The sequence below is a fragment of the Cupressus sempervirens genome, chromosome 5, assembly GCF_028749045.1.
Source record: "Cupressus sempervirens isolate cs-2001-9-10 chromosome 5, ASM2874904v1, whole genome shotgun sequence".
Classification (NCBI taxonomy): Eukaryota; Viridiplantae; Streptophyta; class Pinopsida; order Cupressales; family Cupressaceae; genus Cupressus; species Cupressus sempervirens.
Genome location: NC_143122.1, coordinates 772,814,526 through 772,936,421, shown reverse-complemented (window position 1 = coordinate 772,936,421; position 121,896 = coordinate 772,814,526). Strand labels below are relative to the sequence as shown.

At 33.9% G+C, this 121,896-nt stretch overlaps 1 protein-coding gene, 1 long non-coding RNA gene and 1 pseudogene across 3 annotated transcripts; 1 reads left to right on the top strand and 2 right to left on the bottom strand.

Annotated features, from left to right (window-relative positions):
* Positions 1 to 11,514: 11,514 nt before the first annotated feature.
* LOC149558211 (protein LATERAL BRANCHING OXIDOREDUCTASE 1-like) lies at positions 11,515 to 14,545 on the bottom strand. Its single transcript, XM_089832543.1, has 4 exons — positions 13,225 to 14,545; positions 12,865 to 13,106; positions 12,311 to 12,635; positions 11,515 to 12,049 (listed from the first exon to the last, which is right to left on the bottom strand). The coding sequence occupies exons 1-4, from the start codon at positions 13,492 to 13,494 to the stop codon at positions 11,801 to 11,803; spliced, it is 1,086 nt and encodes a 361-aa protein (XP_089688669.1). The 5' UTR covers positions 13,495 to 14,545; the 3' UTR covers positions 11,515 to 11,800.
* LOC149558209 (uncharacterized) lies at positions 11,869 to 65,467 on the top strand. Its single transcript, XR_016364999.1, has 2 exons — positions 11,869 to 11,998; positions 65,190 to 65,467. It is a non-coding gene; the product is annotated as an uncharacterized LOC149558209 (long non-coding RNA).
* On the bottom strand, positions 22,675 to 25,205 carry LOC149558210 (protein LATERAL BRANCHING OXIDOREDUCTASE 1-like; annotated as a pseudogene). The gene is made up of 4 exons (XR_016352451.1): positions 24,936 to 25,205; positions 24,568 to 24,809; positions 23,320 to 23,644; positions 22,675 to 23,059 (listed from the first exon to the last, which is right to left on the bottom strand). The product of XR_016352451.1 is annotated as a protein LATERAL BRANCHING OXIDOREDUCTASE 1-like (transcript).
* Positions 65,468 to 121,896: the final 56,429 nt, after the last annotated feature.

The window sequence follows — 121,896 nt, the reverse complement described above, 5'->3', positions numbered from 1 at the left end:
AATCATGGATCCAGTGCCAATAATTCTGAGCACATTTGCAAAACCAAAAATAATGCAAAAAGGACTCAGGTTGGCCACAGAAGGGGCATCTGGGGTCAGGAGCCCCAATGTGCTTGAGCTGAGGCCCCAGGGGAAGACCTTGGAAAGCAAGGCACCAAGCAAAGTGAGCAATCTTAGGTTCTGTAATGGCACTCCAAATGGTGTTGAACCATTTTCTCCATTGAGAAAGCGAAGAATGCAAATGCCACCGTTGATTAAGCGTGTCTACCATTGGAAGGTGGGATGAAAGCCATCTATATCCCATATTGGGCTTATAATTGGTAAATGGAGTGGCAGGAAACTACTTCCAATCATACCACCAAGGTCGAATAGACTGAATCCCCACTTTATGAAGTAAGTGCACAGGGATGGAAGACAACAGAAGCTCATAAGTCTGACGATCGACACAAACAAGGTGGTATTGAACTTGCATATCCTCCCAAGACCTGAAATTCATGGTGACTCTTGAAAAGATATCCTTAGTAGTGCGAATGACTCATTTATAGAAATGCAGAGCAATGGCACCTTGAGTCTTGGCAAGAGGAATACCTTGGTAGGCAAACAGGGGAGACCACCAAATGTTCTGTTGATTTAAGGATAGCCCATTGTGGAACTCATTACCAACCCAATGAAGCCAAGGTTTAACAGCTTCCCGGGCTTTCCAAATGCTCTTTATAACGAAGGATCCCTATATGACCACTGGTTCTCGCATAGTGAGAAAAGTCTGAAAACCAATTCCCTTCCAGGCCGGTCTGTTAGCGGGGAAGCCTAAAGAGATGCAATGTATGACAAGAATTTTCCAGGCTTCATCTCCAGAAATAGCTCTGATAATCCATTTAGCACAGAGAGCAAGGCCTTGCTTCTGAGTGGAAAGCAGGCCGAGACCCCCAGATTCTCTTCGGAGACAACAGAAATTCCAAGCAACTCTGTGACAACCATGATGGTCAGAACCAGAGGCCCAAAGAAAATCTCTGAGAAAACGTTCTAATTTGAGGTATGAACCTTTGGAGGGAGCCCAAAAAGAAGAATAAAACACACGGGTGGCAGCCAAAATCTTAGAACAAATCTGGAATTTACCAGCAAGAGAAAGCGGCTTAGTGATCCAATAATCAAGCTTTTTGGTAATCTTTGTAAGCACAGCATTCCAAAGTTCCACAGGGGAAGCCTGGAAAGCAAAGGGAATGCCAAGAAAGCGAAAAATTTCTCCATGAGTAACCCATTTCCATTGGAATTGGCTGAGCCAAGGTGGAGCTGGCAAAAAAGACTGTCAGTAATAGAGCATTTTATGCCATTGGATGGCAGATGCAGAGGCTTAACAAAAAGTGTCAAAATAATCTAACGCATTTTTGATGTTTTCTTCATCCTCAAGAAGAGTGAGAAAAGAATCATTAGCAAAATGACCATTGACTAACTGGGAGGAAGAATCAGGCAAGGAAATGCCACGGACCAGCCCAGAAGACACAGAACGAGCAAGTAAATAACCAAAGCCTTCGGCAGCAAGGACATAATGTAATGCCCCGTCAAGGGATCCAAAGAATTAACCTAGTATTTCACTAAGTTTGGTAGCATTTTTTTATTTTTTTTTAAAGTCACTACCACATACAACTTCTGCACAATAACGGAAGCAATAGCAATGTCCATCTAAAGAGTAAACTTAATATATACAACAGATTACATTCTTTAAGATCCCCTTAATGTGAATTACTTACATGAATCCATCTAGTACAACATCCACATGAAATAATATGATAAGTCCAATGTTCAGTTATTACATATCCAACTGCTCATTCATCCACTGTACATATCACATGGTATGAAGGCTTAAAAGAATATACACATGTAGAATAAGGTACATCATCCTATTTCAATCCATGATACATTAAAGTAAAGATAATCACATGACACTCATGATACATCATCATAAAAGCCATTTACATCTATCAAAAAGATCAAATAAATAAACTAAGTGCATGATTCCTCCCAACCATTAATAGCATCATTAGACCATCGTGGATCCTAGCCATCCCTCTGTGCGTAACATTCCAAGCACCGAAGAGGTCATCGGTATTATCATAGTAGGAATGTCACTCCTAACATCCTACTAACATAAAAAATAAAGCGTAAGATATCATCATCTAACATATTCTAATCATCAATGAAAGGATACATATCCACCATCATGAAGGATGCATTAACCACAAAGTCTCAATGAATCTCAAATGATAAGAGTGGAAAATACACTACCAGCCGACCGCATGGTACCTAAGTGGTCCACTCCCACCGTGCTGAGGAGATAATCTCAAGTCCCAAAACAGGTTATCAAAACCACATAGCACACAACTCTAAAGTCTAGGAATCCTATAAGTATACTAACTCAAAGGTTCCAATCACAAAACAGACATTTACTTCCCAGAGGCACACAATGACATGTAGGAACCTACAATGCAAGCGGGAAAGTGTCATCGCATTTATCTCGTACAAGTTACCCTGGCAGTTAGCTAAACTCCACAGGTCCATACAGATCTCATGCGGCCACTAGTATCCTTTCATACTGACAAGGCATACTATGGAATGCAAGGTCGCAACCATGCGTTCTCTCTACTCCCATCCTAGCCTATACAAGCACTCAAGGCATGGGCGAGAACCAAAACTCTTATCTTTTTAGGTTCATTCAGTTAGTATTAAGTGTGTGAATGTTATCACTTATTAACCAACTTAAATTGAGTTACCCTGGAAGCCTCTTAGGGCCCTGGCCCCCATTGCAAGCCACTTCCTGACACTACATGCAGATATCCTACCCTAATGCTCATGGTATCATAAACATAAAGAAAGTCCAAAAAATCACCATAATAAAGAATCAACAAATATCCATGATTAAAATCATTAAATATGCATGAAAGCATCAAATCACCATGAGCAACATCCATAGAAAATCATGAACACAACAGCTCTCTATTGGCAACTGAAGTATCACTGATAATCAAAATATCCATTGGTTCTCAATAACCAAAATATATCTCAAAATCAAACTGATCGAAGACTCCAAAATGGTTGAGTCAACACATGTCACATCATGACATCATCAATAATAAATCCACATATTAGTCCCACCATGGCGACTAAAACATATCCAAGGATAACTGATCGATGACCAAAATAATGGTTAAGTCAAGGGTTCCAGACATAAGAAATCTCAACTATAACAATCAATATTCACAACCAATTCATAGAGCATTCCATCACATAATCATGGTTGGGTTTATAAAGATCGAATGAAAACATCATCAAGACACCACATTCACATAACCCCCAAGCCTCTGGTAGATGTCCTATACTGGTCAACACTAGTCAACCCAAGACCCAAAACATTAGTATAATGAATACACAATGTAAACACATGTTTTGGTTTGCTAAATTTTCAAATTTGAATTCATATGCATAATCTCAGTTTTTGTAATTCCAAGTTTAGAGAAAGAACATTTTCCTACGTTTTTCCACGGATTAATTTTTGGATGGATTAAAAATTCCCTCTAAACTTCAGTTTTCCAATTATAACATTTAAAAGACGTTTCCACTAACTTAACTTTCATATGCTTCATTTATCTTATAATCTTAAACTATTAATTCATAATAGTTAAAACTATAAAATTACAAAACTATTCATCATTAAAAAGAGATGAATTTATAAATCTTTTATTAACAACTTTAAATCTTTTAATATATATATATTACATATATACATATATACATATATATATATATTACATATATACATATATATATATATATATTACATATATACATATATATATATATATATATATTTATATTTAAACATATACAAATGTACATATATAATATAATATTTAATATTTTTGCATTTTATAAAAACGGAACCGAATTTTATTAATTTTTGATTCATAAAGGAAATCGAATTAACAAAGTTTTCGTAGAATCAAAGCCGAATCGATTAAGCCGTCGACTGTCACTGTGGTGACTATTGCCGCGGGTAACCTGCGACCATTGCAGTCGCGGGTATACTGCACAGCAGGTACCGCGCCCCTTAAATACACGGGTACAGGGTGCAAATTCCGCCCCCACCCAACATGCATTAGTTTTTATTAAATCAAACAATCGCAATGTGATTTAACAAGTTGTGATTCCGCCATAATAAGGGTACAATTATATAAATACATATCATATAAATGTATGTATGTATGTATGTATGTATGTATGTATGTATGTGTATATATATATATATATATATAACAAGGTTTATGTATATATATATATATAATATACAGAATCTCAGATTGTTTATAAAATTACAAGCTTTCATTTTCAGAACCTCTCAATGAACTTGTTCTCTTAAGAATTTCTCTGATGACTAATTCTAATGGGTTTGTCCATGAAATTGCAACCCTAGTCCATATTATTTTCAGATCTAAACATATAGAATCCTTAAATAAAACTTAATTGCCCCAAATTGAAAATGCGCAATGAAGACATATGGAAAATACGAAGAAGACAGGGAAAAGCAAGTTGCAGAAGTATCATAATGAAATCACAAGAATCTACCTAGATTCTGATGCTAAACTCGCTTATCCTCAGACAACCCGCAGAGCAAGCTTCCCTTCTTCAAAATTTTCCCGAATCCTCCAATGCCTCAACTATTCTCCATGCTAACCATACTATCCACGCTATGTCCCCGCTATATCCCCAAGCTATTAAGGAATGCCCGAATATAAAGAGCTTTCGGATAACCCTAGAATGCTTCTAGAATCAGCTGGAACATATCGCCAACTAAGCATGGACCTATTTCCAGCCTTTTAGATAAGCCCTAGGGTTGTAGACACCATGTGCTTAATTGATGCACTAACCCTCATTTTGTTGACACATGAAAAATAGGGAACTACATTATTTCCCATGCAAACTTATAACTCCAATAAATTTTAAATTAATTTTCATTTAAATATTTATAACTCCCACTTTAATCTTCATACTTTTATTTTAATTTTTTTTTTATAACTTGTATTATTAATATTTGTTTATTAATTAATTAATATTTTATAATTTATAATTTATTTTAATTTCTAATCTTCTTTTAATTTAATTCTCCTTTAATTAATAATCAAAATATCAAAATCATGATATTTAATCTCTCAAATAAATAATTTGGTAATTAAATCTATTTATTAAAACTTAGTTAATAGAAAATTCACCATGGACCTTCATGATAAAATATGAAAACCCATCATAGAACAATTCATACCAAATCAGTCTAAAAGATTAAAAATTACAAAATATGTCATCCGACACATTCAGTGGGTACTCAACTCAGATACTTGTCCTAACTCACTAGGACAAATGGTTTTAGGGTTTGGGATTTGGACTTGAGAATTTATCTCCCCTCTCTTATTATTGAGATAGTATAATAGGGTACGCTCATCCTGGCAATTCAGGGAAGTCGATACCCGGTACCTGCAACCTGCAGAAAAGCCATGCATGTACATACAAGATATATAGTGCTAAGCTAAACAGGCAATGGCAGGAAGTGGTGCATCGTGTAAATCCCGACTAAGCAGGTGATTACGACTCGCTTCCATAACCACATCAGAAACGCCATGCAATAAGAAAACACGCACACCATAGACATGCAAGTACGGGGTAAGTATCCATAATAAAGCACATAAGATAATCAACCATCTAACTAATCATCAGCAGTAACTGAAAACAATATAGTGATCATCATACATACATGAAATGTGAAGTCTAAATGATCTCATCACATGATATCTGAATCCATAATATAATGTCTGATAGTGTCAAAACAATACCACTAATCCATCTACATAAACTAGTCCATCAAAGTTTGATAACAATAGCAATAATATGTCCAGAGAAGATGTGAACGAGGGTAGACACTACACATAAAGCGCAGGAGCTAATGGACAACCTTGTTTGATGGAACGAAAAAGTCCAAAAGCTTCAGATTGCGAATTATTGATGGTGATGCAAGCATTAGCGTCACCAAAGAGCATCTCCACGGACTGAAGGAAATTGGGACCAGAACCTAGAGCCTGAAGCATAGCCAAAATGAAAGGCCATTCAATACGATCATAGGCTTTAGTAAAATCTATCTTTAAAAAGATAGCCTGCTGCTTGGACTTACGAGCCCATTCCATACCTTCCTAGACAACAATGATGTTGTCAAGAATATACCTGGATTTGATGAAGCTAGTTTATTCAGGTCGTACAATTAGAGGAAGCATATCGCAGATTTTGAGAGAGAGCACCTTAGCAATGATCTTATAAGACACATTGAGGAGGGTGATGGGCCTCCAGTTGCAGATGTCCTCAGGATCGCCAGCTTTAGGTATGAACTTAATATTGCCTTTATTTATGATCATTCCTAAGCTTTTAGAATGGTATGCTTTAAGATAGACTTTGTGCAGATCAGGACCAATTTGCTCCCAAAGATGTTTGTAAAATTCACAGGGAAATCCATCACACCTAGGGGATTTGTCATCCATGGAGTAAGCTGCCTCTTTAGGGTCTTGGAGGGAAAGAAGTTGCTCACAGAAAGCACGTTGCTCAACCGCGAGGCGGTTTGGAGTAACAGAAATACACTTTCTGAGAGCCTCCTCCTGAGTAACCGAATGGCCCTGCGAAGCAAAAACATTCTCATAGTGAAGAACAAAAGCTTGCAGGATGTCTGGCAGATTGGAAAGAACCTCAGTTCCCTGTTTTATCTTTTTAATCCCAATATTGGTATGACGGGCTCGAAGAGCCTGAAAGAACTCCTTCAAGGCTTTGTCGCCAACCTCCAACCAGTGGAGACGGGCTTTGATTTGAGCTCCTCGGGCAGCATAGTTATCAACAGTTTGTTTTTCATGGCGAAGCTTGGCAAGCTGAAGTTGCAGATCCACATCAAAAGGGTTGAAGGTGAGCGCTTCAGAGGCTTTTTTGAGGGCAAGGGTGTTGGCTTCATAAGAACGTTTTCTGAAAATTGTAAGCTGACGCCCGTAGATGTGCAAAAAATGAGCCGTTCTGGTAATGGCATCATTCCACCATTGAATCCAACCTCGTTGAGAATGTGGACGTGGTTCCAAATTCCAGACACGTTGTATGTGGGAGATACTAAACATGTTGATTATTGAAGCATCTATGCATTTATTAAATTAACTAAAAAATTGTTGAAACCATTTATATTGCAATGATATACAAAATGGGGAAAAAATAATCATTGAATTTACTTTAACAATTCTAAATAATACAAAAAAAAAAAAAAAAAAAAGAAAGAATACTTTAGTCTAACCATTTTGAAATAAGAAAAGCTAGGCAGAGAAGAAATTGCATTCTATGTTTCTTCCCGCATTAGAGGAAAGCAAAGCATTGGTCCTATTTACAATGTCAAGGAAATCATGAAACACTTTCTAATTATTTTCATTGCACACAATCTGTATGTGCATTGCGAGTCAAGAAAGTGTGGTTGAAGGGAATGGTTTTTCTTTACATTCCGGTCTTGAATTGTCTCTATCAGCCAAACAAAATCACAATCAACTTGAAATTATAATTCGAAACCAAACGACACGGACACCAACGTTGGATAAAGAATGCAAAAATGCATCGGTTCATTTGAGAGCAATACACATAAAATCTCTAGTGGTCCATTGATCAACGCCAAGTAGGGTCCACAACAAAGAAAGAGGAGTAGTGGTTCTAGATAGCAACATTTACACAACATTCAAACTAAACCCACTTAATTGTTAATTAATTGAAAAATAACATGCAATGAATATAACACTTTAATTAATTAATAATAATTGCAGTAAATGAGTCAATTTGGGTGTTGTGCAACAATGGTGGCGTCGATCACAGTTAGCGAGCATTCATGGGATCAAAGAGGGAATTGAACATGTAAATATTATGAAGTAGAGAAAGAAAAGATGCAAGTAATCAAACCAACCTCTTGATTACATCGTAAATTGAGTATTGTTATAGCACGTCAATCTATAAGGAATTATATTTAAGAGCATGTTACTTATAGATAGATAAAAAAATTATTTTAAAAAGTCATGTTAGCTTTTTCAATCGTAGACTTGTTTTGATTTTCTAAAATGCTATTTTATGACATGTACATAACATTTATTGCAACAAACTTGCAACAAACAAGTTTTAAGTATCCGATATGGACCCAAGCATTCCTGAAATCTCTTCATCATTGTTATTATTTATGATTGAACTTTTGATTTCTTATTTTGATTTTATTGTGCTTGATATCTGTTATGTATAAAATATCAATATTTTTTTATAGATTACTATGATATATATATATATAGGTGCATTTCCCTATTCTGCACTTAATATGTTTGGTTTCAACACTGTTATTTTCTTTTCTTCGTAACACTTAGGTGTATATAGAATAGAGGGCCTAACCTATTCTATTGGTTTGCTTCATTGAAATAATCTCGTATTTATAAACCTCCCCCAATTTCATGAATTGCATGTGCACAAGGCATCTTAGAACCTATAATTAATCATATGCTTTAAATGAAAGAAATATTTTTAGCATTAGTTGTGTGGAGCCAAATCTTCAGAAAGATAAATATATTGACAAATATATTCCTATAATTCTCTCAATATTAATTGTATTTTTTTCTTAGAAACTTTGTTGAAAAGAAACTTGGAAGTATATGAGAAGGATTCAAATGAGATGATTTTTTTTTTTGGGGCTACCATGAGAAAATATCATCCAATATATAGTCATATTTCTAAGAAGATCTGAAACATTTATTTAGATTAGGTCTAGAAGCCTAATCCATTGCAACTTTATCTTTTGCTTCTAGTCCAAGAATTCCATTGAGAAGAATGATGTCAACCCTTAGGGCTCGTTCACTGGCAAGAATTGATAAATGCGACAATCAACTATGCTAGAATAAGTTCACTTTTGGAATTCACACATTCTTAAAATAATTTCTACAATATCACTTGGACCTATTTGATTGGCCTAGAAAAAGGGTGAGTCAGAAGATACATTTTTTGTGTTTGGTTGTAAGAATTAAAATTGAAATTGAAATAAATCTTCTTAACAACTACTAATTTCTATATCAACTAGGGAGAGTTACAATGCCCAATCCGATTTGGCATTCTTCCAAGTTCCAATCATAGTGCATACTAAATCACTAGCCTAGTTACAATGCCCATGTTCCTCATGCCACCAGGTTCATTTTTCATCGGGAACAATTACAAATGAGCATTGCACCCAACATTCCTCATTCTCTACTCTAGCATTACTGAGTAAAGGTCAACAATGATCTCCTCTACCAACCAACATTGCGGCTAGATCATTATAGTTCTCACATTTCCCAATATTCATTGAGCAAATTTCAAAACCACAACTGGCAAATTCATCCGATTAACATTTCAATCTATTAGAACCCGCCAAACCCCTGACTTGGTTCGAGATCCAAAATAACTCTCTATCTGCTCCATGTAGATATTATATGGTCCAATCCGCAATCTTACTACGCATATGAGCTCATCTATTTGACAGTGAACTAAACTATGCAAATCCAAGTTGTCGATCTACAGGAAAGTCTTCGTCAGAAAAACTGCATGATCTGATCCAGTCACCTGCATGATATGATCCAAGAAGCATTTGATACAAGGTCAATCCATTCATAGGCAGACTACCCACAATGATCTAGCAAAGCAGACATCACATATCTGATTTGGACTCCCATAGTTCCAATGCTCTGGACTATAGAATAATGACAAGGCAATGTTCCTTTATAAGTTGTGGACCCAACAACTCATCAAACTAGATTTATTAAAAAGTGAAATAGGAATAACCTGTTTTAATTGAATTTTTTTAAGGAAAAGTATTCAAGAATTCAATCTAAGAAATTCAATTAAAATGGCTTCTTAAATTAGGACAATGATAAGTTCTAACTCATTTTTTCTTTGGGCATCATAATTAGTGTATTCTGGGAATAGTTTTCAAGATTTTTTTGGGAGTTTTTAATGTTTTTAAGATTTCTTTTAGAGTGATGGAAGATTTGAGGCGAAATTCTTTTCATGTAGATTGAAGACGACAGTGACTTAAAAATTTGCATAGCCTAATATAGGCAATATCATATTGAAGAAGACAATGTGGAATTGTGCTAGAGGCCACATCATGACTTTGATCTCTTCCTAATCAGTCACTTCATTTCTTTTCCTATTTCTATATGTGTTATAGTGATCATCCTCTGATATTAACAACAACTAAAAAGGATGTGAGTAATCCACCTTGTCCAAAGAACAACTCCTTACATTCAACCCTTTCAAACCGTCTTTTCTTACCATGGCTGTAAAAAAAAAGCATTTGGAATCATCTCGAGATTTGTGTGCATGGAAGAAAAAAAATCAAACATGGAACATGCAAAGTGATGTGTTCAAATACTTATTAGCTCTTCTCTTTTGAAAATCCATTTGGATATCAAAGGGAACAGATGCCAGAAACATTTTTAGTTAGATTCCGAACTACAATGAATGTACTGCCACATGAATATAGTCTATCTTATAGAGGGCATACATTCGAAAACAAAATGATATTCAATCCAAAATTAAGAAAACTCCTAGAAGCAGTGCTATAAGAAGATGATCATTAGCACTGTTGAACATCTAAAAACATAAACCCTCTCAGCCACCTCAAATGATGCTAAGAAGACTTGTGAGAAAGCTATAAAATGTTACAGTAATATAAAACTCCAATCCCTAAATTGACAGCACAGTAAGGTAAATGTTTCCTGCTTCTAAATAATGTTGCCAAACTCTTCATTTCAAAATTTGAGGCTGGACTGAAATACAACAATCAAATGGAGAAATATGATATTTCCAGCTAGGACTAATTAGATTTTGCTATCATTTTAAATCTCACATTTGTACAACTTTTCTTTTATTCTATTCACAATCGTAATTTTATTTTACCCATAACTTAACATAATATAGATATTGCACTGATTAGTTTCTGTATTCAATTGTGTTAAGATTTTTACCATCAACGTTTTGGATCACACTACATGATCCATCATCAAGATGAAGAGCAAGAGATGCAAAACTTAATGGTAAAAATCTTAATACAATCAAATCCAGAAACAAATCATTGCAATACAATGAATTTTAAAAAATTGACCGACATCTTTTTTCTAATATGCTGACGAACAGGTTACAGCAAATAAAATTTAAATGGAAATTAGCACTCTAAACAACAACAAAAAAATTCAACCCAGACCCAGCCAGGCATATGCTACGACTTGAGTCACAAACCAATGAATCTGATAACAATATTAAATAATAACAATAAAACGCGATCCCTAACTTCAATTGTAGAAAGTGACGCAAAAGATAAAACAGCAATTAGTAATTCTAAAATCAAAACCTATCCAAATCGACCCACGCCATAACACAAGAAAATTTACTCGCTGTAGCTAACAGAAAACTTTCAATAACTAAATAATTATAATCACCAGAAATGGAAGAAAGTGGTAGGATATTCATAAACAATAGAGCTTCTGAAAAGAATAGATTAAAGTAAAATACAAGGAGGAAAACCTAGAACTCCCTGTCTTCCACTCATGCCTGACGGTGTTTTTTTCTTCATGTCCTGTGCCAAACAGAAAGTGAAAGCAGCAATGCAGCTAACCTTACACAGAGCAAGAGCAAGAGCAATAGCATTACATGAATTCTCAATTGTAGGTGTTGTTGTTGGGGCAAATTAAGACTTGATTTTGGCAAATTCAAGATTCTTCTTTCCATCGAGCTTTCCAGAAAACGCGTGCTGTATATACTCTGCTTGAATAAATCTTCTATATTTACAGGGATGCTTCTCATCTACGAGTTCAGCAGCAGGACCCACTTCTGTTTCCCTACCTGGACCATAGAACATCGCAATAGAGATCCGATCTCTGTCCAGGTTTGTGACTGCCCTGTGCTCAACGCTCTTGTATATTCCATTGCTAATTACCTAATTCAAAATACAAAAGCAAAAATTACATTTGATATCAATCCGGCGGCATATACATTATTCCCACGTATGGTGATCAAGAATGAATTGAATAGCTTTTTTGTTTTATACATGAAATCTTAAATCAAGCCAATAATTCACAATTTTGATTAAATCCCATAATTACACACTCATAGAAGCATTCTTTGAATCAAGTTGACCAAGATTGATAGTTGGTACAAATTGTTGTTCCTAATGACTCTTAAAATTCATCTTCATTACCTCAAGCATGTCACCAATGTTAATAACCAGAGCACCGGGGATGGGTTGAACAGAAGTCCATTCACCATCTTTACAAATCTGTAGCCCCACTATCTCATCATCCTGCAACAAAACAGTCAAAGAAGATCCATCTGAATGAGGGCTTATGCCTAAAACCAGATCCGGTTTTGGGCAGGGTGGGTAGTAATTCAATCTCATTCTCTGTCTCATTTTTCCGCACATGTTTAGAAAATAGTCTGGTTTTAGTCCAAGATTTTCAGATAAAAGGCAAATAATTTCATTGCCAAGTCTTTGAATTCGAAGAGCATATTCTTCCACAGTTTCTCTGCAACAAACGGGCAGCATGATTTGATCAAAAATGGAAATGATGAAAATCAGATGGACAGGAACAGGGCTAATACACCAAGCAATTAGTTTGAAATGGAATGTAAAAACTTAATGACGTAGATGTGCTTTTCATACCTACAGCCATCAGCGACCTAGGACAGGGGAAGAGGCAAAAATCGATTTTACAGAATATTTTTATCAATATGAATTAACAAAGATTTCGGTACCTAAAATCCGCTGGCTTTGTTGGCCAGAAGTCCATTTTTCTATCCTCTGGGGGCAGAGTAGTCAAGGACATCATATCCGCCCAGTCTAGTACTTGTTCATCAGAGATTATAAAAGCCTGGCCATAGCCTTCAAACTCTTGTATTTTGTATTTGAGTTTTTCTTGCAGGGGCAGTTCAATGAAATCCCTTACAATTCTCTTCATTCTGTCTGTCAGGGAAAGAGGAATTCCGTGATTCACAGCCTGTAATAGAGATATACATATCATATTAGCTAAGCATGCAAGTTAGAAGAGTAAAAACAATATGGAACCTGATCCCTATTCTACAACATAATTTATAGTCAATTTTGAAGGTACCCACTTGAAAAAATCCCCATTCTTGACATGCCATGCCAAGCTTTTCTAATTCCTTTTGCCTGTAGAGATCTGATTGTCCCAAAAACATGCCCATATCAATAATGGGAACGTCCAATTGATGAGGTGGAATGGCATTTGGGCGCTCTTTCTCTGATCTGATATACCTTTGGGGGAGGCTGTGAAGGTTCTGAGATGCCAATTCCTGAACAACAGGAATTGAAAATCTTTTTGAAGTACCATCAGAGGGATCAAATACCGTAGCTGAATTAAACATGTTAGTTTTTCAATCTAAACAAACCACCTTACGAGTTCTAACCTCTCGCTCAGAATTCTGAAGCTCCATCAGATGGATTAAATACCAAGGCTGAATCAAACATTATAGTTCTTTTAATCTAAACAAACATTCTTGAGTTCTGACACTGCACTCTTAGAAATTGTATACAGTGGTGTGGGTAGAAACTCGCTGTCAACGTACACTGTAGAATTGTCCATATTCAACACTAGATGTTCATTATAATGTATTTAAGTTTCTTGATGGTAAAATAATATTAAACTTTCATGTACATTGGTCCTACATTTCCTCTAAAACATTATAAAATCTCTTTGTTGATTATTATTATCATTTCTGTGAATATTCATTTTCATGTAGGTTATACCTACCATCTTATTTATCAATATGATACGACATTGTTTCTTTCTTTCCTTTATTCTAATTGAAATAGTAAAAACATTCTATATTTCTTATGATACTGTTTTTAAAATTAAATATCAAAGGAAAATAATACAGATTTAACCTAATATTTGCAGGTAAAAATATTTTGTTTATTATTGTATGTATTATATTATATATTTATTATTGTTTTTTATAAATATTTATTTAGAGTGGTTAATTTTTAGTAAAAGTGACAATGGGTGGAATTTGAATCTTGATGGTAAGTACAATAATGGTACAACTTAATCGTAGTATACTCAAAATTTAATATTTAAATTTATCATTTATATTTTAAATTAAGCTAAGATATCATTTATGTATATGCATATATATGTACATACAGATATCAATTGAAAATGCATAGTTAAATGTTAGGAATAATTTAATTATCTGGATGTACCAAACTGGATGTCCTAGCTGTGATAATTGCCTTGACCTCTACAAACTTTTGAAGTTTTTTGAGGATTGGAGTCATGACAATTGATTTGGCATAGTACAACTCTAACTTGTAACACTATAATATCTAATTGCTTGCCAAGAATAAATGTCATTGTATTGAACGTTAGAAGCCTCATTGGGAACCATAGCTAATGCTCCCATGATATGATGTGAACTTCAAAAATCCTTTTGGGCTATAGTTCACAGCCTCATAACTAAAGATCATAGTTTTAACTGAAGAAAGTTACAAATGAGAAAACTTTTCATGCAACAACGTCTACATCAGTGAGAGTGTTTCAATGTTGCACCATAATATGAAGCCCATTGTACAGGGTGAAAAAGTAGTAACTCATCAAGTTACCCAATTCTGACCAAACATCTACTGTCTGTAAAAAGTTAAAAACAAACCATCATCCCAAGTATCATTACCCAGCTGCAAGCCAATAACAACATTTACTGACCCTTCTCCATTAAGAACAATCGCCATACATGATCTCATATTAATATCCATAAAATTGGACATCAAATGGAGGTGCAATACTTTTGCTGCAAATGGATTGTTTGAATGTTAACCTCTATTAAATCCTAATGCTAAGCATGATGCATCATCATGTACTAAAGATGCCATATCATGAGAATAAGGAGATAAGTTACTGCTGTCATACTTGGAATGGTCTGATTTATCTCCATGTCTCTCAAGGATAATTTCGTCATAAAGGTGATATTGTACTCACTTGGTTGCCACAACTTTTGAGTTGTCATTTTTTTTTGTAGCCTTCAGTACAATTTGTTTACCTCCATGAGAAAACTCAAGCTCCATGTTGTTGAAATCTTAAATGTGTCTTCCAAAGGACTTCAACCATGGTACTTCTGATACTACTTCAATTCAACCAAAGCACTCCACATAGTTCTCAGCATCAAATTTATAATTATCTAATGCCCACCCTTCATATTTTCCTTGTGCAAATAATTTTGGATTCATCCACCAACATAACGCTGAATACAGGAAAGTTCTCCACTTGTTGTCCTTCCTTGACTACAAAGTTCTCATCAATAAAGTTGTGTTGCATTGCTCTCCACTATACACATAACTTCTCGTCCTTCGACAAAGATGATTTTTGGAACCACTGGATAGGGATGCAAGGGCACCTTTCACCTCGTCATCATGCTCACTATCCTCAACGCTACCCACATCAGAATTCACCTCAATAAGATATGCCTTACCCTTACCAAGACAACTATGTCTCCAAGGTTCTTTGCAATGAAAACAAAGATTCCTTCTTCTTAACTCATGATTCTTTTGAATTTTCCTAACATAGGAGATGTGACTCTGGGCTGATTAGGAGCCTTCACGTCTGATGCATCATCTGATTTTTGATTCTTGAAGTTCTTCTTGTGTGCCTCAGAAGGTGTGACTTCAAGATCAAGAGTTAACCTAATGACATCATCCAATGTATTAGGCCTATGTGCCTTGACCAATCCTTTCAGTCTATCACTCAATCCTTCTAGAACTGTGACTCTTTTCTGTGGCATATCAAGAACTATTAAGAATTTTTTGAAACCTATTTATTTAAGTCTCCACATGTCTTACGTGCTTAAGTTGGGCCAATTTCCTGTAATTGACTTCTATACCTTTTCAGTTAAAGTAAGTAACCAACCTCTTAACAAATATTGAATACGAGTGTATCATTGCATGATCATGGGAAACTAATCCATGGTTCCACTTCCATCAATCATATGCTAGACTTCTAGTTGCATGATAGAAAATTGTATTGCCTTCTCTTCTATAGGCCTGAGTGTAGGATTCAAACAACAACAGTAACACAATAAAAAAAAATGATAATATTAAAAACAAGGAAGGCTCTGTTTTACTGCAGAGAAAAAAAAAATTGATATATTATTCCAACTACAAATTGCTATTTAGCCAATACATTTATTCAAATAAAAATTGTTAAAACTAATCCCTAACACATAGATCAAAATATAGATCAGGAGTTCTGACAGTAGTTTTAGCATTATTCCATGCCTATGATCAAGGATGGGAGAAGAAGTAACTAAGACTAGACAAAAATGCATCCAAAAATATCATCTAATGCATGCCATATGTATAGCATGCTTCTTGTTTAAACTACTCCTAAACTGAAGTATTCTAAAAATTATTTATAGAATGGTGGAAATGGAGCAGTGGAGCTGGAGTTTGAAGTGAAGATCTCATCATCAATCTTCATACTCCCCCTTGATGCTGAGAGGACTCACAATCTGATCTCTGAGTACCAAAAACTGATCTTTTGTAACTGTCTTTGTGAAGATGTCTGCAATTTGCTCCTTTGTGCTGATGTACTTCAACTCAACCGCTTTATTTTGTACCAAATCTCTAATAAAATGTTGTTTAAGATCAAAGTGTTTGGTCTTGCTGTGATGAACCGGATTCTTGGCCAATTTAATGGTACTTATGTTGTCACAAAAAATCACAGTAGGCTGAACCTGTATCTCTCCAATTTCTTCAAGAAGCTTTCTAAGCCATAAAGCTTGTGTGCCAGCTGAAATGACCGCAACATATTCCGCTTCTATAGAAGAGAGAGCAACCATACTTTGCTTCTTTGAACTCCATGTAATTAAACTGGAACCCAAAGAAAAACAATTACCAGATGTAGATTTTCAGTCATCCAAACAACCTCCCCAATCTGAATCACTAAAGCCAACAAGCTCAAACTTATTAGAAGAATAGTGAATGCCAAAATCTACCGTACTTTTCACATACCTCAAAATTCTCTTGGCTGCCTTCATATGTTCCTCTGATGGATTTTTCATATACCTTAAAACCAATGAAACTGAATAAGCAATATTAGGCCTTGTGTGAGTTAAAAACATCAAACTCCCCACAATGCTTCTGTATAATGTCTCATCAACAATTTTAGCACCATCATCTCTATATAATGTAACTCCATGAGCAATTGGAGTGGAAAGAGGTTTACAATCAGCCATATCAAATTTTTTCAACATATCTTTTGCATACTTTTCTTGACAAATAAAAATTTCATCTTTACCTTGATAAACCTCCATGCCAAGAAAGTACTTCATGAGACCTAAATCTTTCATCTCAAACTCATTCATCATAGCAACTTTAAATTCATCTTTCATCTTTGAACTACTACCCATATATAACAAATCATCAACATACAAACTCACAATGAGAATATCATTACCTTCTTGTTTGTAGTAAAGGGTAGGTTCATTCTTACTTCTTTGAAAGCCATTCTACTGAAAATATCCATTAATTCTTGCATACCATGCACATGGTGCTTGCTTGAGGCCATACAAAGCCTTCTTCAACTTGTAGACATAATCTTCTTTGCCTTGAATCTCAAAACCTTGTGGCTGTCCCACATATACCTCTTCTTCTAAGTACCCATTCAAGAAAGCATTTTTCACATCCATGTGATGAATACTCCATTTCTTTTGAGCTGCAAGAGAGATTAGCATCCTAATAGTTTCTTGTCTTGCTACTGGTGCAAAAGTTTCTTCATAATCAATGCCATACCTTTGAGTGAAACCTTTAGCAACCAATCTTGCCTTGTGTCTTTCAACACACTCATCACTATTATACTTGGTCTTATAGACCCATTTTGTGCCAATCTTCTTCTTCTTATGTGGAAGATCTACAAGATCCCATGTTTCATTCCTATCAATGGAATCCATCATCCAAACCTCATTAGCACATGCATCTTCAAAACATGATGGCTCAAAATTAGCTTTAGCAAGTAATGCAAAATTTACTGTCTCACCTAATAGATCTTCTTCATGTGCTTGATTTTGACACCTCTCATAAATATCACTCAATCTTCTTACCTTCCTTGGAGGACTAGAGGATGGACTTGCTCTTGGTATTGGTGAGGGGTTTTTTGGTGGGCTTGGTGATCTTGAAATAGAACCATTAGCTAGCTGCTCATTATCATTATCAGCAATATCATCATCATCCAAAACTGATTTTGGCTTTCCAACATGTTGTTTTTGATGACCATAAACTCCCTGTTCATCAAAAATCACATCTCTTGAAACAACAATCTTATTAGTAATAGGATTGAATAATCTATAAGCTTTGTTTTCCTCACTATAGCCCACAAAAATACATGATTCACTTTTAGCATCTAGCTTTTGCCTATTCTGATTAGGGATGTGAACATAAGCCAAACAACCAAAAACTATAAAATGATTTACATTAGGCTTTTTCTCATACCATGCTTCATATGGAGTCATCTTGTGGAGGGCACTTGTCGGACTCCTGTTGAGAATATATACGGCTGTAGCAACTAAACCAGCCCAATAAGAATTGTTCAAACCCTTGGTTTGTAACATGCTCCTTGCCATTTCTACCACTGTACGATTCTTCCTTTCAGCCACTCCATTCTGTTGGGGTGTGTATGCAGTTGTGAGTTGTCTTTTGATGCCATTCATCTCACAAAAATTCTAAAAATTGTTTGAGCTAAATTCTCCTCCTCGATTTGTTCTCAAACATCTTATTGTGTTCCCTTTCTCATTCTCTACACGAGCTTTAAACTTCTTGAATGTATCAAAGGCTTCATCTTTAGTCTTCAAAAAATATACCCAACACATGCATGAGTAATCATCAATAAAAGTAATGAAATATGACGACTTACCCAAACTTTGTGTTTGCATTGGACCACAAATATTTGAATGAATAAGTTGAAGTGGGTATTGGGCCCACCATGCATTGCCTTTTGGAAATGATTCCCTTGAATGTTTCCCTTTTGCACACCCTTCACAAATCTGTTTATGCTCTTCAACCTTAGGCAATCCAAGAACTAATGCATTTGATGTTAGATTCTTCAAACTATTGAAATTTAAATGGCCATACCTGAGATGCCACAACCAACTTTTATCCTCATAAGCCATATTGACAAGCTGATTATCATTTTGACCAAACTTCAAAGGAAACATCCTATTCTTTGTCATAGGAACAACTATAATCACTTTATTTTTTTGATTCTTATCATAGATAGTACAGTGCATGTTCTCAAATACCACTCTATAATTCTTCTCACATAGCTGCCCAACACTCAATAAATTATGCTTTAACTTGGGAGTATAATAAATATCTTGAACACTTTTCATACCTTCCTTTGTCTAAACATCCATGGCTCCTTTGGCCGCAACATCCACAATATTGTTATTACCAAGGGTAATATTGGATCTGTAACTATCATCAAGCTTTGAAAATATTTCTCTATTGCCAGACATATGGTTAGAGCATCCAGAATCCAAATACCAAACATCATTCACAGTACTTTCACCTTTCCCATAACACAAAAATAAATTATCCGAGGAAGGATCCTCATCTTGTTGGGCATAATTTGCACTATTTTTACCTGATTTCAGTCTACACTCTCTCTCAAAATGTCCATACTTATTGCAATGATAGCATTGGATGTTCCTTTTATCAAATCTGCCTCTACCTTTGCCTCCTTGAGCACCTCCTCTTCCTCTAGATCCTCTTGAAAAATTCTGATTTTGGCCCCTTCCTGAGCCTTTGTTGTTGTTACTACTGCTGCTAGCACCATCGTTCTTTGAAATTTGCAATTGGGAAGCAAAAGCCTTCTCATTAACACTGATAGATGTGTCCCTTATTCTATCCTCATGTGATATAAGAGATCCAACCAATTCATCATACTCCATGGTAGCTAAATTTTTGCTTTCTTCTATGGCAATTACTACAATATTCCATCTCCCACACTCTCTGTCTCCTTCATCTTCAAGTTCTCATATTCTCTTTTCAAGGTTTGTAGCTTCACAACCTTGATCTGATCATTGCCATGGTAAGCATCTTTTAGAGTCTTCCAGGCCTCTTTTGCTGTCTGTGCATCAGCAATTCGAGGAAACAAGCTCTTATCAGGAGCCATCTGAATGTGAAACAATGCCATTGCATTCTTCTTCTCAGCTTCTTTCTTCAATGTCCTATCATTAGGTTGGAGAGTATCCCAATCTGCAAGCTCTTCATATCCAGATTCAACGATCTCCCAAAAATCTTTCCCAATCAAAAAAGTCTTCATCTTGATTGACCAATATTGGTAATCAACTCCATCAAACTCTGGAATTTGCAAATTGTGAGCCATGCTACTATCTTCCAAACACCTTCAGCTCTGATACCAAATGTAGGATTCAAACAACAGAAGTAACACAATAAAAAAAAAATGATAATATTTTCACTCTCACACAGAAATCTCCCACACTCTCTGTCTCCTTCATCTTCAAGTTCTCATATTCTCTTTTCAAGGTTTGTAGTTTCACAACCTTGATCTGATCATTGCCATGGTAAGCATCTTTTAGAGTCTTCCAAACCTCTTTTGCTGTCTGTGCATCAGCAATTCGAGGAAACAAGCTCTTATCAAGAGCCATCTGAATGTGAAACAATGCCATTGCATTCTTCTTCTTAGCTTCTTTCTTCAATGTCCTGTCATTAGGTTGGAGAGTATTCCAATCTGCAGGCTCTTCATATCCAGATTCAATGATCTCCCAAAAATCTTTCCCAATAAAAAAAGTCTTCATCTTGATTGACCAATATTGGTAATCAACTCCATCAAACTTTGGGATTTGCAAATTGTGAGCCATGCTGCTGTCTTCCAAACACCTTCAGCTCTGATACCAAATGTAGGATTCAAACAACAGCAGTAACACAATAAAAAAAAATGATAATATTCAAAACAAGGAAGGCTCTGTTTGACTGCAGAGAAAAAAAAAACTGATATATTATTCCAACTACAAATTGCTATTCAGCCAATACTGAGTGCCAAAAAAGTGTCTAATTTATGAACCCACGACCTTGCTGATATTCCTTAGGTTCCATTGGAAGTTGGTATAAAATATTTTTTCAAGGCATCTTTCTATTCAACTGGCAGGAAGCCTTGTCTAGCTTGCCCTCTACGCCTTCTGTCTTGCCTTTGCAGATGATTGCTAAGTTTGTCCTTATGCTCGTTCATGAATTGATTTGAATTTATTGGTTACCTTATATCAGCTGGAAGTTGCATGTATTCATTTCGAGAAATCATAATCTTATATGTGATGTGGATCTCTTTTATGTCAACCTCAGGGATTAGTTCTATTTCAACTGGATGAGGTAATAATTTGGAATGCAATGGTCGATCAGACATTGTATTCATTGTTCTCTTAGAGGCTGTCCTTTCTTGGTTACCATGCTTGGCTTCACTTCTGTTGTGTTGACTATTGGAAATCTCATTTGGTGCACTCCTGGAATTGTTGCATCATTTGCTAATGTAGTTTGCATCTTTAGTTATTGATGCTACTTCTGGTGCTGGGTAAGAACTGTCAGGAATTCGTTAAGTTGATTATTTTTCTCTCTTGGCAGGCTTCCATCTCTTCTTTCACCCATCTCTGCTTACATTGCGTTGATCTCAGCCTCTTCTTGTTGCCCTGACCTACTTCTTGGGTTATATATGTGTGATTCAAACCCTTTGGGATACACAAAACTGCTACAACTACAAACCCCACAGGCTGGCAGGGTTTATAGCTCTGATATCACTGAAATATTCTTTTCTAGACCCTGGAAATCGCAGATTCTTGGCGTATCTAGAGAGTTGCTTCTTGAGTAGATTGACAGATGTTCAGAATCTTCAAACCAATTGGAGTTAGTCCCAGATGTAATATGTCGAATGACTCCCTTAGTCTAATTATTAAGAGAAGTAGTTGTTTTGGAAACTCAGAATGACTACATCCAGAATAGAAGAGATTGCTGATTTCAGACCTGCCCTACGTCTAGAGCATACTGATAACAGATTGCAGGCATGGGGTTACGTCCAAAGTCTGTTGGTAACAAGGTTGTTGTCTTGCTTGACCTCTTCAAAGTATAGAGAGCTTATAAGATGAATTGAATAACAATCTTGCATGAATGAATCCTTCTCTCACCCAAGTCAGTGGCCTTATAGGGGGAAATAATTCACTCAGGCTGGAAAAGCAGTGAATACATCACAAATCATCTAACTTGCTGCCCAAAGCAAATCTTAAGAATGTTTTTATTTTCCAATCTTTAAAAATCACCAAGAACAAAACGCTTAGCATAACTATCTTCATTACATCATGGGACCTACTTTTAAGACTAAGTGAATTCACTTCAGCACTATAACTTTTTTGCCAATTATTTAAAATATCACATTTGCCCTTTATTAATAAATAATTAGCCTATGAGAGGAGAGAGTTAGGCTAGTGTCTTTATTTAATTATTTACAGCTAAACAAGATGGGACATTACAGTTATGCTGGGGCTGTAAAAATTAAGTCATTATATTAGAAACATCAGAATTTCTACAATATATGTATATGAAAGCTAGATAAACATCAAATACTAGCTCTTTTTTGTGGCCACTCTCTGTCTTGATCAGTTAACGCACGCCAACATTGATTTGAAAAAGTTATGAACTGATTTTGGCAAATTCAATATTCTTCGTCCCTTCGAGTTTTCCAGAAAAGATATGACGTATGTAGTCTGCTTGAATGAATCTTCTGTATTGACATGGATGCAACTCATCTGTAAGCTCAGGAGCAGGACCCACTTCTGTTTCCATGCTTGGACCCAAAAACATGGCAATGGAGATCCGATCTCTGTCCATGTTTGTGATCGCTCTGTGCTCAATGCTCTTGTATATTCCATTGCTTATTACCTAAAGAAAAACACAAAAACCAAACTTACATTTGATATCAATTGGTGTCTTAAAACATGTTTTCCAATTATTAAATCTAGGTAGTCGTAAAAAATGAAATGGGGAGATTTTTTGCTTTATACAGGAACCCTTAAATCCAGATAATCATTCACAACTTAAATCTAAAACCCGTAGAAACATTCTGTGAAACAAGTTAACAGAGTTTGATAATTCATACAGATTGTTTTTGCCGAAAGACTCTTGAAATTCATCTGAATTACCTCAAGCATGTCCCCAATATTGATAACCAGGGCACCAGGGATGGGTTGAATAGGAACCCATTCACCATCCTTGCAGATCTGTAGCCCTACTGTTTTATCATCTTGCAATAACACTGTCAAACCTGTTGCATCTGAATGAGGGCTTATGCCTAAAACCAGATCTGGTTTTGGGCAAGGCGGGTAGTAATTTAATCGCACTTTCTGTCTCATTTTGCCAAACATGTTAATGAAGGAGTCTGGTTTTAACCGCACATTTTCTGATAAGAGGCAAATAATTGTATTGCCAAGCTTTTGAGTTTCCAGAGAATATCGATCCATAGTTTCTCTGCAGTAATCAGATCGAAAATGAAGATGATAAAAATCAGATAGATAAGAACAGGGCTACTTTACCAAGCAATTATTTTGAAATGGGCCGACTTAAAATAATTGAAGAAGAAGAAGTTGATATGAATTTCGTGCCCACAGCCATCAAGACCTAGTACAGCAGAAGAGGAAACAAAATCTTTTAATGGGATCAATAAAATGACCAACATTGTCCGAGTTTAACTTTCATTATTCCAATGGAGTGGGCAAGTTGAGCATGAAACTAATGCTATTTCAAATTGTTTTTGGATTTATATATTCACAAATTTTTATTGTTATTATTCTGTCGGAGAGGAGGAGCCTGGTATCTTCTATAAGGATCAAAGATATCTGGTCTATCAAAATAACTTAAAACTCAATTTTGACTTCATCCTTTATGCATTGTACTGGGCAATATCCCTTTCAAAAGTATATTTCAATGAGGAATTAAAAACTAAAGATTAAAAACTAAAAAGTATATATTCTGCTGAAATTAGTTGGAACACAATCTTAACTTCATCTATTGTATCATCTCTAACAGTCCGATGGTGGAGGCCCTTTTAGTCTTAGTAAGTATTTTCGTAGATAGATTGAGATAAAGGAAAATGTTTTGATATAAAAAAGAGAAAGTTATTGGCTGGAAAATAAGATCCTTAACCACTAGATAGTCTTGAGATTTAATCTAGCAATCCTTCTACTGGTATTAGAATCAGATTTATGAAAAGTGGGGTAGCAAAGTGACCATAATCTCTTATATTGTATGAGTACTTGAGTTCTCTCTTCAATGTGTAGAGCAACCTATAAAAGTATATTGTGCATAGCTAGTAACTAGGTAAATTACCCTTTTTCATACATAAACTAAATGTTACAATCTAATGATGAACTGGATCAACAAATGTTTGGTACCTAAAATCCATTGGCTTTGTTGGCCAAAAATCCATGTTTCTATTCTCTGGAGGCAGAGTTGTCAAGGACATCATATCCGCCCAATCCAATACTTGGTCATCGGAGATTACAAAGGCCTGACCATAGCCTTCAAACTCTTGTATTTTGTATTTGAGTTTTTCTTGCAGGTGCAGTTGAATGAATTCCCTAAAAGTTCCCTTCATTTTTTCTGTCAGAGACACAGGAATTCTATGATTCACAGCCTGCCATAGTCATATAGACCATCTTAGCTAAGCAAGCACATTAGGAAGATAAATATAGTACGAATCGAATTCCATTACAATTGTTAGTCTAGAACATAATTAATAATCAATTTTGATAATGCCCACCTGAAAAAATCCCCATTCTTGACATGCCATGCCAAGCTTGTTTAATTCCTTTTTCCTGTAGAGATCTGATTCTCCCAAAAACATGCCCATATCAATTACAGGAATGCTCAAATTATGAAGAGGAAAGGCTTTTGGGCACTCTTCCTCTGATCTAATAAACCTTTCAGGAAGGCTTTGAAGATCCTAAGATGCCAATTCCTGAACAATAGGAACTGAAAACTGTTTTGAAGTTCCATTAGAGGGATTGAATACCAAGGCTGAATTAAACATTATAGTTTATATAAATCTAAACAAACACTCAGTTCTAAAATTGCACTCTCAGAAATTGTATCCAGTGCTAAAGGGAGAAGCTCATCCAGATGACAGTGAGAACGTGGTGGGAAGTCAACTTAGGCTCTAAATATTTAATTTCATCGAATTGTCTCCATATGCTTCAGCTACTTGTCCAGTTTATTTCAACTTATCCATAATAATGTCTCCTATCCAAGATTGTCCAAAATATGCCACACAAGACCCCTTTAAATACTACCTTTCTTGTAGGTCATACGATCCTTTATATGTGAATATGGTTATAATAGGGTGCACCAGAGGTATCTTAATTTTTTATAACATGATTTTGAAATATTAAATATTATATATTTATATATATAGTCCAGTTTTACACAGTCTTAGCAATACAATTTATGTAATTTCCAGGCATCAAATATATTAAATTTTCATTAACAATTTTATATACGACATTGACTTATGTTTCCCAAAATTCAATTCATATCTTTTGCTCTAGGGTTTTGAGTCAAGTCAAGTGTCAAAGTCCTGAGTTTGAGTTTAGATTGCCTATAGGATGGTTTTCCTTCTCATCATTCCTTTGAGTTAACCTAATGCGGGAAACATAAGAGCAATGCATCACTCCAAAGCTAGGTGATTAGGGCTTGGATGGTTTATTATGCGTTATCCCGATGAGAAGAAGGTCTTGATATTCTGCTAATTCATATTTTCTTGTTGCTAACCATGTTGAAGAAAAAGATTCAAGTTGTGAAGTAGCTCTTCATGAAAGCATTTCTAAATATCTGAGAGTTTCTAACTTTATTGTTAAAGGTTTATACCTAAAAGAAGTATACATTTAAAGAGATCACAGACATATACATATACAGAGCAAATGCAGTAGAGAACATTGAAGGGTGAGGCTAAAGATTGATATGCAGATCATGAGAACAAGTCAGAAGTAAGATCAGTTGAATTCAATATAGAGTGAACACTCAAAAATGTAGAAATGGCAAAGGAACCAAGTCAAAGGTAGTATGACCCTTTTTAAAATGAAATCAATCATTAATATTTAATCTGCGTGTATACATTGCAAAGTTGAAAAGTCAGTTGAACATAGAATGCATGCTATTGATCAGTTGAAAGTCCAAATGCTTATCTATCAGATCAAGTCTCATTCAAATATTATACAAAAGTTGAATGCTTTCAAGCCGTCAAATCTTATAAGATCCACAATCATCGTTATGTCACTATTAAAAGTTTTTCAATCATTATTTGTAACGACATAATCATAGAATGACACATGTCCTATATGCCATCACTTTTCACAAATCACAGTCAGAATCTAGAAACAAGGTGGCATGAAGCAAGGAAGGTCAACGTCAAATGCTCCGAGCAATGAAAAAGTGCCAACTATTTCCCACGATGCGTATAGTTGGAAAATGGACAAAATGTGCAAAATAAAACAAAGTGTTAAGACCTTTTTGTCACCGTCAAATCAAAGAAGATCTACGAAGGTCATTATGTCATCATAAAAAATGTCCATTTGATAATCTATGTGACAAAGCAATGTGAAGGTACGCATCTCGATGGGCCCATTACATTCTACCATTATCAAACTCCCCAAGCAATGAATTACTACCATCTGTCTACCATGATGTACCTATTCGAAAAAGTGGACCTACGCCATGAAATAAAGAGACTTAACATTATTTTAATACCATGGTCAGATTAGAAGAAGATCTATGTTTGTCGCTATCTTGCTATGTAAATTTGCAAGGAAATTAATCATGGAGACAAAATGGTGGAAAGACATGTGTATAAGAGGGGACCTGCAAATGAAGTTATGAAGGAAGGTAATACTATTTTAATCATAATTGTTAATTTAACATCAACGACCAGACTTCAAAGATGTAGTGACTACTGGAATATGAAATATGCAGATATGGCGCCAAACTGTAGAATATGAAAGAATGAAGATCTTTACAGGATTTCACAGAATTTCATGAAGACAAACAATCATCGGGTGTTTTTAGAAATATCACGGGTTTAGAATCACCAGTAAAAGGAATACCACATGCTCATATTATAATGTAGATTGGATAATTTTATATTTTATTCTCATTTCCTTTTCTATTATGTGGTTGTTTCTCTACCAGAATTAAGAAAGGATAACAACAAACTATAAATGTAACCTCATTTGACAATACAAAGGTCAACAAACTTGATGGTGAATTGGTTTGTAATTTTGTTTACCCTATTTGCTTGTCATGTTTTGTGGCCCATTTTTTTAGATTAGTTTTTGCATTAAGAGTTGAAGGACAATTATATGTGATCTTATGATAATCAGGTGGATTCCATTTTATTTTGAAATTTGCAGTAGGAGTGATTCCATTTATTTTCTTCATATATGATCTTGCTTCCTCTCTTGTTCATTTCATATCATGTTAGATAGTTTCATTGGGAATTCGAGGATAGATGTGTATGAATTTATTGGTAACTTGCTGAATTCCATTTCATTCAAGTCTAGTAGTTAAAGCAATTCCATTTTCCCTCATGTGCATCTCTTTTTCCATCTCTCTTTGAATTTAGATTATTATAACTACATTTAGAATAGAAGTAAGATTCAAGAATATCAAGATAGTCTATTGTAGTCATTCCATTGGATGTGATAGGTTGTCCAAATCTATTTTGCCTAAATTGTTTGTGCCTACAAAAAATTTGGTTATCCTTTACTACTCTCCGGTTAAGAGCTTATAATGTCAAGACTTCTAATCTCACAAAAACATAGTCATTACAATCATAGGGAGCTGTACCTAGTCAATTCAGAGACCAGTGATAGAATACATGTACACTGACCCAGTTTTTGGTAAGCATGCTCTTGTCTCTCCAAACATTAGGTATCAAAGAGTCAAGATTATAAAATATAAAAGGAGAACAAATTGTCAACCAATAGTTTTTGGCGACTCTACTGGGGATATTCAGATGAAAGCTCTGAAGAATTTTCCTTCATATTAATTTGCATTCTAATTTCATATATTTGAGAACTTACAAGAAAGGACTTGTGGTAGCTAGGTGTTTGCCATAAGAACTTGATACTAGTTTTATAGCCTCAACATGTTGAAGGAAAGAAGCAAATCTAAAGTTGAAGACTAGTAAGATCATTTCAAACACCATTTTTTGAACATTTGGTACACTTTGGATTCCAAATTTACCATGAGTTCCAAGGAGAAAGGAAAGATTGACCCAATGTACAAAGAGCTCAAGAAGTCTAACTTCCCTATCCTAGAAGACCTCTGCAAAAGAGGAAGAACATGTGCAAGGGAATCTGTAACCAAACAACTTCAAGATACTCTATTGTATTCAATTGTTCATCCAAATAGAACACATAGAAGTTAATCTTCTACTCCTCCTATTGCTAGGGCTTCCATTCCTTCTACTTTTGATGCTTTGTTGTTGATCGGTGGAGTACTTCCACTCTCTATTACTTTTCACACAAATCAAATCATTTTACCTACAGTTATGGCACAACCATGGAGAAATGCTATTGATCTTCTTGCCTTAAAGCTAACAATGATTTTCCAAGAGCATCAAGGGAGAACTTCCAAAAATTTAATGATGATGGTACCTCCTCTACAAAAAAACACTTAAGTGCTTTCCATATAGCTTGTGGTGTAGTAAATCCTCAACATGAAGATGTGGCAGTCAAGATGTTTGTAAATACACTAGTGGACACTGCTATTGATTGGTTTCAAGACCTACCTGCAGAATGTATCACAAAATTGGGACACTATGAAATAGAGGTTTGGGGAACATTATAAAAGTACAAAGGATGCACAAGTATTGTTGTTGCAATTAACACAGATAAAGAAAGAACCATCAATTTCCATGAGAGATTTTAATGCAAGATTCAATAAGCTCGTCAAAAGAATACATGTGGTAAGTGCACCTAAAAATGATAATAAGAAGACTTTGTACATTAGCTATATGCCTCCCGACTTGGGATGTCAAATTAGAAGATAAAATGTAGCAAACTTGCAAGCTACCCAGACACTAGTTGTGGAGATGGAGGATGATGATGTAGGAGCATTCAATGTTGTAAGGGAAATCATGTATCACCCAAAAAATATGCTTAGTATTAGTTTCTATTTAATGTGTTTCTATTTCTAGATACCAATTTGTGTCAAATAGAGACTCCAACTCTCATAGTTCCACTATTCATTTTCTAGGTTAGTGTTTTTGAGCACCTTAGGATATGTGCCAATGTAGAAAATAGGTTATTTTGTAATTGAGTTATAATTATGATGAGTTAGAAGGTGTGAGTTGGAGGGATGATTATACTTCTAATTTGAAGCACTCCAGAAAAAGAATCAAGTCAAAAGGCTTTATGATTGGAAAGTTGTTGCAATTTTAAGTTGTCTGGAGACCTCCTAAGAGCACTTCAAAGTCAGATTTGAGGCACTAAACAACATCATATGGGCCCAAAAAATGGGGGGAAAGATAAGTTAGTCCATAGGGCTATAGAGCACTTGGAGAGCTTTCTAGAAATGTAAACAATCCATCAATTAGAGTCCTAAATCAAAAGTTATGCCTCCCAAAAGTTGGACTACCATTTCTAAATTCTTCTAATTTTACACTTACTTTTGATGTGTTTTCTAGAACCTTCTATTTTGGTGGTGGATTCCAAATGGCATATTATAGAATGTATTCCTAACCCTAGACCTAATTTAGGCTACATAAGGTCATTTCTTGCATTGTAAATGCAATTTTGGTGGAGTTTGGGAGAAGGTACCGTGAGAAGGATTTTTCTCCAGAATCTGATAACATTGTACACCTGTAGGGCATGTCATTGAGTCTATTTTTGTTGTGTTGAATGTAATAGCATATCACTTTTGATAATAATATTCCCCTCATCTTGTTGTGTTCATTTTGTCTTGGGTTGTGCCCTCATTAGATGATATGATTGCTTGTAGTAAATGGAAGAGAGAGTTTCAATCTAGACCCATGAGCAATATAGCTAGTACTTCTAGCAATACAAAGGCTATGCTTCAAAATTGTCTAATGAGCTCATTTCATTGAAGAAACAAATTAATAGGCCTGCTCATTCTTTTCATCAACCTCATCAAAAAGGTTATAGAAATATAAATGGAGGTAAAGCATTGCAAATACCACCTATTCAACAAAGATTAGCAATTGAGTATGCTCTCAAAAGACAAAATATGTGTGCTTTTCACTTAAGGGCAGACCATGATGGAGATACATGTGCTAATTTGATTAGATATAGGCAAATGGTGGATAACAAAGAAAAAACAATTAAATATATTGAAAGTGAGGATGATCATGCTCCTTGTGGCGACTCTAAAAATTATTTCTTAAAGTATGAATTGGATTCGGAGACAAGCGGTGACTACTTTGCAACTCTAGAAGGGCCTCAGTTGATAGTAATGACCAAAGGTCAAAAGAATAGAAATTAGATTAACAATTCAATTCTTATAAAAAATAATACACCATAAAACAAAACTGATAAAGAAAAAGGCATGGTAACTTCAACTCTACAGAAAGAACACAAAGGTAAATTATCTGATTCTTTTGACATAATACAATACTATGAAGAGACAAGAATTTAGATTTCTTCACTAGATTACTTGAAAGCTAATCTTGATCAGTTGAAAATGTTAGTTGAACATTGGAATAAAGATAAAGAACAAGTTAGTATTAATGTTAATATTTATTATCTCAGTAAAGCTAGTACTAGTGGATCTTCTTTGATTGTTGAAGATTTAGCACTCCCTAAGTTGTTTGAAGAAGAAGAACCTCTTGTCTTAGCCACATACCCAAATGAGAAACTAGATCCCTTATATATTTCCTTTTTCATCAATGGAAATAGATTGAGCAACTACATCATAGATTTAGGAGCCTCTGATAATGTTATGCTTTCCTTTATAGCAAAACCTTTAGGGCTTCCATTGGCTAAAACCTTTGGTAGATGCTATTCAATGGATGCAAAACAAGTACCCTTTCTTGGATCAAGTTGCCCTAGTGGCCTATCCTTCAAAAAGACTTAAACTTACCATCCTAGTAGTAGACATCCCTGCAAGCTATGGCATGTTCCTAAGTAGGAGTTTCTGAAAAGAGATGGGGAGAGAAATAAAACTAGATTGGTCTTGTGCCACCATCCAAGTTGGAGATAAAAAAGTGAAGTTAGAACCAAAAGAGAAGGAAGAATTTACTGTCTTAAAATCAAATGACCTTAGATCTCAAATATTATATCATGAAATGCAGTTAGGTAATTACATGTTATTCTCTGACACTTTTGATATTCAAGAATAATCAAAACAAACTAAAGGTGATCAGTTGTGGACTCTAGAATTTGATGGCAATTGTGCTAGTGTTGGTTAAGGTGTAGGGGTAGTATTGACATCAACTAGTGGAGAAATTACTTGCTTGGCCTATAAGTTAAATTTTTAAAAATACTAACAATACTATAGAATATGAAGTTCTTCGCCTTGGAATAATGACAACAAAACAAAAATGATTCAAGATGTTAAAAGCTCAAGGAGATGCAAAGTTGGTGGTAAGACAAGTCAAAAATCAATATGTAGTAAAGAACTCAAGATTGAGGAGTGATTGTAACAAGGAATGGGATGAAATTGAGAGTTTTGATGCCTTCTTGATTACATAAGTACTTAGAGAATTCAATTCAAGAGTTGATTCTTTGGCAATCTTTGCATTATTGTTCTTTCCACACCCTAATTTCAAAAATCAAACCTATAAAGTGGAAGTACTACTTAGGCCTAATGTCCTTGATAATGAATATTCATGGTAGGTGTTTGAAGATAATAAACACATCCCAAAATTCATTGAAGGGGAAGATCCTTTTGAATGCTTCTATTTTGAAGAAAGCACTAATGCAAATGGTAATGAGTCACTGATAGGTGATAAGAAGAAAACTAAACCTAATATGATTCAATTGAAAGGTAATAAGATTCCACCTCATTTGATCTCTTTAAAAAATATTTTTGATAAGCATGATGCATATATAAAGAGGGAAATAGATAAGAAAGGAAAAACCTATGGTGAATATGATGGAATCAATATAGGGATAGAAGTCAGCTCAAAGATGATAAACATAGGAAAGTGTTGCACACTAGAGGAAAGGGTAGAGATCAAGAAATTACTTATTGAACTTCAAGATGTATTTTCTTGGAGTTATGAAGACCTAAAGAATTTTATGGGTGGAAAGTTCAAACAAGAAATCCCTCTTAAAATAGAAGCAACACCATTCAGGAAAAAACAAAGAAACTATAATCCTATAGTTGAAGGAGCAATCTTTAAGGAAATTGACAAAATGCTACAGGCTAGGATTATTTACCCTGTTCATCATTCTACTTAGGTTTCTAAAATTGTACCAGTGAGGAAGAAGAATGGAGAGATAAGAATTTGTGTAGATTTCAAGAATATAAATCAAGCCTCACTTAAAGATAATTTTTCTCTCCCTAATATGGACCATCTCTTACAAACTATTGTAGGGTCAGAGATGATGCCAATGTTAGATGGATTTTTAGGGTATAATTAGATTCAGGGAGATGAAGTAGATCAATTCAAAATTGCATTTACCACATCATGGGGTACTTTTTCCTACAATAGAATGCCCTTTGGTCTAATTAATTCAGGTGCAACTTTTCAGCATGGCATGAATTTGGCCTTTGAAGATTTGAAAGATAAAATTATTGTCATAAACCTTGATTATTTGATAGTATTTTCCAAGAAGAGAAAATATCATATTAGAGATCTAGAAAAGGTGTTTCAAAGATGTAACTATTATGTTATCTCATTGAATCCAAAGAAGTCATTATTTTATGTGATAGAAGGCAAGTTGATTGGTCATATTGTATCTCAAGGAGTGAAGATTGATCCGGACAGATTTAAAGCTATTCAACAATTAAGTTTTCCATTGAGTAAAACTAGAGTGAAATCCTTCTTTGGTTAAGTAAATATCTTGAGGATACTTGTGCCCAATTTCTTCACGATAGTGAAATGTACAGTTGATATGATGAAAGGAAATAAAACTTTCAAATGGAGTGATGTTGGGAAAAAGGCTTTTGAAGATATCAAGGATGCCATTGCCAAAGCCCCTGTGCTTGTCCATCTTGACTATACCAAAGAATTCATCATTTGTTGTTATGCCTTAGAACTGTTTGAAATATAAGAGGAGTAACTAAAAGGGGAGGGGTGAATCAGTTACCACTAAACTAAATCCCAAATCCCTTAGATGTTAGTATAAAATAAACTCAGAGAACTGAATACTACAGATGCTCAGTAAACACACATAAAATGTTGTAACTCGGTAAGAACTAATTTATGCTTGGTAAGAATTAACATGAAAAACTTTAGATGTTATCTATGATTATCATTACCTTAACTTATTTGGAAACACATAAAAGTAAATAGCATGAACACATTTGACATGAGGATTTAACATAAAAACCCAATTTGGGAAAACCACCAATTGCAACAAGTTACTCTTTTCACTCTTCTAAAGTGAGCCCTGTTAGAAGCCAACCCTATTAAAGGTTACAAAATACACTATTAGATGTGACCTTGTTAGAGGATTTAATCACCCTATTAGGAGTGGCCTTGTTAGAGGTCTTGAGACATTTCAATATAACTGCCACCTTGCTAGAGGATTTACAAATAGTTGTTAAGCCAACTCTATTAAGAGATTTAGATCACTGCTACAACGGTTAGAGAGTAACAATGAAATGACCTAATTTGAATGCAACTGAATTACTCATTATAGATCTCTATTCTAGCTTGTACTTGATCCTTTCTAATCGAATATATCTTTTTTTCTCCTCAAGGATATTCTACTTATCCTTCAAATTTGCTTCCTCTCTTCATCATTTAATCATCAATTCATTCACACACTCTCACATTTTGAATCCACAATTTGACCCTATACTTATATCTTTCATATTGTTAAGTCGACTCAAATACAACTTAAAATAATTAATAATCATCATCTCAATCAACTAGAGCCAATAAATAAATTAATTAAGCTTAATATGCTAAAACAAGAAAATCTTTCATTAGCCGACCCAACTCGATAGACACTAACTCAGAAATCATTTCCTGTGTTAAACAACTGAAACTTAGTTAACACTACACATTCACAAAAATCCTTTGGTAACTGAGTGAGCTCGATTAGCACTGGTTCCATCCAACTTTTCCTTCATTAATCGAGTGAGCTTGGTTAACACTTAATTTTTGAACACTTTCCTTTGATGCCTGAGTGAACTCGATAGACACTGTCTTTTGAATAAGAATGCTCGATAAATATAGAAAATTGTCTTCATTGCCCGAGTCAGATCGACATGCATTGACTACTAATGATATGACATTTGTGTAACATCAAAGATAATACACAATTAATCAATTGTATCCAACAATCTCCCTCTTTGGCATTGATGGCAACACAACATGTCATAACATAATGAACTTCTAGAGCAAAGAATAAAGTAAGGAGCATATTCTTAGTTTCATTCTAATTCACATCTATGAGATCTCCCTCTGTCAATGTGAGCTCTTTCTACTTGAATAGTTTCTCCCTCTATTAGAAAATTTCTTGCCAAGTTCATTTGCCCTCTTCCTACAAAATTCTCCCTCTTAGAGAAATTTCTTATGAGATATGATAGTATAACTTCTCCATCTTTGACAACATATGCCAAAGACAAACAACTCTATTCATGTCAATGTACTATCAAGTACAAATTCATTTGCAGTGTGCCCTTGCCAATTCTACATCAATTGATTGATCTTCAACATACTCTGGTTGATGCATCACTAAACTTTATCTAGTGAGCTTTAGATATGGGAATGACCCCTACCTTACCTCTTAGATATAGAAATGCATCATTAGGTAATGCTTTGGTGAATATGTCTACAATTTGTTCCTTTCTATTCACATATTTGAGTTTGACTTCTTTGTCCTACACCAATTCTCTTAAGAAGTGATATTTTATAGCAATGTGCTTTGTTTTGGAATGCATCACTGTGTTCTTTGATATATCGATTGCACTAGTGTTATCACAATATATGACTATTGGATCTTTGATCTCTATCTTCATACCTGACAACAGTTGCTAGAACCAAACAAAATGATTAATTGCTACAGCCACATATTCTGCCTCTAATGTGGATTGAGATGTACAATCTCTCTTCTTACTTGTCCAAGACACTAGTCTTTTACCAAGAAAGAATGCTCACCACTAGTTCTTTTCTTTTCATCAATACTTCTTTTCCAATCAGCATCAGTAAACACATTTAAGTCCAAATTGCCTTCAAGTTTGTACCATAAGCCATAGTCTTCAGTACCTTTCAGATATCTCATGATTCTCTTGATTGCCATCATGTGATTTTTTTTGGGATTTTTTGAGAATCTTGCCACCATACCAACTGCCTGAGCAATATCAAGCCTTGTATGTACTACATAATGTAATTTTCCAATCATTGATCTGCATGTGGTCTGATCTTCTTCTTTTGAATCATAATTTTTGGAAATCTTATGTCCTATAGACATAGGGGTTCCAACTAGTTTTGGATATTCTATTCCAAACTTCTTTAGTATCTCCTTGATATACTTAGATTGAGTAATGTAGATACCATTATTGTTTTGGTATATTTGCAATCAAAAAAAGAATTTTGTCTCTCCAAACATGGACGTCTCAAATTCTTTACTCATTTCTTTTGAAAATGCTTTTCATAAGTCATCATTTCCTATAAATAGAGTATCATCAATAAATATTTTTGCCAATACAAGCTTCTTGTCTAGTCCTTCTTTGACATATAGATTGTTGTTATCATTTGTTCTTTGAAAACTAATCTGTACCATTTAGTTATGTAGTATTTCATACCAAGCTCTAGGAGCTTACTTGAGACCATATAATGCTTTGTGTAATATGAAAACCATGTCTCTTTTGCTAGGATCTATAAAACCTTCTAGTTGTTTAATGTAGACTTCCTCATTAAGAATTCCATTCAAGATTGCAGATTTAACATCCATTTGATATACTTTAAATCCTTTATGTATTGCATATGCTAGTAAAGTTCTAAGAACTTCTAATCTTGTAATAGGAGCAAGAGTTTCACCATAATCAATACCTTCTTCTTGAGAATAGCCTTTACATACTAGTCTTGCCTTGTTTCTAGAAACTTCTCCATCTTCATTTAGCTTATTTCTGAACACTCATTTTGTGCCAATTACATTTTTATCCTTGAGTCTAGGAAAAAGAGTCCAAGTTTTGTTCTTCTCAATCTTTTCTATTTCTTCATTCATTTTTTCAACCCAAATTTCATTATCCAATGCATCTTTAACATTTCAACATTCAAATTCAACAAGTAATCATGTACCTTTTAATTTGTTCCTTGTCATTGTTGCATCAGATTTGTCTCCAATGATCTGACCAGGTGCATGATGCCTTCTGACATATCTTGCCAACATGGGTTCTTTAGATTTGGAATGAATTCTATTTTTTTTTTCATGAACTTCAATGTTAGGCTTGGGTCCCACTGTTTGTGACTTGGGTCCATCAGACTTAGTTTGAACTAGCTCAATAGCCTTTGATTGTGACTCGGGTCCTTTAGACTATGACTTGGGTTGCACTATCTACAACTCGATAGCTATTGGAGATCTTGGGGACTCAATAGGTGAAGCCTCCTTTCTTTCAAATAGATTTGACAGGGTATCAAGTTCATAGTAAACAAATATTTTGTAATCCTCTAGTTCTTTGCTACTTTCTTCTTCACTCTTTCTTGCAAACTCATCAATTCTAACATGTGCACTTTCTATGATTTTATGCGTAGATAGATTCAAAAATTTGTATGCTTTGCTTCTATAGGAATATCCTAAAAATATGCCTTCACTGCCTTTTACATCAAATTTTCCTTTTCTAGATTCTTTTGAGATATGACATTTGCTGCCAAATACCTTTAAGTAACTTACTTTAGGTTTGTAGCCATACCATCGTTCATAAGGAGTTTATTTTGAGTCTTTCTTCAACTGTACTCTATTCAAGGTATGAACTATAGTGTTGATAGCTTCCTTCTAGTATTTGATAGCAACACTCTTTTCTATCATCAATGTTCTTGCATAGTCCATGATGGATCTGTTCCTTCTTTTAGCTATACCATTCTGTTGTGGTGTACTAGGGATGATACTTGTCTTTTAATTCCTATTTCAATGTAGAAATTATTGAATTCTTTGGAGATTAATTCATCACCTCTATCTGATCTTAAACATTTCAATTTTTTTCTAGTTTCTTTTTCTACTCTTGCCAGATACCACTTGAATTTTGAAAAGCTTTTGATTTTACTTTTATGTACATTACAATCATCAACAAAAAAAATGAAAAAATTTTCACCACTATAACTCTCTATTCCAATAGGTCCACATAAGTTAGTATGCACAATTTCTATGACCTCTTCAAACTAATAGTTTTTTCTTTTGAAACTAGTCTTTCCCATCTTAACAATTTGGAAATTCTTGCATAAACTCATATTAGGTTTCTTCAAACTAGGAATACCTCTTACTCTCCTATGTTTGCTTATCTTAACTAAATTATCAAAGTTTACATGACATAGTCTTTTGTACCATAACCAGCTTTCTTCTACTTCAGCAATAAAATATTAACACTCACTGAGATCAAGATAAAATAGATTAACTTTTTTTTTCTTACCAGATCCAACAAGATTTCCTTTTTCATTTAGTAGTTTAGCCTTGCCATTCATGAATTCTACCTTGAATCCAATGTTGTTCAACTATGCCACACTCAGCAGATTATGCTTTAATCCTTCAACCCAGTAAGCATTATCACATACAAGTTCATTGGTCAATGAGATACATCATTTTCCTTTAATGCAACAAGGTTCATTGTTTCCAAATCTCACCCTACCTTCATCATAAAGTTCCATATTCTCAAATTTTTTTCTATCTCCAATCATGTGATGTGAGTAGCTGCTATCAATAATCCATGTATCATTTTTGCTAACATGAGAGATAAGTGCCATCTTATCTCCTCCATCATTAGATTCATCCTTTATAGCAATATATACCATTTCATCTTCATTGTTATTAGAATCTTTAGCCATAAAAAAAGATTACTTACCTTTTTCCTTGAAGTTCTTGTAGTTCTTGAAATCCTTCTTGCCTTTTTGCTTATTGCTTTACTTTTCATCTTTATTTTCTTTGTTTGGACACCTTGTAGCAATGTGACAAACTTCTTCACAAGAAAATCATATTAGAGGAACTTTACCTTTGTACTTTCCTCTTCCTTTGGAGTACTTTCTTGGAAGTAGGGCTTCAAAAACTTTAAGATCACTATCTAAACTTTCTTTTGATTTTTCTTCTTCACTTCCTGATTGATGGGAATTTTATTTCTTACCCTTTTTCTTGAGTGAAAGTTTAGCTTCAAATGCAGACTCAATAACTTTTGAACTAGGAACATAGTTGTCAAAGTTATCTAACTCAAAAGTAGCCAATCTTCCAACTAGAGCATCCAAAGATATTTTATTGTTTGGATCACATCTCAGCTCTTGAATAGAAGATACTCTAATTGCATAAATAGGAAGAAGAGTTCTAAGTACCTTTCTTACAACTATTTTCTCTTCAATGTCTCCTCTAGATGCCTTGATTGCACTTACACTTGCTTTGATCCTTTCCACATATTTTGCAATGTTCTCATCTTCTCTCATTTTCATCTGATCAAAATGGCCTCTAATACTTTTAGCCTTAACTCTTCTTATATTTTCATCTACTCCATAGATATCTTTCAATTTTGTCCACATGTCATGAGTTCTTTTGTAGTCATTAACTTCAACAAATTTAGCATAACTAAGAGTAGATGCAATATCAATCATCACAATGTTATGATTCCTCTTTTTATCAATATCTTCATTTGTGAATGTTCTAGTGGGATTCTTTTATTCTACATCAAGGTATTTGCATCTTGAATCACTGATGGTAGCTAGATGAAGTCTCATGAGTCCTTGACATGCTGCAAAATTGTCTCTGTTCAGCTTGGGAATCTCTCTTTTATAAGACATCTTAATCTTTAGCTTAGGTCCTGTAAGCACCAAAAGATCTATTACCAATTTTTGCAAATATAAGAGGAGTAATTGAGAGGGGAGGGTTGAATCGGTTACCACTAAAATAAATCCTAGATCCCTTAGATGTTAGTATAAAATAGACTCAGAGCACTCAATACTCCTGATGCTTGTTAAATACACATAAGATGTTGTAACTCAGTAAGAATTGATTTATGCTTGGTAAGAATTAACATGCAAAAATTTAGATGTTATCTATGATTACCATTACTTTAACTTAGTTGCAAACACATAAAATTAAATAGCATGAACACATTTGACACCAGGATTTAACATGGAAACCCAATTTGAAAAAACCACCAATTGCAACTAGTTATTGTTATCACTCTTTGAAGTGAGCCCTATTAGCAGCCAACTCTGTTAAAGGTTACAAAACACATTGTTAAGTGTGACCTTGTTAGAGGATTTAATCACCCTAACACAAGTGGCCTTGTTAGAATTCTTGTGACAATTCAATAGAATTACCACCTTGCTAGAGGATTTATAAATAGCTATTAAGCCAACTCTATTAAGAGATTTAGATCATTGCTACAATGGTTAGAGAGTAACAATGAAATGACTTGATTTGAATGCAACTAAATTACTAATTACAGATCTCTATTTTGGCTTGTACTTGATCCTTTCTGATCAAATATATCTTTTCTACTCAAGGATATTCTACTTATCCTTCAAACTCGCTTCCTCTCTTCATCATTAAATCTTCAATTCATTCACACACTCTCACATTTTGAATCCACAATTTCACCTTATACTTTTATCTTTCATATTGTCAAGTCAGCTCAAATACAACTTAAAATAATTAATAATCATCTTCTTAGTCAGATAGAACCAACAGATAAATCAATTAAGCTTAATATGCCAAAACAAGAAAATCCTTCGTTAGCTAACTCAGCTCAGTAGACACTAACTCAGAAATGATTCCCTATGCTAACCAACTGAAACTTAGTTAATACTACACATTTGCACAAATCCTTTAGTAACTGAGTGAGCTCAGTTAGCACTGGTTCCATCCAAAATTTTCTTCGTTAACCGAGTGAGCTTGGTTAACACTTAATTTCTATAGAATTTCCTTCAACACCTTAGTGAACTCGATAGACATTGTCTTTTGATCAGGAATGCTCGGTAGACACAAGAAACTATCTTCACTACCTAAGTGAGCTTGGATAGCACTGGTTCCATCTAAATTTTCCTTCATTAACCAAGTGAGCTTAGTTAACACTCAATTTTTACAAACTTTCCTTCAACACCCGAGTGAACTTGGTAGACACTATCTTCTGAACATAAATGCTCTGTAGAAGCATTAAGCTATCTTTACTATCTAAGTGAGATCAGCATGCACTAACCACCAATGATATGATATTTGTGTAACATGAAAGACAATACACAATTAATCAATTGTATCTAGCAAGAACATACTATGTCATTGATGTTGATGCAAGAAAACAAAGAGAGAATACAAGCTCCAATTACTTTCATGAGTATACCACTAAAGAATCAAGAATTGAGATACTCACAAATGGAGAAACATGAATATGAAGTCATGAGAGCCCTTAAATTTTTTACGTTGTATGTATTGCATTCACATTCAATCATATATGTGCCAGATCATGCAATAAAAAGTATTTTGATAGAACAAGATGTTGGCTGCAATAATAGAGGAGTTTGGATAGAAAAATCCCAAGAATATGATATATAAATTAAGCCAACTAAACTTGTATGAGGTAATGCACTTTGTAAAGCCTTGGCAAAGGATCAACAATGCAAAAAAGAAGATATTCCAAAAGTTCTTATGGAAAGTCTTCAAAATCCTTGGTTCTCAAACATTTCTTATCTTTTGACATATGGTGAATGTCCTAATGGATTAACTACTAAGAAAAGAAGATATCTTAAAAAAAAGGCCTAAAAGTATGTGATTCATGATGATGTCTTGTATAAAAGAGAAATTGACAGAACATTTTTAAGGTGTCTGGATAAGGAGAAATAGGTAAATTTGTTAAGATCTTTTCATGATGAAGCGTGTGGAGGACATTTTTCTAGCACTATCACCACATTCAAAATTCTGAGACAATGTTATTATTGGCCTAATATGTTTAAAGATGCATATAAATGGGTTGCTATTTGTGAGAAATGCAAGATGTTTACTGGTAAACCTCAGTTAGATGCTTTACTTCTTAGGTAAGTGGTAATTGAAGCTCCTTTCCATCAATGAGGGGTTTAGATTTTATAGGTCCAATTAATCCTCCTTCCAGTCAAGAACATGCATATATACTAATTGCCACAGATTATTTTAGTAAAGGGGTTGAAGCCAGAACCATGAAGAAAAATTCATTAGAGGTGGTATGTGATTTTCTCAAAGAGTATATTTCAATCAGATTTGAAGTTCCTGGAAAATTGATAATGGATAATGCATCTTATTTTTCCTCTTCAAATTAATTGAAATTTTCTATGATAATGGTATTCAAGTTGGACATTCCTCTAATTATTTCTATCAAGGAAATGGGTAGGTTCAGTCTAGTAATAAGAATTTGATTAATATTTTGAAGAAATTGGTCTCACCTAATCAAAAAGGTTGGCACAAGAAGATTCATGATGCTTTATGGGATGATAGACCCACACCTAGAAGAGGCATATATATTTCACCTTTTGAATTAATCTATGGAGTGGAAGAAAATTTTCCATTGCCTATAGAACTTGTTGCATGTAAAGTAAAGACAGTCATTGAAGAAGATTTTTTCAAAGATGGATTAGAAAAGAGAATCATGTATCTCAAGAAGCTATAAGAAGAAAATGAAGATATGGTTGAAAAAAATACTGAACACCAAGGAAGGGTAAAGAAGTCATTTGATAAAAGGGCAAGGCCTCGAAAATTCATGGAAGGTGATCCAGTATTGTTATGGGATAAGAGACATGAACCGAGAGGTATGCATTCAAAATTTTAGTCTTTATGGAAAGGGCCATTTCAGATCATACAAGAAAATCAAAATAACTCTTTCAAGTTGGTGTGTCCCACAAGAGAAACCCTTTCATGTTCTTATAATGGGTAGGATTTGAAGTTGTATCAAATGTGAAACTGAAAGCAAGTAACCCCTACATAGTAGCTAGATACATAGGCTTTCCTTTCATGCATTTTGCTTCAGTTTAGTTGCTTTCTTTCCTAGGTAATTTTTTTATGTTTTTCTAATTTAGTTTGTTCTTTTTGTTTTCAAGTTATCACCTTTTGTGTGGAATGAGAGATTTCTAGAGTTCTTTCAAGTATTATCGTGCTTAGATCCCTAGACAAAGCCAACTGTTGGCCAAGTTTCATTTCATATCTTTCACTCTAAGGCTTTTAGTCAAGTCAAGTGTCAAAGGCTTGAGTTTGAGTCTAGATTTCCCATAAGATGGCCTTCCTTCTCATCATTCCTTTGAACTAACCTGATGTGGGAAACATATGAGCAATGCATTACTCCAAAGATAGGTGATTAGGGTTTGGAGGGTTTGTTATGCGATATCCTAATGAGAAGAAGGTTTTGATATTGTGCTAATTCATATTTTCTTGTTCCTAATCATATCAAAGACAAGTTTTCAAGATGTGAAGTAGTTCTTCATGAAAGAATTTTAAATATCTGAGAGTTTCTAACTTTATGGTTAAAGGTTCATATCTAAAAGACGTATACATTTAGAGAGATCATAGACATATATAGAGAAAATGTAATAGAGAACATCGAAGACTGAGGCTAAAGATTGATATGCAGATCATGAGAACAAGTCAGAAGCAAGATAAGTAGAATTCAATATAGAGTGAACACTCAAAAATGTAGAAATGGAAAAGGAATCAAGTCAAAGGTGGTATCACCCTTTTTGAAATAAAATGGATAGTTAATATTTAATCCATTCGTATACGTTGCAAAATTGAAAAGTCAATTAAATGTAAGAACACGTGCTATTGGTCAATTGAAAAGTCCAAATGCTTTTATGTCAAATCAGGTTCCATTCAAATATTAAATGAAAGTTGAATACTTTTAAGCCGCCAGATCTTATAAGATCCATGATCATCATTATGTCACTATTAGGAGTTGTTGGATCATTATTCATAGAAACATAATGACAGAAAGAGACATGTCTTGTAGGCCATCACTTTTCACAAAGTTCAATTAGAATCTAGTCACAAGGTGGAAAAAACAAGGAAGGTCAATGTTAGATTCTTTGGGCAATAAAAAAGTGCCAACTGTTTGCCACGATGTGTATAGTTGGAAAATGGACCCAGAGTGCAGAACAAAACAAAGGGTTAAGACCTTTTTCATCATCGTCACATCAAAGAAGATCTACAGAGGTCATTATGTTGTCATAAAAAGATGCCTATTTGATAATCTATGAGACAAAGCAACGTGAAGGTACATGTCTCGATGGGCCCATTACATTCTATCATTGTCAAACTCTCCAAGCAATGGATTACAACCATCTATCTACCATGATGTACCTAGTTAGAAAAGTCAACTCATGCCATGAAAAAAAGAGAATTAACATCATTTTATTACCACTATCAGATTAGAAGAAGATCTATGTTTGTCACTATCTCGCTATGTAAAGTTACAAGGAAATTAATCATGGCGACAAAATGATGGAAAGACACATGCATAAGAAGGGACCTACAGAGAAAGTTATAAAGGAAGGTTATAATGTTTTAATTATGATGGTTAATTTAAGATTGAATGCTAGAGTTCAAAGATGTAGTGACCATTAGAATATGAAATACTTAGATATGGTGCCGAACTATAGAATATGAAAGAATGAATATTTTTATAGGATTTTGCAAAATTTCATGAAGACAAACAGTCATCAGGTGTTGTCAAAAATACCATGGATTCAAAATCACCAGTAAAAGGAATACAATGTGCTCATATTATGATACAAATTGGATAATTTTATATTTTATTCTCATTTCCTTTTCTATTATGGGACTATTGTTATGCTAGAATTAAGAAAGGATAACAAAAAACTATAAATGTAACCTCATTTGACAATACAAAGGTCAAAAAACTTGATGGTGAATTGGTCTGTAATTCCATTTATCCTATTTTCTTGTCATGTTTTTAATTAGATAAATAGGTTTTACAGGGAACCTAAAACCCAATAGTTAATACAAAAAAGGTCTGATAATAAGTGTGAAAGCCCAGCCAAAAAAGTTTAAGTTCATAAGTTGATAATAAGCATTAAGCCCAGCCAAAGGAAAGAGTTTTGAAAAAAGACCAGGAAAAAAAAAAAAGGCAAAGCCACTGCCTAAAGCCAAAATAAAAAGCTTAAAGATAACGAAAAATGAAAGAACAGGTGAGAGTTATTCCTTTTTCTTTCGCTCCAAGTCTTGCATAACTTGAGTAGCCTCAAAGGCCAGTTGATTCTCCTCCGATTCCATCTATTGTGCCCTTTGGTTCCCCTAGTCCTAATTAGGAATGGAGTTGTTCTTTGCAGAGTCATCCTCTGTTCTGGCCTCATCCCTGTCTTTTCCATCCTCATCTTCATGCATTTCTCTATCTCTGATCCAGCCCATGAGAGAGATGATGTTGTTGTTAATGGAGCTTAACAAGGAGAACATCTGATTTGCAAGGTTGTGATTGTAGTTTTCCAAGTTGTGTATCCTTTTTTCTGCTAGACTGAGCCTATCAGCCAAATCCATCCTCCTATTGGCATCCATCCCTTTCCATGTTGCCTCATATGTTTCACCTGATCTTTGACCTCCTCAAGCTCGTGGAAAAGCCATTTGATTGATCTAATATTATCAATCATATCGTTACAAGCATTATTCAAGAGGTTCATCCCTGTCTCCTTAGCTCTATCTAAAATAGCCACAATCGCCAGATCAATGAGTTCTTCTAGCCGCTATTCTTCTTTATTATCCATGAGGATTTGGGGATTCATGTCCTCCTTGAAGATGCCCATCTTGGAAGTCTTGACATTGAAGTTGATTCATGCTTTCCTCCTATCATTAGTATGTACTTCTCCTTCTGCATACCCTACTTTCTCCTCCTTTTGCTCCTCAGGATGGAGATGGATAGGAGAAAGGGGCAGCATAGATGCCTCCTCGAATTGAGAGTGCACTTCCTCCAAACACTCCCTCTTGCATTTCTTCCTTCCACTTTCCTCCTTAATTTTCTCCTGCATCTCCTTAACCACCTCCTTAGACTCCAGTTCCTCCTCATCATCATTATCTCCCTCCTCTACCTTCTTCAGAGGCTTCTGCCCGAGATCCCTAGGTCTTTTTCTGCTAGGGGTTATGGGGGAGGGTGATTTTTTAGCAAGGTAAGTCACTGCTTTCCTCGAAGAAGAGATCCCTCCTTTCTCAGAGCTGAGGCTCTGAATATCATCCAAGTCAGAGGAGTAACCAGAACTACCAGTCTCCACATTCTCTATCTAAGGGGGGGCGATGCTTATAGTCTGAGCTTTGAAGTGCTCGTGGATAAGCAACAACAACCCCTCGTATAGAGCCAGGTTAGTGATGGGCTTCTTTTTGAAGCTATCCACCACCTTTCTCATTGAGGTTAATAGATAATAAGGAAAGGAAATTTTGGCCTTATTTCAAAAATGATTCAAAATGACAAAGTAGTGGGTTTGAGCTCTATCAAACCTAGGGTCCAAAGTAATGTACTCGATAACAGCTTTCAAAACATACCTCCACCGCTTCTTCATGGAGTCGGGGACATAGTAGGTGTCAATCTTTTTCAATGTCTTCAATTCCTTCTCACTCTCCACAAAGTCCCTAACCGCATTGGCTGAGAGCTTCTTATCCCTGAAGAATTTAAAACCCTTGATAGTGATTTCGGTGATAGCCACAATCACCTCTTCCATTATCTGGAAGAAGATACCATTCACCTTCACCCTGCCATCCTTCAAGGACCCCACCATGCTTTTGGTCACCTCCTGATTGAATCCATGCAGCTTCATGATATAATTGGTAACCCCAGCCTCTTCAAGCTTTTTCCACACTTTCGGCCTACTTCTGCATTTCTCAAAATCCCCCACCGGCTCCTTTCTACATCTCTCACCAACCATTTCCACACACTACATTCCCACTTTACTCATGTGCTCTTTACTCTATGACTGAAATGGACCTCTTAGAGTAAGAAAAGAACAGAGAAAAATAACCCTACTATTGCGCCAAAAGTAATTGCAATAAACAACCCACAAAGCATGTCGATTAATCAATAAAGGATTACTGCATTTACAATTTCCCATGCTTCTATTATGAAAAGTACCCTTATTTCTTGACCCCTTCATTTTCATAATTAAAGCTTGGTTTTCTCCATACTTCCTTGGATTTTATCCAAGTCAATCAGACTTTTAACGTCTGCCACAAACAAGTTTCAGGAAGCCAAGTCATTTTTTGGTCTGTGCTGACCCCTATATTCGCAAACCTGTCGGCAACCGAGTTTGCTTCTCGAAAAGTATGGGTGACATGGATTCTATTAAGTTTTGCAAGGGTCTCTCTAGTCTCATCAATGAGATTTTCAATCATCCACGATGGATACAAATTGCCATTGATGCACTTTATAATGTTATTTGAGTTCCTTTCAAGCCATAAATTGGTGACCCCAATTTCAAAAGCCAGTTTAACCACATTGCATGCTGTGTTGGCTTCCACAAAATGATTTGTTTGGAAACCCAACGGGACAGCAAAAGCTACAATACTATTTCCATTTTCATTCCTTATCACATCTCCACTACCCAAGGATCGTGGGTTGCCCTTGGAGGCTCCGTCGAAGTTGTCTTTGTGCCAGCCTTCAGGGGGGAGGAGCCACTTGGCTTCCTATCTTTTCCTTGCTCTGTCTTTTACCTTCTCCATTTTCCTGCCTCCTATCTCAAAAACTCCCCCCTTTTTCACTGAAAAATTATCCTTTATATTACCGAAGATCTTCCTTCCATCAATTAAAGTTGGCTCCTCCCTATCTTTGAAAATTTGATTGTTTCTCTCCTTACATATGCTACAACAAAAATGGGGCAAGATCTAGGAGCTAATTTCCTGCAAGATAGACCCATTGAATATGCCATGCCATTGATAGAAAACGTGTAGAAGGTTGGAAGGAAAGCACCAACTATGGCCTAGGTCCTGGGTGAGGAACCCCAAACTATCCTGGAGTAAGAGCAGTGAACGAACAAATGATTACCTATCTTCGACTCTTCTTTGCACAAAACACATCTGCTAGGCATGATATGACCTCTTTTGATGAGATTTTCTTGGGTGAGAGTTTTGTCCTGAAGAGCTAACCAAAAAAACATGTTGACTTTTGGCATGAGGCTTGGGAGCCAAGCCCTCAACCAAGGGAGAGACTCATTTAAGCTCCATAAAGCAGAGTACCCTAAGGCAACCGAATAGAGCCCATTGGTAATATCCCTCCAAACTAGTTCATCCTCATTACTACTTAGGGATAAGGAATTAACCATGATCATGATTGGTTTGAGGTCCTCTGAGATAATGGAAAGGTCCTTCCATCCCTGTTTGGTCCTGTAATTGCTGACTTTGTGCCCAAAAAGGTTGATGCAATCATTAGCCCATGATCCATCACTAGGGTTATTCATAAGGGGGCCCTGAGAAAGCCAACAGTCAGACCAGAACAGAATATTCTCCCCATTACCTAGCTTCCAGGAGACTTTAGAGTTTGCCAAGTCCCTGGCTTCTAAGAAACCATTCCAAACAACTAAGCCTCTTGGAATATCCTCACTGAATAGAGTGAACTGAATAGAGGGCCTTTTTATATACTTATTTACTACAGTATCTCTCCATTCCCTCGTGCTACTAAAGATGCACCAGATTTTCTTTGCCAGGAGGGCCTTATTGAAGTGAGTGAGCTTCCTGATTCCCAGACCTCCTTTCTTCTTAGGGAGGCAAATTTTATCCCAACAAACAAGGGGGTACCTTTTATTCCTTTTAGCTCCCATCCATAAAAAATCCCTTTGTATTTTCTCCATCCTCTTGGCATATTTCAATGGTATGGTAAAAAGGCTTAGAGCATATATCGGCAAGTTTTGGAGGATGGATTTAACTAGTTGACATTTTCTAGCTTGGCTAAGAATGGTTCCTTTCTAGCCAGCCAGCTTCTTACTGAACCTTTCCATGATTCCATTCTAGAAGGATTCAAATGGGTTCATTCCCAAGGGGAGACCAAGGTAGGTGGAAGGAAGCTTCCCCACCTGATAACCCAGGATTCTGGAGATTCTCTTCTATCTTTCCTCCGGAGTATTGATAAAGAAAATAGAGCTTTTGTCCCAATTAATGAGCTGCCCCAGCCCTCTAGAATAGGTGTCCAAAGTGTCTTTCATAGCATTGGCCTCCTTGACTGAGGCCTCTCCATGCATAATAGTATCATCAACAAATTGCTAATGCGTAAAGGGGGTCCATTTGGAAGAAGGTTTAAAACCTTTGATCCTCCCTTCTTTCTTTTTCTTCTCCATGAGTCTACCAATACATTCCACCAAGATAATAAAGAGTATTTGTGATAGAAGATCCCCCTAACAAAGGCCTCTGGTAGGTTTGAAGAAATCAGAGGGGGATCCATTCACTAGAATAGCTAGAGAGGGGATTGTGACTAGCTGGGAGATTAGCTTGCACAATTTGACATCAAAGCCAAAAGCCTTCAACACCAAATCCAAAAAAGACCAATCCACTCAATCATAAGCTTTGGACATGTCTAGTTTGAGTAACATTCCTTCTCTCTTTCTAGCTTCCATAGAGTGAATCACTTCATGCACCATGATAATCAAATCTAAAATCTATCTACCCAGGACAAAACCAGATTATTGCTGACAAATAATCAGGGGTAGAATCTTAAGTAGCCTCGAAGTGAGCATGTTCAAGATGATCTTATAAAATGAGTTGCATAAGCTAATGGGTCTGAACTTATCTGGAGTGTCAGCTCCTGGCACTTTGGGAATAAGAACTAAGAATGTGGAGTTGATTTCCTTTAGAATACTTGTAGCTCTAAAGAACTCCTAAATGGCCTCAATGACATCCTTCATAATGAAAAGCCAGTACATTTGGAAAAAGAAGGTGGGAAAACCATAAAGTCTGGGTGATATATCCACCAGAAGAGAAAAAAGAGCTTCTCTAACTTTAGAATCAGAAGGAATAGCCCAGAGTAGATTATTATGGTGCGGTTGGAGGATCTGAGGGATACAAGAGATAATGTCATCCTAGTCCACTGTAGAAAGTAAAGGATCCCAAGATAGAAGGGAGGAGAAAAAAGAAACAGCTTCAAAAGAAATTCCTTCTTCCTTAGTTAGCACACCTTGACCTTTCTTCAGGCCAAAAATTTTGTTATTAGCTCTATGCTTAAGAGTGGATAAATGGAAGAACTTGGTGTTCTGGTCTCCTTCCTTGAGCCAATTGATTCTAGATCTTTTCCTCCAGAACTTTTCCTCTTTGCTAATAATGTCATGTAAATCATACAGGATGGACAACTCTTCTTCCCTATTTGAGGCATCATACCCATTTTCCTAAATGGAGGTTTGGATAGAAGAGAGATTAGTAGAGAGATCCTCTTTAAGAGAGAATAAATGACCAAAATCTGACTTATTCCAAGCTTTTACCATCCTTTTAACATTACTGAGTTTTCTAGCCACCTTGAACATTGTAGTGCCTTCCACATCTATGCTCCAATAGACCTTAATTCTTTCTAAAAGGTCAGGGTGGGAGGTCCACATTTTCTCAAAACAGAAGGGAGGAGGTCTACAGGGATCAAAAGGATCAATTGAGAGGGAGATGGGGGAGTGGTTGGATCCTATTCTAGAAAAAAGAGCTAACTTGCAAGAGGAGGACTGTATCCAATTAGGAGAAATGAGGGCTCTATCCAGTCTAACCTGAATACACTCCTTGCCTAATCATTTATTGGATGAAGTGAAGTCACCTCCCATTAGATCTAGATCCAGAAAAGCCAATCTATTGATGAAGTTAGAAAGGTCATGCTTGCTATCCCATTCCTAAGGCAAACTACCCTTCTTCTCCTTGTCTAGAAGAGGGGTGTTGAAGTCTCCCATAATGATTCATTTTTTCATTTACTATTCTGTACCAACCCTTCTACTCTAGACTAGTAGAACTTTCTATCTCTCTTATTATTGGGAGCATAAATATTGAGCAAGAACCAAAATTCACTGGAATGGATATGGAACACTTTACAAAAAAGAATATTACCTTCATTGAATACTGATTCCACCCTAAAAATTTTAGTCTTTTATAAAGTCAGCAGTCCCCCAGAGGGTCCATCAGAGTCCGAAGCCTCCCCGCTCATTAGGTTACTGAACTTTATATTTCACAAAGAATCCTTTTTCGTTTTTGTTTCTTGAATCATCAAAATGTCTAGTCTCTGGTCTGTAATCAGATTCCTAATAATTTCCTATTTATGGGTGCCATTTAGGCCCCTAATATTCCATGAGATGATCTTCATTTTTTACTCTTACAAAAATCCTTCAATGTGCTTTGGCACCCACTTGTCATGTTTTGTGGCCCATATTTTTAGATTAATTTTGCATTAAGAGTTGAAGGACAATTATATGTGATCCTATGATAATCAGGTGGATTCCATTTCATTTTGATATTTTCAATAAGAGTGATTCCATTTACTTTCTTCATATATAATCCCACTTCTTCTCTTGTTCATTTCATTTAATGTTAGATAGTTTCATTGGGAATTGAAAGATAGATGTGTATGAATCTACTAGTAACTTATTGAATTCCACTTCATTCAATTTTGGTAGTTAAAAAAATTCTATTTTCCCTCATATACATCTCTTTTTCCATCCCTCTTTGCATTTAGGTGATTAACATTGCATTTAAAATAGAAGTAAGAGTTAGGAATCTCAAGATAGTCTATTACAGTAATTCCACTTGGTGTGATAGGTTGTCCAAATATATTTTTCCTAAATTGTTTGTGCATACAAATAATTTGGTTATCCTTTACTACTCTTAGGTTAAGAGCTTATAATGTCAAGACTTCTAATCTCATAAAAACATATTCATTGCATATCATTGCAAATCATAGGGAGCTGTACCTAGTCAATTCAGAGGGCAGTGATTGAATACATACACTAACCCATTTGTTGGTAAATATCCTCTTGTCTCTCCAAACATTGGGTATCAAAGAGTCAAGATTGTAAAATCTAAAAGGAGAACAAACTATTTTTGATAAGATAAATAGGTTTTATAGGGATCCTAAAACCAAAAAGTTAAAACAATCTATTAACCAAACTATTTATTTTAAGGAGAACAAATTGTTAATCAACAACTTAGAATGGATAAATTTATATAATACTTTATGTCTTTAGAAAGAAAATTATTTATTTTACAATAAGTTAAGTAATTATTTTTTTATAAATTGGGACAAATATCATATCTTTTAATAACTTAGTTAGTTATTTTGCATGATCTTCAACCTCATAAGAAATTGGATAAGGGGTAGGCTTCATTATCAAACCAAGGGGTGGACACTATTATCACACTGTTAGATGGACCCATGTGTATTTTGATAGTTACAAATCTTTTGTGCTAGTATTAATGAATTGTACTTCTATTATTATGATATTATTTTTTATTTAATTTATTGATTGTTCGTTTGACTACCCTAGACTCATGATTTGGTTAGTGGATTTGGGTAAGAATGATGAGTGGTTGCTAGTACATGGGGTGGAAGGTAAGGAAAACTCTATGGTCTAGTGATAAAATAAAATTAATAATAATGTCATATTAAATGTCACTTAACCTCTCTAATATGTGTTGCTAATATAAGGTTCATCGTACCCCAGTACCCTAGATGTCTATTTAATCAACATTATTTATCCATTTTCTATTATGTTTAGAAGACATTGATAATAACTTAAGTTAGTCCAAATTAATCCTAGGCAGTGAATACAAGAAATTCATCAAAAAATAATTTGATGAATTAAGCATTCATATACACATTCAATTAAATAAGTATTTGTTGGAAGACATTATCTTGGTTTGAATCATTTTTATAAAAAATTAGATACACCTGTCTCTACAAGCTAGGAAAGATTTTTTTTTAAAGAAAATAATAATAAAAATAGAAAGAAAATGAGAGAGATGTATTAGAGGAAAAGTCAACCTATAAGAAGAGACTTCATATATTGGTTGTCCACTCTTCCTAGGACTATGATAGATATTACACTAGATGATAATGATGTCTAGGGTAAGAGGAAAAAGGGTGACCATACCTTCAAGGGCATAGTGACCTCTTTATGTCAATATTTATAAAATTTGAATTACAATGCCATACCAATGCAAGAATCCCATTCTCTTATAAATCAAGTAAATTTAGAGGAGAGAACAAAGGAGACATGAGAGTAAAGAAAAGGGGCAAGAGGGAGATAAAAATAATAAGAATCTAGGTCAAAGGGCATGATAGAAAGAAGGCCAAATTGTGACTTCAAGCATTAGGAAACGCTAAGATATTAGTAATCTAGGTTATTTTTCTTCTTATTGTCAAATTTCTAGTTTGTATTGATGTTTCTAGGGTTAAACCTTAGGTAATATAAAATTGTAAACCTTTTTGTGAATGTTCTAACATCTAGTGAAAATTTATAATTTCTATCATAGCCTTAGATAAAATCCTTCCCATTTAAATCATCTTCAAAATGGTAGCGGTCATGATATAAAAAGAGTTAGCTTGGGAATGACATTTCTTTAAGGTCAAATTGGGATGCCTATAATAGAAGCCCATCCTTTGTCCATAATTTCAAATACGCACCCAAAGGCACTACTTAGTGCTACAAATTGATGGAACAATTGGTTACACTATGAGATAGTTATAAGATTTTAATTCTACATCACATGTTTTATTGACTAAGGAAGAAATGAACTCCAAATAGAGGAGGAATCTATTAAAAAATACTAGAGGGAAAAAAGATTGGTCACTATGGATAAATATCTTGAAATTTAAAAAAATTTAAGTAAAATTTTAGATTTTTTTGCAACATATAATGTCTTGCCCTCTTATCTTTGCCTCAAACTGAGGCTATATAGGCAATGTTTCAAAAATTAGTTGACTACCAATAAGCAACACACAAATAGAGAATAAAGCTTCAATATTGGAAATTTCATGGCATTTGAATAAAATTGTTCTACCCCCTTACTTGAGGATATAGTGAATTTTTTTTAATATATAAAACTAGATTTCATGTAAAGGCTCTCTAAACAAAAAATATAGAATTAAATGTTTGATATGTAACAACTCAAGATTAGTATTATTGTTGAAAACAAGCATTTTTTTTTCAAACATCCTTAAAAGTTTATTGCATTATGTGTGTGTGTGTGTGTGTGTGTGTGTGTGAGAGAGAGAGAGAGAGAGAGAGAGAGATGCCTACTTGCCCTCGTTTACTTTTCATGTTTTATTGCCGAATTCTTTTAGGCCAAATTTGTGGTTATGTTTTACCATTTAGTGGTACTTGATTACATGATTGGTTTGGATGATATTTCATACTTAGTTATATATTTGATGAGCTACTTGATACTCATCTATTTCATGTGTTCATGATTATTCTTTCGAGGATGATAGATGTATGTTTGTATAGTGATTTCAGTTATCTCATTATAATAGTTAGATGAGTGATTTATATGTGGTTTTATGGCTATTTATTGCATACTTGCATGTGTATGGTGTACGTGTATGCTTTTACTTTATGCTTTTCATTTTTGATGTGGTTGAGGGAGGCAGTCATAGTCACTTGCTAGTCAAGATCTACATAGTGTACCACTCTCCACCATTGCATGTTTAGTTTAGATTTATACGTATATGTACATGCTCAGCTTTTATGGAGATTGCAAGTACCAAACATTGACTTCTTTGAATTGCTAGGATGAGTGTGCCCTATCATAGTATCTCAATGGTAAAGAGGGAAGATAGTTCTTGAGGCCAAATCCTAACCCTAAGCCAATTATCCTAGAACATAGGATAAGTATCTAAGTTTTTACCCCACTGAATTTGTCAAGTGATGAGAATTTGAGATTTTGACCCTTGAGTTTGATTTAGTACTTTGTCTTTAAAATGAGTTTTCTTATTTGGAGTTGTGGGTATGTGGTGATTTTTAGTTATAATTAAATCAAATTAAAAGAGTATTAAATTATTTAATTCAACAAAGATTTTATAAAGAAAAATTAATTTTTAATTATATTTAATTAATTGAAAAATTAATTAAATAGAACAATTAAATTATAAAATATTTAATTAAAGTTCCAAATTTGGCATAATTATGTTTATTTAATTTAATAATAATTTATTTAGGAATTTCATTTTAATAATAAACTCTAAATATTATTATTAGTTAAATTAATAAATATATTATTAAAGACATCTTATTCTTTTATGAGTGTGACTGTGACTGTGAGTGTGTGTGTGTGTGTGTGTGTGTGTGTGTGAGAGAGAGAGAGAGAGAGAGAGAGAGAGAGAGAGAGAGTAAATTTAGTAAAGTTTATTATAATTAAAATGTAAAATTTTTGCACATGAAATAAAAATACAATAAAATAATTAAGAAAATGGTTTGCATGATTGTAAAATCGAAACCCTAAAGAGAGAAAGCTCTTTATTAAGAAATTAGAGCTCATTTCTCCACACACAAGTTTGGAGGAGAAAATTTTTTAAAAGAGGGTTTTTGAAAAGAAATGAATTCTTGTGAGCTTTGAGCATTTGTCTTTCTAGCATCAAATCAAGGTAGGATCTTGTTGAGATTTGCAAAGTAATTTCCCTTCAAAATTTCTCTGTCTTCTCCATGTTTGTTAAGGATCTGTTTTTAGATATAATTTTATTGGAAACCCTTGTTAAAATTTACTATTATCTATTATTGAAAATGTCTATGAATGAAAAAAAATTGGAAACCCTTGTTTGAGAAATCTTGTTACTCGTAATTAGATTGTTTAAGTAAAAATAAGAATTCGGGATGGGATTTGGAAAAGAATACTAGAGATTAAATTAACGAATTTGATAATTTGTAATTGTTTCCCTCTTAGATTAATATTGGATTTTTTTTTAAAAATATATCTTATATAAAATTGCCACAGTAAATAAATTACCGTGGTAATATTTATATTGAAATAAAGAATTTGATATACTAGAAAATCATTGTTTTAATGTGTTGAAGGGGGTGGGTGTGCATTGAAGGGGGTGGGGGGGTTGTTTGTTTTTTAATTTAGTTTTAAATAATTTTTTTTTAAAAAAGGATTGTGGGCATTACCTCTACTCATCCCCTTGCTACATCGTAGCTTAGCTGCAAGGGAAGTCAAGGCTGCCAATAGCAACCGTACCTGCTCCGATAGTAGAGGCTATTGTTGCAATGACCTACAAGCCTTAAAATATTGCATGTGTTTTTTTTTATATTATAGATTTCATATATTAAAATTTTAAATATAGTTTATTATTATTTAGTTCAATTAATAATAATTATTAATGGTAATTAAAATATTATATTTGTTAGTTTTAGTAATTATTGATTATTAACAAATTAATTAATATTATTTTGTTAATGATTTAATAGTTATTATTATTATAAATTTGTAACTATTATTTAAATTTAATAATATTTATTAAGAGGATTGATTATATAGCTATCATAAATTTGTATTCTAAACTGAATTTCAATTTGGGGAAATTTTTAATTAAGTTTGGATTTTATTAAGTGGTAGTTCTTTTATATATAAAAAAAGGGTTTTTATATTTAGATGATTTTAATGATTTGTTGAGTCTTTTGAGATTCTTGAGAACTTGAAGACCTTAGAAAATATAACTGACATGAATATTGTGATTTTCTTGTTGTGACCCTTGAGTTTTTGATTGGTTATCTTTTGGTGCTTTTTAGTTCCTTGTATAGAATTGAGGTGAATATTTTTTTTTTATGAGTTGTACTTTTTATGAGCCGAGTAGGTTATCTATGTGTAAGTTGGGAAGTGGCTTGCAATGAAGGCTAGAGCCCTAAAGAGGTTTCTTGAGTAACCCATTGTAAGTTGTATCAATAAGTGATAAAATTTCATTAAATGGGTTAAAATGAATTAAGAAAAGTCAATGTTTCACCTCGTCCATGTCCCATACAAGCTAGGATGGGAGTAGAGAGGATGCTTGGTTGTGATCTTGCCCCATTGGTATGCCTTATCTATATGAAAGGATACTAATTCCGCATAGAGTCACTAGGGGAGCAAAGTACAAAGAGGCTTCTAGGGTAACCTTACAGTTGGCTCATGCAATGACATGCGTCCACTTACATAGTAGATTCCCTACATGTATTTGTTGCCTCTAGGTTTTAGTTGTTATTTGTTTCTTGGTACCTTTGAGATAGATTTATATCAAGTTTTCCATGACCTAGATGTTGGTTATGACGGTTGGATTTGTTATCCGTATGGGACTTGAGATTATCTCCTCAACATGGTGGGAGTGGTCCATTTAGGTTCCATGAGGTCGGGTGGTAGTGTTTCATATACCATTGAGTTTTGACAATTGGATTTCATTGCTGGATATACTTGTACAGTTGTTCCTTTCATTTTGATCTTGTGTTTTTGTTTGATGGTTATATTTTTTTGTACCAGGGTATGTGTAGGATCATGGTGTACCAAACTATGGTCTTAAGCAGCAGTGAAAAATTAGTAAATCAGGGTTATGTCAACTTGACACATAATTTTAAAGTGGTTATGGGCTTTATATGAAAAAGTTATAAGAAGAATAATTTGTAGGAAATTGAATGTAGTTTCTAAACTACTAGGCCTTACTAGGAGAAAAAAATAATTGATTGGTCAAAAGTTTTGATTTTAATGCAGTAATACAAAAATTTTAGGGCAAAAATAAAAAGTAGGTGTATGTTTGACCACCTTAATTAAAATCAAATGATAATATTTTTAAAATATAATTATAGATATAAAAAGTAGACTAATGCCTGGATGTGACGCATATTTTTTGGTATTTTTATTCCAAATAAATAATTAAATATGAATTTTCTACCAAAAAATTTTTTGAAATAAAAAACTCCCATGTCTAACCACCTTAACTAATAGAAAATTTTACCAAATATAATTTTTATTTTATTTTTCTTATACTAGACGAAGCATAGAATGTGATGCAACTTTTAGATTTAAAAAATGTTATACCGTTTGAAACTTATAACTATTTTTCAATCAGTATGTCAATCAACACTTTACAATAATCTTCATTGATAATTAACCAATAAATACTTATCAAACTCAGAATTTGATAGCAATTATATCGATCGAATCTCGAGAGTGATATTAAAAAACCCTTTTCATTTTATTCAATTTCGATCAAAATAACATTGTCAGATGGCTACCCGAAGTCTGAGTGTCACTAAAACCCTCCTCAAACACGTTTTTTGGGTTGATCTGGCAGGCTTGGTAAATACCAGGCCTAATTGGATATCCGATATGGCTCAGTGAGCCTCCATCTGCCTTTGGAGGGAAAATTCAAGTCCCAAGACATTTTAGAGGGAAAATCGAGTTTGTGATTTATAGTTTATAACTTATCAATTATTTGAGATATATTACTATGCAAAAATATATTATAATATTATATATATATATATATATATATATATATATATATAAACGTAATGTAAAGATATAACATATAATCTATTAATATATAATAATATATTATATTATTCTTATTATAATGTATAAATATAATATATATTATTATATTATATTATTATTATTTTTCTTATATTTTTATTAAATATAATAATGTAATATATTATATATATATGTATGTTATTAATATATAATAATATATTATCTTATTAGTATTATAATATATATGTGTGTGTGTGTGTGTGTGTGTACCGAGGACCCCTAGGGACATATTAGAATCATTTAGAATCATTCCTACGGGTCAAAGGGGCATTACATATCGACATATGTCCCTAGGGGTCCTAGAACCCCTAGTAACATATTAAAATCGTTCTTATGGGTCGAAGGGGGTCATAGGGTGACCAATGACCCCCTTCGACCTATTAAATGATGACATTTATCCCTAGTAGTCCTAGGACCCCTAGGGACATATTAGAATCGTTCTTATGGGTTGAAGGGGGTCATAGGTTTGCTTATGACCCCTTTCAACCCATTACATGATGACATTTGTCCCTAGGGGTCCTAAGACCCCTAGGGACATATTAGAATACTTCATATGGGTCAAAGTTGGTCATAGGTTGACCTATGATCCCTTTCGACCCATTAAATGATGAAATATGTCCTTAGGGGTGCTAGGACCCCTAGGGACATATTAGAATCATTCTTATGGATCAAAGTGGATCATAGGTTGACTTATGACCTCCTTCGACCCATTACATGATAACATATGTCTCTAGGGGTCCTAGGACCCCTAGGAACATATTATAATCGTTCATATGTGTCAAAGGGGGTCATAGGTTGACCTATGACCCCCTTCGACCCATTACATGATGACATATGTCCCTATGGGTCTTAGGACCCCTAGGAAAATATTAGAATCGTTCTTATGGCTCAAAGGTGGTCATAGGGTGACCTATAACCCCCTTCGACTCATTACATGATGACATATCCCCCTAGGGGTCCTAGGACCCCGTTGGACATATTAGAATTGTTCTTATGGGTCGAAGGGGGTCATAGGGTGACCTATGACCCCCTTCGACCCATTAAATGATGAGATTTTTCCCTACATGTCCTAGGACCCCTAGGGACATATTAGATTCATTCTTATGGGCCGAAGGGGGTCATAGGGTCATAGGTTGACCGATGACCCCCTTTGACCCATTACATGACAACATTTGTCCCTAGGGGTCCTAGGACACCTAGTCACATATTATAATGCTTCATATGGGTCAAAGAGGGTCATAAGTTGACCTATGAACCCCTTTGACCCATTAAATGATGACATTTGTCCCTAGGCATCCTAGGACTCCTAGGGACATAATAGAATCATTCTTATGGGTCAAAGGGGGTCATCCGTCTTCAACCCATTACACGACGACATATGTCCCTAGGGTTCCTAGGACCCCTAGGGACATATTATAATCGTTCAAATGGGTCAAATGGGGTCATAGGTCCCTTCGACACTTTACATGACGAAGTATGTCCCTTGGGGTCCTAGGGACATATTAAAATGCTTCATATGGGTCAAAGAGGGTCATAGGTTGACCTATAACCCCCTTTGACCCATTAAATGATGACATATGTCCCTAGGCATCCTAGGACTCCTAGGGACATAATAGAATCATTTTTATGATTCAAAGGGGGTCATCGATCTTCGCCCCATTAGATGACGACATATGCCCCTAGGGGTCCCCTAGGGACATAATATAATTGTTCAAATGGGTCAAAGGGGGTCATAGGTCCCTTCGACCCTTTACATGACGACGTATGTCCCTACGGGTCCTAGGACCCCAAGGGACATATTAGAATGCTTCGTATGGGTCAAAGGTGGTCATAGGGTGACCTATCATCCCCTTCAACCCATTAAATGATGACATATGTCTCTAGGGGTTCCAGGACCCCTAGGGACATATTAGAATGCTTCATATGGGTCAAAAGGGGGTCATGGATGGACCTATGTGCCCCTTCGACCCATTAAATGATGACATATGTCCCTAGGGGTCCTAGGACCCCTAGGGACATATTAGAATGCTTTATATGGGTCAATGGGGGGTCATAAGTGGACCTATGACCCCTTCGCCCCATTACATGACAACATATTCCCCTAGGGACATATTAGAATCATTCATATGTGTCAAAGGGGGTCATAGGTCCCTTCAACCTATTACATGACAACATATGTCCTTAGGGGTCCTAGGACCCCTAGGGACATATTAGAATCATTCTTATGGGTCAAAGGCGATCATAGGGTGACCTATGACCCCCTTCAACCCATTAAATTATGACATTTGTCCCTAGGGGACCGAGGACTCCTAGGGACATATTAGAATCGTTCATATGTGTCGAAAAGAGTCATAAGTTGACCTATGACCCCCTTTGACCCATTACATGATAATATATAGTCCTAGGGGTCCTAAGACCCCTATAAACATTGTAGAATCATTCTTATGGGTCAAAGGGGGTCATAGGTCACTTCGTCCCATTACATTATGACATATGTCCCTAGGGGTCCTAGGGACATATTAGAATGCTTCATATGGGTCCCTTCGACTCATTAAATGATGACATATGTCCCTAGGGATCCTAGGACCCGTAGGGACATATTAGAATGTTTCATATGGGTCAAAAGGGGTCATAGGTTGACCTATGACCCCCTTCAACCCATTACATGATGACATATGTCCCTAGGGATCCTTGGACCCCTAAGGACATATTAGAATCATTCATATGGGTCAAAAGTGGTCATAGGTTGACCTATGACCCCCTTCAATGCATTAAATGATGACATATGTCCCTAGGGGTCCTACGATCCCTAGGGACATAATAGAATTATTTTTATGAGTCAAAGGGGGTCATAGGTTGACCTATGATCTCCGTCGAATTATTATATGATGACATATGTCCCTAGGGGTCCAAGAAGCCATAGTGACATATTAGAATCATCCAAATGGGTCAAAGTCGATCATAGGTTTACATATGACCCCCTTCGATCCATTACATGATGACATATATCCCTAGGGGTTCTATGACCCCTGGGGACATATTAAAATTTTTCATATGGGTCAGAGGGGATCATAGGTTAACCTATGACACCATTTAACCCATTACATGATGACATATATCCCTAGGGGTCCTAGGATCCATAGGGACATATTATAATTGTTCTAATGGGTTGAAGGGATCATAGGTTGACTTATGACCCACTTTGACCCATTAAATGATAACATATGTCTCTAGGGGTCCTAGGATCCCTAGGGACATATTAGAATCATTCTTATTGGTCAAAAGGCCTTCGACCCATTACATGATGACATATGTCCCTAAGGGTCCTAGGACCCCTAAGGACATATTATATTGCTTCATATGGATCAATGGGTGTCATAGGTTGACCTATGACCCCCATGGACCCATTACATGATGACATATGTCTTTAGAGGTCCTAAGACCACTAAGAACATATTAAAATGCTTCAGATGAGTTAAAGGGGGTCATAGGTTGACCTATGACCCCCTTCGACCCATTAAATGATGAAATATGTCCCTAAGAGTCTTAGGACCCCTAGGGACATATTAGAATGCTTCATATGGGTCAAAACTATGACACCCTTCGACCCATTACATGATGACATATGTCCGTAGGGGTCCTAAAACTCCTAGGGACATTAGAATCATTCATATGTGTCAGAGGGGGTCATAGGTTGAACTATGACCTATTATATGATGACATATGTCCCTAGGGGTCCTAGGACCCTTAGGGACATATATATTAATATATATATATTATAATTATAGATTATAATGCTAATAAGATAATATATTATAATATATTAATAACATAGCTAATAATAATAATATATTATAGATTATAATAATAATATATATTAATAACATACATACATACATATATAATATATTAGGTTATTATGTATAATATAAATTATATTTATAGATTATAATAAGAATAACATAATATATTATTATATATTAATAGATTATATGTTATATCTTGACATTACGTTATTATATATATATCCATAGTAATATAACTGAAATAATTTATAAATCATAAACTATAACTCCCAAATTCGGTTTTTCAATATTACTGGCATCAATTTCCAACATATTCTCTGTCCCTACAGACCTGACAACATCACTTTTTGAGTTTTTTTTTTCACGAGTTTTACAAAGAGGCGCTTTTTGGGGCCTAACCAATCAAAAAAGTTCAAAAATATAACATTAGGTGTTTGATAGTGTCATTTGAATGGGGAGTAGTAGTCATTGAAAGGCTAAATGCAAAAGGAAGATATGCAATGAAGACATTGCGACATTTAGGGAAAGGGACAAAAGGGAACACCTAAGAAAAAGATAAGGTATGATAAATATCAACCAAGTTGATGATGAATTAGTTGAAGGTGAAATCATAGAGTCAGATAATGAATATGTTCAGTTGGGGAATGAAAATATACCTATTGAAAATGATAATGCCGAAATTGAAAATTTAGAGAATGAAAATTTTGAAGACGAAATGCTACCAAGTCATAATCCAAATTACATAATTGACCATATCGAACATGACAATGCATAGGAACCTAATGCAGAAGAACATTACATATCTTCTAATTATAATCGACACAAAGGTTCTAAAACACCAAAATAGATAATTGAAATTGATGAAATGATTATTACTAGTTTGGAAGAGAAAATATCAGAAAGAACCATTCAGTTATGGGCTTCAAGACTATATCAGATATTTTTTGGCAACAAGATAGTGGTAGAGAAATGTCAACTTTTCATGCACTTATTAAAGATGCAAAAGATGAGACCTATGATTTCCAAATTGAAGATTGGTGTCAATAAAAAGTTGGAAAGAAATGCCATTATTGTGAAGAATCTTTTCAGTGCTCTCAATAGCATTGAGAAAAATAGCAAGGAGAAGGATAATAGAGCTGCTCAAAGGGTTATTACAACCTCTTTGGTAAGTCATCATTTGAGAAAGGGTAGATATATGAGACAAACTTGTATTGATTTGAATCTAAATCATACTACTTTGAGAAGAGCACTTAGTCGACGAGAGAAAATTGATGATCCTCTTCAAAATGAAACATGGGCATTTAGTGGGAGACTTTCATGTTTTGATCAGAAGCTATTCGATGATGTGAAGGAAGAAATTACACAATTTTGGCACTCTAACTCACGAGTATCACCCAATGTTAAAGCTATGTTAAAGTTGAGAATTGGCATCAGAGACTGCACGCCACATCCTAAACACTATTTGGAGGTAAGCCAAACTATATTGTTCAAACAATTTAGAGAGAGTCATCCAAGTCTTGATATATCACAAAGGGCTTTTGAATCTTTGAAGCCATTTTATTGTTTGCACTCAAAATTTAAAATATATGTTGTTGCAAATATCATGTTGAGTTTTCTATGCACCATGAACTACTACGCTCCATCCATTCTACTTTTCATTGTAAAGAAATGTTGGAGGATTGTGGGGCTAGTGGGCTTCCAAAATCATCAAGAGACTTGCTAGATCAACTTTTATGTTGTAGAGTTGATGGTTGTTTCTTTTATAGAAATGCTTGCTTAAATGAGAAGTGTTCAGAATGTGATGGCTTATCCAAGTTTGACACATGTTTCAGTGAGGGGTGAGAATAAGATCTTGGAAAGACAATAGTGAAAAAAAAGGTATATGAAATGGTGAATACACATTGAATAGTGGAGGTGAGAGCTATAGATGTGAATTGGTTGGAAAATATATCACTATGGCTAGTTTTATTTTAGATTTCAAGGTAAATCTTTTTTACAAGTATGCAAGACATAGTCACAGGTCTCAGTGGTTGGATCAACAATTTAGAATGTGTAAGGAGACTTTTCCCATTGGCACTATTATATCAATTGTTGATTTTTCTGAGAACTACACATTGCAACCTCAAAATGAGACACAATCTCAGTACTACAACTCCATTCATATTGCTATTTTTTTTCACATAACATATAGACATGCGCCTGATAGTGCAGAAGATAATTGAAAGATTATTAGAGAGTATAATTTTTATATGAGTGATGATAGATCTCACTCTCACGAGTTTGTGCAACAATTTTTCAAGAATTATTTTGATTTCTTACATGAGCATGCAATTTCTATAGATAGACATATCATTTGGTGAGATAATTGTATAGGTCAATTCAAGAATGCTTGCATGTTTTATTGGTTGTGTAGGATGCATGTAGAGAGAGGGGTGCCTCATATTTCGAGTGTTTTTGAGTCCAACCATGGAAAAGGGGAACATGATAGAGTAGGGGCATGTGCGAAGAGAGCTCTAGTTAAGGAGCAATTGAAGATTTCAGCAGTAGAGCTTCTTGATGCTCGTAGCATTGTTGATTGGTGTAGTTTAGCATTATCATAGGGGCGAACTCTTGATTCAATGGTATGTAGGTTCTTTTGGTTGGTTGAGGAAAGGTCCATAGCTGATAGATAAGATTGTGCTATAGTGAGAGACTCATAAAAAATGCATTCATTCTGAAGCTCTGATTCTAGTACATGGACCATTTGGACACGATAACTAACTTTCTTTTGTCCTAGCTTTTTTCAGTGTGATTGGGATCACTGTGAGTCAAGTGAGTGGGTCGACACATGGGCTCCACATTATCTTACTCCATTTTCTATCATACCCTCTATCATAAATGATGACATGGAATGTTCACTTGAGCATAACCATCTATCAAATCTACTTCAGCTAGGACATGTCTTTGCATTGGTTGCACCATAGGGGAATGATGAGAAATCCAATTATTGGTTAGCACGTTGTGTAAGAGGTAAACAAAAAATTGCACAAGTGATCATAGATGATGATGGATTCACATATCCTACTAGTTTAGTGGTTGTTTGCTAGAACATGGTTGCAGACATACATGTTTAGAAGGAATGGAATTTCTGCATTCGAAGACTATTAGAAGCACAAAATAATTCTCATATATTCATATCTTTTTTTAGCAACAAATGTAAAGTTGTTGAAGCATCAAGGAAGACCAAAAGTAAAAAATTTTTTTACTATTGCTAATGCTAATCATAAAGCCCTGTTGGAGACCTTAAAATAGAGAGAGGACCCTATTGGAACACTCGACTAGGTATATTTACTTCTTATGTTATTTCCTTCATAATGATTCAATGAACTAATGATTATCTTGTTTAATACAATAAGTTACTAATTTTTTTATGATATTGGAATGTAGGTACATCATGAAGAGTTGGAGGGGGCTGATATTGGGGAGAATTCCTAAGATTTATGATGTAAAATGTGAACTTTTTTTTGTATATGGTTTTTGTAATAATGAAAAAGATAGGTTAAATTAGTTGCACATTCTAATTTGTATTTTGGTAGGCTCTTTATAAGGAATTATAAGAGGAAGATATTGAACAAGTTCTTGCAAATCATATTTGCATGTGATACAAGGCTATAAAGACAATTTTAAGAGCATTTATAACTATATAAAAGATAATTGCTTGCAGATATCTTATTACAAGTTTGGCTTTTTCCTTATTTGACATAAAGTTGACATTATGATTATTAAAACTATTTTTATCAAACTAATCAAATAAGAAAAATTTAGAAAGTATGGATGAACAATTAGAATACTTGATTTCTTCCATTTTGCAACCAATCATGGCATTTGAAAGCATAAAGAGTCATAATATTGTATAATGTTTTGAAAGACTATCATATTGCAAAGTTGTAAAGGATCATGAGATTGGAATTTTAGTAATGGCTAGGTTTGCATAGGGTAAGTGAGTCATTAGATAGGTCCTAATAAGGTCTCATAATAATCTCAAGTCAATTCATAAGTTGAAACATTCAATAAGTCACTTAAAATTTAGCTTATTGCTCTAGAAAATTCAAATATTAAATGTAACGGCTACATGAGCATTTTGGAGGGAAACTCCATAGTTTAAATTTTATGAAGGAATAGGAAGCGAAACCGATTGGAGGTGGTTATTAACCATCCCCTGAAACTTATAAATAGTGTTTGTAGGGACTGTAAAGGCAATATGTATGGACTAATTTAGAACTTTGAATAAAAAAGATTGGATTTTAATAGCAATTTGATGGTTCTTTAGAGTTTCTAAGTTCTTTATGGTATTCTAATGCATTGGTGCATCTTCTAAGATCTATAAGGAATTTTAGGACCAAGTTTTTATTTCATTTTTGAAGGGTTATTCATCTAACTTGCTGATTGTTAGCTGTAGCAGTCCTTTTCATAAGCATTTTGACAGTTTTTTCATCTAATCATGGTCATTCCATGAAATTTTTACCTGATTCTTCATGGAATTCCATTTTCCTAACATGAATGATGTCTTCTAACCTTGAAATGATCAACTACCCAGAATAATTGGTGGCCACCAAACATAAAAGGGTGACAACAAGGATTGAAAGTGAGGGTACAATCCTATAGGAAGAGATTTTCCTTAAAGAGGGTAGTGTTTGTGAGTTGATTCAGTTTATGGTGATAAACCATAGATTTCTAAATTTTAAATTAGTCCAAGAAGTCTTGGCACGTGTGAGATTGGTGATGCCCTGGGAATAAGGGTTTTGAGAAGGTGAATTAGGGCTTTTGGGGTTAGGGAACCCATAGACTGAAATTGAGAGTGGATTTTTCTAATTGAAGTCATTTTAGGAGCCTATGCAAATTTTGGATTCGAGATCTTAAGTCCTTCTAGTGGTTGCTTTTTAAATGCATCTTTTCTACATTGTTAAAAAATAGATGTGTGAAAGTTCATTGATATTTTCTAAAGGAAGGGTATCTAAGTATTATATATGTTTTGTGAAAGGATAAAGGGTATCCAAAAAATCCATTTATTCAAGGATTCTTCTAGAAAAAAATAAAATTATCCACCTATTTGTCTTGCTATTGTCACAGAATTGTAAAGTTGCATAGACAACATTTTGGCATATTGTGGATTTTGGCTTGAAAACTATTGAAACTCAAGGGTAAGTGTTGGAACATGGTGAATATGTAAAAAAAAAACTCATCGAAGCCTTAAAGCCTCTTGGAGTTGACCATTTGTGGGATTTGACCATTAGGACCTAGAAGGGTCACTTGGCACATTGTTACAAATTTGCTCATTTTAGGTTGTTACTTGGGTCCATCACCCTGTCCTCTGCATCACTTGTATATTGTCAAAATTTGGGACTAAAGCAACATGTTGCATTTGATCCTCTCCATAATCATCTTTATGTTCAAGTGCATCATGGTTCATAGTGTTTCTCCTTTTTGTTGGTTCATCATGGTTACCATGCATTATTACAACCATGCCAACTCTTCCTCCATTGGTTACCATGCTTAGAATCATTTAAAAAATTGCATATACTCTGAATTTTTAGTAGCAAGGTTCTCAAAAAAAACTTTTACAATACTATAAAAATAATCTTCTAAGCTTTGGTTAGCTACCATCTCCAAATGAGCTATTCATTAATATGGTGATTTAACATCATTCTAATATGTTGAGCTCTTAGGCCCACCCCTTGAAACAAGAGTAAAATTGATAAGAATTTCTTTGCATGCACTCTTAAGCCTCCCCAAATGAACTAGTCATTACCAAGGTGGTTCAACATCACCCATTACTGTTGAACCCTTAGGCCCACCCTTCCAACTGAGAGGAAAACTGGTTCTTAGTCCAATAAGATTAATGAAATACAAAGAACACTAGTGCAAAGCACCTAATCATTTTTATTTTCTTGATGTAATAAGGTCTAGGGATAGATCTAATGATCTCCCTATGACCATCCACATATGTAATGGACATAAGACCCCATGGTGCAACTATAAGCCTTGGCCATCAATTGGTCCAATAAAGTGGATTTTTGGTAAATTCCATATTTTTTAGGCAAGTCTAGATTTTTAGAACATTATTAGGGTCCCTAGGAGTTTTTAGAGTCCATTTGCAATCAAATTTGCAATAAAACTTGTCTTAGCACAAAAATTGCAAAAAGTTGCTTAGCAACTTTTGCAATTTTCTTGACAACTTTTCAAAATCTAACTCCTAGCAGCTAGAATTTTTTGAATCATCAATTCCATTAGCTCTAGGTGGGTAGGTGAACCCTAGTGACACCCTTGTTCTATCCACGGAGACCATCCATCATCTGCGGCCACCCCGTACTGAGGAGTCCCCAAGGTTCTCTAAGTGCGTTTTGAGGTTGATCTTTCAAGGGTAATAACTCAGAGCTCATGAGGGCTATTGATGAACTATCACATGCTATAGGATAGTGATGTTGAGGCCTAAAATAACCTATCTCATTTTTGAGATATCACATTCCATTTGGATTTGGCACAACGATCTCACTCGCTGCCAAAACTCGTAGTGTGCCTCAGTTCATAGGTGCACCATAGCGTAACTTTGAAATCACCGATCTTGGCATAGAATTGTTAGTGCCATTAGCTTTAGGTGGGTAGGTGAACCCTAGTCACACCCTTGTTCTAGCCACGGTGACCATCCATCATCCACAACCACCCCATACTGAGGAGTCTCCGAGGTGCTCTATGTGCATTTTGAGGTCAATCTTTCGAGTGTCATAACTTGGAGCTTGTGAGGACTATCGATGAACTATTGAATGCTATAGGATGGTGATAATGAGAGCTAAAATGAACTGTCTCATTTTTGAGAGATCACATTCTGTTTAGATTCGGCACAATGATCTTGCTCGATGCCAAAACTTGCAATGTGCCTTAGTTCATAGGTACACCATAGTACAACTTTGAAACCGTTGATCTTGGCATCAAATCGTCAGTGCCATTAGCTCTGAGTGGGTGGGTGAAGCCTAGTCACACACTTTTTCCAGCCTTAGAGACCATCCATCATCCATAACCACCCCAAACCAAGGAGTCTCCAAGGTGTTCTAAGTGCATTTCAAGGTCAATTTTTCAAGGGTCATAATTTGGAGCTTGTGAGGACTATCGATGAACTATCAAATGCTATAGGACAGTGATTCTCAGACCTAGAATAACCTATCTCATTTTTGAGAGATCACATTCTGTTTGGATTCGGCACAATGATCTCCCTCGATGCTAAAACTTGCAGTGTGCCTCAGTTCATAGGTGCACCATAGCGCAACTTTGGAACCGTTGATCTTGGCATCGAATCGTTAGTGCCATTAGCTCTGGGTGGGTGGGTGAACCCTAGTGACACCCTTTTTCTAGCCACAAAGACCATCCATCATCCTCAACCACCTCGTATCGAGGAGTCCCCAAGGTTCTCTAAGTGCATTTTGAGGTCAATCATCCGAGGGTCATAACTCAGAGCTCGTGAGGCTTATAGATGAACTATCAAATGCTATAGGATGGTGATGCTGAGGCCTAAAATAACCTATGTCATTTTCAAGAGATCACATTCTATTTGGATTCAGCACAATGATCTGGAACACTAAAGGAGGAGGCATACTCAATCAACAAATATGAGCTATCTGCTTTACTAGACGTAAAGAAATCTTCCTGATTCCATCTGAATATCAGTAGTTGATACCATCTATAAGAACGTAACTATCAAGAATAAGGGAAAATTCATGATCTCAAACATTTAATATTTACCTTCAAGACTTAGATGGTTGCCCCATTTTTGTGGCATGTATGGCTGAATCATTTTAACAGTGGAAATCTACCATCCATTTTTTGATGGACTCAGCAGTAACTTCATCATTTGAAGCAAACATTTAGACTAAATTTTCCCTCAATTGACTAGCCAAGAAGCCAAGGAATTCAAATCTTTTGTTGCCTATTGTAATGTCTTCCTTCAAAATTGACAATATTCTATCATATACTTGTGATCTTTGTGGTCTTGCATGAAAACCATATTCAGTTTTTGCAGTCAAAGCATTTGAATGAAGCTTATTAAAGTCCTCCAAAAAGGAGACTTTGAGGATATCATCGACATACTTTGAAAAATGCCTTGTCACTCGACTTGAAATATTCAGGTCGGGGCCCAAAAAGTAGACCCTAGTCCAAGTAACTAGGGCCCAATGGAATTTCAATGTGCCATTATGTCTAGAAATTGTCAAAGACTTCAACTGATTTTGACTAGTTTGCAACTTTTTTACTTGATTTTGAAGCCATGTTTCTGGGTCAAAACATGTAGACTTCAATTTATGCAATTCTATTAATCCCAGACATATGTGCAAAGCTGATTTCTTCTCATTATTTAGCAAATCAAAAAAGTGACAATTCAGTGTTGGGCCACTAAGTATCCCACAATGAATAAGAGAGTTCATTTGAAACAATATCTCATAAGGCGCATTAACACCCTTTGGAACATTAACAATTGGAACCATACGTGGAAAGGGAGAAAATGAATTGCCATTTTCTATAATAAGTTTCTCTATCATTTCTCTATGCAAAGGCAAGCTTTCAATGATTTTAGTAAGCTCGAAACCATCAGGAAGTTTTAGACAAAATGCATTTGACTGTCCAATACTATAGAATGCTGAGAAATCTATTGTCCTACACTAGATAATCTCAATTTCCTCTTTGCAAAATTTGTAAGGATCCTAGTCAACTATCAAACATGATCTCTGCACTGCAACCTTCTTAAAAATTCTTGGACCATATTGCCACTGCAACAAAAACAAATAACATCACATGTTAACTTTTTTAGCATTCTACTCCAAGTTTGCAAGCACCATAATATTTGTAATAAAAAGACAATTGTGTGTGAAATAGGAGGTTAATTTAAAACGTTGCCTAAGTAGAAAAATTTGATATCCCTAAGAAATTGTATACCTTTTTTATAGTTTGTGATAACAATTGCCTTTTTCTCATTTAACAAATGCTTAGTTATCAAAGGTGGGTGTGATAGAAAGTCAGCATGTAAGTATGCTTAGAAAAGGGTTAAGTAGCCAACAATAAGTAAGAAGGCTGAGGCGCTTCTTCGAGAATCTAGCATCATGTGTTAGTATTTAAAGTTACAAAAATTACTTATATATCTTCTATTCCTAATATTATCTATATAAGTCACACATCTTTTTTATGTTATTACAGTTTATGTTTAAAAGACCAAATATATGTTAAAAGCATTTGGTTAGCTCAACCACTTAGAATAAGATTTTTCTAGTGCCAAGGACATTGAGACTAAATATTGAATTCATATGATATTAATTTTTAAATGGGCTAGTGAACTGACTGATTTTGATCTTGAAAATTTTATGGTTAAATAGGTTTTGAGTTAGAGTAGTACAAGGATGGACATTTTAAAGAAGTTTTGTCATCTATATTAGCATTGCCAAAATGCAATAATTGCTAAATAGACCATACATTCTTATAAGTCATAAATTTGTACAAACCACTACTCATATAATATGAATCAATAATAAAAATTTGAACTATAATATACCATTTATTAATAATGAAAATATCAAAATAGACCAGCATATCCATAGACAAAGTACTCAAATATATATCAAAATACATAGATCCATATACAAAATGTGGTTGATCATGCCATCAGAATGTGTATAATATCAATGTTTCTATATAAAATGTGGAATATGCCATCTCAAAATGTCTCATGATGCATCCTATGACAACTATACTATCCTAGAATGCTAGTGGATGATCAAAATGCAGCCTCTTCATTGCACTAGGTGGATCGGATGCATCCTACATAAACAAAAATGGACAACCCAAAGTTAGACTACTAAATTTATATGATTCTTTGTATCTAACATTGAATTACTCAAATGCATCATGATATTTTTTGTAATGAAGATTTATACTATCAAAATTTCATAATAAACACCTCTCTTGTTGACCTCCTACACCAGTTAGGAGTCCTCTCATATGCCCTAGGCAATACTTCTACCTCTCTGATTGTGGGCTGTATAAGTTCAAATATGTTTGTCAGATGAATCTACAATTTAAAATATAACATTATAATACATAGCATGCTAAATTTATAACATATTTAATCATGAATTCAAACTACAACCTACTATTGTAGGCTCCTCCTCAGGAAAGAGTGGCCGCGTCATCAAATCTACATAACTCTCCCGTCAGACCTCATGTGCACTAGGAGTCTCCTATGAGATACAAAATAGTAGTTTTTAATATCATGGAAATAAGTTTTGAATTTATTTATGAAGATAAGGATAATAAAAAATAAATGATAATTATACATACAATGGGGCTCTTAGTGTGAATGGAAATCCCTGATGGTCTACGACGTGAAATCTGCACATGCTCATCGCCAGTAGCCATGCCGTATATACAATAAAGAATGTAATTAAATGGGATTACCACAAACATGTTACAAGAATGAATTGATATTTAATCAAATAGAAAGCACATAATTACCTTTCCTTTTTTAATTCGCGCTGGCTCACCCCTCGCAGTTTGTCCCCTTGGGATAGGTGGTACCTGCAAGATAAAAGAAAGTTTAGCAACCATATATGCTACAATAGAAAATAGAAAAAAAAATGCCAACACAACATAATGTATCATAGATGTCTCAAGTCCAAATGAAATGGCCGAGAGTGTAGCATCATCAATTTGTCTGAGCTCCTGCTTGGTCATCAACTAAACATGAATGAAGATCACATACATATAAAAGTCAATATGGCTTAAAAATTAAAATTACTCTATTATAAAAATTAAATTTAAATTGCATATTTCATAACAAGAAATGTATACACATACCGACAATGAAGGAGTCCATGCCTCTGCATTCCCCTCCTCTCTCGCATTAGGGTCTGTAGCCTCTGCACGTGTCTCTGGTGTATCCTCATCTAATACAAAATGATACTCAGGAAGGTCACCTATGGGACCCAGGAAAATATTCTTGCATGTAATGCAAGTTTGAGCCACACAAACATGTGATGAGCTAGCCGATGATGAACTTCCACCAGCATTATCAACACAAGGAGGTAGGACTAACCTAGCCTGAGATATCATTAGGCTACTTAGCCTATGAATGGCTCTGATGGTCTGAGAGTTAGGCTCTATCATAACATCTGGATACTACACTTAAGGAGGAGGGGAGATATCAATGGGGGGAAAAAGTGCTAGCTTTCTTCTACTGGGAAGAGGGTCTATCCTGAGGAGCTCCTAGTCCTAAGCCCATGTTGGGCTTCATGCTCCAATAGTTCACTTTAAGTTTCAACACAAATTCTGCATATAATTTTTTAAGGAAATAAAATGGTATGTCTAAATTTTCATGTGGAGGGATATCAAAGACCATCCACCAACAATCCCAAAAGTTTGCATGCATGGCATCATTTAAGCACCATTTAATCGATAGTTTGGAGTTTTTTGGGTCTACTAGTAAACCCATTTTCGGGTTTGCAAAAAGGCTAGTCAAATCATCTTTGGTTATGCTGAGGGCCACAACCTCATCATAATCCAAACCATCATCAAACATCTCGTGCATTTCATCACCCCAATGAAGAGTGCCATTTTGTTGGTTTGTAAGGGTTTCAATGTTATCCACTATGGTGTTTAACGTGGATAACATAGGAGCCAATGTGGGTACATTATTATATGTTCTATCCAAACCTCTCAACTTGATGAGATTTTCATTTATCAAATCCTCAATTTGAGGAGGGTTTTGAGGGGGTAGAGGATCATTTGGTAGACGGTTTTGTGGGGGTACTGGATCATTTGGTGAGGGGTTACGAGGAATATTATTCCTTGCCTCAGTGTCATCATTTTGATCAACCATTCCTATTGAATTGCAAAATGTAATATATATTTTTAAAAAACCTTAATTTTAACCATTAAAAAAAAAAAACCCTAGATTCAACTAAAACAAACAAAATCATGCTAAAATCTGTTGAATTTGGATTTAAAATGAGTTGAAAAAACAAAAAAAATATGCTTTGATATCCGATATCTAATTGTATATCTGATATCTGATTGTCGTGCAAATATTGGCCCCCAAATATGCGAAATAAGGGCCCATGGGTCTGATTTTTTTAATATGTAATGTCATAGATATAGGATATCCGATACGAATGACATATTATATTTTATATAAGATATAAGATATATCTTATATTTTGTATGATATTTTATATATAATATATTACATTATATTATATTTTATATTATAATATTATAATTTATAATATATTATACTTTTTTATTATATATTATATTATAATATATTACTTTATTATTATTATATATTATATTATATTATATTATATTATATATATATTTATATTATATTTTATATATATTATATTACATTAATATATATTATAATATAAAATAAAATAAAATATTATTATTATATTATATTATTATAATGTATTATATTATATTATAATATATTACTTTTTATTATTATATTATATTATATTATATATATATATATATTACATTACTATATATTATAATACTAAATATTATATAATATTATTATAATATAATATTATTATTATATTATAATATTATATGATTATAATATAATAATAATAATATTATATTATAGTATAATTATTATAATAATAATAAATTATATTATATAATATTAAATAATATACTATACTATTATAATATAATATTTTTATATTATTATAATATAATAATAATAATGTTATAAGTCATTGATTATCGAATATCCGATATGTGATCACATATCTGATGTCAAATCGAATATCTGATAAGGCTCAGTCTTTCCTTCCAGGTTTGGTACTTGGATAGGTGGGAAAAAGTTAGAGCAGATTTTGAAGCACTTTTAGACGTCTTGAAACTCTATTTTTTTCACATCGCCACTTTTTCGCACGTCATGATCTTGCACATACCCACTATACTCAATTATCCAGAGATCTTATTAGATGTGTTTATTCATGATGTATATTCTTTGAGCTTTTCATACCCTGTGACTTGTACAATGAATGATTATGCATTATGGGTGACATCTTATGTAATTGTATATTATTTCATTGGATTCATACTTGTTTTTATTCTATGATGTTGATTTTGTTATGTATTTGATTTAGTATTAATAAAATTTATGTATGTGATTCAACATCATGTAAACCCTTAAGAGATGTAACCCGTTTATGGATTATTTTTATGTATGTGAGTTATTGCTTCCACTATATTACCTCTTCTTGTTATAATCTTTAAAAAAATAATTTTTTACAAACTTAGTGAAACCTTAGGTTAATTTCTTTTTTTTCCTTGGCAAGGCATTACATCTGGTATCAAAGCCCAAGTTTCTACATTGGGAACTATGGGTATATTGGAATTCCACTAGATGACAACTAGTTAAATTGAAATAAAAATTAAACGACTATATGTATCTATTACAACTTGATCACTTTGAATTTCAAACTTAAATTCTTGAAACATAGAAAAAGGCAAAAATTAAATAACTCTTGAGTTGGATTTCAAACACAAATCTTGTGGTCGTGCTTTAAGGTGGTATGCCTTTGTTGATTTTATGAGTATTTTTGTTGTTCTTTCTTGGATGTTGTAGGAGGATGGTTAGACTAGATTATTTGTTAGAGGTCATAGTATAGGCTGAGGTGGAGGTTGTGGGAGAGGTGGACATGATAGTTCTATGTCAACTAATAGAGAGAGTCTTGTTCAAGAAGAGAATAGGGAGGAAAGCCATAGAGAAGAGCAAGCTAACTCAGAGGAGGCTAATATGAGATAGATAATGAAAAATATTCTAGAGTGCCTACCTCCTCCAAAGGTTACTAATTAGGATGAATCACATCATGCTAGGAATGAGAGAGGTAGAGATTTAGGAGTCCTTTAGGAGACCTCTATGGTGATAAATAAAGGTCATCCAAGGCCACTCAGATGAGGAACCTATAGAGGTCCATGATCAAACCTTTCAATGGGGTTGGCACATGATATGTGGTATAGTGGTTAATTACCTTATGTAGATTTTTTTTGATGTTGGACTCTAACTCCAATATCAAAGTGAGGTATGCCTTCATACACATAGAACCCTTTGGGGCTACATGGTAGAACATTGAAGAAAAGAAACTAGGTGTGGATATGAGAAATGTTACTTAAGAGTTATTCCTTGAAAAAATTTGTGATCACTTGCTACCAGAGGAGTGACACTAGCAGAGGGAAGATGAATTCCATCATCTAGGTTAGTATACCATGAACGTGGAAGAGTACGAGCTAACATTCTATGAGCTCATGTCTTATGTATAGACAAGTGACATTTCACCACTGATGGTCCTATTGGAAATATAAGAGGAGTAACTAAGAGGGGAGGGGTGAATTAGTTAATAAAAAAAACAAATCCAAGATCCCTTAAGATGTCAATACAAAAAAATACAATACAAGTCCAGAAACTCTACTAAAACTAAACTACTATTGTTACTCAATTAACATAGAACACTCGGTTAACATTAACAATTTACTGTTACTTGGCAAGTATTAAAATATCAACTATTACTCTATTAATACTGAACCTGAAGATCTTACTATGTTAAGTGTGATTAACCTTAATTAACTTAGTTGCATACACATAAATGAAATATCATGAACACAAGAGACACTGAGATTTGATGTGGAAACCCAATTTGGAAAAACCACCACTTACAACTAGTTACTAATTTTCACTCTTCTAAAGTGAGCCCTGTTAAGAGCTGATGGGGACACAACCCACGCACAAAATGGACACAACAGAAAAGGGGAAATTATATTAACTGGAAAAATAAGCTAGTACAAACAGTACAAAGAAAATAAACTTCAAAAAATGCCCTAAGGGCTTACAATAGCATAAATTTGGAGATAATTTTCTCCTTTCAGTACCTCCTCTCAAACTCCACTCCGAACTGCCTTTTACAATGCCAGAAATCTCCTTAAATAGACCCCGGAGGGTTGAGGACTAGGAATACATTCTAGAAAGTGCTAGCAGGCATCCACTGACCAAATAGAAGGTTCTAGAAGCTGTGTTAGAAGTCGACGCAAATCTAGAAAAATCCAGAAACGGTAACCAAACTTTCGGGAGGCATAACTTTTGAACCGTAGCTCCGATTGACGAATTGTTTACATTTTTGGAAAGCTCTCGAAGCCTTCTATAGCCCTATGGACCAGCTTCACTCATCCCCCATGTTTTGGGCCTTTTCAAGGTCATTTAATGCCCCTAACTTGACCTTGAAGCATTCTTAGGAGGTCTCCAAAACTCAAAAAACTGCAATAACTTTCAAACCGTGGGGCCTTTTGACCTGATTCTTTTTCTGGAATGCTCTAAATTACAATTACATTCATCTAGCCAATGTATACCTCCTAGTTCACCAAAATGATGGTTCAATTACATACTCCTATTTTTTTGGCATTTACATGTATCCCAAGGTGTTCAAATACTCTATCCTAGAACACTAATAGTGGAACTGTGAGAGTTGGAACCTTTATTTGACCCAAATGGGTATCCAAAAATGAAAACACATTGTCATGCCCAAACTATGAGGAAAAAAACACAAACTTTTTAAAAAAAAATTTTAAATTATAATAGTGCTCAAAGTTCGATAAGGTTAAATTACATTTCAACAAAGGATTCTCTTCATTACATCTTAAGTTACATATCTTGAGAAGGAATGAATCGTTAAACCAATATCGACATTTATTTCATTTGAACTAATCTTAACACAATAGATTTAAATTTCCTTTATAACAATATAATTAAGATAGATTTAACATTTATTACATAGCATCTTTTATCTTATATAAAGTTAACATTATAAGAAATTTTTTTTAATCAAGTTCAACTAGATCAAGTTCAATTACAAATCTCATAGACAATTATCGATTTACAATTTAATCGATATTGAAAAGTCGCTAAGAAAAAAAAACAATTAACTAGAATAAAACATATTATATATTAAAATTTATTAACTTTAAATATTTTGACTACTTTAACACAATAACCAACTAACAAAATCCTACTAAAAATCAATTAACAACTAACTAAATCTAAATTTGATCTAATCATAAGCAGAATAAGTGACTAAATTTTAAATGAAGCTTAAGTTTAAAACTTAAATAAAATTAAGACTAACTAACTAAAGCATAAAACTATCTAACTACCCTTTAGATTAAACTAAATAATATTAAAAAACAAGCTAAAATAACTTAATATAAAACTAACTACATTTTCATTACAAAACTATATTAAAACTAACAACTATCTAAATCATTTAATATAACACAAATCTAAATACATAAAATAAAACTAACTAACTAACTTAATCTAAACTAACATCTATCATTAACTTATTTAAAAACATACTAACTACAATTTAACAACATAATATTAAACTAACCTCAACTAATACTCATCTAAACAAAAACATCAAACTAACTCTTATTAAACTAAAACTAATATAAAACTCCTCACATTTGATATGAATTAACTAACTATCTTTTAATAACAAATCTACTAACAATTACTAATAATAAAAGAATAGCAACATTAACATAAAGTAATTTAAATTACATTGACACCAACTAACTATAACAAAAAGAATACTAACATATCATAACATATACTAAACTAAACACTAACCTACCCATACTAACCTATACTAACTTCTAACACTACTCTCCTAACTTAACTCCCACTCCATGTCCCTTCCACCCACAAGTCACATCAACCTGCCAAACCCCCTGCATGCTGTCCCACGTGACTGACTGTCTTGCGTCAGTCCTATCTTGTCCCCTCCCACCCTCCTAGTCATAAAGAGACCCAAGTTGACGTGGGAGCTTGGTTAAAAAAATTTCTTGTTTTAAAAAAAAAAACAAAACAAACTTCCCATCCAAGCAAAAAGGTGAGCGCTAAGTTTAGCAAAGTAGAAGAGCGATGGGACATGGGGATGGTACAAAATCCCAAGGCCATAAAAGTATACTCAAAACGCATGGAGGGCAAAAAGGTGAGTAAAAAGGCTAAGACAAAAAGAGACTTAGCAACTCACATGAAGATGCTAGTAGACCCAATTAAAACATCTGCTCATCCAATGTACTAGTTACATGGGTCTCAAACACAATGCAAGGAAACTCCATTGCATTTCCATGTAAAATTAACTACTGGACAGAGGATAGCGTGAGGGTACAGGGTGATGTCACCAAAATATAATTATATTGACTTGCATCTCCAACCTGCGCCCAACTTTTGGAGAAGGGAAGAGTGATGTCATCATAGGGAAAAGAAAGATAGAAAATTTATTTGCTGATTGGAACATGGATGAGTTAAAAGTGATAAAGGTTATTGGTAAGGGGGCGGGTAGATAGGATGCAAGAATAATAGGGTTATATAATAATGTGTTTAAATTTATTTAGGTGACTTGCTAACCCAAGCAAGGTAGGGTCACATAGTCACATTATCCTTTTTTAATGACTATTATAAACTTTAGAATTTAAGAGCCTATTTCCCATACAAAAAATAGCATCCTGTAGGTGGATGTTTTTGAGAGTCTTGTTTCCTCCTTATGCATTTTTATTTTTATTTTTCTTGGGATGACTTTTCTCCCCCAATTAAATTTCTTTTAAGATGAAATTTGAAATGCTAACAAGTTATCAATATTACCTAGGAACTATAACTCCTAATGCTTCATATGGTTTGCAACACGAAAAAAAATGCATCCATTAAATCCATTAAGTTTATAAGGTAGGAACTAAGAAATTATATTATATCTAAAGTAGCTTAATCTAAGAACTAAATTTCTATTTCAACTTTCATTTGTTCTTGAATTGGAGATCCATGCCAAATAAACTTAAGATCAATCATTCCATTCTTTTCTCATTTTATCTAATCAACACTAATCAAATGAATGTGATTTTGAAATTGTAAGAATGCCTCAACAAAAGGGTAAAACATCACTATATTCACTTTCTGATAACCACACACATATAACCAAATTTCAAGAAATATCATTTGCAAGGATATTACTTAAATTATCTTTTTCTATTGAACCACCTAATTCAAAGGCTCTGCCGGGAAAGAACTAGGAAGAAAACCCGGAATCGTTTCCATTTCAACAAATTTGAAATACAAAATACATAGGATATCAATCCCAAATTTTCAACAATATAAAAGAATTTTCTTCATGACCCTCATCAAGGGATTTATAATGTTTTTTGCAACACATCTCTAGAACCATGGAGGAAACAAATATCTGATCGGGTGACAACCAAGCATAACCAAGAGACAATCAAACATGCATAATCATACATGGTTTACACAATAGGATTCACAATCAATCAAAACTAGGGAAAGGTGGATTCTTCCAACCAGGAGAAGTCAAGCACAACACCAAACAGATGCTCAATCAGGGCTATAAACCAAGAACTTTCGTTCTTCCATTTCAACATACCATAATCATATAAGGTTTGTGCTGATAGGTTGGGGCCCATAACACCCTACCCTTTATCCCTCTTCTCATCCTGAGAAGAGACTCTACACTGGTTGGAGTCTGACTAAATAGACCTTTCCCAAAATTGGTCACTTTTGCCCTCTCCAATGGTGAGTAATACCAAAACACCCATGCAAGAAAAATCTCAAAATTGCTAACATAAAAATGAAAGGAAATCATCCAAAATAACATGATTTTCAAATCTTCCCAACATACCCAAAACCATACAAACATTCAAACAACAACAAGGTAGCATAAGCATGAAACAAGAATAAAATCTGAACAAGGGGGATGACAATTCCTACCTGCACAAAGAGGTAATGGCAAATGAATAAGTTTGAGTAGAGCTTCCCTTTCCTTGTTTCAATCTTCAAGAACTCCTCTCTAAATGTAGAGATTGGGTAACCACCTCCACTAGTCCAAGAAATGCCTCTAAATAAGCTTCAAACTCAACCACCCAAAAGGATCAATAACTACACCCACCCACCTACAAATCTAGAAGCTCCTAACTCAACCACACCATGGTTAAACACTAAGTGGAGGTGAGGTGAGGTAACTTAAGATAATCACTTGCAATTTTCACACAAAGGTAAAATGAGACTTTTTGAGTGATCTCCAAAGTCAACAAAAGGGGCTTAGGGGTTGGAAAAGACCCCCAACCCGTACCCATACCCCTTGGGTATTATTGTTTCATGTTTTAAAGCCTTAGGAAAAGGTTTAGAGCCAAACAAAAGCTAAGAATTAATTAGGACCAAATAAAAACTCTAAAATGCAAATTAAGAACTAATCCAGATTAGGGATGGCTAAACTCGATCAACAACCAAATTAGCAAACTGACACTAACTAGATCTGACTTAGGTCCAAAAGTACACAGCTAACCCTAAATAGCAAACTAAAGAGCACAAAAAATTCATGAGTGTCAAGCGACACTAAAGGAACATAGTTACGAACATTGACATTTACTGATCACAAAAAGATACATACATACATCTCACAATACAATACTTGAATTATGAACAACAAGGTTTCCAAATTTAGCACATGGAGATCAGTTATGTTCCTCCGTCGGTTTCCTTGGCTAAAATATCTACACACTCATTGCGCACATCAGTAGTCCCATAAAATCACATGTGCATATATATATATATATATATATATATATATATATATATATATATATATATATATATATATATATATATATATATATATATATATATATATATATATATATATATATATATATATATATATATATATATATATATATATATATATATATATATATATATATATATATATACGTATTAGAAAATCACATAAATTAAAACATCCATCTATAACAAAAATTAGGGTTCCTCTCATCCTATTCAATTCTTAACCATTTGAAATATCTTAAACCAAAATGTTAATCCTACCTTTTACTTAATTCATCGACATACATATACATAAAAAATCAAATGATGGACATCAGTTATCTGAAAATAACATCACACAACATGAAATAATATGATATGTTCTAAGCATCAGATAATGTCTCGACATCTCGAGCAGTGAGTATCAAAATGATAAAGTAACACTAAGGCTATGAAGGGTCAAGGTGAGGCCTCACACACATGAAACAGAAACTAAGTCTAAGTATATTTTTTTGGGTGACACAGGATTGCCCTTATACCTCTGGATGCTCCTGCATCAAGAACCAACCATGTTAAAGGTTAGAAAACACATTGTTAGGTGTGACCCTATTAAAGGATTCAATCACCTTGTAAGAGGATTTACAAAATATCCATTTGGCTAACTCTATTAAGAGATTTGATTCATTGCTAAAATGGTTAGAGAGTAAAAATGACTTTACCTAATTGTTGATGCAATTGTCTTTGCTTATTCAAATCTCAATTCTAGCTTGTATACTTGATCCTCTCCTATTAGATTAATCTTTGTAGCTCAACAAGGATATTATGCTCACCCTTCCAATCCACTTCCTTTATGCATTTTCTTCTCTTCCACACATTCTCACTACAATCCTCAACTTGACCTTATACTTATATCATTCAAAATTGTCAAGTCAACTTGAATATAACTTTAAAAAATTAATATTCATCCCTTCAGTCAACTAGAACTAACAAATTAATTCATCAAACTCAATATGCTAAAGAAAGAAAATCATTTGCTAACTTACCCTGCTTGGTAGACACTAACTCTAAAATGATTTTGATGTGTTAACCAAGTGAGATTGGTTAACACTACATCTGAATTAATTTACCTTTGGTAACCAAGTAAGCTTGGTTAACACTGGTTCCATGCCAACTTTCCTTTGTTAACCGAGTGAGCTAGGTTAACATTGAAACTTTGCTAACTTTTCTTTCACACTTGAGTGAGCTTGGTAGACACTCATTATGCTTGTCATACAATACAGATTATCCTCATCACCCAAGTGAGCTTGACAGACACTAATAGCTTGGTAGATGCATGACAGTTTGTGTAAAATCAAAGACAATACACAATTGACTAATTGTTTTCAACAATCTCTCTCTTTGGAATTGATGGCATCACAACATGTCATAATACAATGAAAATTTAAAGAAAAACAAAAGAAAGGATAATATTTGTAGGTTCATTCCAATTCTCATCCATGAGAACTCCCTCTATCAGCATAAGCTTCATCTTACATCAATCACTCTCTTTGGAATCATTCTCTTAATCTTCTAACTGCAATATCTTTGATATGACATCAAACTCTGATATCTCATTCATAAAGTCTCTTTCTTTGACATTACCAACTTTCTCCCTATTTGAGAACAAAATTGCTATGATATGAAAACAAACTCTCCCTCTTTGACATCTCATGCCAAAGACAATATTCAATGGATTTCAATGTACCTGATGTATAGATTCATATGCAATTTTCTCTTTCATTACTGCATCAACTTAACTAATCTTCAAAATACTTAGTTGATGCATCACTAAAACTCTATTTAGTGAGCTTCAGATAAGGGAATGACCCCTAGATTACCTCTTAGATACAAAAATGCATCCTTAGGTAATAGTTTGGTGAATACGTCTACAATTTATTCTTTTGTATTTACATATTCCAATCTCACCTCTTTGTCTTGCACCAATTCTCTCAAAAAATGATACTTTATTGCAATGTGCTTGGTCTTAGTATGCATCTCATGATTCTTTGATATGTTAATTGCACTAGTGTTATCACAAAAGATAACTACTAGATCCTTTATTTCTTCCTTCATATCTACCAATAGTTTGAACAAAAAAATATTGGAATTATTGACTACTACTACAACATATTCTACCTCTATTTTAGATTGAGAAATGCAATTCTACTTCTTATGTGTCCAAGACACTAGCCTCTTTCCAAGAAAAATTACTCTAGCAGTTTTCTTTCTATCATCAATACTTCCTGCCCAATCTGCATCAATGAAGGCTTTCAATTATAAGTTTCCTCTTTTCTTGTAACATAATCCATAATCTTTAGTACCTTTTGGATACCTCATGATTCTTTTTATTTCCATGATATGATTTTTTTTGGGATTAATTGAAAATCTTGCCATCATACCAACTGCTAGTGCAATATAAGGTCTTGTATGCACTACATACTATAGTTTTCTAATCATTTTTCTATATGTGGTGTAATCTACCTCCTTGGAATCATCATTTTTGGATATCTCATGTCCAATAGATATAGGTGTTCCAACTAGTCTAGAATCCTCCATTCCAAACTTCTTCAGTGTCTCCTTAATATACTTTGATTGAGTAATGTAGATGCCATCCTTCTTCTATTGAATCTATAGGCCAACCAAGCATTTGATCTCTCCAAACATTAACATTTCAAATTCCTTACTCATTTCCTTAGACTAAGATATACATAAGTCATCATATCCATTAAATAGTATATCATTGACAAAGATTTCTGACAACAATATCTCCTTTTTTTGTCCTTCTTTGATGTATAGACTGTTGTTGTCATTTGTCCTTTGAAAACCAATTTTTACAATATAACTATGAAATCTTTCATACCATGCTCTTGGGCTTTCTTGAGACCATATAATTCTTTGTGTAGTTTTCAAACCATGTCCTTTTTGCTAGGATCTACAAAACCTTTAGGTTTCTCAATGTAGACTTCTTCTTCTAGGATTGCATTCAAGAATGTTCATTTCACATCCATTTGATACACTTTGAATCCTTTATGTGCGACATAATAAAGTAGGGTCCTACTACCTTCTAATCTTGCAATAGGAGAAAAAGTTTCACCATAATCAATACCTTCTTCTTGAGAATAACCTTTGCATAATAACCTTGCCTTGTTTCTTGAAACTTCTCCATCTTCATTCAGCTTATTTCTAAATATCCATTTTGTGCCAATAACAATTTTGTCCGTGTGTCTAGGAACAAGAGTCCAAGTTTTGTTCCTCTAAATTTTTTTCAATCTCTTCATTCATTGCTTCAATGCAACTTTCATTATCTAAATAATCTTTAATAGTTCTAGGTTCAAATTTAGTAAGAAAACATGCACCTTTTAACTTTTTCCTTGTCATTGCATCTCTAACTTATCTACAATGATTTTCTTAAGTGTATGATGCCTTCTAACATATCTAGCAAGTACATGTACTTTGGATTTAGAACTTGTTTCACTTGGTCCACCATGCTCAACATGATCTTCTGAATCATGCTTGGGTCCCTTTGTCTGTAACTCAGGTCCCATAGATTGTGACTTGGGTTGCACTAGGTACAACTCAAGTCCTTCTAACTATGGCTCAAGTCCTTCAGACTATGACTCAAGTTGCACTGGCTATGACTCAAGTCCTTCTAGAGATTTTGGGGACTCAGGACGTGAAGACTATTGAATTTCAATTGGATTTGATTGAACACTAGGCAATGTATTAGGTTCAAACTAAACAAAACTTTTGTAGTTTTCAGGTTCTTTGGTGATTTCTTCTTCACTCTTTTTTACAAACTCATCAATCTTTACATGTACACTTTCTATAATCTTATGAGTAGTTAGGTTCAAACATTTTTATGCATTTTCTTTTGTTGGAGTATCCTAGAAATATGCATTCATCACTCTTGACATCAAATTTCACTTTTCTAGTCTCTTTCAAGATATAACATTTTGTAACAAACACTTGGAAATAACTTACATTAGGTTTATAGCCATACCATAGTTCATAAGGAGTCTAATTTGAGTCTTTCTTCAGTTGTACTCTATTCAAGGTATAAACTAATGTACTAATTTCTTCCTTCTAGTACTTAATTGCAACATTCTTCTCTATCATCAGGGTTATTGCACAATCCATGATAGATCTATTCCTTCTTTCTACTATGCCATTATGTTGAGGTGTACTAGGGGTTGATACTTGTCTCTTGATTCCATTTTCAATATAGAATTCATTGAATTCATATAAGATGAATTCTCCTCTTCTATCTAACCTTAAACACTTTAGTTTCTTTCCTATTTCTTTTTCAACTCTAGCTAGATACCACTTGAACTTTTGAAAAGCTTCAAAATTATCTTTCAAATATATTACTGTCATCATCCTAGTATAATCATCAATAAATAAAATGAAATACATATCTCCATTGCATCTTTCTATTCCAATAGTTCCACTAAGGTTTGTATTAACCAACTCCAAGACTTCTTTAGAATGATAGTTCTTTCTTTTGAAACTTTTCTTTCCCATCTTTCCAATTTTATAATTTCTACACATGCTCATATCAAGTTTCCTCAAACTAGGAATTCTTATTTTGATTAGGTTATCAATATTCACATGACACAACCTTTTATGCCATAACCAATTTTCTTCTACTTGAGTAATGAAACATGAACTTTCACTTAGATCTAGGTAGAATAGATTACCTTTTGGTTTGATTTCCAATTCCAACTAGATTTTATTTTCCATCTCGTAGCTTTGCCTTCCCATTCATGAATTCTACCTTGAATCCAATGTTTTTCAACTATGTCACACTTAGTAGATTATGCTTTAGTCCTTCAACCCAGTAGGCATTGTCACATCCGAGTTCATTGGTTAATGTAATACATTTTTTTCCTTTTATACAACAAGGTTCATTATTTCCAAATCTAACACTCCCACCATCATAGTGTTCCATGTGTTCAAATTTCTTTTTATCACCAGTCATATGGTGAGAAAAACCACTATCAATAATCCATGTGTTATTTCTACTAGCATGAGAAATAAGTTGCATCTTATCATCTTCATCATCTTTTATAGAAATATATACCATTTCATCATCATCATCACTACTATCTAAATGTCTAGCCATATAACTAGATTTCTTACCTTTGTCCTTGTAGTATTTGTAGTGTTCAAAATCCTTCTTACTTTTGAACTTGTTCTTCTTCTTTTCTTCTTTTTCTTCTTTGTCTTCTTTTTTTAGACACCTTGTAGCAATTTGACCAACTTCTTCACAAGAAAAATAGAATAGTGCAATTTTACCTTTGCGGTATCTTCTTGCAAGTAGGGCTTCAATGGGTTCAAGATCACTACCAGAACTTTCTTCCCTTATATATTTTTTCATTTATATTTTCCACCTTTTGTATTGAGTGAAAGCTTATCTTGAAATGAAGACTCAATGCCACTTGAGTTAGGAACATAGTTATTATAGTTATCTAACTCTATCAACCTTCTTACTAGTGCATCCAAAGTTATGTCATTCTTGGGATCACATCTCATTTGTTGAATAGTTGGAACCCTAATTGCATAGATAGGAAGAAGAGTTTCAAGTACTTTTTGACCACTATGATATCATCAATCTTTCCTCTAGATGCTCCGATTGCACTGACACATGCTTTGATTCTTTCACTATATTTTGCAACATTTTCATCATCTCTCATCTTCATCTAATCAAATAGACCTCTTAGACTTTCTACCTTAGCTCTCCTCACATTTTCATCTCCTCCATAGATATCTTCATCTTGATCCACATTTCATGAGAATTAGCACAATCTTTGACTTCATCAAAGTTAGCATAATCGAGAGAACAGACAATGTTTATCATCATTATGTTATGATTCATCTTTTCAACAATTTCTTCCACAATCAAGGTTCTAGTAGGTGCCACATACTTATTATCCAAATATTTTAGGCCCAATTCACTAATGGTTTCCAAAGACCACTTCATGAGTTCTTTCCAAGTCTTGAAGCTATCTTTGTTCAGCTTCAAAATCTCTTTTCTGTAAGACATCTTGATCTTTAGCTTAAGTCCTTGAAACCTTGTCTACAAGTACTAAAAGATCTAATACCAATTGTTGAAAATATAAGAGGATTATCTGAGAGGGTTGAGATGAATTAGTTACCACAAAAAAAAATCCAAGATCCCTTAAGATGTCAATACAAAAAAAATCCAAAACTCTATTGAAATTGAATTACTATTGTTACTCAGTTAGCACAGAACACTCGATTAACATTAACAATCTACTATCACTTGGGAAATATTGAAATATCAATTGTTACTTGGTTAATACTAAACATACAATTCTTAAGATGTTAAGTGTGATTAACCTTAATTAACTTATTTGCATACACATTAAAGAAATAACATGAACACAAGAGACACCAAGATTTAATGGGAAAACCACCAATTGCAACTAGTTATTATTTTTCACTCTTTTCAATTGAGCCATATTAGGAGGCAACCCTATTAAAGGTTACAAAAAAAACTATTAGGTGTGACCCTATTAAACGATTTAATCACCCTGTTAGGAGTGGCCTTGTTAGACGTCTTTAGACACTTCAATCTAAAAATGCCACCTTGTTAGAGGATTTACAAAATAGTTGTTAGGCTAACTCTATTAAGAGATTTGATTCACTACTACAATGGTTAGAGAGTAACAATGACTTGACCTAATTGCTGATGTAACTATCTTTATTGATTCAAATCTCAATTCAAGCTTGTATACCTGATCATCCTTGATCAGATTAATATTTGTAGCTAAACAAGGATATTTTGTTTATCCTTCCAATTTGCTTCCTTTATGTATCTTTTTCTCTTCCACACATTTTAACCACAATCCTCAACTTGGCCTTATACTTATATCATTTACATTGTGAAGTCAGCTTGAATAATACTTAAAACAATTAATATTCATCCCTTTAGTCAACTAGAACTAACAAAATAATGCATCAAACTCAATATGCTAAAACAAGAAAATCCTTTGTTAGCCAACCCAGCTTAGTAGACACTAACTCTGAAATGATTTTCCTATGTTAAACAAGTCAAATCAGTTAACACTACATTTGAACTGATTTTCCTTTGGTAACCAAGTGAGCTCAATTAACACTAGTTCCATGGAAACTTTCCTTTGTTAACTAAGTGAGCTCAATTAACACTTAAACATTGCTAAAATTTCTTCAATGCCTGAGTGAGCTAAATAGAAACTCACTCTTCTCATCATACACTATAGACTATCTTCATCACCCAAGTGAGCTTGACGAATACTGATAGCTTGGTAGATGCATGATAGTTTTTGTAACATCAATGATAATACACAATTGACTAGTTGTTTTCAACAGGTCCAACATTTCATTCATAGTCTAAGTAACCATTTCTTGTGGGTGAAAGTTATTCCAACCTAAAACCCTCAAGGATGCAGTACATTAGGTTATTCTTGTGGAACAAAATGTCATTTTAGGACATGGCGGTTTTGTGGGTGCACTTGCTAGTAGACATGCACCATCTAGGTCGAAGGGCACATAGAACTAGGGAACAAGTAGAATAAGAAGTCTACTTCTTCATGCAACAATTGATAGCAGAAAGGAGAATCTTATTCTCCAATATAGAGTGGTGTTGGTGGTTCACACTCTAGGGATTCTCAGTACTCTCAGTGCAATAGGTGCAATCAATATGACCAACTAGCATAGATTACTCATTCTTTTACTATTGGGGGTAGCTTTTAGTAGTCCAACACACCTAGAGTGAAGGAGAATTTTGATGGAGAATGTTTTTTCATGTAGAAAACATGGGCATAAGTCATCCCATTGTCTTCAATGAAAACCATTGTTCTTGGATTAGAGACCTACAATTTCAGAACCCACAGTTGGAGCTATGGGTAGATCGTAGGTGGTGTTTTCAATGGAGTCTTATCCTCCTATAAGGGGAAATGGTCCAATGGGACCCGCACATTGAGTGCTTGAGTTTTATCTTGTTTGTAGATTTTCAAGAGTAAGCCTAAGTCTAGGGGGGGTGGATGTAATGCCTGACCCTAGTTTAATTTTCATGTTTTATTGCCAAATTCTTTTAGGCCAAATTTATGGTTATGTTTTATGATTTAGTGGTACTTGGATACCTGATCTATTTGGATGTTATTTCATACTCAGTTATTCTTTCAAGGATGATACATGTATGTTCATATACTGATTTCAATTATCTCATGATAACAGTTAGATGAGTGATTTATATGTGGTTTTATGGTTACTTACCCTTTACTTGCACGTGTATGGTGTACATGTTATTTGTGTCTTGGTACCTTTGAGATATAATTCTATCTAGTTTTCCTTGACCTAGATGTTGATTATGACTATTGGATTTTTTATCTATATGAGACTTGAGATTATATCCTTAGCATGGTGGGAGTGGGTCATTTAGGTTCCATTAGGTTGGGTGGTAGTGTTTCTTATACCATTGAGATTCAGTAGCTAGATGTCATTGTTGGATGTACTTGTGCTTATGTTGGATGGTTATATTCTATTGTCGTGTACTTGATTATTTAGAGATCTAATGAGATGTTGTCTTTATTCATGGTGTATATTCTTTGAGCTTTTCATACCCCATGACTTGTACATCAAATGGTTATACATTATGGTAATGTCAAGTGACATCTTATGTAATTGTATATGATTTCATTGGATTCATACTTATGGCTATTCTATGATGTGGAATTTATTATGTATCAAATTTAGTATTAATAAAACTTATGTATGTGATTCAACATCATGGAACCCTTACTAGATGTAATTTGTTTATGGATTATCTGTATGTATGTGAGTTATTGCTTCTACTATATTACCTTCTAATGTTATAATCTTTCAAAAAAAAAATTTCGCAAACTTAGTCAAACTTTAGGTTAATTTCTTTTGGTTTCCTTGGTGGAGCATTATAGAGATAGAAAACTATCTCACTAATAAAATTTGACATCAATGACAACATAAAAATTATTCTAGTTGTACACTTTCCATCAACCTCCCTCTTTTATATTGATGACAACACCTCGAGTTATCATGCAATCGAAATCTTGTATTGTATCGAGAAAAATCCCTATATGTGCAGTATTAGATATTCATTAATATCCTTAGTTTCATTCTCATCCATTCAACACCTTTCATCTTCTCACTCTTTGTTTATCAATATCTTTCTCTTTCATTTTTTCTTTCTCTCTTAAAATAATTTCTCCTTTCTACATGGCTACTTACATTTTTGCCCTCTTCGATGACAATGCCAAAGATAGTATTTATCTCATGCATCTTAGTTATGTAGATATATGTAGGTTAGTTCTGAATTCATTTTCTATCATCTATATATGATTGATACAACATTCTATCCTTCTTCCTCATTACTAGTTTAGGCAACTCCTAAAGTAGGACTGTCTCCAACAACTTGTAAAATATATTGTTCAACATATTTGATACAGAACACCATTGCAACTTAGGTAGCCTTGTTTAAGGGAATCACTTCTAGTTTACATCTTAGATATTCATTAGAATCCTTAGTTAAAGCTTTAGTGAATATATCATCTATTTTCCCTTTAGTATTTGCATACTCCATTTCTTCTTCTTTATCTTGAACTAGCTCTCTCAAGTAATGATACTTGATATAAATATGCTTTGTCTTTGTGTGCATTACATTTCTTTGATATGTTAATTGCAATAGTGTTATCACAAAAGATAACAATTGGTTTAGTGATTTCTTCCTTCATACCTTTCAAACAATTTCTTGGTCCATGGGTAAAAGCACAAACCTATGTCACCCTTTTGTAAAGGAAAAGGTTAACAAAAGTATAACTGGCCACCTTCAATGATATAAAACTAGTGTTATTATTTAGAATTTGGAAATGATGTAAACTAATGAAATGTGTAGAAATTTATCAAGTTTAGGTTTATAATTTTTAAATATTATTTTGAATAAGAATTGATATATTTTCATAATTTTTATAGAGATTTTTTTAGCTACTGAAAAATGTTGAAAATTAGGGGTCTAGTTCCCACCACAAAACTATATGAAAATAAACTTATTCCCTTTTGATCTCTAACTATGTTATAGATAACATATATATCTAGAACATTCAACAATAAAAATTGGCTTTGGACCTATATTTTCTCTTTAATAAAGATTCAAATTTCAACTCCTCTGAAATCGATAGTTTTCATCTCCCACCACCATTTTCAAAATAAATATATTTTGACTAAAATAAAAATTTTACATTCTAGAAGAGGACTCTCTCTAGAATTTCATATAAGTTTCAATTTTTTTAATATTATTTAATATTTTTTACTTTCTCAAAATTGACATCTTTTCAAGTGTTAAAATATGTGCTTTTACATTTTTTTAAAATTATAATATACTATATCCAATTAAAACACTATAAAATGGGGTTTATAAGGTATTAAAAATATATCATAAAAAATTGTAAGAGTTATTGAAACACCAATTTTCTAATATAATTATATTTCTTTAGTAATTGGATACAAACTAGTATAAAACATACATTTAATAGAAATTTCCAATTGAAAAGTGTGAGACCATATATAACTTATGTGGAATGAATTTATCTAGATCATATGCTTGAACAAAATTTATTTTTAGATAGAAATACTCAAATTCAGTCATTTTGAGCAGTTAGCCTAAAAGGTGACAAAACTTTGTACTTTTACCCCTATATGATATTTGAACAATTTACTGTTGCTGCCACATATTCAACTTCAACTATTGGTTGAGAAATGTAGTTCTACTTCTTTCTTGTCTATGAAATTAGTCTCTTTCCTAGAAATAATACACCTCCACTTGTGATTTTTCTATCATCAACATTTTTTGCCCAATTTGAGTCAGTGAATACCTTTAGTTCAAACTCATCATTCTTCTTATATTATAATCCATAGTCTTTTGTTCTCTTAGGCATCTTAGTATCCTTTTCACTTCCATCTTGTGATTCTCCTTAGGACTTGCACAAAATCTTGCAACTATCCCAATTGCTAATGCAATATTAGTTCTATTGTGAATAACATGTTGTAATTTTTCAATCATTTATTTGTATAATGTCTAGTTCACATTAGTAGAAACATCATTCTCAGATAACTTATGTCCAGTGGACATAGGTTTACTAAGTGGTCTTGAATCTTTCATTCCAAAAGTTTTTAATATCTTCTTGATGTAATGAAGATACCTTGCTTCATTTGACACAATTGTATTCTAACAATTTTTTTTTTATCTCACCAAACATTTATATTTAAAATTCCTTCTTCATTTCATCAATAAATGATTTGCATAATGCTTCATTTCATATAAATATGATATCATCAACAATAAATTTAGATAGATATACGTCATTTTTCTGTATAGATAGATGTTATCATTGGTTCTTACGAAGCTAATTTTCACCAGATAACTATGGATCCTTTTATACCATGCTCTAGGGACTTGTTTCAAACCATATAAAGCTTTGTGCAACTTGCAAACCATATTCTTCTTGCTACGGTCAACAAATCCTTTAGGTGTTTCTATGTACACATCTTCAAATATCCCATTCAAAAATGCAAATTTGATTTCTATTTGATATACCTTAAATCCTTTATAAGAATAATATGAAAATAGTTGTCTAACTCCTAGTCTTGGAATAGGGGAAAATGTCTCCCCATAGTCAATAACTTCTTCTTTTGCATATCCTTTTAATGTTATTCTAGTGTTGTTCATTGTGACTTCATCTTTTTCATTTAGCTTTTTCTTGAATACTCATTTCATTCCAATAGTATTTTTGTCTTTAGGTCTAGGTATTAGTGTCCATGTTTTGTTCTTTTCAATCTGTTCAATCTCTTCATTCATTGATTGTATCCAATCTTCATTCTCCAATGAATCCTTCACTAATTTGGGCTCAAACTCACTAAGTAAGAATGTCTCACTTTAGAGTCTCTTTCTTGTCATAACACTAGATTCTTTATCTCTAATCATTTTTTCAAGTGCATGATGTCTTCTCACATGTTTTTCTAGTATATGTTCTTTTCTTATTTGATCTTCTATAGGTTCATCTAGAAAAATAGTTTCAAGATCTCTCTCTCTCTCTCTCTCTCTCTCTCTCTCTCTCTCTCTCTCTCTCTCTCTCTCTCTCTTCACATTCTAGTTCATGTTCTATTCCTTTTGTCTATGACTCAACATTATTTTTTGTTGCTTAGCACACATAGTCTGTTGCTTGACAACTAGCTATTGTAGCTTGACATTCCTAGTTTGTTGTTGACTTTTAGTTTTTTTTTCTCTTGTTTAGGTGGGATGCAAGGAGTGACTTCATTCACATTTATGAGTTTTTTGTAGTCTTCAAGTTATGTCTTGCATTCAACTTCATTCTTTTCTACATATTCATCAACTTTCACATTTGCAATTTCCACAACTTTTTTAGTGTTAGAATTCAAACACTTATAAGCTTTTCTCTTAGTGGAATATCCTAAGAATATGCCTTCATCACTTTTAGCATCAAGGTTTATATTTCTATTATCCTTAAGTATATAACATTTTATTCCAATAACTTTAAATTATTTCACATTAGGTGCATACTAATACCATAATTCAAAAGGTGTAATATTTGTACCTTTCTTGACTTTTACTATATTCAAAGTATAGATTGTTTTACTTACAAAATTTCTCCAATATTTTCATGACACATTCTACTCCACCATTGGTGTTCTAGCACAATATATGATTGATCTATTTCTTCTTTCATCTGTTCCATTTTGAGGAGGGCTCCTTGCTATGGACATCTATCTTTTGATTCCTCTATCATCTTAAAATATGTTAAATTCATTGGAAACAAATTCACCACCTCTATTAGATCTCAACCATTTTAGACCCTTTCTTGTCTCCTTTTCAACTCTTTCCAAACACCACTTAAATATCTAAAAACATCATTTTTTCACTAAGATACATCATAGGACTCATCATTCTAGAGTAGTCATCGACAAATAGAATGCAATATTTGTCTCCATGGTAGCTTTGAACACCAATAGGTCCACAAATTCCAAAATATCATTAGATGAATATATCTTGCTCTTGAAACTAGATTTTGTGATTTTTCCCAATTGACATTGTTTACATAGAACATTGTCAGGTTTCTTTAGTTTTGGAAAACCTCTCACTCTTTTCATCTTACTAATGTGAACCAAATTGTCAAAACTTACATGACATAACCTTTTGCTCCATAACCAAATATCTTCATATTGTGAAAACAAACATGTCTCATCAGATAAAATCTAGATAGAACACATTACCTCTTGTTTGATCACCACTTCCAATCACTTCACAATCAATGTCAAATATATTTGCCTCTCTATGATGGAATTCAACTCTGTAGCCTTATTTGTGAAACTGTGAAACACTCAACAAATTATTGTTACATCCTTCAAGCCAAGAAACATTGTCACATTTGATCTTGTTAGTCAATTGTATTGATCCTTTAGCTTTCACAAGACAAGGTTCTAAAATTTACTTCTATTACCAGTCATCTATTTTGAACAACCACAACCAATTATCCTTCTATCACTTTTGTTTACATAAGAGATCAATGTAGTTTTCTCATCTTCATCAGAATCTTCTTTCATAGCAACATAGACAACTTCTTTATAATTACTATCAGATTCATTATCAGTTTCTTCTTCAGAAATGTAACAAGACTTATTACCTTTGTCTTTTTAGTCCTTGTTTCTCCTATTGTCTCAATCATCTCTTCTTCATTTATTCTTTCTTTCCTTTCTTTCATATTTTTCTTCTCTTTCAGGGCATTGTGCAACTTAATGACCAAATTTGTTGCATAAAAAATATATTATAGGAAGCTCACCTTTGTATTTCACTTTTCCTTTTGGAAGGTTTCCAACCATTAGTACTTCAAGTTCATCATCATAAGTGTCATTTCATTTTTCACATGTTTACCTTTTCCCTTCTTGCTAAGGGCCAACTATGACTTAAAAGAAGGTTCACTAGTAGTAGGAATAAAGTTATCAAACTTTGACATTTCAAAAGTAGTAAGTCTCCCAATCACACCTTCTAGAGTTAGGTGATTACCTGGAGTACATGTCAGTTCTTGTATTGTAGAAAACCTAATAACATAAATAGGAAGTAGAGTTCTTAATACCTTGTAGATCACTATTTCTTCATGAATATTTCTATTTTTTCCTCTTATAACATTATAACCTCTTTGATTATTGCACAATACTAGACTATATTCTCACCTACCATTCCCATTTAATCAAACCTACCTCTCAAACTTAATGATTTAACTCTCAAGAAATTATTATCTCATTCATAGATGTTCTTCAGTGTGTCCCACATTTTTTTGGTAGTTTTGTAATCTTTAATGTCATCAAATTTAGAATAGCTTAGGGAAGATGCAATCTTTTGCATAGCTTGATTATGTTTGTATTTCTCGTTTATTTGTTGGGCAACTAGAGGGACTGATGTTATCTCCACATATGCATTGTCCACAAAATGTATTGCACCATCTCCAATTCCTTCAAGATGTAGCCTCATCAAATGTTTCCATACAAGAAAGTTTTCTTTGTTCAACCTTGGTACCTGGTGGGGGGGGATGAATTAGTTATCCAAGGTCTAGATGTACCAATTAAACAAAAAAATACATATACAACTTTAGATGTTATCAATTATTAGCTCAGTCTCTATAGTGTACTTTCAGTAACATCAACTAGTAGCCCACTATCCTAAATATAATAGACTTGCATAATGTAAACATTAATAGTAAATCACCACATATAACATCCACGCAAGTTTGGCACTAGGATTTAACATGGAAAACCAATCTGGGAAAACCACCAGTAACATGTCACCAAGTTTTCACTCTTTTGAAGTGAGCTCTACTAGGAGCCAAGTGTGTTAAAGGTTACAAAAAAGACTGTTGAATGTGACCTTGTTAAATAATTTAATCACCTTGTTAGGAGTGGCCTTATTAGAGGACTTTAGAACATTCCATTAGAATGCCACCTTGATTAAAAGGTTTACATATGATTGTTAGGTCAACCTTGATTAAAGGATTTCAAAAACTAATACAATGATTAGAATGTAAAAACAAGTTTTGGTCTGAAAAATACAACTCACCTTTCAATTTCATATCTCAATTCATCTCACAAGCTAATTCACTATGTGGCCTTCATTTTCATCTTGTAAGAATTTTCCTAAGGGAAAAATTCACCCAGGAACTAAGAACTCAAACACAAGCACATAGTAGACCAAAGAGAGAAAGTATGATCAGAGTGGTGATGTATTCAATATGCCATACAATGTAAAAGTACACTAGGAGTGCTTGTATATAAAGGCCTCTAAGATACATCTAGAATGCCTCGTAATCAACACCATGATATGTCATACAACCAAGCACAGGTCCACCAGATATGGGTTATCCTCCATTAAGCACAGAAGTATGTGCGATGATGTGAGGATAAGCCTACAAGGGTGTGACACGCAAAATAGTGTTGTAGAAACCATGTGCTAAAATAGAGTTGCATACTCCTGTGTTGTCTACATGACAACTCAAAAAGGTGTGCAAACTCTTAAGTGTCTCACAAATAAAAATAATAAAATAAAATAATGCATAAACCTAAGTAAATTTAAGTAAGTGTAATAAGTAAATACTTATTTACACCAACACCCCCCCTTAAGTGCAACTTAGGGGAATGCCCTTAAGCTTATGAACTAGAATGAAGATGCATAATGGGTCTCGGCTACTAGGCCATATTAGGTACCCAAGTACATAATGAAGATGCATTCTCTCATAAAGCAAGGAAAGAGGGAAAACCTCATGGGAAAAACCCTCCCCCAAAAAGAGAGATAAATAAGGATGCATCGATTGATGGAGTAATCAAGACCCCCCCATTACGAAATACATCTAGTATATACATAAGAGAATGAGAGAAGGAAGAGAGATAGAATAGGCTCCCCCCCCCCCCGCCAAAAGAAGAATGCCAACAAGTGAAAGCTACTTTGATGAAGAAGCTGGTTCAAGAATGTAGAATGGTGCTCCTCCCCTTAGGAAGAAACAAAACCAAAGGTACATTCTTGAAGATGTGTGCTGGCCCTAAAACCTACTCAAGTATCCCTGCATTGATGTTGAATTTCACCCCTTCCAACTATGCTAAAAAAAATGAATGGAGATCTAGCAAGGATGTCTGTTGAACCTATTCCACTAAACCATATGTCTCCTCAACTGACAAAGAGACTTCCACTAATTTTTGTTCATAAGGATCCACAATCATGCCAACTTGTTCAGATTGATCATGTAGAGAATGGACATGAGGTTCAGAGTGAGCCCTCATAATAACTGTAGAAGAATCATCATCAATGAGAAGATGTAAGTCCTCAAGTCTAGCTCCCAAGTCAACTGAAGTTGGAGTTGGAAGACGAGATGTACCACGCTGAGATGGACCTTTCACTATGGCAATATAAGCATGTGGACTTGACTAATGTGACCTTTCATTGCAACTGTTGATAGAACCCCACGTGTCTGAACCTGTTGAAGAACTATTGTTGGTGTCACTATCATTTTTCACTATGTATGATGTGCGGAGAGGAGTAGAGGATAAGCTTGGTGAACCTTCCTCAAAATGTACATCTTTCTCCACAAAAATATCATGAGTCTTTGGATCCATCATTCTGTAAGCCTTCATATTTTCTTCATAACCAATGAAAGTACAAGGCCTAGGTGTCGGTGCCTTGCAACTTCTGGAAGATAGGTTTTCCCATGCTAGACAACTAAAGACTCTAAGGTGACTCACAACTAGTTTTCTATGGCACCATGCCTCAAAAGGAGTCTTGCCATCTAAGGCTAGATGAGGAGACCTGTTAAGTATGTGAGTAGCACTACTAATGGCTTCAACTTCAAGTGTAGGATCAAGAGACTTGGCCTTTATCATGCAACTTCCCATGGTCTTGAGAGTCATAATCCTCATAGCTACAACATCTGTCTTGTACAGACTAAATGCTGGTGAGTTCTAAAGATCAATCCCCTCAATTCTGCAAAAGTTCTTAAGTCTTTTGTCCACATATCTATTCTCATTGTCCACCCTTAGTACTTTGATGGCTTTCCTTGACTTGTGTTCAACATGAGCCTTAAAGTCTTGAAGCTTATGAACTACTTGATTCTTGTGATGAAGGAAGAAGACCCAAGTAAATCTTGAAAAGTCATCAACAAATGTGAGTATGTAGCAGCCTTAGCTGACGAAAGTCACTGCAAAGGGACCTGCTAACACCATGCGAGCTAGCTGAAGAACAACTGGATCTCGAGAAGACTTCCCTTTATCATACTTCTCGTTGAGATTCATATCCAATGAACAAGATGAAAATTATCCCTTAGAAAAGCTAATATTAGGTAGACCTTTGACCATATGTTTAGAGAAAAGTTGCTGAAGAGAGCGAAAGTCAAGGTGACCAAACCGCTCATGCCATAAGTTGATGTTTGAAGTAGAGTGAGTTAACAAGGCTTGGGAAGGACTCTTAGGCACAAAGTGGGAGAAGGAATAAAGCCTCTTTTCATCATTGACTTTCCCCACTACTACCACTAAATCATCTCTAAGACTTCGCACCATCACTGAATTTGGAAGGAACTCAACCTTATGACCATCTCCTAGGTGAGTGATTTGGTAAACTGATAGGAGATTGGAGCTTAGATTTGGAATGTAGAGAACATCTTTGAATTCCCCATTTTCTATTTCCACATGTCCTTTCCCTTCAACTTCCATTTTAGCATCATCTCCCATGAAAATGCGTGGCACCTTTGACTGCTTCAATGAAGAAAAGTCTTCCTTTGAAGAACCCATGTGGTAAGAGGCACCTAAGTCAAGTATCCATTCCGAAGAACTTGTGTTTGCCATAAGTGCTTGACCTTTACCTTTTGAAGAGGTTGGAGTAGAATCCTTGGAAGTACCTGGCACTTGAATCTTGTTCTTCTTGAGTAGATTTTCTAACTCATCGATTCTTTTTGTCTTCCAATGATGCTTGTCATGATTTGGCTTTTTGCAATATGCACAAAAGAGTTTGTCCTTCTTTTCATTACTTCCCTTCTTGTTTGAAGAAGAACCACCTTGTCGAGAGGAGGATTGTTGTGTCTCAGATTGTGATTTCTGCTTCCACTACTTTTTTTAGTTGTTTCTTTTTCCCCCTTTACTTGATTTGTGATTATCACTAGCCACCAAGGCTTTGGTCTTAGATGACTTGAGAAGTCCAAAATTCACCAAGTGAGATTGTTCAACAATCAACATGTCTAAAAATCCATCAAAGGAAGGCTTCTGGTAAGCAGATCCCATGGTAAACTTGTGAGTACTAAAACTCAAAAAAAAGTTGGCATACTTAGAAGGTAGCTGCTTCAGGATGTGATTAATCAACCTATCATCCTTCATGGGATTTCCACAATTTTTTAGAAGTTCCCTATACTCATTGACTTTGATGATATAATCTTGAATTGTGTCATAATTCTTAGGATCCAAGAGAAGTAGACCATCTTCAATCTTAAATACCTTTTCTCCATCCACTTTACCATACAATTGTTCAAGTTTGTCCAAAGCTTCTTTAGAGTCTAAACAATTTTTAATGTGGAAGAGAAGATCGCTATGTACACAACTCCTGATAACACCTAAAGCTTTTTGATCTTGATTTTGCCAATCAATGAGTTTTTTAGCATCAGTAGGTTTGGTAATTGTACCATCAACATATAAACTATATCATTTTTCCATTAATCTACTCCATCCAATATCTTTCCATGTAGAATAGTTGCGTGAAGTTAGAGGAGGGCATTTAAAACCCATGATGCAGAAATGAAAGAGCACAAAATAGAGAGACATAAAAACACAGTACACACCCCCCGCTTTTAACTCAATCAAAAGAAACCCCCCCCCCCCCCCCCCCCCCCCCCAAAAAAAAAAAAGATGCTTTGGGACTTTATAAGTAGTGCATTTACAATGGGCTACTTGTCAAAATGAACAAAGTGGACTTTCTGATTTTTCTTTTACAACTACCTCATGAGGCTTAAATTTATCACTTAAGCACTGTAGTATAAATTTACAACAATTCTGAAAAGAACCAAAGCTTTACAATGCCAAGGAAGCCCTGATTCTGAAAGTGAGAAATTGGTCCACACAACCCTAGAATCTAACTTCAAATCTAGGAAGTAGACAAAAAAAATACACTTCAAAAAAAATAGAACCTAAAAAAGTGACCAGATATGCCCGTACGGAGCTTCTAAAGTTGTAAAACGTAGGATTATGTAGGTACAATTGCCAAAAGGTGCAAATTCTACAAAATTTTTGCACCAAAACTAGAAAAAAACATTACCACTAAAAAATTTAGTAAATTCTACCTGATTTCAAAAAAATTTGCACCTGAATCAGAGTCCAAATGTTCGAGATATGGGCTCACAAAGTCAAGCTGCCAAACTGAAAAGTAATCTAAAGAGGGGTATGAAAGGAAAACTGCAAGTATAAATTTGATGGTCAATTAGTCATCACTATAGTTATAAAATGCTTGGAAATGATGGTATAATGATTGTTAATTTTAACACAGTGTACTATTGACGTCAGCAAAAAGTTTGCTCACTAGGCTGACATGGCACAATGAGTGGGTTATCCGTACTATACGAATGGGTACATGTCAAAATCTATATGTACACATGGTGAAACACCAGCTGTCCATGTGGCTAACATGGCAATGCCAAGTAGTGAGGTGTCAGTGTGCAGTTGGCACTGACTGGCGCAATTGACAGTGAAGGGGCTATCCTTTAGTGGACACATGGCAGAGGATTAACTGGAGATTTCACTGTTGACATGGGAAATCTGTCATCATTTGCTATCCTACATGGAGGTGGTTGGTGCAGGTCGCAGGTTCCTAGGAAATAGATAACAACTGCCAGAATATGCCACTGATTCTCAAAAATGTGGACGTGGGCTAAAATCTGATGTCAGTCACCGCCTTTTGTTTGAACTCTGCTTGCCGCTAGGCCTTTGCTAGATGACAGTTAGCGATGTCGAGAAATCCATAGTCTGTGTCAAAAATTTTTGTAGCATCACTGGGATTTAGATCATTGCCAAGAAATGCTTATGTGTAGAGGTATTAAAATGCATGCTAGAGATTTTTTAGCAGTGCCCAAATTTTGATGCGCCTTTGCTTGAGACAAGAGTCTGATTGCAAAAAATTCCAACTGCGACACCAGAGTCTGAACAAAGGTAGAGAATTAGACCACGCGCTGTCGATAAACGCAGTCATGCTACCAGAAAATGTTGAGGAGGGCGACAGGGTTGCTAGGATGCCAGAATTAAAACATGGACTTATCCCACATGTAATGTGGGAGCGCTTTAAGTGTTTTTAAAATTGAAGCTTCTGTGGATGTGTTAACAAAGAGGCCACTGGTAAATGGGTAAGGCATGCAATTTGCCGCTGCTTGATATCCAGATTTGACAGGTACGACCTTTGCCAATTTATAGAGGTACAACCAATGTGATTTCAAATAGAATTAAATCCTATGAACAAATGAAAATACCCTCCAAAAATAGAAAATCTGGGGTGTCACGGCTCGGGTTTACCAAAAAAAATTTCTCTATCGAGTGCTCAAAGGGAAAAAAAAAAATTCCATGAAAAATACTGACAAAAATTACAGAGAAATAAAAGATCCAAAACTTAAATTACAGAGAAATAAAAGATCAAAAAATTAAATTACAAATCTAAAAAAGACCATACCCGAATTGCAAATTGGGGCCTCTAGGTACCGATTTGCAAACAAAATTTGCCTCATGGTCGACTTTGGGCCAAGGTAGTTGAGTTTATAGTTGATTTTCACTAATTCAGCATTCTGGACGTAATGGTGAGGTCAGATATTGCTCTAGACGCTCCCAATTTTTGCAGCACTCTAGATTTAGGCTAAGGTGATGAAGCAAGCATGGTCTTGAATGGCTATGTGATGAGAAAGTCTCCAAGTTGCTATGATACCATGTAAGAATTTATCTAAGGGAAAAATTCACCCAGGAACTAAGAACTCAAACACAAACACATAGTAGACCAAAGAGATAAAGTATGATCAGAATGACAATGTATTCAATATGCCATACAATGTAAAAGTACATTAGGAGTGCCCGTTTATAAAGGCCTCTGAGATACATCTAGAATGGCTCGTAATCAACACCATGATATGTCATACAACCAAGCACATGTCCACCAGATATGGGTTATCCTCCATTAAGAATGGAAGTATTTGCGATGATGTGAGGATAAGCCTACAAGGGTGTGACATGCAAAACATTGTTGTAGACACCATGTGCTAAAATAGAGTTGTGTACTCCTGTGTTGTCTACATGAAAACTCAAAAAGGTGTGCAAACTCCTAAGTGTGTCACAAATAAAAATAATAAAATAAAATAATGCATAAACCTAAGTAAACTTAAGTAAGTGTAATAAGTAAATACTTATTTACACTAACACATCTCAGTCTTTGATTTACTTAGCAACCCTTCAAGAAATCACTCTTCATCTCTTATCAACTCTTCTTAGCCTCTGTCTTATGTTTGTTACTCAATAGCATTAGAAACTATTCCAAACTTCAACCCTATTGAAAGTTATCCCTTGTGCCTCCTTAAATAGGTAATTCTGATATTTTCCCACTTACTCATTATAGTAGATCTTAGGTTTAGTTCGAATTCATTGAATCCTTTTACCATTTTGTCTCTTCTTTCTATTTTAGAAACTTCACCAAACTTCTTCTTAAATCCTTGCATAAAAATGCACAAATACAACCTTCCTTAATTTAAATGTTATAGGTCATCCATCCTTATCTTCAACACATTTTCCATATCCCAAGAAATTAACTATAGTGGTGGGAAATTGTGATTTCTTATAAACTATTAAAATGTTGTCCCTCAACAATCACTATGTTATGATTCTTGGTCATCATTGGGTTACTCTATTGTTACTAGATTTCTTTCTTGACACATATACTATCACTCAGTCAATATTGATGCTTGATCCATGCTATTTCTACTCTACACTTATTTTGACTAGGTCAACACTAGCATCACCTGACATGTATAACAAGTTCCTTAATCTTCTTCTGTGTTGCTTGGTCAAGATTGTGCATTTGATCTATCTTTAATTTCTTCTTTAGGTCTTCAATATAAATGTCTTCATCTCTTATATCATGATTGAAAAATCACTTTATATCTTCAAAGTCTAACTAATCAAGTATCTATTTATAGTTTTCTCTTCATAACTCAACCTTTCCTCTAGGTTCTTTTGTTATGACTAACTTCTCAAATCCTCTTCAAAAATAAAATATATATGACACTTAGATAATATAGATAATTATATCACCAATAAGGTTTGACATCAATGACAACATAACAATTTCCAACATCAATCTTAGAAGTTTTTAATTTTTCCCAACTCTGGACCTAGTAATCAAAAAGGGGTCTAATAACCATGATAGTTTTTTCATAGATACTTTGAATTAAGAGCCCCCAAAAATGAAAACACAAGTACTAATAGATGATAATTTTTTAAGGTATTTTTAGCTTTTTGGTTAGTGATTGACCAATTTGTGCACCACTCTTGGTATATTTCATATAAGGACTACTAGAACATTTATCCACAAGCACCACTATCTTTTAAGTAACCAAATATTGGTGCATGAACATAGTGGGTATAAGTTGAGAATTTTGAAATGATATTTACCACTTTGCACTCCATAATCACTAGAGAGATATTCACAAATACCCAAAAGATGAAACCTTTGCTTTAATATCTCAGCTCACTTAGGGAGTTATATAGAACAACATGGAAAAATATTACTTAGGGTTTAGTAGTTTTGGGTGATTATAGGAGGGAAAATTTAGTGTGTACGACTATTGGATATTTTCCCCTACATACATGCTTGAATTCCATATGATTATCCCATTAACTCCCATAATAGACAATTCAAAAATTCTAACTTTAATATACCATGCTCCAAGGGATTCTTTTGTTTTACAAGGTCAAAATTTTGAATAAATAATTCCAAATAAATACCTAATAAAACATTTTCACTAGTCACAAATATACCTTATATACTTTTCAAAAAATCAACATTAGAGCCATTATTGAAATCACTAATATAAGCCTTGTTTACTACCAATAAATATTTTGATAAGTGGAATATAACTTAGGCATTGGTTATTTTGTTGTTTCAAGTCCCTGTAAAACCTGATTTTGGGTCTTTTAAAACTACAGGTTTTATGTCCTTGTAAAACTTGGTGGAACTTATTGGCTTATCTTTTGATTTCTTGTTAAGGGTTTTGGGTCCCCTTTAAAACCTAATTTTACCTTAATCTAAAACTTCGGCATTGGATTAAAAGTTCCAACCTATATTGGATAGAAATTTCTAAAATCATCAAATAAAGTAACTGAATAGGATTTCCCATAATCATCAAATTGATGCACCTATAGAATTTTCCAAAATTGTCAAATATCTTTGCTTATGAAAACATATATGAACATTGAATTTTCTACAATTATCAAAATATCTTTTTTTATGAAAACATATATGAACATCATTTTCTACAATTATCAAAATATCTTTGTTTATGGGAATATATATGGAAATGTTGCTTCAATTTTTTAGAGTATGAAGAGTTAGTAAGTGTAGGAGAAAGTAGTTGATTTTTTTAGATTAAAAAACTATCATGTCTAATTCAACGTTGGTATTTAATCGTTCTGATGGATCTTCAAAAAAATTCTCAATTCATGTTGTTTAGGAATTAGTATCTCAGATCATTCAAAGCCTCCCACAAAGGTATATTAGATCACAAAAATAGTGCCCAAATACCTTTCCTCCTCCTCATTTGGACGTCCCCTTAATTGATATGAACATGTTTTTGAGAGATTCTAACCTCTATAGGCAAAAGGAATTGGAGAAACTAGGTATTGCATCCCAACAATGGGGATTATTTTAGGTGGGTGCATCAAAATTGATTATCTACTAGACTAACAATTGCTAAAAAGAATTTGTTAACATATTAGGAGCTTTTGACATTTTTTAAGTAGGATCTTTACCTTAAATAACACATCCTATAGGGATATCTTCCCTAAAGCTAGGAATCGTGATAAAGACTATCTCTTATATACAAATCAAGGTTTAGAAAGAATTTCACTTTGTGAGAGTATTGTTGTTGCAATATATGGTTTTTTTTATCTATGTAGTGGCTTATTTTACTAAAATGGTATCCATGCCTCCATCGTAGGTTGTGAATAATGGAATCCCTTTATCTTTGATAAAAAGAATGAAGGGAATTCAATCAAATACATCTAGAAGAAAAGCTCAAGTAAAAAATGGAAGAGATTGAAGGCTATGGATATGCCTTTGTAATTTCTAATGACCAAGTACTAGATTGGGCAGATATGATGTCCTTGACTACTCTACCTTCATAGAATAGAAGAATAGAATTTTGTCCAACAAAGCCAACAGATTTTAGGTACCTTTAGTATTTATGATATATCATTTTAATGCTTATGTAAAATCTATTTTCTCTTTGTTCTTCACTATGTGTGTGTGTGTGTGTGTGTGTGTGTGTGTGTGTGTGTGTAGCATTTCTACTTGAAACCCTTTTGGACAAGGTTGGCTAGCTCTAAAACAAAAACATAAAATTGCTAGTCATTATAAAATTTTAACATTTCCTTCTTCAAAGGACTTATAGAAGACAATGTCCCTTCTTCAATTGCACACATCTCCCTATTAGGATTTCTTGTTTTCACTTGGCTTTCTAATTATCTCCCCCCCTTATTAATTTCATCTCTCAAAATTTTTAGGAAGAGCCGCATGAAAATTGTAAATCAACGCAACCTTAAATTTCTTTAAGTTATACATCTCTTCAAGTTGTACCTAATTGGGTCTTACATTGTCTGCAAAAAATGAAAACACCTTTTTATGTGATGGAGATATCTGCTAATTTGGGTATTGGTTATAATAGTTCTCTTCTTGTTTAGTAACTTACAATTAGTATCAGTGCTAAGGTTTAGGTTGAGTAGAGATGGAAGAAGATGAGACTGATTTTATCATTGATGAACATTGTGTACACTGGTGGGATGGGTAGAAAGGTGAGTAGAATTCTCCTGAAGGAGAGGAAGATTCATCTAAAGAAGAAGAAGAAGAGGATGGTAGGCCTATTCCTTTCCCTAGTATCAATACAACTATGACATATACTCTCAACAAGAAGAGATTGCCTTGTGGGATGGGTTACAAACTTATTGTCTTCATGCAAAAGGTAGAGAAGACTTCTTTAAAGAAAAAATAATCTTCATAGAATGTGTTTTTTGTGAAGAAATCCTCCCCAATTAAGGAGGATGAAATTTGCAAATAGGGAGAAAGGAATGGAAAATTGGTAGCAGATGAAAATGAACTTGATAGAGATGAGGCATATGATGCCAAGAATTGGGCATATGAAAATGAGGCTCCCTCAAAAAGGCCAGTTACCAAAAGCCTACAAGCTAGAAGTTTGAATGCTACCATTGTGTTCTCACCAACAACAGAATATATTGATCCTTGAGTGGATAGCCATTTCTTGGAAAGGACGCATCAGAGTAAGCCTCAAGAAAAAGAGTTCAATCAACCATCATTCAAGAAATCAAAAGGAAGGGTGATATTTAATAATCATTAGAAGAGGTGTTCAATGGTTGCTTAAAGATGTTAGGCATGTTCCCAAGTTGAAAAGGAATATGTTTTTTCCACACTAAGAGTAGAGGAATTGTATTAACAAAATAAGATGAGCTTATAATAGATGAAATCAACATGTATAACATAAGATGACCAATTGAAGAGACATAATAAATGTAGGAAAAACCCAAGGGAACCATTGGGTCTCACTATCTCAACAATTCCCTACCTGAAGACAATAGATGCTTCAACTGACCACCTATCCCCCTAATCTACATGATAATTTTTTTTCCTTTTTATCAAGTCTGAGAAAAGTCCTTATAGTTTTGAGCTTCTTCTTGATAACAACCTTCATCATCATGTCCACCACATTGATCCTTCAGTCAATTTTGGAAACTGGTAGCTTGCCTTTTTCTACCACATGGCGAACATAATGAGCATTTTTGTCAACATGTTTAGACCATTGCTGATAGGAATGATTGTAAGTTATTAAAATAGAACTTTGAATATCACAAAATAGAACATAGTCATTTTGTTAGCAATGCAAATCGTTGAAAAAGCATTGTAACTAGATCATATCCTTAGTACCTTCAAAAAAATTCAAGTACTTGACTTTAGTAGAAAAGAGAGAAACACAATGTTGCAACCTTGATGCCCAACTAATGGAAGCCCCAAGAAATATGAAATCATAACCAATAGTAGATATGCATTTATCTAGATCACCATGAAGATGAAAATTAGTGAAACCTTGCACCTGATTATCATTACCACCAAAAAATCATGCATAATTAGAAGTACCCTTGAGGTACCACAATATCAAAGTAGAAGATGCAAAAGGGCATCAGTCTAGTGTATTAGAGAACCATTGTTGTCTAGATTGAATACTGATGTTTCCTATATCGGGCAGTATCTCTAATGGACAGAGTCATCTAGGAATCGTGTTGGATGTTGTTTTAAATAGTGTCTTTGAACACTTGAGCTAAGTAAGAATCAATTGTTGCAAAGTTTGATGTAGTAAAGTTGGTTACTAAAACCTTTGACATTGATTTCAATGGGGGAGAAGTTTGGCATGCAAAATAACATGTTTGAAATATGTACAACATGAAAGTTGGGAGAATTTTGGCATAAAGTACATCATGGAATGATAGTTTGATAGAAAGCACATTGACATATATCAATGGGGAGAATGATTGATAAAGAATATTTGAAAAGAAAGATTAACAGTCTTGTTGGCATTCTTGGAACTAGATGTTTTTCATCTATGTTTCCATCAATGCCAAAGGAGGATATTGTTGTGAGATTGTTGGAAGCATGAATTCTGATGGTATTCCTATGGGGGAGTATTGTAGATATGTTACTATGATGATATGTTACATTCATGACTGAGTTTGTCATTGATGTCAACATAACAGTCTTCTATGGTATATGATAGAAGAATAGCAAGAAGATCAAGTTGGTATAGATAGCTAGTTGAATATTATAACTATCCAAAGTTATGGAAGATACATCTAAGTGTTTGGTATATGTAGCTAACAGTGAAAGAAGAAATGATAACTTTGGTAGAAGTTATGTAAGTTTTGATGATGTTTGTTCTGAGATAGAGTGTATAGAGGCATGTTTTGATAAAATTGTTATATCTCTTAGCAAAATTTTTATTTAGGGAATCAAGGTTGAGGATGTGAAGAAGAAACATTGATGATGATGTGGCTAAGTTCACTAATCAGAATATTATGTGTATGGAAAACTATTCAAGTTGCGAGCCAGAAGATTAATGTTATCACTAAGTGTAATGTGTTCTTAATGTGGTCCTATAATGATTAATTGACAAGGTCTAACAAGTAACTTAGGGAATTGTATTATGGACTCAATATAAAGGAAGGACATTTTCCTTTATCAAGAATGACATGGAAAATTAATTTTGTAAGAAGTACAAGAGTAGAATGCGAAGTTGAGCAGAGTAGAGTGGAAGTGAAGGATACTTCATTATCAATGTTTTGTTGAGTGATCTAATGTTTGATATTTGGATTCGAGGTTTGTGAGCTAGTCTACAAGGTTTGACAGTGATTGGTTTGGTTGATAGAACAAAGGAAAGAAAAAAATAATAGTAAATTGTATGTTTGAGTAGTGAGCTCTTCTTGTAGTTGAAATTGAATGTTTGGGTAGTGGGCTCATCTTGCATATATTGTATCACAACTCCTAATAGGGTTGGAATCTCCTAACAGGGACTCGGGACTCATACTAAATATTTTAATAGACTCCTAATAGGGTCCATCCTCTACAAGGAATATTTATATTAATACATCATCTTATGGGCATCATTCCCATTGGAGGTTTCCCTTTGATCAAGGGTTTCCCTAGTCAACATATCTAGTGTAATTTTCTATGTGCATTTTATTATGGTTGCTATTTACTAATTCACCCCCACCCCCCACCCCCGCCCCCCCACTCTCAGTTATCTTGGTGGACTATTGTTTCTAACGGTTGTCACCCAAATATACATTCCCAAACTTACCTTCTTGGAAATTTGTGAAGGCTTCTATGCAAGAACCAAAGTGCCATAATCCTTATCATGAATGATGTTTTCTTCATTGGCTAAAACTTTTTTTTTTGCTTCTTATAATTTTGATAGTCCTTCTTGATGTGACCAACCTTTCAAAAAAACCAACAATCACCTTTTGTACCTCAAGACAGTGATCTTCTAACTGCTTATGACCTTCAATTTTTATTATTTCTACCTCTATGATGACTTATTCCTCTTTTTTTCGTGCTAACCATTGTAGAACATCATCGAATGAAGAATTTTAGTTTCTTGTTCTTGTATCCTCACAAGTAAAGTGGCCACAACTTCATCATATACTATCTTTCTCTTGGTAGAATTTGAAGTGTTAACTACTGTAACTATGACATCCCAACTATCAGGTAAGGAAGACAATAAGACAATAGCTTTAGATTCATCATCTTGAGTCATACCAATTCAGGTTGCTTGACGTAATAAGTTGTTAAACTCATTTACGTGATTTGAAATCATTTTCCCTTCATTTATTTTCAGCTTCTAGAGATTCTTCATAATAAAGAATTTATTTGCAGCTAATGCAATCTCATACATGGTTTTAAGGTTATCCCAAACTTCCTTTATTGTCTTTTCATTCTATACATTAAACAAGAAACTTTTAGAGATAAAAATAAAAATTGATGTGAATGGCTTCTCATAATTTTTTTCCTAATCTTCATTTGATATTCTAGTTGGTTTCTTAGTGTTTTCTCCATTTGCAATTGACAAGTCCTACTTAACCAGCAAAGAACACATTGGTACTTTCCACAAACAAAGTTCTACCCAAAAAATTTATGCACTCTCAAATCTTCCAAAATTATAGAAATTAAACCACTAAAATTTATTTCAACAATAATTATAGGCTTTTATACCAATTGTGAAGTGCAATAAAAATGTAAAAAAAATAGAGAACAACAAGATTAAGAAGAACAAATTAACACACTAATTTATCATTGTTCACCACAACTTGTGGCTACGTCCACACTAAGAGAAGAGGAATCATATTAATGAAATAAAATGAGCTTACAATAGAAGCAATCAACATATATAACATAATATGATCAACTAAAGAGACATAATAAATAGAGGGAGAACCTGAGGCAACCATTGGGCTTTACTATATCAACATAATAGAGTGTATAAGAGAATTGAGCACTGAGTGGTCACAAACATGGACAAGGATCAAATCTCCATTTCCATTTTTTTATGGTCCAAGTATGGGAACATAGGTTGGCCCTATTCTTGAGCTCATAGATGAGTTATATCCCTATCAATAAAAAAGATTCATCCATGTAATGTATATGCAAAATTTCTATTATAGAAAACTTGAAGGGAAGAAGAAGAAGATTGAATTTTTCAAAATCAAGTCATAGATTTCTTTATTTTAATATGTTCAATATGGTTAAGAAAAAGGCTGGGAAGGAAAAATAGATACACTTACAATTTGATGAACTTGTTCTCTCATGGCTATTTTTGGGCTTTTAGTTTAAGCAAGTGGCTAGTGATCACTAATGTAATGTATTTCATGATTAAGTAATGTTGTTTTCCTTTGAGTCCTAGTTTTTAACATTGGTAAGAGTGTTACTCATTTTCATATTTTTTGAAATTATTGATGAGAGAATTTTAACTTAAACATCTATATTTTGTTGAAAATTTTTTAAAATGAAATAATTTTTAAAAACTTGTATTTTGTTATTTTTATATTGTCACCATAAAGGAGTGAGGCCTCCCATGATAACCGAGAGATATAAATAGGTAGATTTCAATGGGATAGTAAAATATCCAAATTCTATATCAAATGATTTGAGCACAACTATACCTAAATTTTCAAGAGAAGAAAATTAGTCCACTAAAACACGCATGATTAAAATTGAAATATATTGTTGAAGAATTTGACAAAAATAATGAAGATGTTTTTATGAAATTATTTGCCCAATCATTAACTAGTGATGCTTCTAAATGGTAAAGATGTCTACCTGATAAATCTATATCAATTTGGCAAGAATTTGTTGATTTATTTTTTGAGCGATTTGGAAATCATATTGACACTTATTTTGCTTCACATGAATTAGCTCCCATTAAGAACAACACCAATTAATTAGTATTTGAGATTAATAAATAGTTTAATAAGATTTTTTATAGTATTCCACAAGATATTAAACCTACTAACTCATTTCTAGTTAACTTCTACCTTAGTGCTTTTGAAAGTAAGACTCACTTTGAGATAAGTGTTGAAAATAAATTGATACAAGTATGAAAATGTATTTCAATCTTTATTTTGTCACTGATGTCAAACCTGGTACTTGTTGGTAAGACAATTTCTTAGATGATTTGAGTACTATCATTTGTTTGATTGATGAAGAGCATTTGGTCAAATGTGGTAACAATAGCACCTATAGGAAAGGTTGAGTTATGATATGGAAAACAAGTATAAGGATTAGTTAAGATAGTGATATTATAGTGTATTGGTAATGTACTTAAGGTTACAAGGATGGATACACTAATTAAATTCAGAAGAACAAGTTAAATGAATTATGTCTGCCAAGCTTAGCAATTTGCATGGTAGGTACTAAGAAAATTTAGTCCAAGTCGAGTAGAAACATAGTTAGAGCCAATAAAAGTCAAATTTAAGTGTATGCCAAGTGATACAGTGTAAGCCAACTAAAGTTTAGGTGATTCCAAGCACTAGTAAACTTTAGTTCATGCTGAGTGTTTTGATAGTGGATGTCAAGAAATGAAGTATGTTCCAAGCATTGAAAGAAAGTTGATGTCAAGTGTCAACATTATGAGAAAGATCATGAATTTGAAGAATTTGAGTTGAAAAGTTTGATTTCTTGGATTGTGTAAATTGTGTGGAGGATAAGCTTGATGAACTAGTGCCACATAATTCAAGATGAACTATTTTGAGGTGAATTCAAAGAGGATTGAAGAAGAATCTTCTAGAAGGGAATAAAATGCAAAGATGGGTAGATACATTGAATCCTACCTAATCCATCCTAACCCTAAAATGGACAATGGAGGTTGAATGACAAATAGTCTTAATTTTCAATTTATAGAGATGGCTGATCAAAAGCAAAGGTTGTCATATGTGAGAACATAAGGAAGACAAGGAGTCTAGGATATTGATTCATTGAGTGACCCAAGAGAAGAGACTTCTATTGGCAAGAAAAACAAGAAGGCTTAAGACTATGGATGCTTGAAGGGCGAACAAGCTATTAGAGTTGAAGTATGTGAAAGCCAACCAGAATGGAGGACTAAAAACTAAGATTTTTAATCTGCAAGTGTGTTGTAAATTTTTATTCTATAAATCCTTACTGTTACCTTGTAATCATTATACTATACTAGGGTAAGTTCATTACCTTGAATTATTATGATGGAAATAGTGTAAGGTTTGGTAATGATACACCCTGTCTGATAAAAGGAAAACGTTATATCAAATTCATAGAAAAGATTTTATATGACAATGCTTATTATGTTGAAGGACTTAACTTTAATTTGTTAATTTCTTATTATGGTGATCAAACTAGAGGTAATCTATTCTACCTTGATAGAGAGGATGCTACTTGTCTAGTTGTTGAATTTGTTGATGTGTGGCTATGGCACAAGAGGTTATGTCATGTTAATTTGGATAACTTGGTTAGTATTAGTAACATGAGAGGACTTAGAGGTTTTCCTAAGCAAAGAAACTAATAATAAAATTTGTAAACAATGTCAGTTAGGCAAAATGAAAAAATCATGTTTTAAGAGTAAGACTCATACGTCTAAAGGAATATTAGGGATTGTTCATACTAACTTGTGTGGACCAATTGATGTGAAAATATAAAAAGGAGATAAGTGCATTATTCTATTTTTTGATGATTATTCTAGAACGATGACAGTTATGTTTTTGAAATAGAAATTTGATGGTTTCCAAATATTTAAGTGGTACTTAGCAAGAGTTGAGAAGAAAACCTATAAAAGTCTAAAATGTTTGACATCTAATAGAGGAGGATAATTTACATCAAATGAGTTTGAGATATTTTGTAATGATGGAGGAATCAAAAGACATACATTTGCTCCTAGGACCCCTCCATAATATGGAATTTCTAAAAGGAGGAATAGATCTATAACAAATTGTGCTAGGACACTCATGATGGAGAAGAATGTTGCTTTGAAATACTAGAAAGAAGTTGTAAGTACAACTGTCTATACCTTGAACCATATACAAGTCAAGAAAGGTACTCATTCAACACCTTTTAAAATATGGTATGGATACTCACCCAATATTAAATATTTTATGGTATTTGGAAGCAATTATTATATTCTTAAGGATTTTAGAAATGGTAAATTAGATGCAAAAAGGGAAGTAGGTATATTCCTTGGTTATTTCACAAGAAGTAAAGCTTGTAAATATTTAAATACTAACACTAACAAAGTTGTGGAAAGTGCAAATGTGAAATTTGATGAATATACAAAAGTACATAAGGCTAAAGCTATGATGGAATCAGAATAGAAATTATTTGTATATTTTTATGAAGCTATGCCTACTAATGAAGATGTTGTAAATCAAGTTGCAAATCAACAACACGTTTCAGTGACTGTTGATTCACATACTATGAATTTTGAGTTTCATTCAGGAACTAAGCTACATTCAGGTGCCAAGTTATAGAATGAATTTGAGGCACATTTTGATTCTAAGATTAGTGTACATGAAAGAGATGTTGAAATACTTGATAAAGATGTGCATAGTGATTCAAAAGTTGAGAGGCTAAATGAGGAAAAGATAGCAGAAGCAAGATTGTCAAAGTATGTCAAAAGACATCACACTGCTACACGAATAATTAGAGATAAAGATGCTAGACCAATGACAAGGAACAAGTTGAGAAATGATACATGTTTTCTTAGCATGCAAGAACCTAAAAAAATGAAAGATGCCTTAGAAGATGTGGAGTGGAGTAAATCCATGAAAGAAGAGATTGAACAAATTGAGAAAAATAAGACATGGAATCTAGTTCCTAGACCAGAATATAAAAATGTGATTGACACCAAGTCAGTGTAAAGAAACAAGTTAGATGAAAATGGTGAAGTTACAAGGAACAAGGCAAGATTAGTATGTAAAGGATATGCACAAGAAGAAGGGATAGACTATGGAGAAAAATTCATTCCTATTGCAAGATCGCAAGGAGTAAGAACTCTGCTTGCTTACTCTACATACAAAGGTTTCAAAATTTATCAAATGGATGTTAAGAATGCATTTCTAAATGGTATATTGGAGGAAGAGGTTTATATAGAAAAACTAGAAGGATTTGTTAATGCTAAAAAAAAAAAACGGTATGTAGACTACACAAAGCTTTATATGGTTTGAAGCAAGCACTAAAAGAATGGTATGAACGGCTTTATAGTTATCTTGTGAAGATTGGATTTGAGAGGACTAGTGATAACACCAATCTATTCTTGAATATAGAGAAAGGAAAAGGTATTTTACTATCTAAAATTTTTGTTGATGATATCATATTTGGAGGTCAAGATACTTTATGTAAGGCTTTTAAAAATGAAATGAAGAAAGAATTTGAAATATTTATGTTTGGAGAGATCAAGTTCTTTATGGATTTGCAAGTACATCAAATGAAATATGGTATAAACACCACTCGGTCAAAATATGTAAAGGAGATACTAAATTTTTTGGATTGGAAGATTCCAAGTTAGTAAATAGACCTATGGTGATAGGACATAATTGTTAAAGAATGGTGATTTAGTTGAAGTGAATCAAACATTGTATAGGTCTATGATTGGAAAATTACAATATGTAGTACACAAAATACCTGATATTGCATTATCTATTGGTGTAGTTACTAGATTCTTTGCTAATGCCAAGGAGAATCATTTGATGGTTATTAAGAGAATAATGAGATAATAGAAAGGAATAGAAGACTATGGTCTATACTACAAGAAAAATGAGAAATTTGAATTGAGAACCTCAACTACTGCTAATTGGGATGGAAATATTGATGATAGAAAGAGCACTAATGGAGAATTTTTCTTCTTAGGAAAAAGTCTAGTTACATGGACTAGCAAGAAATAAAATTGTATATCTGTATCTACTGCTTAAGTTGAATATGTTGTTGCTATAGCAAATTGTACAAACATTGTATGGATCAAATAGCTACTCAAAGGTATGAAGGAGGAAATCACTAAACTTGTAATACTTTATTGTGATAATACAAGTGATATAAATATATCAGAGAATCCTATGATGTATACAAAGACTAAGCACATTACAATTAAGTATCATTTCTTGAGAGAGTTAGTTCAAGATAAAGAGGTGAAGATGGAATATGTTAACACAAAAGGAAAAATAGCTAATATCTTCACAAAAGCATTACCTAAGGATGCTCATGAGTATCTAAGGGGTAAACTAGGGGTGGTATCCCTATCAAAGGCTATTTAAGAAGCATGAGAAGTACCCTACATCAAACGAGATGATTGACATTTATTATGCATTGATGTAGTGGATCTTACTTTAGGAGATACCTAAAGTAATCAAAGAGCCAAAGCTACAAATCAATCACAAGATAGGTGACTGAGGGAGAAACTAAAAAATGTTCATATCTACATATTAAGATGACAACTCTTTCACATTGTTTTCAAAGAGGGAGAAATCTTGAGCGAGAAAAGCAAAAATAAAGGGAGAAAGAAGATACGAAAGAAGCATGGAATATCTAGTGAGAGGGAGATAATAACAAGAGAGATATAAGAAGTGATCCAAAGGGAGTCATAAGGATGAATTGATTGATTTTATGTTGATCATAACATAATTTTGTAACCTATTTAGAAGATGAAAGTTTCTAATAGAGGGAGAGATTTCAATACAAGGAATTATTTTCTTTTTGGTAGTTTGTTAATTGTACTGATTATGTTTGGTTTGCCATCAGTCACAAAGAGGGAGATTATTGAAAATAGATTGATACACGTATAAAAATGTGTTTTAATCATTATTGTGTCACTAATGTCAAACCTGCTATTTTCTGGTAAGATAATTACTTAGATGATTTGAGTACTATCATTTGTTTATTGATGAAGAGGATTTGATCAAATGAGGTAATAATAGTACGTAGAGGAAAGTTTGAGTTATGATATGGAAAAGAAATGTAAGGATAAGTTAAGAGAATGATATTATAGTACATTGATAATCTACTTAAGGTTGCAAAGGATGGATACATTGATTAAGTTTAGAAGAACAACTTAAATGAATTATGTCTGCCAAGCTTAACAATCTCCATAGTAGGTGCTGAAAAATTTTAGTGCAACCCAAGCATAAACTTAGTTGGAGCTTAGAAAAGGTAAATATCAGTGTATGTTGAGTGATATAGTGTAGGTTGAGTAAAATTTAGTGGATGTCAAGCACTAGTAAACATTAGTTCATGTTGAGTGTTTTGATAGTGGATACCAAGCAACACAGTATATGTCAAGCATCAAAAGAAAGTTAATGCTAAGTGTCCCCATTATGAGAAAGATTGTGAATTCAAAGAATCTAAGCTAACAAGTTTTATTTCCTAGATTGTGTGAACCATGTGGAAGAAAAACTTGATGACCTAGTCGCACATAATTCAAGATGAACCGTTTTGAGGCAAATTCAAAGAGGATTGAAGAAAAAGTTTCTAGAAGGTAATAAAATGAAAAGATGGTTAGATTCATTGAATCCTACCTAATCCAACTTAACCCTAAAATGAAAAATGGAGGTTGAATGAAAAAGGATTTTAGTTTTATATTTATAGAGATGGTTGGTTAGAAGAAAAGGTTGTCATATGCGAGAAACTAGAGAAAACAAGGAGTCTAGAGAATTGCTTCATTCAGTGACCTAAGAGAAGAGTCTACTATTAGAAAGAAAAGTAAGAAGGCTTAACGGTATTGTTGCTTGAAGGGTGAACAAGCTATTAGAGCTTAACTGTGTGAAAGACAAGGAGAATGGAGGACAAAAAACAAAGATCTATAATATGCAAGTGTATAGTAAGTCGTTATCAGATCAAGCCTTACTATTACTTTCTAATCATTGTACTAGTCTATGGTAAATCCTTTGGATTAAGGTTGACATAAAAATCATTTGTAAATCCATTAATTGAGTGACATTCCAAGTAAATGATCTAAAGTCCTCTAATAAGGCTCACTCTTAACAGGGTGATTGAAATCTTCTAACCAGGTCACATTTAATAGTGTGCATTATAATCTTTAATAGGGATGGCCTTTCATAGGGCATCACTTCAGAAGAGTGAGAACGAGTAGCATGTTACTATTGGTTTTTCCCAAATTGGGTTTTCATATTAAATCATTATGTCAAATGTGTTATAGAATATGTTATGCTTCATGCTTGCATTTCTGCAAAGTTGATTTGATAGTAACCTTCAAGTTTAAGTGATTGCATGATCTAATGAACGCATGTATGTTGGAAATTTTTTATGGATATGGGCTCACTAAGTTGTGAAAAGTTTTATTTGTATATCTGGACCTTGGATAATTGATTCACACCCCATCTCAATTATTCTAAAGACTTCCAACAATAAGGTCACATAGACTAAGAACCTTACAAAAAGATTTTAAGGTTGCAATGACAATTGAGAATGATAGAAAATATACTGGTAGAATTGGTAAGAGAGATGACCCAAGGTTATTTTATCCCTAGAATCCTAAGCCAAGAAAAGATGAAGATAAGATTGATAAAATTTTGGGTACGATCAAAGACCTTCATTTTAGATATAATAAGAATGAAGGAGCAAGGTGAAACAAGAATGAGAAACCTTATTATAAATAAAATAGATATAGATTGCAATATATTCCTTATAATACATCTTGGAAAAATGGTAGACCAATGAGGAAAAATGAAACCTGCAATCCTTTGAAGAAGAAGAATAATTACATAGAAACATGTCCTTGGTGTGAGGCTTTCAAATTACCACATATGCTAGAAAAATGTTTGATAGCAAGAAGCATATTATAAGAAGGAACTCACCTAGGGGATGATCACCAAACTATGAACATATTATCGGGAGAAGATGATTTGTCTAAAGAAGAGCATGTTCTTGACATTTATATCAAAAGAATGAAGCAACAATATGTTCAATTTTATTTTATTTTGATGATGACAGGCCTATAAAAAGGAAATCCACTAAAGAGGAAAGGAAATCTTGTATAATTGTAGTAGTAGAACAAGCAAGGAGTACTTAAAAATTACATAATATAACTATAAATCCAAATATGAGAAAGAAGAATAAAGTTCCTACTTTGTATAAGAGAAATAAGGATAAGATGATGAGCAGAGATCAACAACAAACTGATCTTTAGGTAAATCATTCTTCACTAAATAGACAAATGGTAAGTTATAATTCATTTGTTTCTAATGATTTATCTCAATTGAAGATTTCAGTACTTTAGAAATAGTTAAAATTCAAGAATATGGAAAAGAAGTTTTAGAGATTTTGTCTAAAACTAGCAAGAAAGAGTGTGTCAATTTTGGTGAGAGTCATGTTGTCTATCTAGGGAAAAATATTAATGAGAATTCTCCATAGGTGGACCCCTTTTACTTAACTTTATTAATAAACAACAAAATTGTGAGAAATTGCATGGTGTATTTAGGGACAACTATGAACATAATGCCTGTTGAAGTCATGAAATAATTAGGATTGAAAGTAGACATCCCTTATATAGAAAGTTCTATGATATGGATAGTAGATAAATACCTTTAGTAAGTGTGGTTAAGAATTTTGACTTTATATTTCATGTGTGTCCTAATATTTCCTATAAAATAGATATAACTGTGTTGACATTAAGGTCAATTTGTCTATCAGTGACTCAACACTTAGTCAAATGGTTACATTTCTACCAAGATCTATAGTTGCTACCAAGATTATCTTTCATCTAGTAGTGTTAACCAAGTGTCTCAGTTGCTACCAAGCTAAACAGATAGTTTGCAATTCATGCCCAGCTACACAACATGTACCAAGCATCAAAGACAATTTATAGTATAGCCTAAGCGTAGTAGTGTCTATCGAGATATCTGGTGGATGTGATGAAGACTCTAGTGTTAACTCAAATTCATAGTGTTAGCCAAGCTCTATAGTGTGTACAAAGCTCATAGTGTTAACTCAATGAATCTAGTGTTGACCGATTCATGCAGTATCAACCAAGTTATTTAGTAACTAATGAGTTTCTTAGTGTTCACCGAGACACACAATGTTGATCGAGTTAAAGCTACTTAAAGAGTGATCAGTATGGACTGAGCTTCAACTTCAACTGAGTAGCAAGTTTTTCTAAGCATTGATAGTATTTTTCAAGTATTAGAATATGACTGAGTTTGTCTTTAGAACTCGAGTTATAGTAGTTGGGAAGACTTTGTGAATTATGGTAAATTTGGTATTGTAGCCAACTCTAGAAGATAATGAATTGGATTGGTATATATGTAATGTCTTATATCATATACAACTAATTATGAAAAGAAGAACAAGGGGTGTATGAGTGTGATTTAAAGAAGGCTACAAGTAGTATAAAGGACAACGAATATTTATCTATCCAGCGAGGTGATCGTTACAATACAAGGAATCTCATTCAAAAAATTAGAGTTATAGATCAAAGATCAACCACTAATTCATCCTAACAGGTGCATCAGTCAAATCCTTTAGCAAGGTAGACTTAACAGTCTTTTAATAAATCTCTTAATAGAGTGCATATTTGATTGTATGTTTATAAATCCTTTAACAAGGTGGACCTCATAGTCCTTATTGCTCCTAATAGGGAAGATCACTAGAAGTGTTCAATTGTAAGCCTTAATAGGTTAACTTTATACCATAGTACTAAATTTTGTGGGTATCATCCTAACCCCAATTTTAGTTTCTCATTGGAAGGTTTTTGGGTTACCATATATTGTGTCAAAGTGTTATGAATGTTTTATTACTTTCATTTGTTCATGCATACAATTAATCAAAATAATATATGAAGAATTAATTGCTGAAGTATGATAAAGTTTTATTGGTTCATGATTCACCCCTCTCCTCTTAGTAACCTAGCCTACCTTATATTTCCAAAAAACTATAGTTGAAGTTTCTTCCTATTATGTTATGTTGCTTCCAAGAAAATAGTCAAATTTACTTGGTGGACACATACAAATGGACTTATCCTATGCAACTATTCTAATTAATGGCCAAAACATTAGGATCAATAAAGAGCCAAGGTATGAATATCTTGTTGAAAACTTCCAACCTCATAATAGGGTCAATTTTGGCCATACAAATATTGACAATTTCTCGGTAAGTATAAGTACACCTATTAAAATTATAAAATACAAGAATGAATTTATTAGAGAGGAAGAAGATAATGAATTGTGGAAAATGCATTTTGATGATGCATGTAGCAAAGAAGGCAATGGAGCCAGAGTAATTCTTACATCACCATGAGGTAAAATATTTAGGTATGCCTTTGTATTGAATTTGGAATGTACAAATAATATTGTTGAATATGAAGCTCTCATTCTAGGTCTAAATATTGCCAAATTTCATAAAATAAAGTTACTCTCAATATTTGGAGATTCAAAGTTGATAATTTATCAAATTAGAGATAAATTTATGACAAAAAACTCAAGTTTGGAAAGGTATAGAAAATATGTATGACATTTATTAGATATTTTTGATGCATTTTCAATCAGCTGGATTGATAAGTATAATAATTTTTCATTTGATATAATGGCCAATTTAGCTATTAAACAAATTGATATTACATTGCAAGAATTTGTTCAACTTGAAATAAAAATTAGACCATCTATTCCTAATAATGTACACAATTCGCAAGTTTTCAATGATGACAAAGATTTATTAAAAAATTTGACATGTGAAAAGGATAATTAGGATATTAGTATTGATTGCAATGGGAATGTTGAAAGCAAATATGGAAAGGATATTGTCTTTGGAGTAGAGATTATATAGGTAAAGCCCAATAAGATACCCAAAGAATTGGTGGCTTTGGAGCATTTTATTGATGAACATGAAAAGCTCAAAACACATTCCCCTACCATCTTGCAAGAACAAGTTGAGAAAGTTAATTTTGGGACTAAACACTCTCCAAGGGAAGTTTTTACTAGAGTCAAATTATCAATTAAAATAAGATCAAAATTTAT

Bases quoted from the DNA above. Each gene is read 5' to 3' on its own strand.
- LOC149558211 (XM_089832543.1), bottom strand. From the start codon at position 13,494: ATGTTTAATTCAGCTACGGTATTTGATCCCTCTGATGGTACTTCAAAA. The intron at 13,107-13,224 runs GTGGGTACCTTC...TCTCTATTACAG, and splicing joins AAGAATGGGGATTTTTTCAA to GCTGTGAATCACGGAATTCC. The intron at 12,636-12,864 runs GTACCGAAATCT...CGTTTGTTGCAG, and splicing joins ACAAAGCCAGCGGATTTTAG to AGAAACTGTGGAAGAATATG.